At 42.6% G+C, this 144179-nt stretch overlaps 8 protein-coding genes across 9 annotated transcripts; 3 read left to right on the top strand and 5 right to left on the bottom strand.

Moving 5' to 3' along the window:
- Positions 1 to 4956: 4956 nt before the first annotated feature.
- Positions 4957 to 23069, bottom strand: zbtb7a (zinc finger and BTB domain containing 7a). Of its 2 annotated transcripts, none has more exons than XM_041935551.1 (4): positions 22996 to 23069; positions 12265 to 12828; positions 10363 to 11258; positions 4957 to 7881 (listed from the first exon to the last, which is right to left on the bottom strand). In XM_041935551.1, the coding sequence occupies exons 2-4, from the start codon at positions 12748 to 12750 to the stop codon at positions 7446 to 7448; spliced, it is 1818 nt and encodes a 605-aa protein (XP_041791485.1). In that variant the 5' UTR covers positions 12751 to 12828; positions 22996 to 23069; the 3' UTR covers positions 4957 to 7445. The 2 variants fall into 2 exon arrangements, with proteins under 2 accessions (XP_041791485.1, XP_041791484.1); XM_041935550.1 differs by lacking the exon at positions 22996 to 23069 and adding an exon at positions 16404 to 16524.
- Positions 23070 to 25854: 2785 nt separating this feature from the next.
- On the bottom strand, positions 25855 to 36042 carry map2k2a (mitogen-activated protein kinase kinase 2a). Its single transcript, XM_041935438.1, has 11 exons — positions 35340 to 36042; positions 34915 to 35125; positions 33581 to 33727; positions 32826 to 32903; positions 32346 to 32397; positions 29429 to 29553; positions 28576 to 28789; positions 28316 to 28380; positions 28119 to 28180; positions 27750 to 27795; positions 25855 to 27635 (listed from the first exon to the last, which is right to left on the bottom strand). Exons 1-11 carry the CDS (start codon positions 35426 to 35428, stop codon positions 27525 to 27527), a joined length of 1200 nt encoding a protein of 399 aa, XP_041791372.1. The 5' UTR covers positions 35429 to 36042; the 3' UTR covers positions 25855 to 27524.
- A 2133-nt stretch (positions 36043 to 38175) lies between these two features.
- Positions 38176 to 49785, bottom strand: pias4a (protein inhibitor of activated STAT, 4a). The gene is made up of 11 exons (XM_041935040.1): positions 49755 to 49785; positions 47213 to 47594; positions 47015 to 47099; positions 46875 to 46916; positions 46500 to 46590; positions 45183 to 45311; positions 43731 to 43836; positions 43335 to 43408; positions 43002 to 43162; positions 41649 to 41800; positions 38176 to 41549 (listed from the first exon to the last, which is right to left on the bottom strand). The coding sequence occupies exons 1-11, from the start codon at positions 49779 to 49781 to the stop codon at positions 41275 to 41277; spliced, it is 1524 nt and encodes a 507-aa protein (XP_041790974.1). The 5' UTR covers positions 49782 to 49785; the 3' UTR covers positions 38176 to 41274.
- A 3189-nt stretch (positions 49786 to 52974) lies between these two features.
- foxq2 (forkhead box Q2) lies at positions 52975 to 54537 on the top strand. Its single transcript, XM_041935371.1, has 2 exons — positions 52975 to 53448; positions 54163 to 54537. Exons 1-2 carry the CDS (start codon positions 52975 to 52977, stop codon positions 54535 to 54537), a joined length of 849 nt encoding a protein of 282 aa, XP_041791305.1.
- Positions 54538 to 76124: 21587 nt separating this feature from the next.
- Positions 76125 to 92381, top strand: onecut3a (one cut homeobox 3a). The gene is made up of 2 exons (XM_041935912.1): positions 76125 to 77163; positions 92089 to 92381. Exons 1-2 carry the CDS (start codon positions 76125 to 76127, stop codon positions 92379 to 92381), a joined length of 1332 nt encoding a protein of 443 aa, XP_041791846.1.
- A 7284-nt stretch (positions 92382 to 99665) lies between these two features.
- On the bottom strand, positions 99666 to 115348 carry atp8b3 (ATPase phospholipid transporting 8B3). The gene is made up of 26 exons (XM_041935370.1): positions 115298 to 115348; positions 113678 to 113791; positions 112806 to 112904; positions 112135 to 112196; positions 111262 to 111334; positions 110917 to 110987; positions 110468 to 110559; positions 110178 to 110336; positions 109053 to 109141; positions 108772 to 108965; positions 108444 to 108652; positions 107334 to 107365; positions 106910 to 107075; positions 106536 to 106715; positions 106260 to 106372; positions 105214 to 105381; positions 104804 to 104915; positions 104589 to 104664; positions 104383 to 104506; positions 102576 to 102762; positions 102195 to 102418; positions 102004 to 102087; positions 101639 to 101863; positions 100654 to 100792; positions 100279 to 100409; positions 99666 to 99731 (listed from the first exon to the last, which is right to left on the bottom strand). Exons 1-26 carry the CDS (start codon positions 115346 to 115348, stop codon positions 99666 to 99668), a joined length of 3240 nt encoding a protein of 1079 aa, XP_041791304.1.
- An 11479-nt stretch (positions 115349 to 126827) lies between these two features.
- LOC121605937 lies at positions 126828 to 133220 on the top strand. The gene is made up of 2 exons (XM_041936069.1): positions 126828 to 126870; positions 131417 to 133220. The coding sequence occupies exon 2, from the start codon at positions 131663 to 131665 to the stop codon at positions 132419 to 132421; it is 759 nt and encodes a 252-aa protein (XP_041792003.1). The 5' UTR covers positions 126828 to 126870; positions 131417 to 131662; the 3' UTR covers positions 132422 to 133220.
- An 8795-nt stretch (positions 133221 to 142015) lies between these two features.
- Positions 142016 to 143848, bottom strand: lingo3a (leucine rich repeat and Ig domain containing 3a). The gene has a single exon (XM_041935890.1). It carries the CDS (start codon positions 143846 to 143848, stop codon positions 142016 to 142018), a length of 1833 nt encoding a protein of 610 aa, XP_041791824.1.
- Between the last annotated feature and the right edge of the window lie 331 nt (positions 143849 to 144179).

The raw sequence follows: 144179 nt of genomic DNA, 5'->3' as shown, positions 1-144179 counted from the left end.
AAAAAAAAACCCTTTGTGAAGAGAAAGGGTTTTTTTTAAAAAAGTAAATCCACACTGAATCGCGCAGGAGAAGAAAACGGCAGCTGCATCGTGCAGATTCAAAAACGCTTGACGATGTCGCACTTTCTGGCCACACTCCATTCAATTAGTGATGTCACAGCAGGTATCCTGCCTTTGGGATGCACTTGTTGTGATGAACACAGTGGGGTGTGGTCAGATGTGCGACAAGGATGAAAGTTTTAATGCATCGAGAGAAGTGGAGCAACAGTTTTCTGGCTCGTGTGACTCAGCGTGTTAATGTCCAGGTTTGAAAATAGGGACATATTCTGCCATTTTAAATGTACATCAGAAAAAAAAAAACCTCTGTAAAGGATTATCATCACAGTTACAAATCAATCTATTATAAATAGTAGCCTATTTCTTTCTCTCCCAAGTTAAACCATTTACTGAACTATGGATTTTTTGAATTCTTACTATGATCAGTATTATTCTTTCCATTCTACTGCAATAGTCTTGATTTGACATAGATGTTAAGGCCAACAAATTTTCCTGTACTGATTTGCAAAAGTGCGTGATGGTCATTTGGCCTTTTCATCTGTCATTCATAATCATTTACGCTTTATATGGATACCAGATCCAGCCTTTAACTACACAGCCAGGGCGTTATTGCAGACAAAGAGATTCTGCAGTGGATACAACACTGCATGTTTAACATTCAGCACAGCTAGCCTTCTCAGAAAGCTTTGCAACTGTTATACAGGTTTCTTTTTCAAGAAAAAGAGTCTCCCAAAATGAGATCAAATGACGTTTCTCCCAACAAGATCTGAGACATTAAGCAGAGAGCAGGTAGGGGGAGATCTGTCCTGTAACCCCCCCCTACCTTTGTGTGACTATGCAATAAGCTGCATATAACAGGTATGGTGGTAGTATAACAGAGATGTGTTTGTTTATGTCCAGATGAAGTGGCAGCTCTAACCACATCAATCCAGATACCAAATATTCAAGTTTTTTTTCTCTTTTTTTTCCATTTTCATCATATTGGTTTTTTTGCATTTAAATAATCATCTGCACTGAGAAAAAAAAAAAAAAACATCAACAGGAACAACAAAATAATAACAATAGTGATAACCATAAAATAAAAGCACACAAAATTCAGGATGGCCTTTCGCAAAGTGCTTTTGTTACAATCGCAGAAGCTGAAAAAAGGCAGTTGGATAGCGGTACGCCGGGGGCCTTTTGAACTGTCTGTCTGTCACATAGTAGAGGGATAGTGAGGCTGGACGGACTGACTGAAACAGCCAACTGCAAAATGTTGACCACTTCCTCCAGCCGTCTCCAGCTCACACCCTTTACACCTGCCAAAAACTCCAAAGTGGGAATCACAGTATGAAGTTATGGAATGTATCCTAAATTGGTTTAGGTGACTGAAAACTGTCTCTTCCTCCACACCTCAACCCATCTTCTCTCCCTCCTTTCTCTCCTGTCGATTCCCCTGCTGAGGGTGTGTGATCTTTGATCAAAGGCCAGTCGGCAGCAAAGATGTAGACTCTGAGTCCAGAGAGAGGGAGAGCGATGGGAGAACAAAGTCAGAGAACATACACCCACCCAATGCTTTTCCAACCCCATCCCCTTTCAGAAATGTTACAGTCTGACTACTGAGACTGAGTCTCCAGTGGCTTCCTTCCCTCCAACAAACAATTCACTGGATCAATATTAAATGGAGAAATAGGCTGGTCACAGCCTCTTTACAATGAGGGAGCTGTTTCTGCTTTTATCTTTCTGGGAGATAATATGTTAAATCTTGGTATGAACAAGAAAGGCAATGACAGAGAAGTAACTTGGAGGGTGATTAGACATACCATAAACTTAGCAGACACGGAAACCCAATGCATAGCAGTGTATTTTCCACCTGAGTAGTACTTACATAGAGACAAAAGAGATCAGCAACATTCTGCTTGTTGCAGTTCCCCAATGTGAAATCTGTGGTGACCTCCTTTGTATTACAATTCTTATCATATTGTGACCATGCAGTTCCTACCGGCTTAGAGGACCAACACTGAACCATTGCTCAGCAAATAAGTCTGTCACTTTATTTCTAACCTCATCCCTGAAAACAACATCCAGCCTTCCCCTACCACCCGTATTTAATCCTCCTCCCTGTATGCCAACCTTTGTATCCCCAGAGACTGAGAAAGACTCCAAGTGCAAACTGTCCCCACTTGGCTGAGAGCAGCCAACAGACAGCAGCCTGCCTCTCTGAAGGACCCAGGGCTGTCTGTGTAAGTGCCAGAGCCACGCTGCGCATAGTGCCGTACTGCATATGCTGCGCTCAGCTTGCTGTGCATCAAGAGCCTGATGGAAAACACAAAAAAATCAGGTGTGCAGGAAAATGACGAAGCAAAGCCAACAGACCCCCCTTCGAATCTCCAGAATCTCAGTATGAACAGTCACCCCGTCCTGCTTCGTTTGATTATTTACAGTTATAACTGTTATCATAGTTGTTGGTCGTCTTTGTTTTATGGCCTTCTCAGACAGATTCACCAAAAATCTTTGATAACAGCACAGGGAAAAAAAAACAACCCGACACATCAAGGTCAATTTGGAAAAACACTAGCAAGTGTTCTGAGACTGTCTCAGTGTAGCCTGTGTCAGAGTAACCTTGGTCTGGGGCTGAGGCCGGGACACCAGTTGTGGATCCATAGAGGCTGAGACAGCTCTGAAGTAGTGGCTAGTACAGAGACATTATTAAAAATTCATTCAAGTAAAGCTTAAACAACTAAATTATCAATTTCAGTACCAGGCCAATCAGCTTTTACAGTTTGGTTTTGAAACATGGGAAGAAAAGTATTTATGGTATACAAAAAAAAAATCAAGAAAAAGAGAGAGAAGCTGTGAGTTTTGTCAGTCTCTGTCCACATAAGGCACTCTGTTGCCCTTTATGTTTGCAATGTCCACCTGGTGGAGGTGATCCTCAGCCCCACATCGCACAATACAACTGTCTGGAAACATACAAAAGAAAAAAAAAAGCTGCTCAGACAAGGCCACAAAGTCCCAGTCTGCTTCAACTAGAGGACATTTCAATTCAATTCAACCTTTTCAGAAGGTAAACTGAAACCATCCAATTCAGCAATGATCAATGAACAATATTTGTCAATATCATTTGATTATATCATCAGTTGACTGACCATGAGACAAATCCCATCTCTGAAATTTAAAAAGAACAGAGCTCAGTATCTCTGGCACCTGCACACAGTACATCTCAGCCATCAGATCAGGACAAACTCAACTGTTTCGAATGTTTTGGAGTCTTTGCTACTTTCTATAAGTGCCTTAATGTTGTGTATTTGGAATATTTCTTAATGTAAAGAGCAAATTTGATTTGCTGATATCACACCACTTGTAGTTTCCAGAATCTCTTTTCAAGAGCCTTCAGTTTTAACCATAAACCTCTATGAATCCAACGTTAGATTGGTAGCTTAAAATGTCCAATGGCCTGAATGCAGGCCATTTTTTCTCCTTTGGTATTTGTTGTTGTTGGATGTCTGTATATTTCTTAATACACTGTACATGATTATTTCTATGGAGGGGTTGGATGGACTCTTTATGAGACCATTGAGTATTAACCACACTGCTCTGTGCTCATGGAAACTCGCAGGCCTTTCTGAGGTCTCCTGCCCTTCTCCCATAAGCAGGACAAGGACATTTAACATTAGTGCAAACTTTTGCTCTCTCAGCTAAAGCACCATTTCCAGTGCTATCAGGCTTTATATCCATAACCCCACCCAAGCACCTATTTACCCCACCCTCCTGGCACAGCAACCCAAAACCATGACCCCAACCCACATACATACACACACGCACACGCACGCACATACACACATGCACAGCCATGTAAAATTGTTAGAAAAAAAATTGCTGTAGCACAAAACGTTATTTTAAGAAAAACGAGTGTAGACAGAGAGAAAAAACAAAACATCCTTAAACCTCTGATTCTACTGTCCACAAGGATACAAAGAGCGAGAGAAAGTGAACTCAAGTAAATATCTGTATGATTCCACACACGTTTCTGCATATGTATTCAAGAGGAGGGCATCTGTGTGTGGCTTAGTCAGGGAGACCCAGTCTGGATAAATTATAGACATACTTTCAATATCTCTTGTCTACAGTAGACTAAGATTGAGGGCAAAAAGCTTTGGTTAATCAACAAACAACATAAGACTTTTGGGGAAATATTAAGGTTCAAAGACACATATGTTTAAGATGGCTCACTTCTGCCACTTTGAGACAAAAAGGGTTTGAGCAGTCCATACCAAGTACCACTACATAAAGATCACAAACCAGGTAGACATACCAAGCTTACATTGGTCTGCTGTGGGAGTCAAACTGTGCATGAATAAATCCCATCTTTATCATAACAGAGAAACAAAAAGAGAAACTAAAACTCTCAAGACCTAGCCAACCCCTGACAATGACCAACAAGGGTAAAAAAAAGTTATGCAAATGTGCACCAAGAGAGCCGTGAAGTAAACAAGCAACTGTCCAATGAGTTGTTTTACAATATGGTATTTTTGCTTCTGTGGTACCGTGGAGCTATTATCACCGTGGTTCCTCAGAGAACACGTATAGTGAGAGTAGCTGGTGAGCAGATGGGGTACACACACAGTTTATTTATCTAAGCTTGTCCTGAGACCCTCCAGTCTGCCAGCTAGCAAAACATGTTTGTGCACACGCACGACAAAAATATGCACGCACACACACACAGTGCCCTTTCTTCTTCGTCTGCCGCCTCCTTCTATCCCCTTCCTTTACATTAAGACATAAAGACAACTCACTAGATTTCTTTTAACAACTAACTTCAAGTGCAATCAGTTACATGGATTAATTTAGTCTTTTTTTAAGGTCACAAAACCCAACATCTCGGTGTCTGAACCCACCCGGCATCAACTCTTTTGGAGATCTGAACTCGTATATTTCTTCTTTTTTTTTTTGGCAGCTTGTCGTCAAAACCTGAACAAAACCAGTGAAGGAGCTCAACTTCACCACCGTGGACAGACGAAAGGAATGATCTAATTTGCAACTGGTCTGTTTCAAAGTACCCGTTTCGTTGACAAAAGTGCCCTCCTCAGTAACAAAGTGCATTCATAAACTGCCTCTTTCCAATTAAGGTGCAAAGGACCGACGCAAAGGACTGATAGTTGAACGACAGCACTACTGCAGAAATTATGGAGCGGCGGGTGAGGGGGCTCTAAATCACACGCATGTTCTGTTCTTGACTCAAAGGCTCAATGTGCTATTTTGGAAAATAACATTGGATTTGCTCTACATTAGCACAACTTGGTTATTGTAAGACTAACAAACCCAGATGTATGGAGTCATTGACAATATTCAAACAGATATGTCAGCTCTGGTGTTTTCCCCTTCAGGATACCTGGACCCAGTGAGTGTGTGAGTGTGTGTGACAGAGAAAGTGCATTGGGGCTGGCAGCTCAGGGTGCATGTTTGAACAGGCTGTGGCTGACTCACACAGTGATGATGTGGCCACAGCGACCCTGGCTGCCACGCACACACATGTACACAAACACACGTACATGTAAACACACTCACACACTAAACTGCCAGCACCAAGCGTCCTACCCGCAGTAACACCAGGCTCTAATATAATAATATCCCCTCCAGGCTGGTTCAGGGGAATTAGAGGACTACAGAGGGAGAGAGAGGGAGAGAAAAGGCCTGATTTGATCCCCTCCTGCCTGGAAACGTGGCTGAGCTGGGGGAGATTATTTTTTGGAATGCAACAGACATTGTGAGATCCCCCTCCCCTTCCCTTGTTCCCCTCCCCCATCAACCAGCTGCAGCTGCACTCCTATTTGGCCTCCCAACTTGGACAGGTATTTATTGCTCTCTTCATCATACAGGTTGCCTCACGGTTGTGTGGTCCCTCGGGCAAAAAGATTGGAATAAGCATGATACATAAACCTTCCCTCGCTCCCTTCCCAACACCAGCCCACTTCCTTTAAATACACCTCTCTCTCACTCTGTTGGATATCTTTAGTAAAGCTGTGCAAACATAGAAAAAAAGGTGCTCATCTATCTCTTCTTCGTACTCTTTGTCACTCTCTCACTCGGGCTCCCTGCCATTCCTTTAACCTGCGGTTGGTTAAATACTACCCGCGCCTTGTCACACAAGGACAGATTCCGAAAAACTGCACAAAGTTAAGCACATTCATTCATTCGACCTCCTCATCCTTTGGGCAGGAACTATACATGTCAAGTGTTAAGTTTAGGACAAATGGGTGACTCAATGTTTTTTTTTTCTTTTTCATCAAACATTCATACAGCTTGTTTCTTTCACCCACAAGCTTCACTCTGTGAGAAATATGACATCAAGCCTAAGAGGAAAAACCCGATAAGTACACCTCAGCATTAAGAGGGGACCAATGTCATATCACCACCTGCTGTATATACATGTATACAATTATAAAGTGTCAAGTACCCGAAGCAGTCAACAAAAAGGAACGACAAAAAAATTTAAGACAAAATCAAAAGGGAAAACAGAAATGCTGAAATTGCAGGGTTGTGAGGGATAAGAGGCAACGTAGTCATGCCAACAGATACATTGACGATGGTAGTGCTTTATAAACACAGACCCTCCACCCCTCATTTTCCCTAGTCCTGCAATTGACGAGCCCCCATTAGAGTGGATTTGACTCAACATCAGTTTGTTTTCCAATAAGACAAACCATAAATTCTTAAAATGCATTTTATAGAGAAAGCAACACTTCAATCAAACCCTTGTCTGATTCTTTCTGGAACATTTAGAGAGAAAAAAAACTGTTGCATCAAAATTGTGGTGACTTTTCCTTGCATATGCCATATTGTGGCAATGTTGTTTCTATGGTAACTGTACATGTCAGACCTGCAAAAGAATAGAAAAAGACTTGTTTTTACTGGGAGGATTTGTCCTCGCTTCACCCGTACAGCAGCCAGAGGGTGCTTGACAGACACCTTGCTTAGAGCTTGAAGGCTGTGAGGACAAAACCAATAAAAATCTAAATCAACTGCATAGTTGCTCAGAGTTTCTTTCTATCATACATTTGCCTAAGCACATATGCCAATGTATAAAACCCCTAATATTATAAAGAAAGAAATGGCCCAGAAAGTGGACGTCATGGGTGCGTGATTTGAAGCGTTCTTTGCTCTTTAACAGATAAACTGACTCAAGTGCTTGCAAGTCTACTCCATTTCCTAAAGTAAAGGAAGAAAGAAATATAAAGATTAGATTTTTGTGACACCCTGATTTGGTTTATAGAGGAATAGTTAGTTGTTTTTGTTTTTTTTTAAAGTTTGCCTTTGCATGTTTTTTCTCCTCTCTGTTCACTGGCCTGTCTCACAGGCTGTGCAGAGTGACTATGGTGTCCAGCAGTGTCCTTGTCGCCCCTGCAGTCTCAGGGCCCTGTCTCCCCTGCCAACTCCTGCAGCTGAGGACTGTGTGCATGGGCTCCAGCAGCCCCATCCACCTCTGCCGCTGAGGATGCCTCCGAGCGCCGCCGTCCCCTGATGGTACGAGGCCCAGGGCCCGTGTCGGCGACGGGGCTCAGCAGGCCCAGGGGGGCATCAAGGAGCCCTGGCTCTCGCACCCGAGGCTTTCGGCCTCGACGAGAGGGGATGCCGTTGCAGCCATCCTTCTTGAGGTGGCGGTGCAGGTGATCTGAGCGCACAAAAGTCTTAAAGCAGCTTGAGCACTGATAGGGGCGCAGGCCGGTGTGTACGCGCATGTGGTTCTTCAGGTCATAGTTGTGAGCAAAGGCGGCTCCACATTGTGTACACAGGTAAGGCTTCTCTCCTGTATGCTTCCGCATATGAACCTTGAGCTTGTCCTGCCTGTGAGGGAGAAGAATAAACAAGATCACATCAGAATACACAGACGAAAAATTCAAATGTGCAAGAGGATCTGCTCACATCCATTTGAATATACTCAGCGTACACAACCAGCATTAGGTTTTCTCTTCAGCCTCAGTTACTACTCAGGCTATGCACCTACAAAAACATAATGAACCCAAAATATATTTTTCATTTTCACATGCACAGTGGTCAGCTTAATATGCTTTGGATGGTTTTATTTCCTATTATACAGCTGTCTTTTGGATCTCTTCCAATGTGATTATTCTGTGAGGGCAGTTGGGCCAACTGAGGAGAAGCCATAAACTTTACATCTTTATCTGTGTAATTGCACACAAGAGCACGACTGTGGACTGACGAGAAAGCTCAATGTTCAACTGTGTCAGTTGGCATTTTTACAATTTCTGTTAACTTTTGAGGACGACACCATAACAATAGACAGATTTGAGAAATGCATTCATTTTATGAATAGAAAATGGAGATTTCAACATCCCCTGCAGCTGAACAATTCCAAAATCAGTTTAGAAAACTTGACGTTTATCGTTGAGTGGTAGTGAATTATAGATGAGTCTGTAAAATGCCATTATTTTGAAGCCTACTTCTATCCCCACAAGCTGTAATTTGATTGGATTTTGTTTTGTCACTTCTAAGCTAATTAAATATCTGATATGGAGGACTTGCATTCAAATAGTTTGTGATTAGGACTGCAGCTGTATACCAGTTTCATCATAACCCATAGCATAAAAAATGGATAGTTATCATTCCAAGTACATTTGCTTTTTTTCAGATTTTAATTTTACCCTATTAGTGTTATTTAATAAAAATACTGAATTCTCCCATGTTAGTGTTCTAAAAAACAATACAGGACACAATATTTTGTGAAATTATAATAAAGAATTTTTTCAACAGTGTTTTCATCCCTTTAAGGATTATTGTAACGGATAATAATAGTTATAATAATAATAGTGTAGTACTGTGTACCATGACATTTTCTGAGGCAATTATCATACTGTGAAAATTTCATGCCGTTGCAATTCTATTTGTTCCACAACAACTGCACGCTGGTCAAAAAAAACTATGACTTAACTTCTCTAAGTCATCTCAATACATCCTGGAACATTATTTTACTTTGGGATAATGCACCACCAACTAAACTTTATCAGGCTGCCTTGGCCTTCATCTGACTCTTGTCCCTCCCTCCCCCCTTTGGCCCTTACTATCTCCCCAGCTCCAGAGCTCTTTAATCGTCTAACCCTTCTGCATTGAGGGCAGAGGGCTCCTAAACAAACAAGCGTAGTTAAGACAACTCTATTTGAACACGCATACACACACGCACACACATGCCATGTAAGTGGATTAGCTGTCATACGAGCAAACAAATAAACCCACTGCAGCCCTTAGAAGTCTGTACAAACTGTGCCCAAAATATAAAAATTAACACGACATAATACAAATTAGTAAAGAAATGTGTATGTAAGGTGAAGAGAAACACACACATGCACACAAACACACGCGCACATAGGCCGAAGCCTTAGAACAAAGTGGCACACTGACAGAGGTGAATTATTTAAAGGACAGAGTGATTTATTACCGTGCGAGGCACACTCTTAACCCTGCTCAAACAGGATTAAGATTACAATACCCCCTTCCCACTGCTGGTCGAATTTAGCTAGAAGGCAAATTCAGATTGGTCTTCCCTACCTGCCATGCCAGCAGAGGTTCTGGGTATTTCTAGCCTACTGCATCTATTTCCAGCACAAGTCCACTGATTAATTAATTAAAGGAATGATTTCAAGGAAAAGGCAGGACTCCTAAATACGGGGAAACCATGTGCACTCAAGTCCCTTGCTGTAGACTGGCTACATTTATCTGAGCGGCACAGGGCAGATTTCATTAGAGAGGTAAAGGAGTGACACAGAGAGAGGAGGGGGTGGTGTAACTACTCTGCCGTGGGCAATAATCAACATAACCAGAGATCAAAAGTTCAAATTACTGCATTGGAGCACACAGAGCACCATCCAGGGCCTGTAATCCCCCTCTGTATCAGAACACAGCACTTTATAGCAGGCCTCCACTAGATAACACTACCATGGCGCAGCCTTCTTTTATAGGACCCCTATGTTAAAATTCCAGGACTTTGCTATGAAGGCTGTCACAATAAAACAGACCTTTACAACCATCTGAACCCCCCTCTCAGAGCTGGAATACATGTCATTTTGATTATGTCACAATGTGACATTGGAAAAAACCTGGTTAGGGATACTCAGTCAGTCCATGATCAAGGTAAACATTTAGATTGACAAACTGAGCTGCCTCCTTAATGCAAAGCTAAGTTGGTTAGTGCTAATACTTCTGCTCTTGGCCTTGTGGTGTTTCCCACTGCTGGGCAGTTTGTCTACACTGCCAAGTCCAAGACTATTAGTACATGTGACATGGGGTAGTCACTTCATTAATTGGGCTTACCTGGTAAAGCGCACTTTGCAGATGGCGCATTCATAGGGTTTCTCTCCCGTGTGTGTTCGGATGTGGCGGGGTAGCTTGCCTGCTCCTTGAATGACCTTGGAGCATATGGGGCATTTCTGAAAGGCCTTAGAGCGCATCTTCCTCTCCCCTCCACCTCCTCCGCCTCCACCCCCGCTGCCTCTCTCTCCAAGCCCCCTCTCTCCTCCTCCTCTCTCTTGGCCTGTTCTGCCCCTTGATAGCCAGAGCGGCGGCACTCCCTGTGTCACAGCAGCAGAAGCTGTATCCTCAGGCTGCGAGCTGTTAAAATAATTCAAGTAAAATTCCATGTCGGGGTCATCCCCGTCTCCCTGTTCCTCACCGGTTGTTGCACGCTCCTTCTGCCTCTCGATGGAGTCCATCATCTGCTGCAGGAGGGCACTCGCAGAACCCCTCTCCCTCGACATCACCTCCCTACCTCCATCCTCCACCTCTGTCTCCTGCCCCAGCCTAGACTCAGGGGGGAGGTAGAAGTGCCCATTTTGGGATGAAGGGTAGTAAGACGACCCCAGGCTAGCTCCGTTCCCCTGCACTGCCTCCCCATCTTCATCATCCTCTTCATCCTCATCCTCTTCCTCTGGCTCCTGTGTGGGGGCCTGAGCCAAGGCAAGGGCCAAGGGGGAGTAGTACTCACCGGGGCCGGCAGGAGCCCCATTGCTGGGGGCCCCCCCATTACCGTGGTTAAAGTGCAGGTGTGTGGGCAGGTCCCTGAGCTCTGGCGTGCTGCAGCTGCTGCTCCAATGCGCCCCTCTCTGGAAATACTCCAGGAACTCCCGGGCCCGCACCCGGTTCCCCTGATCCCTGCCTCCTCTGCCCTTCCCCTCCTCATCTTCATCTTCATCTCTTTGCTCACTGCCCGCCTAATGAAACATAACAGGAAACAAAGAGAGTGAGTGAAAGAAAAAAATAAACAGTGAAATGATAGGTTTGTCCAAAAAAGGGGGAGTAGACAGACAGACAGTAGTAAAGCAGCAAAGTAGTAAAGCAATCTGTATTTAAAAAAAAAAGAAGGAAGGAGGACATAAATCTACAACTGTATAACCCATCAGCATGGGCAGAACACTATCAAGGTATCCAGGATGCCCACCCAGAGGCTCAGCATGCCTGTGAGCACATGGATGTGCAATGAGGGAAAACTAATTGGCAAAATACCATACATGTTTTGGTACATTCAGAATTTCTGCGGAAGTGTCAGTGTTGTGGGTTTTTGTGGATTGTGAGGAGAAAAAAATGTTTTTTTTCCCATAAACTGCAATGTTACAGGTTAGGACCCTTTGAAATTAAACACCTAGGAGCCAATGAAGGTCCTTGACATGCCCTGCATGATGTGATAATCACATTGGAGTGTAGCTGTGATTATCACATGGTGTAGAGCATTATGTATTCAGACACAGCATATCACAGCTACACTTCAACAAAATGAAGTGTAGCTGTGATATGCCGTGTCTGTAGTCTGCGAAAGAGCATGTTGTCCTTCCACACATGCTATTGGCTCAGAGTGAGTAAGTGTTGAACTAACCCCAAGGCTGTGGGTGTGTGTTTGGCATAGTGAGAGAGACTGATAAAGGCCATGATGTAAGCTTGGCTATGCTGACTATTTATTGGAAAGGGTGGTATGATAACTAGACACCTCATTTCCAAAGAGAACTGGATTTTGAATGAGTTATTTCAGTTCCACAACACATCTACTCAGCATGATTGTACTGTATCTTAGATGGTCTTTACTATGCTATAAATTCATTCAACACTTACAATGGGTTGCTTATGGCGTCACTAACTCATTAAGGCAGAGCAGATCAAATCTCATCTCAAAGCTTAAATTTGACTTTAACACATGTCACTTCTAGTTCTACAATGGTCTTGTACCGGCGGGGAGAGCACTTTGGTGTCCAGCAGGTGTGTACAGACGTCCTGGACAGGTGGGATTTCCAGGAGGCGTGCAGCGGCAAGGATGTCAGCCACACTGCTGTGACTGACTGTCAACGTGGCTGTGTAAGCAAAGTCCAGCAATGCTCCCAGAGCCTCTGCCGCCACAAAGTCGATGTTGTAGACGTTCTGTTGGTCAGCGGCGGCCCCTGAAGTGAAGAGCTTGTGGAAGTAGGAGCTGCAGGAGGCCAGGACGGAGCGGTGAGCTGGGAACTCCCGGTCCTGGGTAACCAGGAGCACGTCACATAGCAGGCCGCTGAGCCGCTGCTTGTTCAGGCTGCCAAGGATGTCTGCGCTGTGCTCAGGGAAAGGGATCCCCACGGGGCCTTCCTCTGCCTCTCCTGCCCCTCCTCTCCCTCCTCCACCACCGCTGCTCGCTGTCCCCCTGAGCCGCCTTCCGCCCCTCCCACCGGCTCCTGACGACATCTTCCACCAGCCTGCCGCCGAGCCGCCTAGCACAGCCCCCACCCGTGTATCCGTCCTGCCGTCTGTCCGTCTGCCTGTCTGAGGGTAGAAGAGTTGGATAGAGGGATGGGATGGAGGGGAATCACAAAGAGGAAAAAAAACAGATCAGTTCATGACATTCATTAGGTGGATAAAGAGAGTATAGTGATAAATTCATTAATTCACCACAGTAAGAAATATACACCAGAATGCTTAAAAATACAACCCAGTACACACAAAACGTTCATGGAGGTCGAAGTTTTATTATTTCAACTCTTACATACAAGGGAGTAGTTCACAGTTCATACAGGGGCAGGCAAAATACACATATACGGACTCGGAGGCATCTTTGCAAAATCTACAAAGTTGGGTCATATCAGGTTGTGTGCCAATTAGCATTGTTATTAACTATAAAACAGCTTTTGTGACCAGCATTTTGATTTATGAGCTTTGAAAGTAATAGGTGACAACTCATAAAAAAAGACTGCAAAATTATTTATTTCAAAAATCATCCACCAAACGCAGACAAACTGCAAGGAGAATGAGAAACGACTATGGCGAGCTAAAACTGCTGCGTAACAGTGCACAGAACATAGGTCGTTGATAATGATAACTGGTCTGCAACCAAATATTAACTATTTAAAAATAAGTTAAGGGTTGATATCATTTTTCTCTGTCCTATCCTTATTAAAGTAAACTGTGTGCTGACTATTTTGTTTTATTCATTAATATCTTGGCCATGCAATGATTCTTCATGCCAGCACACTAATAGTTTCATGTAAATGTACTTTTTTATACCCATACCAGCCATGTAAAAACCCTTCACAATGATATGTTTAATACATCCAAAAGTGACTGAAGTTAAGAAATCGTTATTTTGTGCTATATGGGTGCTGAAAGTGAACTTCAAAGCAAATGCTTTACATCTGCCACATATATTGAATGCTGTGCATAATCTTTTTTCCTACAGTCACATAAGAAACTTCAAAAAATATAACAGCAAAACAGCCAATCAAAATATTTATGTCCTTTTCACTGAAGAGCCTTGAAAGTGTGCCAAGCAACTGGAACGCAACCATACCAGGAACACCACAGTGATGTGCAGCACTGACGTATTTTTAAAACAAAGCTACTGGCACAACAGGTGTATTTACAGGTTTACTATAAAACCATACAAGAGGAGTTGGGCAATGTGCACTAAATGAGTTTCTGATGGTACTGATTATATAGGGACTCACAACCATTTTGAATGCATTGTGCCTGCTAAAACACTACAAGTGCAACAATGACTATGAAGATGATTATGTACTATATATGTGTGTGCAGGTGGCTGGATGCCCTTTTCCTTGTACGCATGCCTCCATCTATGGGTGTGTGTACACGCACTCGTGCAAGAAACCACGTAGGAGGTCATGGAGGACAGATAGGCAGAGGGCAGTGGGGATCAGAGTGCATGCTGGGAGCTGGGCTGTGCAGCTCGTGCACTCTGTGTCAGTTGAGAGCTGGGGAGGAGAGCTAGAGGTGGAGGAGGAAAAGAGGGAAGGGAGGGGGGCTGCCAGAGCAGACCCTGTGGAAAAACTCCACAGGAGGAGGAAGAGGACACGCAACAAGCTGCGAGGGAACAGTATTAAAAAGGGAGGTTGTCAATCCGGTCTGAGCTGGTTACCCCACCCTGTACTGTGTGCCAAGTTTCAGGAAAGGCTGTCCCCTCGCTCACGTGTGGGGGGAGATTAAAATGATCGACTGAAGCCTGCGCAGTGGGAGGGGGGTTTCAGCAGAACAAGCCATCCTCGATTTCTCTATTAACACACACATACACACAAGCAAATACTGGAACATCACAGAGACATCAATAACGCACGAAACACACACGCACATAAACACACATATAGGGCATCCACCCCGTCCAACCCTCCTCCCCCCCTTCTCCATCTGCCAGGGAGACCCAGCAGGGGGTGAGGCCAGGGGGGGAGTTGGAGGATGTGTTGAGTGTGTTGCTCTCTACAAAAGTGAGACATTCAAATGACATTCCTTCAGATCAGCCCTCATGGTATGTTTGTGCACTACACCCCACTACCAAACCTGCCTAACCTGGCTGCCTCTCCTCTTTGCTACCTGTGTTCACCTCTCCTTTTCTCTCCTCTGTTACTCTATATGCTGTTTTCCTCTGTAAAAAGTAACATCTATCTGTCTCCACACCTTCAGATCTGGCAACATGTCAGTCTGCTCACAGGTCAGAGGAGGTGAAGCCTTTAAAAAAGGCCTCTCTGGTGAACCAGGCAGGGGAAGGAAAGGACACGTTTGTTCAGACTTATCATGATCCTCTAAATGGTCAATAATTGTTTTCATTTAGGCGAAACATTATGATAAAGAGAACATTCAAATCAAAGTTTGCACATTCAAATAACACAGGTCATATTTTCGAATATCGGTTTGTTGGATTAATTGTAAATTGTCTAATCGTACAACCGTTTCTTGCTCCTTACTGTACACTCCTTACTTACCTCAAATCAGTTTTGATAGGCAGCTGACCACAAAGCTTCTGCAAACACTGCCAATGCCTTTCAAAAAGTTCTGTTGAAAACGGACTGTCAGATATGGCCTGAGCGAATTTTTAGGGCTGTACCATATAGTCTGAAGCTTCGAAGTGTCATTCATAATGGGGACGCTCAAATTCTAAATCAACAGTCAATAGATCGATTGTGGTGTTTTGCAACTTAAGCTATAGCTAGCTCCAGCAGCAGCTCCAGTCTGTGCATACATTCTGTAGCACAGTAGCCTTTAGTGTTGATATGCTGTTACTCAGAGCATATAAGAAATCTAGGATATTGAGTGAGACTACGGAGTGGCGACTACAGACAGAGAGGCGGCTGTGCCAGAGCTCTAAATACATACATACAGGTATATTTAATATGCATTTATGTTGATGTAAACTAATAACGAAAAGTTATTAGTTTACATCAAAAGTAAAAAAGTGGATTTACTAACAAAACAGACTGTTTTTTTTGAGGTGATGATGTCATAAAATATGAAATACAGATATTCAAAGCTTCATTCTTAAACCTCATTCAAAGCTTTGAATGTAAAAAAAAAAAAAAAAAAAAGACATTCGGTGCAGCTCTACTAATTTTATTATCTAACCCCTAATCTGAATGTGCTGAGTGAGGGGAGGTAGCCGAGGGTGAAGACAAAGAGACATGGCACAGGAAGAGAGAGCAGAGTGAGATGGAGATGGAAGAAAGAGCAAGAGAAAGGGCAACCACATGGCTACTGGTCACGTCCTTCACAGGTGGAAAATGATCTCTGTGAGCCCATCCAGACCCCAGCCAACCTCCCTTTCTCTCACAGACACACAGCACCTGCACTGGACGTGGCTTTGCTGCAAGCTTGCGTTGCGCGTTATCCCCTGTACATACACAGCTGACCCTGGGTCACGGCTTTGTGGGGTAAAGACGCTGAGCTGAGAGGAGATAAAAAAACACACACACACACACACAAACATGCTCGCACGCACGCACGCACAAACTCAATTCAGTACCAAAGAAGCAGGGAGGGACTACTCTGCATGCAGGAGTCACCTGTCCCTGAATAACCTGTAAAGAGCACTACGAAAGAGGAAACACAGTGCAACAAACCTGATCCTGACACCTCCTCATGGCTTGAAACATTCCTTATCACTAATTCATGCCTGTGGGTGACAAGGCCTGCAGCCCAGCACAAAGCAGTGCAGCAATTGTCCGTGTCCCTGGTGTTCCACTTCCAGGGAAAGGGCCTTCTCTCGGTGCCCAGTTAGTGAGCACCCAGGCCTGCTTTGCAAGTCAAACAACTGCTTTAACACAGGACCCACCCATCCCGTTCCCGCCCTCATCACCTCCATCGCATCTGTAACATCCCTCTACCGCTTCCCTTGTATCTACACACAGCAAGGACAGATATCAAAATTACGCTTCAGGGATGAAACAACCAACCACCGTCTCCTGCACAGCAGCTTCCGTTTTGCTTTACTTCAGTTGACTGAGCTGTCTGTCTATGTTTTACTGCGTGCATGTGTGTGTGTGTGTGTGTGTGTGTAATATCTATGCCAAGGCAGTCACACCCAATTCGCTTGTCATTCACTGACAAACACATTGATATCAGGCTGTGGTTGCAGTTAGTAAAAGTGGTTTTATTTTGCCTGATATGCATCATCTATGGAAGGACTGCAGAATTTCCACTCTCAAAGTATCTGTCTCTGGCTGACACATACCAGTCATTCCGAAATACAAAAGAACAAACTGTTAACCCTGTGCAACCTCAGATGTTTCTTAGATAGACAGGGAAATAAAGAGCTTACTGGCACTTTTTGAGAGCAGTGCACAACAACATTTTTAAGGTTTTACTCAACTTGAAAAAAGGATACTGTAAAGATAGTTACTACCAGACAATCCAAAAAAGTAAAACTTATTACAGTTTAACATTTCCATTTTAGAGAACCTTTTTGTTTTGACTCTGAAAATCAAAGCAAATATGCCAGGTTTGATTTCTTTTTAAACAAAACTTTCAGCTAGTAGTTTCTTAAACTTGCAAAAAGTGACTGGCTCATAAAAATAATACACAATTGAAAACTACTTAGCAACTCAACTTTAGGAGGGAGCAATCGGAGCAAACACAACTGAATCATTGATCCCTTAAACCATAAATGTTAATGGAGCACAGATGGGCCACCTTTTAGTACTGAAATACAGAGCAGTTGTTAATTTTATAACAAACACCTTGTGAAGTGTTATTAGCTTATTGCTTTTACAAGAAAACAATTCTATTAGGTTACTCCCAGTGAAAGATCTGGATAGTAAACAAGTCAAAAAACTTGGTTAACCATCCCCCCCCCCCCCCCCCCCCCCCCCCCCCCCCGTCCTCATTTCACCGACTACCTCAACTGGCCGCTATAGCAACAACCCTGCCTTGCCAGCCCTGCTGCAGGGGAATCACTTCACTCAGGTCAAGAAGACTCAAGGTTGGACCAAGATAATGCAAGATAATGGGAATGGGGAGGGGGTTGCAGTTCCTGGGAAAAGGGAATTTAAGATAATGCCACAGCCAAGTGACTCACTGCTGCCAGTAGTGGAAGGAAACCTGATTGGTCATATTGGGAGAGAAGCAGGAAGAGGGCAAGTGACTGATAAAACTGAAGTCGCGAGGGCTGGTCTAGGCCTGGCAGCTTTTGCTAGAAACTAACCAGGAAGCGCTGCCAAAACACTGACACAAAGCCAGTGAAAAGGTAGTGGGCGAGGCAGGGCGTTAAAACTCACAAGCTCACTCATAACTCCTGAGTGTATGGTGGCCTAGGAATCCGGCTCAGATGTCAATGATAAACTCAGATCTCTTTCAGTTACCCGGTGTAACCTGCTTCATTAAGAGGAAAAGTAACCACCCACAAGTTGGGCAAAGTTTAATGTGAGGAATCTAGCAGGGGATTTTATGATAACCTTGTAAAGGTCTATGTTTGTGCTGCCAGATAGCAAGGGACCTGGAAAAGTGAAATCTGCTTGGTTTTACTACACATATAATCTCTCACACTGTTGTAAATTTGTTGATATTTTGTTTTCTTGCTTGTTTGTATCAGTCAGACCCACTGTATAGCCACAGGCTAGCAAATACAAAGAATGCCCACAAAAGAATAAAAAAAAACACATTGTAATTCAACCCAGTTTGACAGCTGTGAATTACTACTTTTGCAAAACTTGCATTTTTTAAAATTGTTTTGATACAGTAGCAGAAAGATGGTAATTAAATTCTAAGGTAATTGAATCTGTAGTTTGTGCTGTTGGATTGCATTACACAGTGAAACTTTCTCATGCTTGCTCCTCCATATGTAAATGAAGCAGACAAAATATTACAAACATTATAATTAGAGTAATGACATTCATTTCAACGCCACTTCACCAAAAAAGTATAGCATCAACTTAACTTAACCGAACTTCAACAGCGATGACACAACAAACAACTTATGTGATATTTTCAGGAGAATGATCATTTTAAATAAGGTTGTATGTCATGCATGGCTTTTGCATAGCATTGTGCAAGCATCTACATTTTTATGACAACATGACCAAATTAATTAATTAATCAAATAATTTTTGTTTTTCTTAACTAAGATTATTCTATCAATTCTAACTATAAACTTCAACACTCTTTACTTTCATGCCATTTAAGATTTCATTTGATATTTCGACATTTCATTGTGAGGCCATGGATCCCACAGCACATGTCTTGCGACAACAGCCTTTCAGAAGCTGCACCGTAATAAAACCACATCCACAGTCTGAGTTCCTTTTAGGCTGAGTAAAATGCTCTGACACCGCCATGCTGCCAACCAGGAAGTGTAACAAAATCACACATGGCTTCAGAAACAGCAGTAGAGCCCAACACGGCGTTGTCCAGCTGAACTCAGCTGGCCAGTCGGTCAGTCCGCAGGCCCAACGTGCCCTGGCTGCGCCACTTTGTGCATGCGCAGCCCAATAGGCAAAGAGGACTTCCTGTGAGTCTGTGGCAGGCGTGTAACAGAACCCGCTCTGTTATCAGATGACCAGCTCTCTGCTTGCTCGCTCTCTCTGTCCCTACTGTCTGACCCTCTCTCTCTCTTCCTCTCATCTGTCGCTCTCATCTCATCATTGCTCCATCTTCGTCTCAGACTCTGCACTGTACAGTACCCACCGCATCACCCACTTCCCCTTTCCACTGCTGAGGAGGCAAAGCAGTGCAGACCCACCCACCCTCCTGTATCTCACTGTCCTTTAATGCAACCCACCCATCTTCTCTCCTGTTTCATCCCAAACCAATTCACTAAATCGACATGCAGACAGTGTCAGATTGGTCCCATATCCCCTTCCTGATCAGCTGGCCTTTCTGCTTAATTAAAAGGTGATTCTGCTACATCTGTACTGGTATATCTTTGTTCTACAGTGCTCAATATCAATACAACAATAAATTATATGCTGTTGACAAAAGCCTACCACCTTCAGCTAATTCACTTTTTACAGGCTTGTGAAGATGTAAAAACCCTCAATTAACATATCATCACAGGACATCATCTAACTCAAAAAGTGTGAAAATTAAGACTTGCTTTACCCCCACCCCGAAAAACATCCCAGCCTCTTCCTCTCCCGCTCTAATTTGATCAGGTTGTGTTGGCCTCTCCATAATAAATGTCCCAGAAGAGAACAGAAGAAGCCCCTTTACTCCCCCTAGACTTCAGCACAACAACAGAAAAACAACAGAGAGGGGTCTGTCTATCTGCCTAGCCAGGCTGGAAGCTGTGGTATACTGAGCAGCTGACCAGGGGAACTAAACATTAGGGGGAAGTGAAGCTGCATTCACCAAGGCAGATGAAAGTATTCAAACCGTAGACAAATGGTTTAACTAATACAAACAAACATATATAGAGATAGAATAGCAGCACAGAAATAAACAAAATAATAATCAGATTTTGATTCCACCATATGAGCCACAATACATCATTTGACCACATGTACAAACCTTTTAACAAACATAATAACTGTTACATGTAGTGCACTGTATACAGCCAACATTTCACTCTAAAATAAAGCCTCAAACTGCCACGGCGACATCACGCAACCTGTCTTCTCAGTCTGTCTGAACCTGCTAGTTTCAGGCCATAGTGGTGTAGGCACAAACATACAGGAATATCAAACTGTATTCAGCCTCACCGCCAAATTGATGGGTGGTGTCTTGGACCTGCCCACAGCCACTGAAGTCCCCTGCAATTCCCCTGGAGTCTATTGTTGGTAACACAGACACACACTCATGCACACACACAAACACATATGGCGTCCTAGTTTAACCTCTTGCTGGAATTTACTTGAACTAACTATACCTTTCTTCTGTAGTAGCACCCAGGAAGTGGTATATAGCGTATTGCATCGGGACAACATTTATGTTAACTACTTTTTTTTGTGACATTGAACGGAATAAAAATGTTGTCAACCTTGTCTGCTGCCGCCTTCTTAGAAGCATTCCAAACACTTTCCCAGCATTTGGGCGTCTTCATTTACTGTGCTTGTCGTACCCTCTCCGTGCCCACACGTTTTAAAAAACGGGTTCAACAAGTATGCAAAGCCAAAAAATATGCATCTGGGTATCGAGAAAGTCAGTCAGGGTTCCTGTGAAGTCTTCAAACCAAGAGGCCACAAGCAAGCAGGACATGACAGGCCAGATTAGAATCTGCTTTTAACAAGATGATGGTGAGGAAGGGGGGTGAGTGGACTGGGAGAAAAAAATGCCATGACCATGGTGGGAGTAGCTGAGAAAAACTGAAATCAATCAGTCTTCAGCATATTGGAAAAGGTAGCTGGTTTTACTTTAATACAGCATTAAAACAGCTTACCCTAGCACCCAAATCCAGTTGTCACAAGATGTGTCACATATTCTGCCCTTCAGCAAGAATGGATGTCACTTACTGAGGGTTCTCAAACTATTTCTCAACTCCCCACCTGTGCTCTGTCTATCAGCATGGTCGCTCTGCCACAGTCTAGCAAACATTTTAATGCAGTGTTTTTTGTGGAAATACTTTAACACTCCTAAAGAAGCAGCAGTACAGAATGTGCAACTGTCTTCATCTTTTCACCCTACTAAGAATAGCAGCAGTGGCATTTAATCACAGCAGCAGATGAAAACATTAAAAGAATATTATGCCATAATAAGATAAAAACAACACTGATGCACAATGAGCTTGCACACAGTTTTAAAAAAGTTAGCCTAAAGTGAATGAAAACTTTATGACAAAAACTATTTCTCTGAGCACTGCTCTGTGCAGCACCTTATACTCAGCACTGACCTATTTGTCATTCCTTCCTTTATCTGCAAGTGGGTCAAGAACTCTGAACTCTATCAAGCCCCATCTCTCTCACTCTCCTTCACACACACAACATGCTATGGTATTTATTTCCTCTGCGCGCCTCTCTTCTCCTCTCAGTCACAGTCTTAAGACAGAGTGTGTGTGTTTGTGTGTGTGTGTGTCTTTGGAGTGCTTACCAAATAGGCAGAAAATGTTTCCCGGGCCCTATCTGCCTCCCCTGCCTGCTGGCCAGCTCTGCTGCCTCCGTCTCTGGGCAGGGCTAGAGCTTTACCAGACAGGAAACTTGCGAGTGGCCCTAGTCATACAGGCAAGCCCTTGCCTGATCCCACACAAACAGACACCTACCCCCCCAACCACCACCACCACCACCCCACCCCCCTCTGTTTTCAGCCCACAACTCAGCTCCGCATCCCCTGCTCTCATTGGCTTGACAGCTGCTCACTCACCACACCTCCTTGTCGGGATAGGCTGGCGGCTGTTCCCTTTCCTGGATGGCCAAGGGCAAGGCACTCTGGGATGTAGAGTTTTGAAACCCCATTCGACCTGCTTTACAGCCCCTGCTGTGGACTACGAGGCCCAGCTCTCTCTGCCCTCACCACCCCCACTATCTCCAAGCCTGCTCTAACGTAAGCACTCAGGGCTGAATTATACACTACAGTATGTTGCTAGCAGGCTGCCAGGTATTAAAGTACAGACCAGCCATCAAACAGGGCCGAGCTTCGTAAGAAAAAAAAAAAATTTCAGCCCCAACTGTCAGAGCAGTAACCAAACATCAGAGGTGGATTCTTTCATCAGCTCACACTCAAGTGACATTTCAGACATACTTAAAACTCCTGACCTAAATTATGACTTATTCCTATTCCAAACAGCCTAATGCCACTACAACATGCCCTGCGCACACAGCACACAACTTGCCCCACACTGAGCGTTTCAATCGCGACTGTCCCGAAAAGTTGTTGCTATTGCTTATACCTAGTCCAGTAGAATTATTTTTGGTTCCTCCTTCTCCTCGTTCAGTACCCCCCACCCTCTCTCGAGAGCCCCCATCCCCCTCCCCCTCCTCCTTCTCTAAGTGCTTCCACCTGCCTGAAAAGTTAATGCCTTGAACACATCCTATAAACTTTATCTCGAGATTCCCCAGAGGTAAATAGCAGTACAGAGGAAGTACTTTAGGAGGATTAAAAAAAGAGGAACCTTGACAAGGGACTACTGCTGCGACCCACCTCTCCTCTCCGGCCAACCCCCCCACCCTGCTCTCCTTTCTGTCCCCCTCCCTCATTCCTCCCTCTCTCCTCTCCTCCTCTGCCCTGCTCCCCTCTGGTCGACAGGCCCAGGGCAGAAAGCGGGGGGATGGCAGGGTGCCTTTAGCTCACCTGCGATGGCCGTGGTGAAGCTTGTTGTGGGTTAGCTCAGCCCTCTCCTCTCCTCCTCTCCCTCTCACTGTTGTGCAGCTTAAAGCCCCGTATGCGCTAACCAAGCAGCAGCAGATCAACTCAATTCCCTTCCTGGTTTCTGGAGGGCAAAGAGGTCCCTCCCTTTCTCTCTCTCTCTCTCTCTCTCACTCACTCTCTCTCCCTCTCTCTTAAAGAAACAGCATTCGCCCTCCATCTCCTCTCCCTCCTCCCTCAGCGAAGCAAAAGTAAAGTGGAAATTTCTTTGCGCTCAAAAGTGGACAGTTGTCAGAGTCATAAACTCAATCGGAGATGACACAAATCGTTAACCCATGCCTTTCCACTTCGTGGTTTACATTAAATGTCAGCCAATGAACCCCTCTACGGACACTCAAATATTTGGTTTAAGGGTAAATGAGTTGTAACTCTTGTCAATTCTCACCCGCCTCATCTCTCAATACTGCTTTCCTTTTCTATGTGAGCTGAGTCGCACCCACCCATCCTATTGCCTGAGGTCATGGTGTCCCACCCCAAAAGCAAGCCTTGGCACATTCCAGCACATACAGTAGGGGCTGCCAGCAACCCCCTTGATACACTTTCTGGCTCTCTACATAATACCTACCAAGCTCTAACAGGTGAGGCATCAGAGAAGACATTACTAAGTCGAAAAGTGTCTTATCCACTGTGAGGAATGGCAAGTTCCCATGTGTAAATTTACAGCTATTGCACTTGATGTTGCGCCACTTCCAACCGCCCACCCGCACGCCCCCTCAGTGACTGCAAGCCAGCCATTGTGCCACGGAGTGGGATGGAGCACAAGATGTATTCGATGATTCTGTTGCACCATAAACCATCCCAACACACCTCTGAAAGTACTATTAAGTCATAGATTTCATACACACCCTTGACAGGACGTACTTTTCACAGTGCTGCCGCCTGTAAACAGTTGGCCTTTGGCTCCAGCCTTACAGGAGTCGTGTCCCACAGTGCAGTGCTTGTCACTGGCTTGGCACTGCACAGATAACCATGCAGGGGAATCAAGAGGCTATTTGGGAGGGAGAGGTAGTGACACACCCTCAGTCTAGAGGGCACTGTTCAGCACTGTCGCTGCATAAGCACAGGGGAGTTGCAGCTTCCAAACTTCAGAAACACACATGAATTGCAGTATTTGGATGTTTGGTATCATCACTTGCTATAATTTGCAATGCTAAGTGAAGAGGATGCAGGTGGATAAGTTGTAGCTTAAGTAAAATTAAAACAGCACGATATACACTTTCATATAAATACATAATATTTGCACAAGTTGCCTACTATTCAGTTTTGCCCTGATTATCCACAGTCAAAATTAGTTGTTCTCAGCCCATGGCAGTCTGAGATGATGTCAGACATTTTTATGGTTATGTCGCCTTTCAGTCCAATATAAACTCGTCTTCTCCAACTCCAGACACCCCACATCAAATCTGTGTTTGCCATTACTGTTTGAATGATGGTTTTGATTAAATCTAGCCAAAAAAGGAGGGAGTTAACAAAACTCCCCGGAAACGTATCGTCACTGCGCCTACCAACAGAAGCTGCAATAGCTCAAGTGTGTGCATGTGCGTGTCCGTGGCTGTTAGCCAAACTTAAGTCCTGGGTTCTGTTTAGCTAATACTCACTTCATAAGTAGGTTAGAATGTCGACTTTAAGGCTCAGAGTTACCCTGAAGTTTGACTTATTTTTTTAGTGAGGGACAAAAAACAGCCTGCTGTGTCTGTAGTGCTCCTACAAGCTGGTTAAACATTTTTATAACTTTAAGACTATTTCCTTATTAACTGGTAATAAGCAAGCTAAAGTTACCAATATCGCAGCTCAATGCCGAACTGAGACCGCACTTAACTAAAAACGATGGTATTTTTAAAGACGTGTTATGAAAGTGAATATTAAAAAGACAACTTACCACTTTAAAGTTACAAATAGTCTGCATTCAAGTCGTCATCCATCTCTCAAACTATGCGTTGTCAATTTCATGAAAAATAGTGCTAGCTAACGTTAGCTTGACTGGTGGCTACATTTAAGAACAGGTACCGTTGCTATGGTGACGTCCCCGTTCGCACTGATGCCTACAGCGGTTAAGATTCTAACAGCCAATCAGAAACGAGTACCTCCGCCTCTATGGCGAAACGCGTTGTAGGCTAGTTGGAGAAAATCAAAATGAAAAGGGAGTCTCCATATTAAAATGTCCGAAAAGACAATAAATACACAGGAGTACCAAGGCTGTAGCAAGGATTTGGTAAATGCTGGACATGAGTCCAAGTTCCCCCAGCACCTCCCGTCTGCCCTGGAAAAGTCTGACCTGTCACAAACAAAGTCTCTAATTACTTAGACTGTCCACAATTAATCTGTTCTGTTAACTGTTTAATTGTAGTTTTTCATTTATCACATATAATCTGTGCAAATTGATTTGCCTACATGAGCTTAATGCTGTTAAGTTTTGGTTGGGATTTTTTTTTTCATTGCATTGGTCCAAAAGTAACCAAATTTAAATGACTCAAAAAGTACTGGAATCAATGTGTAAAATACCCGCCAGGCACTCTCCACCATGTTGCTAAAAACCCCAAATTCCCTGGAAAAATACCAAGGACATGTTCTCAATGGTAGTCAAAGCAACAACAACCAGATCAATGTATCATAATGAAGTATTATGTACAGTTAATATTGTTCTGTTAGTAGATATATACCTTTTCTAGTGTGGTACAATTTGTGGTAAATGTGTTCTTCCAGATTTAGTCTGTTCCGGTCAAAGATGAATTGTAATGACACAGTGGATAACAATGGCTGTCAAAAATAAATAACAACTCACAGTACATTCACAAATAAGTTTTATTTTAATCTTTTTATACATTATAACCATATCCAACACATTTTTATATTATAATAAAATGACTCTTCTCCCTTGTCTTTTACATAAATCAAAAATTTGTATATTAAGACTGCAAAATAGTACTCCTGTAATTTTTGTATATAGCTTTGTACACATACAAGTGACAACGCATTCATTTTGCTCTGAACGAATGCACATTCTTGGGGCAAGAAAGGGCAGCCATAAGCAGAGAGAACACAAGAGCTCTAGCAAGACGGCAGGCTAGCAATTAACACCACCTCCATGTGACCAACACTGACCTGGGTTAAAACGTTCAGTCAAACCCTTTGTACTACTCTGCTTTTTTACCACAAATAATTTGGTAAAATCAAAGGGAAAATTTTTTCAATTGTATTTCAACCCAAGTATTATCCAAAAGCACACCTCTAGGCTGGTTGTGTTCCAAGAGAAAGCTTGGAGTGCCACACATAACAGTAAAGTGAAAACATAACCAAATACACTTCAGGGGAAATTACAGACCAACAACAAAGAGAAAAATAAAAGTCAAATTAGTCATCATGATTGAAATTTCATAGACATTGCAGAGATTCAGGCTTCTGATAAAAACACCAGCTAATCAACCCCATCATGATCTTGGGAAATAAAATACACATACAGTATTAGAAAGATAATAAACCATGCTATATCATCCCATGAATACATTTTGATCATTGTTTTCTCAATGTCCATAAAGACATTCTGGCATATATCAGGCCTCCACAGCATATGCCTCCTCCCATGTGAGAGAGACAGTGTGGGATGTGAATTGATGTATGATGAGTAAACAACGTCAATACAATCGGAGCGTAGATCACTGAATGAAAGAAATCAAAACATTCAAAGTACACTGATATACTGTTGCATGAATGTGCATACAAAACAAAAAACTGATCAGGCATTGAAAAACGTTAGTAGTCATGAGTACCCTCTTTGGTTTGTGACACTGTTCACAAAGTGACCTTTAGAGTGATCGCTCATTTACCAAAAAGTGAAAATGACTCCATCCATTTGTCCTGCGCTCTCTACTCACAAATTTGATTATTATGTTGGAGGTAACTGCAAGGTTGTTGCAGTTAACATTTGACCATGGATAAGTCTGACGAGGGGATTTTAAATCAAACTACCTGCATTCACCTTCAATAAAAGCAATTTCGAATCTGTACGTGCATGATAAGTTTGTATTTCTCTCACTTTGGAAATCTAAACAGCAGGTAAATTATTAAAATACAGCCCCACAAGCCGTTTACTGTTGCCATAGAAAAGATGAGAGCAGAATATTCAACAATACAAAAGAAGTTTGTCAATAAACGCAAATTCAGCTGACACACTGGCAGCCCTTCAGTGCTTTACATCCTCTCTAGAATTGTGGAAAAGTGAGCTGTGGCTACTCTTGACACTGGCTTGGTGAAGCTGTTGTGGCCTGACAGTACAATGACTCAACGGGCCCTGCTGCTGGTGAAGAAATAAATGAAGGGGGAGGCCAAAACGTTTTTACCCAAGAGCAAGATGAAAAAAGTGCCAATGTGTGTGATGGCTTGTGTACGTGTGTGTGCAGTAAATTTGTGTGAATGCAAGCAAGACCCACAGGTGTGACAGGGCAGTGGGGGCCTGTTCACTCAGTGCCACGGGTGGGAGTACTGGGCTGGTTAAGGCCCATGGTTTTGCACAACCAGCCAGCAAAGTCCACTTCCTCCACTTCTGATCGTTTGATGAACGTATGACTCTGAAAGAAGACCAAAGGGATAACCATTGTTTGTACTGCTAGCATCAATGACACAAAAATAATAACCTAGTAATCAAACTGTCAGATGAAGGAAAGCGAAGTTCGGGTTCCTACCATCAGCATTTTCAGGTCTGCTCTCTCAGCTGGGTTTTTGATCAAACTGCAGACACAAATGACACCAAAAAGATTACTGACGTGAGAATCTATAGAACTGCCTCTGTCAGTGAAGGATTAAGTTAAATCTCAGCTCTCACTGGACAAGTTTCTGCAACCCCCTCAAACATAACACGACGTATGCCTTTCAGTCAAAACCAACTGCTGTCTTCATGTTCATGTTGACATCAAATACACAAGGAGTAAAGTGTAGAAATTTAAGTTCTCTACATTCTACACCATTTACTTCTCATGATCCATTTTTGTGTAAAAGCAGATAAGAGCGCAATGGGCTTTTGTTTGGTAGATCACTGTACAAATGCTGCTCACCATTTTGTCACAAAGTCTTGGAAGTCATTGGTGAAGACCCCAAGTGGCAGTTTAGGGGGTGGCTGAGGAGGAACCAAGAATCAAAGATCAAAAGCAGAACAACTAATGCAAAAGTACACCGTGTGCTTCTGTGTCGACAGACAGAAATGTGTTTGTGTTTCAGAGAATGTGTTGTGCAAATCAGCGCTTTCTCAGACCTCATTCACAATGTAGTCCAAAAGTTCAAAGATGGCCATGGCAGGTCTACTGTCCATCCCATGTCCTGCGGAGAAGTCGCATATCACAGATACTTTTATTTAAAAAGTATATACACATACACATACTCATTTAAATCGAATCTTAAGCAAGCTTTTTTAGTTAATTATATTTGAAAGCTTTTATCCTGGAAACATGTTGTCACTGCTCAGTCAGTACAAATCTACATGCATGTGTTTTTAAATGTTTTCGTGTTTCTTACCGCTGACGGGCCTGCCTGGTGGTCTGGGCCTTTGCATGTTGGTGTGAGGCTCTCCCTCGGCCCCGTCCATAACGGCCCGTCCGAAGATGCCTTCCAGCTCTTTGGCATCTGGTGGGGGGATGGGGTAGCGGCCAATCGCCAGCTCCACCAGGGACAGACCCATGCTCCACACGTCAGACTGAACAGAGTAGTGAGTGCCCTGCAGTCTCTCCGGCTGTTGAGAAACACACGATCTACGTCAGAGTAAGCAGGTAGAGCCAAGATGCTAGGCAGGAGAGAGGGCTGGGCAGAGGGCTGGGTGGGGAAGGCACAGGAAGCAGAGAGGAGGATAATGGCAGGGGAAGAGGAGGAGGGGGGTGTTATGGCAAAGAGAGTTGGGGTGTGGTGCGGGCAAGAGGACAGAGGATGGGTGGGAGGGTTTGGCAGGAGGTGAAGAGTAGCTTTGGACTGTTTTAGTTAGAAGGGCGAGCAAGGACAGGTGTGTGTGCGTGTGTGTGTGCATTGGGAACTATGATAAAAGGGTAAGTGTCTCTACACCACCAATGCTTTGTGGGTAAGAGATGGGAATAGGTTGGGACAGACAAGCAGATTTCAGCAGTGCACCCACCAGGTGTCTAAGAGCGAGGGGAAAGAAGGACGAGAAAGAGCGAGCACAGTTGCGTCGCTGTTTGCCAAAGAGCCCTTTCCTGGGCACAGCCCTCGGTTCTTGGCAGGGGAGTGAGGGAGGGCCAGGGGAAGGGAAGGCCGAGGGCGGGGCCAGCGAACAAGAGCAATGTGAGAAAAGAGGAGAAGGAAAGTGGGGATAGGGCCAGAGGAAAAGGGGTGGGGGCGCAGGCGTGCAGAGCTGACTCACCGACATGTAGGAGCGCGTTCCAACGAAGGAGTTGGCCATGGAATCTATGAGCTGGCCGCTCACACCAAAGTCGCACAGCTTGATCTCCCCGCGAGAGTTGACCAAGATGTTGGAGGGCTTGACATCTATGTGATAGAGGCGACACGGACAAACAAACAAATGTACATCATGTGTCAGTGCGACTTGTCTTCATACTCAACACCTTACTGTTGATAATTTGAGCTATACAATTCTGCAGACATACGGATGAGAGGGGATTGCTTACAAGAGGACATTGTGACCTAACAAAGAGCAAATAAGACCACTGCTATACTGAGTGTTTTTATACACACATATATATGTGGGCTTGTGTATGCAAGTATATGTATGTGAATGTTTACCATATGTTCTGCATGCATCCGTTTTTCATGTGAGACAATAACACTTGCAGGCTTTGAAAACAAATTTCCCTCCCGGGGAAGTAAAAAAGATGTATCTGCCTTCCACTGTATTTGCAACAGGCTTTGTGATCATTTGTACATTAAATAAAAATGCTTTCTTGCAAATCCAAAGTGATTTCAGAGACAAATATTCAGACCAGGACCTGGGTTTCTGGTATCTGGTACTTACCAGTTTTTTACCGGGAAAATATGTCCAGTCATAATGTCTGGTGAAAATAATTCCCTCTCAGCACATTTTGATTTGTATAAAAATAAGTTAAAATGAAATTTCAACATATCCTTCTAGCCAACAAATGAATCATTTGTTTTTATGAACGTGTAGGCTACAGGCTAGCCTCAGCGATGAACGAAACATTTCATTGTTGTTTCACTCTGATAAAGGGTGTGCTTGGATTGAATGCCGAAGTCTGCCTAACCACTTTAACGGCAAACACTGACGAGCAAAAGAGAGACCAGACATGGCCAAACAAGCAAATCTGAACAAGCATTTTCTGAAACCATGATGCCATATTTTAAATTGCTGGCCAATCAACCGTTTTTAAGCTGAATAAAACACATAATATTTGACTGGAATTTCTCTCAATCTTTCAGGACACATGGCCTGTGAAATATTTTTTCTAACATACCCCCCCTCCCCAGTTCCTCTGCGGTGCTACGTTCATCATGCAAGGGAGAAAATAGCTACAGTGAAGCCCCTGTTATAAACAATCCTGGTACTCCACATTTTCCGCTCATCACTGAACAACATCCTGCAAAAATAATGGGGTAAGGCTGAGCCCTGCAATCTGTCCTCTGTGGTGTGTGACCCCCTCCCACCGACCAAGGACACGCGAGGAGTGACTGAGAAAGAGGCTGCATGAAAGAGCGGGAGAAAGATGGAAGGAGACACAGAGGGAGGGGTCAACAAGGCGCGGCTGCTGTATAATCACATCTGAGAGGCTGTAATTACCGCCTGAGCTCACAGACAACTGTCCTAGAGTACCACCGACCCTGTAGCGCTGTGAGACCTAACTGCATCATATGGGTCTGACTGCTGCCTTCACCAGTACTTTTCATAACATGCCTATGGTTCCTCGCTGGTGTGCTGCAGAAAGACATGTCTGCCTTAGACTTTGCTATGGCGTGACTTGTGATTTTGTTCGAATGCAAAGTTAATGGTTTTTACTATGCATTTTTTCCCTCCATGCAACAAACTTCGATGATCGGGAACTCGTGATGTCCCAAAATAATGGCTTGCCTTGTGCTGAGCGTGCTAAAGCGCTTACGATGCTGATGCAGTGCATATGGAGGAAAAAGCATAAAGACAATTAATAAACAGTTTGAATTTGTACAGGGACGACTGGAACCCATCTTGTTAATGTGGCCGCATTTAAAGTGGTTTCACTGTCAAAAAACAAGTTCATAGACATTTGGAAATAACAATCATACCTAAATGCTTTTTGTTAGTGTGAGCCTGGTTCAGAGCAAAAAGGATAATGTCAGTGGAAAATTCAAGGATAATCCTGTTTTTTTTTTTTTTATGTGATGTTTAGACTGTAGCATTTGCATGGTCTGAATCTCCGCTGCCTCAAAAGCATCAGCAAAATTTAGCCACCACTAATACCGAAGGGATGGGAATCATTATATTACCCACAACAGACGTCCATTAAAAAAACATTGACATTGTATTATTTCTAAATGAGGATGACTGTCCTGCAATCTGGAACATGACAGGAGTTGTTCTAATGGGTTACTCATATGGCATCTCTATACATTTATGGCCATTACCAGTGAAAACAAACCAAAAAATACATTTCAGATGTAGCTCTTTAACTATCTTGTGATCAAGAAACTGTATGTCCTATCAAAAATAAGAATTAGCAATTAAAAACATGCTAATATGCTTTAGTCTAACACCCCATCGTACTGTACTGGTTAATGTTTGCAGTAAGGTTATGAGAAGTTGATGTGCTTACATTTTAGGAGAAAAAGTATATCTTTTAGAATTGGACTGATCAAAATTACAAACTTAAAATACCTCAAACTGTCTTCCCAGTCCATAAAATAAGTGATCGTGAGACTATAGTGAAAATCTGTACTTGAGTCACTATGTAATAGCATATACGTAATTAAAAGTATAGCCATCAAAATTCAGTCATCTCGCTTGTGCGATATCTCAAGTCAAAGGCTGTTCAGCTTGAAAGCAGCACTCTGGTTTTAGTGTTACTCATTCTGAAAGCAATTTACAGGAAATAACAACCAAAAAAAACACTGCATTCTACGATGTGCTCATTAATTTACAATGCTAGTACAACACTACACTCCACACCTCTATGCAAACATACACCCTAAACATCATCATAAGTCCAATAATTCTGTTAGTCAATCACCTACCACTTGATTTTGTAAACTACACAGTATCTCTTGTATTGCAGTGATTTAAAATGTTGCAGAAGGGATTCTGAGAGCAAATTATTTCAACTAGACAACACCCTTACCTCTGTGCATGATCTGGTGTTTCTCCCGCAGGTAGGCTAATCCCCTCAATACCTGTAAAAACAAGAGAGGAAAACATTTAACAGAGCACACAAATATACAAGAGTCTCTATAGACACATATAAAAATTAGCTCCCACTGTGTAAAATCAATAATAAAAAAAAAACACATTATTTTGGTGATTTCATTATTACACTTGGTTTTTTGGACTTGATGCAAGATTTAAGTCGAGTAAAAAAAAAAAAAGCAGTAGGCCCTATTGTTCGTGACTCATGCTTGACACCTTGTTAAGCAACACCACAAGAGACACACACCCACCATCAGCAGTGCATATGCAAATACATTTCTGGTAACAAGCGTTAGGAATGTTCACATCACTGCCAAATTCAAACTGCAACCAATTTAAAAATATGATGAGCTGTTCACGTCTGTGGGAAAAAAAAGTACTTGTGCAAATGTAACAGAATTAGTGAACTACATACAGCTATGCTAACTTTTCCCAGGATTTCTTCTGGGATTCTTCTGGCTTCCTTCAGGACCTGGTCCAAGGATCCACCATCCTGCAGAGACAAGTTGCACTATTAAAATCAGGCATTTGATTTTAAAAAACAGAGTGGGGGAAGTGAGCAATCAAAGCATCAACATTTTTTCCATTAAACGTATTTCCACAAAGCTATTCCCATGGAACTGAGACGAGACACTGGTGTTAACTCCATAAAACAACACAGATAAAGAAATCACAACATTCCCATCCATAAAAAAAGTTATGTGTAATAAAGTGGAATGACATAGGGGGAAAAAAGTATTGAATAAGCTCATTTAAAACTTCGTGTAGAAGCCTTTGTTGTTGCAACAACAGCTTCAAGACTTTTCCTGTACAAAGAAACTCATTTCACGTGTTTAGGGGGGATTTTTCTTTAAATCTAGAAGATTCTAGGGGGTCTACTGGTGAATCTTGATCTTTAGTTTCTTCCACAAATGTTCTATTGGGTTTAAGTCTGGTGATTGCCTGCAGGGGTAATTCCAACACGTTTATTTCCTTTCTCTGGAGCCAACTGACAGTCTCCTTTGAACCACGTTTTGGATCACTGTTGGCTGGAAGGTCCACCTGCGTCTCATCCTCATCGTCCTGGTGGATACTTATTTACCCGGTTGTACAAGACAAAATACTGGTATCAAAACACATCAATCCTGTGTTCATTGGTAGTAGAGCCTACCAACAGTCTTTGTCTCTCACCATGTGCTCCATACAGATGCTGATCTCCCCATCACTGTAAAAGGCCCCATAGAAACCCACAATGTAGGGGGAGTTGCATTCATGCAGCACCTGCAGCTCTCTGATAATCTGGTTTCTGATGGCAGGCTTGATTTCCAGATGGATCAACTGAGGAGGGAAAGAATGAGACCATAAACTGCTGTTCTGACAAACAACAGACGTAGTTACAGCATTCACGGACCTCCTTACGTCTCAAGATAACACATTTCAGAGGTGGTGGTTGGCATAACTATAATACTTGCCAGTTTTGTCTGTGTTCTGTCAGCAATCTCAACACATGCCATTTAGGATTCACGTTTAAAGCAGTTTTAATCACTGACACCGACCAGATGAGTCTACATACACACAGAATGTATTAGCATTGTCACCTACTTTTAAAAATAGTGATAAGAACAATAACAAAGACGCAGAAGTTCATGAGATCTGATCATGCGACAGCATTTTCTGGGGAAATTCAATTGGTGTGTAAACACACACTTAGAAGCTTGACAGCCTACACGCTTCTGCTTGTTCGAGTTGTCGCTGCAGTGTCTGCATGGAGTCCTGATAACTTTGTGTCTCACAAACTGTACACACTGCATTATGATCAAACTAGCTGGAAAACAGGCTAACCAGCTCACCATTAGCACACAGCACAATACAAGGATAGCTTTGATATTATTGAGAGATAAACATATTTATATTTGTGATTAAAAACAAAATAAAAATAAATTGAATTTTTGTTAAAAATAAATAAAAATTCATGTTAGTGTATGTTTTTTAAATAAACACATACAAATAGGAAATACTAGTGATCAGGATCCATTTAGGTTTTATGCTCTCTGAGAGATTGTGACTGAGGCCTCAACCTCACACATATCTTTGGCATTTCTTCATTATAATGTATTCTTATTTGATTATATAAATGCTGCCAATGATATGGTTATATTGGCCAATACATATTTTTCTCATTTTCCATTTGGTGTTAGACTCACCAAACACTATGGAGTTCACATTTGAGGGTTTTAACTCTCCAGACTGTACACTGCTGGCACCAGTCTATACTGAGGACATATTCCTGTCCAAATATAGATGAGAAATATCCCAGCTTATAGCCAGAGCTTCAAACGTCTTATTTATGTTAAGGATAACTGTCCTTATACGTTTACAAATATTTCTGGTGAGTAATGATGTGTTTGTTATTGTGCGTTCAAATCATGGCGCATGCCATGGTGTGCTTATCTACACAAAGCAGGTCAGTGTGGCTTTGCTGCACTTCACTTCAACAACAATATTCTACAAATGTTAATTTTCACCTTCCGAGCCATGACCAAATTCGAGGGTTTGTGGCGGACCTTGTTGACCACTCCTCCGTTTCCAGCACCCAACTCACATATGGGGTCAAAATCCTCATCCTTCAGCTCCCCAACCTGAGCTTTCTGGGTAAGAAAGGCTTCCAGTCGTTTCCTCTGCTGTTCGTCCAGGTCCAGCTCACCCAGTTTCTTCTGTAAGGCCTCAAGGTTTGCTCTGGGAAGGGGACACAGTTAGTTCAGCAGGGTTTAATACAGACACACACAGAAAAAGAGAAATGATTAGACAGGAATATTTAGCAATTATATATAATTGAGGATGATGCATTGGACTTGCTTGCAAATGGTGATAATTTAGCCATACACACAGAGCAATTATAGACATTCTCTCATTAACACACTCAATATGAACTCATACTAGGGTTACTCACTCAGATGCAGCATCAATGGTGTTGGAGGTGGCCTGTCCTTCCCCAATGGGCGTTATGTTCAGGGGAACGGGTCTTCTTTTGGGAGCCATTTCATTAACTACCCTAAACGACTCTCTCAAATAATGCACTAACCTGCAATGAGCTGGGAAGCTGCTAATCTAGCCTTTAACTTGCTCGAAAGTCAGTCTGAAAAAGCAACAGGATCAGCTCTAGATGGCTAGTAACTTGGCTAGCTAACGTTAGCAAAGTTAGTGTACTTTCGGTAGCATGTCAGTCAGCTATTTCGGTAAATCGTATCATGCCGAGGTGCTCTTCAAAACTCAGGTCGTTTTCCGGTGCATCTACAGCTTTTGGAGTAAACACATTTCTATTTTTCCTCTTCTTCTGGGTTATCTACCTGCTGCTACTAGCCGCCTAGCCGCTCCTAGCTAGCACCAGCTCCTGGAAAAATCGTGCCCTGCGTCTCTCAGTCCGAATGTGCTGCCCCTCGTTTCTCAGCTTTCACAAGACAACTGGCCGCCACGGTTTTACCGGCAGCTACACCGGAGACCGACTCGGCTGTCTTCCCTCCGCAGGACGGCCCCGTCCGAGCAGCAAATTCCTCCGTGTTTGACTTCGGGGTGTGGGGCTCTGAAGCGAAAGGGGCTTTGGCTCTGGCTGCTGGTGCTTCAATACAGGAAGCAGCAGCTGCAGCATCAGACCTGTGTGACACCCACAGGGAGAGACTAGCGCGAGACTGAGGGCCGTATGTCAAGTGGATACGAGAAGTGCAGAAATCTCATAGGACACCTGCAGTTTGTGATAACAGCCCCAGTATGCTGATTTTAATGAGGTAAAAGTCCAGTTTAACCATATCTTATCCACCCCTTGCTGCTTTCTTATGTGTTTAATGGCGGTTAGCAAACAGGCTGCGAAGTGCATTACTGCCACCCAGTGGTAAGAAGATGGAACTGAAGGGCTACAATTGATTATAGTTGACTGTTATTTAACATTCTGAAAAAATATTCCTGTACAATTTCATTTTAGAAATACAAAAGGACTTTAGTTCAGGATACAAAAAATGCAATTGTATTTCTTATTTAACTCCTTAAAATTGAAACAAGTTTGATGTTGTAGCCCTGTTTTCCTTCTAAAATAATTTGCTTCATCAAAGTGTCTAGTAATGCTTTTCAGCCTCAAGTGAGGAAGTTATTTTTATTTTTATGTACTGTCTACTCCTTGATAATTCTGTTAAGAACTTGAATGTACAATGATACGGCTGTGTGTGTGTGTGTGTGTTCCCTGTTCTGTGTCCTTTATCCTCTCCTGTCCTCTTTAGCTCTGCCCAGGTGTGCTACATGTGATGGCTGAAGGAGGTGCACCTGACCTGGGGCCGAAGTGTTTTAAAGCTCCTGTGCCAGCATCAGAAGCTTATGGAGTGGGCACTGCAGGTCTGGCTGCCTCTCAGCCTGGGATGTTGTGTTGTGTTTTGACTTTGTGTCTTGTGTTGGGTTTGATTTTGGGTCTTGGTTGCATGTATGTCAATAACAGCCATGGATTTGGGTGGTTTTAAACATTTTTGTGGATGAGTCGGATCAGCAGTGGGACTGTTGTTCTCATCATAGGGTTGCCCAAGTGTGGGGACGCAAATTAATCAAAGCTTCAATTTCTTTAAATATTCCATTTCCAAAATGTCCAGCTCCAGAACAGCTGCAAACGAATCTTCTAGTGGGATTATTTTTTCATCTGCTGTTTCCGAGCTCAAGAATAAACACTTTGCTGACGCTGTGTTAGGACTTTTAACACAGTGTAAACACCTGTATTTTTTATCAACTTTCAATTGTTACTAACAAGGCCAATAATAAAGGTGCTCCAGCGCCTTCCACCATTAAACTTAACCCACACACCCTCTCAGATTATCCACGGCTCTGTTTGACGCAGCACCTTAACTGAGCACATGCACCTCGCTGTCTGCTACATCTCAGATGTTTTGAAAGCAAAAACCCTTCCCAATGTCACAATCTCCTGCACCAATCATTCCCACTTTATGCTTTAGGTCTACAAGCAAAACTCAAAATATGCACTAATAAAAGTGTATCAGTATTTTGGCACCATTCAAGATATTTGAATGAATACTGTCAGCGATTGCATGCAGCTTTGTGCAGTTATCGTACAGTTGATCCAGATTAACTGGGGTGACAGCACAACTATCTTAGTATTTAACTACCCATTAAAAAATATAATGCATTTTTGACTCTAGACACAGGTTTTATTTCCAAGGTGCTGATGTAGCAGTCACAGTGTCCCTGGATTGAGCACAGTCAGGGATCTTTCTTGCATGCTACTTATCTGTCTCTCTTCTCATTTCCTGTCACCCATCAGCTGTCTCCTCTCTGAGAAAGGCATGTAAGTATGACCCCAAGAAGGCTCTTAATTGACTCATTTTCACAGAAGACTACATTTCTTAGAGAGAAAGAGACTTGCTTGCTTCAGCTGAGGTTGATCCCAATGTTTTTAAAGGCACCTGCAGACGTCAATGCTGGATCAGATGTGATGCATTTGTCCCTGTGGATCCTGTCGTTAACAGTGTCCGTCTGACTGAACACATACAGTTTTCAAAATAAAACGATGGCAGACATGTTTTTAAGAACTGATTTTAATTAATTCCACACGTCAATAACAGCTGTTAGAATATGATCATTTTAAATTTTACAGTTTTATCCTCAACAGGCATCAAATGTGTCCCCAGATCTGAATTTGGTACAGGACATAACAATCTCCACCTTAACCAGTCCTCCCAGTCCTCTGTGGCATCAGTTTCCGGTGCTGCTGCCCTCAACAGCTTCTTATTGTCTGTTTGCCTATAGGAACAACTGGAGGCAATTCAAGGCTTAATAAAATATTATTTAAATTTTATTGTCTTTTAATATGAACATATAAAAAAACACAACAAACAAAACATTTACATCATGGATTGTAAGCCTCTGCCCATGCTACCTTATGCATGATTATAAGAAGACGAGATGCCACTACAAAAAGACCAGACCCTCAGCTCTCTCCAGCTCCCAAACAACCTGCAAACTCATCTGGCTCAGTTCCACAGACGCAACCTGCACCACCTCTCATCTTTAACCATACAGCAAAAAAAAGTTTAGGAGATCCGTTCAAATCATGACCTTCTGTACCTATCAACAAATGAACAAAGTCATTTTTATATGTATAGCAGTTACATACAAATATAAATTGCCAAGTTCAAGACAGGTATTAGAGTTCTTTACATTATTTCGCTTCAGAACACCTTACATAGAAGATCCGTTTCAGGGACAGACTGATGTAGTACAGGCAAAGTGCCATCAATCAATTTTGTGTGGATTATCAAAGATTTTTCATCAGTATATTGATTTTGTTACGTCAAAGTGTCAAAAGGAGAAAAATGGAAGACCAGATTTGACTCGACCTACTTTTTCAATCATCAACCTTATCACGATACACTTGCAACAGCGAGGCCCCGGATCAATGTGTAAATGTCATTTCTCTGTGCATTTGAGCGAACCGGATTCTGTGCTGATCAAACCACAACAAAGGGATGGTGAGAGAGGGAAACATACAATGCAGAACTAATCTGAGTCACTACTTTTTTCTCCCCCTCCAAGCGTTTCACAGTGGAGTAGGACCGCCGCATTCCTAGTTTCACATTTTCTGATTCCCGTACATGAGATGGAGGAGAACAGATCACAACTGTCAGGGATCCATGATTAACACTCACTATGTGATGGCTTTAAAAATAAATGAGCCACAAACTTGGGATGAAGTATCAGGTGAAAGTGCAAACAGCTCTAGCCACACAGCAAAAACCTTTTCTTAACTTCAAGCAAACACTGACAGCCTTCTAGCAGACAAACCTAAAGCCTGCAAATGCAGCCTGAGGATCCTTATCTGAGGAGCAGCCATCACATACTGACAATACTCGTGCAGGTGCAGAGGAATATTAGTTGTAAGCCTACAGCATGTAGCAATTAAAGTCCAATTCTATTCCAGCAAATAGATGTGACCTTATCTACATTGAAAGGAGGCCAAGGGGGATTGTTGGTTGGAGCAGCTCCACTTGTTCCAGACAGGACCATTTGTAATCCAATCAATGACTCTAAGGCTTGGTGAGGTTGCACTTATTGACACTTCATTAAGTTTCGTTGTGTCAGACATGTTGAACCCACCGCAGCAAAGTACTCTGAATGGTACTTTGACCCAGGTTGGATTCATTCAGAGGAAAAGAAAAGGAGTGTTCATCAACAGCACAGCCACAAGCCCGGACCAATTATAACTCAACGCTCAAACCACAGCAGAGGTGTCCTGCTTTCTGCAACTCATAGCTCCCATCTGTACAAAACTATGCCAAATATTATGTAGACTTATTATAAACAACTGTTAAGAGAATGTGAAGCAATTAAATAAATATACTGCCAGAAAAAGACATCAAAATGTGGGGGGGGGGGGTGACAGGACTTCTACTCTGTAACTGTCCTTTACCAGAGACTTGTTTCTGCTTCTCTGTCCATTTCTCCTACTGGGGAAAAAAAAGAGTCCTAAATGATATAAAACACCTTCTCTCAGACTGGGGTCTCATCTGAGGGCCAGCTCAGCTAGCCTTTAAACAACATGCTCCAATCGTCACCACTCAACCAACAAAAGAAAAGAAAAAGGCACCAAAATCTTATAACCTTATCCTGTCAGTGATAAAATACACCTGCTTTGGCACAGCTGCCATACAGTCATTTCGTTGAGTTATTTCCATATGCAATGCCGCTACGACAACCCTACAAAAAAAAAATCCTGTTACAGCGAGATAACTGCAGTAATGTTTTACAGTGGCACAGTTCCACCCACAACTTTTTGCATCGCTGACACCTCCAGTTAGCTTGGTTACCCACAAACTCGCACTTCAACAAAGAATGAGTTGCTGCAGAGGGAACAGAGCTGCATGGAACAATGAAAATAAAAAAGATAAAGCAAAACAAAAAAAAAAAAAAAGTAGGAAAACAAAATCTCCAGTGTAAAATTGGCGTCAGAAAGACTCTTCAATTCTTCTGTCCTCCGCATCTTGCTAAGCTAGTCTCTGGTCAGTCTGCTAAGTTTTTATGACTGAGGTAGGTTCTCTTTATCTAAGGACAAAATAAAAATGGAAAGCATCACACACTGAGGCCAGTACTGTGTTCTGCCCTTTTATAATTAAAAAGATAAAAGGATAAATTCCTGAAAAAACTCTTTCAAGCTTTGAATTCATTCTCTGAACAAAGAAATTATAACACAATGGGAGAGGTTCAAATTTGCATCATACTCCAGATATCTCTGCCTTGCCCTCTCCAAATAATCCACACTCTTTTTTTCCCATTAGTTATTTTTGACCTTTTACCAAAAACTACTGAGGAGCCTTCATTTTCAACTCGCCCGTTCATCACAAATGTGACAAAAATCTGAGACGCAAACATTGAACGCCCACGGCTAAAAGAGCCTGTAATTCCAAGTCAAATACAAAGAGAGATGCGGTGGTAGAGAGGGAATAATCTGGACAGAGAGGAGGAAGGATGGTGGTTGGTGGTTGTGGTGGTGGTGGTGGTGGTGGGGTGCTCGATCCATTCAGTCTCTTTAGTAGAGGCGGGACGGTACAGATATTCACTGCAAGGTGACAGTTGGCCAGAAAGAGTTAGAGTTGCTTCCAGTGGTGTACAGTACAAAGAGGAATCCTAATCACCCTAGATTGAAGATTCATTACAGTGCATGTTTGAGTGTGTGTTTGTTTTGTCTGGATATAAACCAGAGCTGCTGAAAGGCTCTGACGTTCGGGCATAAGGGAGGGTTGTTGCATCTAGTGGGTTACCGTGTTCCTGTCCTCGAGTTTTTAGCCCCCTGCCTGTCTCTGTGTGTGTGTGTCAGTCTATGAGGGGACAGAGCTGTGGGGTCAGTAGGCAGTGACCAGGTCCTTGTCATAGTTGTATCGGCCCCTCTTCGGTGCAGGACTGTCAGTGCTGTCCTCAGTGTCCTCACTGTCTCCTCCTGCCCCACCCCCTTCCTCCTCAGAGGAGGAGTCAAGAGTCAGATCTACCACTGCACCTCCTCCCGGTGCCACAGCAGGTCCTCCCGTGACTCCTGCCATCCCTGCGGAACCACTTCCGGATTTGCCCGTCAGGCTGGTGCTGCTATGAGCTGGTGAATAACCGTTTGCTTCAGGAATGCCTGCAGACACAAAGGCCATTTTTAAAATTGAAATCACACCAGCAAGCTAGTGCACAGAAAATTCACGCACAGAGAACAAGAGCTTAAATTGACACTTACATATATCAACAACAGGATACTCTGGTGTGTTGCTGCGTTCCCTTTCCCTGTCCCTCTCCTTATCATCTCTGATGGGTCGCCAGGAGCCGTCGGTTAAGTACTCAATCTCCTCGATGTCTTCACTCGTCGCTTTCAGGATCTCAGATAGGAGCCTGAAACACACACTGATGGTTAGAGTCGCCTCACAACTAGAAAAGAAACAAGAATACTCAACTAAAACTCAACCCAACTGCAGAAGCCTAGCAGAGGTCTGCATGGGTTGAATTTTTATATTTTTTGTCCTTGTCTTAACAATAATAATAATAAACTTCATTTGTATGGCAGCTTTCATACAACAAATGATTTATGTTGTTATACAACTCTCAGTCTCACATTTTGACCATATCTCTATAATCTTGAGCATTTCCATTCAATACCAAGATATTATTCAAGTTACGCTCCATAAAGAACATCAAAATAAGCTTGAATCCTGAAAATTGCATTTAATCTGTCAATTTCACTACCTCAAAACACCATTCTATAAAATTGATGGCATTTAGTAATTAGGCTGAAGAAAACTGAGACCCTGATTCATCAGTTAAAGAAGGGACTTTCACACAAGCTTAATTTAAGGAATGCAAACACACCTCAAAGCCAAACTGTAATACAATGCTGTCAGTCTTTGTGAAAGTAAGGGGAGTGCCTGTGAGAGTTTCTTAGAATTTGCAGGAAATACATGGCCAACTGGTTGAGGATGCAAATATTTTATCATGAATTTGTTTGATAAAATAGACCACAGGCTAATCTATGTTCACCATACAACACAAAGAATTCGCTTTTCTGTTGAATGAAATATCAGGAAGAAAAGCCTGTCAAATGCAGCCTTCATTACTAGAAACACTGCTGACTATATTTTGCACCTACAGCCTGATACAGTCTGACTGTAGGTGTCTTGAGAGTTATTTGCAGCAATGAGTAAAAATTGTTGAGCCTTCTTGAGTCAAACAGTTACATGGTTCTTGAAATTACAGCCGTGTTGCATCAAGTAAAAGAGTCAACAAACAGGCCAATTTTACAGGATCAAAAATTTTGGAAGACAACCAGAAAGCAGTTGTAGAAATGCAAAACATAACAGATAAACACCCTCTTATGCCATGCAAAACATCCCAGGCTTTTACAATGAAAATGTTGTAGCTGGTGCATGGTTCAACTTGTATCAAGAGTATCAACATCTGCAGCTTGAATAATTTCCCCCAAGCTGGCTTCAACACGCAGATAGATAGAAATGCACAAAGTGTAAATTTTGAGAATTTATTGAAAGGGATATGGTGCTGCAGAGGTGGGACGAGTCAGAGCATGCTTCTGTCTCCTTACCCATCAATGGTGAGCAGCTCAAAGGGAGCGGGCTTATCACAGACAGGGCAAGTCCATGTGGGCTTCTTCTCATTCATCTGCAGGAAAAAGACTGCGTCGAAACACTGAAGATGGGCGCAAGTTAAAACTCGACATGGCACACCGAGCCGCATCTTCACCAACTGGGAAGTGGGAGAGGAAGAAGCATGTTAGAGTAATCAGGCTTCATAGTAGGACAAACATATTAGAGATTTGCCTTTGATGCTGCAGAAAAACTGAAACAGAAAATGTGCAGGACAGGAAAGCCTGACCCCTCCACCTCTAACAGGCATCATATCATGAAGGTGTACTCACTGGACAGATGAGAGAAACCCGTAGGCCTGTGGTCGCTATTTCACTCTCTGGATCAAATCGTAGTTTGTCTTGGACTAGATCAAATATAGACAAAATATTAGGCCTGTACCGAATGTCTTCTTTTATTCTTGCAACATTCAATTGAGAATATCAACATTATGAACCAATCTTCCAACTATTCCATGCAGCCTTACAAAATATGACGAATCATTACAGTTAATCAGACAATATGCTGGAATATTTGAAATTGTGCACACAATCCAGTCCTACCAAAAAGTGTTAAAAGCTCAAGTCAATGACTTCTAGGGGCAAAATTGAAGTGATATTGTGGAGTTTTGATTCCATTCGCAGGACTTCAAAGTCACATTTGTTAACAAGCAAAAAATAGTCACTTACTGCGTTCACGACAGCGTTCTGCACTCTCAACAGAGCAGAGTTTGAGTTGGCTGAAGAGGTCTGCTGCAGTGAAAACCCTCACTAAATACACTGCCACAGAGTACCGCTGAAAACACAAACATTTACAGGTTGTGAGTACTTGTTTTAAAAGACTACCAATCTATAACAGGGCATATACACAAAGTGAACCTCAAAGCCACTTAACAAAAAAATGAACACACAAGATTTATTATGGCAAGAGAAATCCACTTGGATCCACAGTTCTCAACTTAAGTATGTTAGAAGAAGAATTTGAGGCAAATCTACCCTCTGGAACCCTCCTGATTATATAACTATTTAATGCAAGATACCCTCTGACATTATATGGGCCAATTACAAAAGTCACACAGCTTAGGAAAACCTAACAAAATAAATCATTGTAAAGAATGTTAATTATCTCCTGGATCTTTGTTATAATTCCCTAAACACAGAAAGTACATTAAAAGTTGTTTTAGGCTTCAGTGCAAATGTGCCTCTGTGCTGAACATAATCTTCAGACTTGGATGGACTAAAAGACCCACAGCCCTGACTTGTGTGCCAGCCACATGGTTATGGACTTGCACTGATTAAACATGCTGAGGAATCAATTCTTTATTCCTATGTTCCACTTCAACAAATCAAGAAGTGGTTGGTGAATGTCTAAATCAGCAACATTTATTAGATGCAATAAACCAACACACTTAAGTAAAAGTACTGTTGCTGTTTTAAAAAAAAAGAAAAAAAAAAAAGCATTCTGGGGATAAAGCAGAGGCTGCTGAAATACTGTTCAAACCTTCTTGCCATAACAGATTTTCAATGACACTCTCTCTCTCCATGGACATTATACTAAACACCACAGAACTGTCTGATATACAAAACAACTACAGGAAAGTTGTAATGCAGGCTATATTTTCTTGACACAGTGCTATTCAGCTGTCAGGCACATTTAATGTAGGCTTACTGAAGGCTGTAGGGTATCCCCAAAAACTCTGGGATAAAGAAAACTATTAACGCACCTGGAAAACTGCATACAAAAAGCAGTTTCGTATTGTGTTTACTTTCAACTTTCACGGTGCTCACGCCTAATTGGTTTACACAAGAGCTAAAGAAGAGGGTGGTGACAGGACTAAGAGTGTTTTCATGAGCCTTCCAGCTGCTTATCCTAGATCACAACTGTGGAGACAACAGTAAAGAAGCTAATTAAAGTGGTTCAGCTCTTGGCCCTCAGGAGCTCTCTTTTTTTGGTTATACCATGCACAAGTGAGTGGGACCCATGACACAAAGAACTACATGTCCCAGCTTGCACTGATGCACTTTGGAATCTGCCAGGAGGAGCTAGAGAGATTTTGAGTACAAGACATCTGTGCTGCTGTACTTGCCCTGTTGCCACCACAGCCTTAGGCCAAAATATGAGATTCAGCATCAGACTCTGACCTTGCCAAAGTTTCCCCAGGTGACGGTGACTCTGTTGGTGGCGTTTGAGAGATGCAACCAGGGAGTGATGTTAACAGGACGACAAGGACGACGGGGTTCAACACCAGGCTTATTTGAGGGGTAATAACCCTGTAAACACACAGACACATGCCAAAGAATTATGTAAATTACCCGGAATACCATAAAAACCAAATTGTTCTTTGGGTTAATTGTTGAAATAATACACATTAGAATTCCCTCTAAAGGCCTTAAAATATTAATTAGCTGTTAGGCTCTTGATTGAGATAGCTGTGCAGTCTGTTTTTAAACTATGCGCTAAGAGCAAGTTGCAAGTGGATGCTAGGGAACAGTCACACCAATAATGTTCTTTTATCCTGCTCTGTATGTGCTTCTCTGTGTTTATGTATATCTAAAGCAAAAAAGATGTCTTCGGTCTTATTCAGCACAGTTAACTGGCTAACTGATAAAAAAGGGGTGGGGGGCTAAGGTGATGTCACTAACATGGTCCTTGTAGTTTCCAATTCTAATATACTTGGCAATAGAGATTTTGGGTGATATATTACAAAAACACATTCGTATCAAAACCACAATTAATCTTCTATCTGTGTTTCGATATTATCTTCTCAGTAATGTGGTTGAACAGTAGAACTTGACATATATGAAAAGGATCAGCCAGTAAATTATTACACAATCTTGGGCAGTTTTGTTGTTTGTCACTGTGACGACATTTGTTTTGAAGTCCGAACATCCAAGACTTGAATCAGGTTGTCAACAGAATCCTTTTCAAGGCAAAAGAGACCAAATTCCCATTTTGGTTTCACAACACTGATTTTTGACTGTTGTCTTTCCAGTTTGACTTTGTGACTATGCACCCCGTGAACATAATGCAGCAGACAAAACATCTCAAATATTCAAGCTTCCCACCAGCACATGAACGCATAACACCACAACAGTTTGTAAGCCACACAGAGACTGCCAGCTGGAGGGATTCCTACTGAAGTCTTGCCAGCGAGTTGATGCCTTTAGGTCGGCTAACAACACTGCATCTGTACCTGAATATTATTTATTCTCACCTCATTTAACATCCACCTGCATTAGGTTGGATAATCCATCACTACCATATATTATGACAGTAGTTTGGCTGTGACCACGCAGCAAATCTGCCCAAACTCAAACCATCAACTCACTGACTGTTAGAAAACAAATGGCTTACAAAAATGACAGGAAATTATTAGACCAGAAGGAAAGAGCAGCCCAACTTTAGGCATGTTTGTATTGCGAAGGTGTGGCTTGTCTCAGAAAAGGGATGCAACTCACCGGCACATGACAGTAGGACTGGTTGACTTTGACAGCAATGTTGGGAGGATACTGGTCCTCCTGAACACCAATGGAGTCTGTGTAACAGATTCTGCAAGAGAGAGTGATACGAGAAAGGTTAGGTTGAGCCAATCTGAAAGTGTATCTGTCATATCTTTGAGATGTCTACTTCAGAACGTGACTGGTCAGATAAAGAAATCAGATACTCCATTTTATAAGCAGATTATGATGGAAATTAAAATACAATTTGCACTTGGGAAAACTAGTTTCCATTTTTCCTTTAAATCAACAGCATAGTCACTGACAGAATCAGTACATTCCAGGCAAAAAGACATTGAAATATCCATGAAATAACAGAAATTAGGGGAAACTTACCTAAGAACCACTTGGATTGATCTCATTCCTGGACGAAGCTCACTAAAAAAGTAAAAGGTCAAAAATTAAGATGTACATTGGTTACAGGGGTTTTAAATTAAGCCAATGTTAACATTTGCAGAAATTTTGGATTGTATTACCTTGCATTTCGGATCTGATCTGCTTGGTTCGGTGTTAACTCAAATATGCATTGACTGTCCTGCAGTTTCTCATTGTTGTGGGCAACTGCAAATACGTGTAGAGAAAACACAAAAAAAATAGCAAGAGATGAAGTTGAATGGTTTAGTTCAGAACATAAAATTTCTACAAAACAAATGATTTAAATAGGATGCACTCACTTAGCTCTGTTGGTGGCAACAGTGTCTCCAAAGTTTGGTAGAAGGGCAGAGGCACCAGCTTGACCTCTGGTGCAGGTGTGGGGATCGGTTTGGAAATGCCATTGAGGTAGTCTGCGCCCTGAGAGGTGGCAGTGGGGGAGGAGCTGAGGGATGAGTAGGCAACTGAGATGCCCTCTGGACGCCGTGCTGCGAGCCAGCCAGATGTTTTGGGGAAGCGTGATTCATAGAGCTGTCTGACATTCTTCAGAAGCTCTGGGCTGTACTCAGTCTGCACTAGCCTCAATGCACGCCCCACCAGGTCTTGTTTCAGCCCACTTTTGCTGCGACCCATTGAGGCCAACAGCGTCTGCAGGTCTGAGACCCGGAAACTTTTGACCATGTTCTAGAGGGACGACAAAAAGACAAAAGGATGAAAAACAATTCAGGGACAATGAAGTCTGTATTTAGGGAAAATTTGAGTGACAATGCTGTGAATTTACAAGTCATGACTCATTTTGAGATCCATGTCCCAATTCAAGGCATATTGATACTTGATTGAAATGCAAAGCTATTTACAACAACAGTGGTGATGGCTTTGGATTTTTTTTTTTTTCGAGCACAGTTTATATATATTTCATGCATTTGTCAATTGTTGAAGCTTTTTTTTTTAAGGTATTCAAATTCTTATTTTCTAAGGCATCACCTGTTGTGAGGAAAAATACCTGTGTGACCCAAGGAGGAAAACACATCCCAGTATATTACATTTCAATTCTGTGAATGCATGAAGTTCCTAAACATGCTGTCTAGAAAGAAAAAAAAAGCCACCTAAATGAATCCAACAACTCAATTCCTTGTGAAAATTCTTGCCTAAACACACCTACTAAGATTGCCTCTAACAGGATACACTCAAATATCTACAATTTATATGTAGACGTTGCAGATTGCAGGGCCTTAAACTGTTTGCTTCCTGCTAAAATTAGCTTCTGTCTTTTGTCACCTTAATCCTACAGAGGCATGAACCTGCCTCGTAATTAGCCGAGTATAGTAAGAAGTCAAACTGCTCTTCATTCTGACCGCTTGCGTTATGGTCTAATCATTTTCATCATCCCATTCTTAATCAAACTGTGGTACCATTTAACAAACTTTACAAACCTCAGTCTGCAACAGTAGTTAAAACATATAACTTCACCTCTGTATTTCATTGTATTACATTCACACTGCACAATCATAATAGGTACACAAACTAAAGGTGTCAGAGTGTTTGTAGGATTTAGGTATTTAAAGAGGAATGTGTTTAAGAGGAATAACACAAAAGCTTAAACACAAAACAAAAAAATATGGCAAAACCTATTGTAAAATTTGGGATCTTTATTCTGAAGGTGGTATAGTTTGCCTTTTGCGATGTTAACATGTATACCAAAATCTGTTTGCAGTCCCTTTAGGGTAAATACACCTTAAACGTCGTTTTACTGATGGACAGCATGTTCATAAATCAGTTCAAAACAAGTTTCACTGTTAAATCTCGGGTGGTTGCCGGGTGAACTTGTTTGTCCAGCTGTGACATCCACATTTCTGAGCGAAGACGAACCATAACAACCACATCTTTCAATACGCTGAATTAAAGTGGTCAGCACAATTAAATACTAAGTTAACATTTCATGTCACACAGGTCTAACGTACTACATAACAGGTCACTTTCCGATTAGCTGCACTAATCTTGTATACAATACTTAAAGAATAGTCGCAGTGGAATCGGTTCTCGCACGACGACCGACAATACATACAGCCTGCATGAGGATGTTTACTTGATGCCACAGCAACATAGAGAGCAACGATATGCGAACTTGACTGTGGGGTAACGCACAAAATAATGTTGGAAAAACCTGAATGGATGGACTAGCATGCTTTAGCTTTGTCTGACATTGTTGAGTTGGACATCAGTGGCACGACAGCTTTGTGTCCAAGATACATAACGCGGCTGTCCATTAGGCTTCTGATGGACATGCTGTGCAAAAAATGCAGCTAATAAATCAGTAACGTTGTAGTTTCTTCGGCGTAACTTGAACATTAAAAATGTAAGTTAGCCTGCGCTAATCGACTGGCTAGCTTCTCTACAGACTGGGCTGTCGGTATTCAATCATGGCAACTAGATATTTTGACAGGTGCACTGCTCCATAAACTAACGCTAACCGGCCAACTACAAACAAACATCACTGTAAGCCAAATAACGTTAAATAGTAACGAGTCGGGAAGCATGCTAAGAGCAAACCTCAATAGGTTTTATGGTCACATCATTCATTTTCGGTGTCTTCCTTTGGAGCCAGCGTGATGCTAGCTAAACCAACGCACTTGCCTGGTTAGGTTAACATTACCTAGCGGGCTAGCTACGTTAGCTGCACAGGCTAGTTCGTTTCGTCGTGAATGTAATACACCACATTTACAAGAGTACGAACTCTTAACATGTTCATACAAAGCCCCCAGTATCCCCACGACCGGGCTGAGTTTGAAATCATACTCCCGCGGCCATCTCCTATGAAACCAAAGATAGCCAAGCTCTACTTGCCATCGCTTCCACCAGTTCGGCCGCCATCTTCGTGCAGCAGTACCGCGAGAGTCGGAGACGACGGCTAGTCTTTCACCAATGAAACACAGAGCCTGCCTTGATAGACGTGGAGCCACAGCTAATCGCAGCGCACTTTTAACCAGAGCCCAACCCGCCGTGATTTAAAGTTACAGTGCAACTTTTTAAAAACACTAAGAGACAGGTCGCATTTCTAAAATAGGCCTCAGCGTCCACAAATGATGCAACGTGTCAAAGTATTTTCACACATATGATGTTTCGGTTTTATAGTACTGAGATATTGTGAACGTGTATCTTAAAAATGGTTTAAATTCAAAGTTGATGTAACGCATGGGGTGTCAATTGGACCGGCTCGCATGGTCCGTTCACTTCCCGTCCGAGCAAAATAATCCGTGTCAGGTTCTGCGCCCAACCGTGAGATGGGGAGTTAGTGCTTTGTCTGAGGTACGCTCAGAATTCAATTAAAACGACTAATTAACGAAATAAACGTACACCTGAAAGTATCAGTCATACACGGATCAAAACACAAATACCATGTTGTGTCCCATTTGTCTTTGCAAACTGGAAATAAGTATGCAAAGGACCAATTTACACTCCCTGTGGTGATCCAGCCCTGCTTTTCCAAAAGCTCCTCGTATGTGGGAAAGAAGAGAGCCTCATGGAAACACAAAAATCAATTGAAGAAATAACAGTATCATGTAATAACATGGTGTATTTTGTTTTGGCTTTAGTTGGATGTGAAACGTCAATAAAACAATACTATGTATTCAAAGGGGCAGCTGTCTTTGCCACTATGCTGCTTGATGGAAAACGTCTATGATTCTAATTTAATAATAGAATATATGGGGAAATATATGATTCAGTTATTTTCATATACCTGTCTTAATATAGTTGACAAATGCAGATCCAAAATATAGCGTTGTATGTTCTCTACAATGCAGCTGAGTAAACTATTTTTACAATTCTAATATTGTTTTATGTAATTGATAGAACAAAAGCCTACATATAAATTCATGTAGCTAACTACAATGCAAAAGCTTGCTTCTATAAAATGCATTGTAGTGCTCTCTTGTGTATGTATGACTTGTATGACATGTTCTATTATTTAAACAGAAGAGGGCAATATGGTCCATGATTTGACCTGACTCTCATTAAATTCATTCCCTCACTAAAACTGACAGAACAAAGCAGCTTGCCCCAGATAATATACTGTAACTGGACTAATGTGATGCTGGCTGAGGTAAAATGATGTATGTTATATATGATATGTATATAGTATTGTGGGGACAGGGGCTTTTACCGCTAACATGGTCATCAGTGTAAACTCACGTACACACACACTGTTAAAACTAGATTTTTATTTGTTTCACATCCCAAAAATTTTAAGGTTATAAACACAGAAATGATGGACAGTGATAATTTTCCATCTGCTGTAACCGTATACGCTGAAAGTGAGACACAGATTCACTGACGTGCTAGAAGGAGGAGAAACAGAACATGTGTGCAATGTGGTGTGCAAATGTCTTACATGACTTTGACCTTACTTAAAGGGAAATTAAAGGTGAATATTTGGCACATGGGAATCCAAATAATTAGATAACCCCTAAATTTTTAAAGTGCTTTAGTAAACCTCATCATTGGGGAAAAAAAGAAGAAAAAAAAAACACTTTCATTGTAAAAACTCAAAATTCACATTAAAGATTACAAAGATAAAATCCACAATTCATGTCAATATTCAGAAGTGAAATTCACAAGAATCTGACGTGTAGATATTTGACCTGTGTATCATAAGCAATATAAACAAGTCCACTGTATTTTAGCTAAAACCATGGAAAAAGTCTGCAACATCAAAACATTGTTCACATCAAAACATCATCAAAACGCAAATTATAAAATTTAGCTGTTTAATTAAACACAGACTCAGTAGCAGTCTTAACGCATCATTAGAGAGCATTATACAATAACTATTGCCTCAAATTGAAGGAAATGTGTTAAAATAAATACATAAATTAGGCAATAAAATGTTCATCACACATTTAAAGAAAACAATATAATACAGGACAGCGTAGTAGTGCAGAGGCATTTCAGTTTTGAGCTCTGAGACGGATCTTAAAAGATATTTAAGAATGTAATTGCTGAATTCACAAGCAGAAAAACCTTAACCCTTGCATTAGTATAGTGTTTTATATATGAAAATATTTAAGCATTTCCAATGGTTGATAACAAATAAGTTTGTTAATTATAATAGTTGGCAAGAATTGGAAAAGTCACAGGAGAGACAGATTAAAAGCAGGTCATGTCAAGAACAGGCAGTGAATTCGTTTGATTTTTCAGTCATGTGCTTTACTGTTCTGCTACCTGGTGACTATTAATGTCTGCACAGTAAGTTTGTCCTCTTTCCAAAAAAAGAGACTCCACTGAATGTGTTTTGTCTCCAAAACATTGAATTTGATCCATTAATTACTGCTCTTTGGTAATTTAAGCAATTCTTAGCGCAGCATCGGCACGGACAAAACAACTTTAACAGGATAACACTGGTATCTACAAGGCCTTTGATTCTAGAGCATCCGTCCTATGCACACCATGTCTGACTAAATCTTGAGTGTTTAATCTCCCGTAATTACAAAGATTTGCTGAGGTTAATAAAAATAATCCGCCTCGATTGAGACCCCCTACCTGGACCTCCCCTGTGCCTTCTTTGCCCCTTTCTGTGAGGGATAAATTCACAGTCATATAAATAGAGTCACCTTCACAACCGTGAAGCACAACCCTTCGATTCAGGAGCAAAAGGCTGTTGGATATTGAGAAACTGGTTTGTTTCGTCCGGTTTATCAGACAGGCAGAAACATTTAATTAAAATTAGTTGCTAAACAAAGTAGCCGTATTTAGTCTTATAGGCTGACGTCATTTCCACAGGTTGAGATTGTGTCGCTCGTGAGCGCATCAAGGTTAACAACAGTTGAGAGGCTCATCTTTATCTGTGATCTCGTCAACAGCAAGACTTCGGCGGAAGAAGCAAGGCGTTCAGTTTATGAAGGGCCCTGCACCTTAAAAGAAAATAGCCATGCTGTGACATTCAGACACACAACTCTGAGAAGACTCTTGGAAGAGACACTTTTCATTTATCACCTGATACTTATTCAACAGCCAGTTTGTAACCAATTAAACCTCTGTAATGAGTCTGAGATTTCTTAATTCAGAGATGACAATGGAGGACAGAAGCAGCCGCACCGGCAGCAGAGAAAGGCTTGGACTCAGCTTCACTATTGACTACCTTCTGTTCAATAAAGGAGTCAAAGGTTCTAAAGAAGAAGCGACAGGAAGTCGTACTGCAGAGCAGACAGCGAACAACGTGCTAAATCATCAGAATCCTGAACCCAGAGAGGTGGGGATTCGCTCTGAGACACAGGAGAAGCGGCTACAGAGGTCAGAGGCAGAGACTGAAGAAAGGAAAGTCAAAGAAGAGGAGGGGGATGAAGAGCAACAAGAGGAGGGGGAGGAGGAAGTGACCACCACCACGTCTACCAGCAGCAGCCCAGAGAAGTCTGCGGAAAAACCCAACCAGTCGTACATCGCGCTCATCTCCAAGGCAATCCTGGCGTCAGAGCAGAAGAAGCTGCTGCTATGTGACATCTACCAGTGGATCATGGACCACTACCCCTACTTCAAGAGCAAGGTACGTTCACGTTGGGTTCCTTGCGCTATTTACCTGGCAGCAACACATGTGGCACAGTAGGAAGACAGGAGCTGTAGCTGTGGAGGAAGTCAGGAAGTCATAATGGGTGATGATGTGAAGTAAAAGCTCCGATGCAGAGGATCTCTGTCTGCGGGACTATTTTCAAATGAACCGTGCTGTATTACTTTGTGAACTCGTCACAGCCACCAGTGAGACGATCATGGGACAGATGACGAGAAAGTCTTCGCCGCGTTCGCTCGGTCGCTGAAAAATAATGTGGCCGCCATTTTCACAAGTGAAGCGACCTACTTGGCTCAGGTAATCTGTCTGAGTGGTTAGGCAATTAGGTGCTCACAGGGACACTAGATGATCTTCTTGTTGGCGAATTCACAAATAAAGTAATCCTGTTGCTAGGTTGCAAACCGCCTCTGCCTTTACCAGGTGCAACAACAGATTGGACGTAGCCTAGTGGATTAGAGTTGATCACTGGTTTGACGTGCTAGAAAGGTAACTCAGGGTGTTGTGTCTTACTGCGATCATATACGGTCTTGACACGCCATCGCGCATCCTGCCAACAACAGGACAAGGTGACATCCTGAGGAGGATCAGTGATACTTAACAGCCACCTATGTTCATTTTCAATCAGGGACTCCCATTGTTTAACGCTTACTTAGTTTCCAGGTTTTAACCATATTTCTCGACTTGCTCCAACAGGATAAAAACTGGAGGAACAGCGTGCGTCACAACTTGTCCCTGAATGACTGCTTCATCAAAGCAGGCCGCAGCGACAACGGTAAAGGCCACTTCTGGGCGATTCACCCCTCCAACTACCAGGACTTTTCTAACGGGGACTACCACTGCCGCAGGGCACGCCGCAGGGTACGCAGGGTGGCAGTACAGCTCCCCCTTTCCTCCCTGAGCTCCCCCTACCACCCCGTCCTCGCCCGGCCCCACAGAACCACCTGTTGGTGCTGTCCTCAAGTCCAAACGTTCCCTCTGCCTGCCTTGGCACCAAGACTCTACTGGCCCTGGTCCAGTGTGCAGCCTCAAGTGGGGCTCCACCCGGGCCTGCGTGCCTCTGCACCCTGAGAGTGAATAAGTTGTATTTTTGAGGTATTCTGTCTTATTTATTAAGGAATATGTCTTTAGGTGATTTTAAAATGGAAGTGGACAATCTTACATTGTATTCTGCAAACCAAAGGCCAAGTGATTTTAGGGTTGTTCAGTGATTAAATGAAATGTCTGAATCTTATAAAGCCGCACATCTTTTATTTGCGTTCTGAATGTTTTTAGAATAACAAAAAACACAATGTTTTGTTGGAACCTCATTAAATCACACTGAATTCAACACGTTGTGATGTCTGTAATCAGTTGCCTCTGTTGTGTTGTGTTTTGTGTGTGTGTGTGTGTGTGTGTGCACTTGCATGTGCGTGCATTGTACTAAAAGTGAGCCCAATGCTAAAACACCCCCCGCTGTTAGATGCTAATTAGTCAAAGCTGTCGGGATGCAAAATCTTCTGCCTTAAGAGACTAAAATCTGGCTTTCCAAAGCCGACTCCCAGGGATATGAGGCCGGATAATCTGAGCAATCCCAAATAGTTTCAAGAAATGGGAAGCTTATCACACAGTGTAATCCGTAACCACTGCTGCAGGAAGAGAGGGACGACGGGAGGTCAGGGATGAAGGAAGCAGAGGAAAGGGAAGGAGGCAGGGAGAGAGGGAGGGGAGGGGGCGCTGATTTACCGGAGAGGTGGGTGGGCTTTTTTAGGGACTCTGAAGTATCAGGGCAGAAACGTACAGCAGCTGAAATAATGAAGGAAAGAGAAGTCTTATTATTAAGATCAGTATGTGTGATTTTTTTTCAAAATGACAAAAGCCACATAACATAAAGGAACTCCCTTAAACTGATCTCTAAAGCAGGGACATTTTATATATTGCCATAATAAGAATCAAGTCAATTTTTACCTGTCCGGCTCTCACATCAATAGTGAAATTCCTCTCTTGACTTGCAAAGGTTGGCATTTACATCCACAGTGCTCCAGCCTAAGAGGATTAGGTCATACATTGACTTTTCTGAAGTTTGTTTGTCTCGGCTCATGTGGGCTTCTTATTTGCAAATTATTGAATATTTGAATAAGGCAATATTTGACATGAAATTAGATTCTAAACAGACTATAATATGTCAGAGGGATAAAGCTTGAGAACGAGGGAGAGAGCGCCTGTTATTCACTACAGTTATTTTTTGGCGATGCTCATTAGAACAATGACAAATCCATCTTAATTAATTTTTGTTCACCAAATCTTCCAATTCAATGTCAGCAGCTAATTGGAGACCTAATTTGCTTAATTCCCATGAATTGCTCTCTGCATCAAATCCTCTTCAATTCACCAGCTTTAAGGCTTTAATTTGGTTGCATATGTTTGCTGTACACACACACACACACACACACACACTGGGAGACAAACACATGCACACATGCAAGAGTTAACGTTTCACCCACATTCAGCTCCTGAAACACTCACAGAAACACACTTTTGGTGCCCACGCAATTGTTCAAATGACAAAATTAGTGTGAAGCTTGTTGCTTTTTCTTTCCATAAATCTGAAATAATACATCATCTCCTGAAACTGAACCATTTTGGATCATGTTTTTCCTGTCGAACACAAGCAAAAACTGTTAAAATATCCCAAATGTTCAACAAACAAAATTATAATTAACTACCTTTTTTAGGATAATGAGATTGAGGTCATGAGCTGTGTGTGTGCATGTGTGTGTGTGTGTGTTCATATGTGCATTTTGTTAATCTAATGAGATGGGCGGAGGGGTGCGGGGGGAGCCGTAGATTAAAGCACAAAGATTTGTTCCTGATTAGCAGAGAGTGAGGTAAGAAGATCAGTCCTGCCGAGATGGCGATGAAACATTATGGCCGTGCTTTAATGCAGCACATTTACAGCAGCATTCCAAAGCTGGATCCCCTCAGCTTACGTGTATCTCAGTGATTTGACTGGAGACCCAACATTCAACAGTTCACACAGCACAGGATGAAGCCTGAACCATTTTAACCCCACACTTGTAAATAATAAAAAACATTTAATTGTCAGATTTGACATCTGTGGATTTTTGTCTTGTCTGAATAGGTCTAAACAGACTAAAACCTCACAAACCAGATCCTTTTAATTAATTGATGTGGTCTTTGGCTGATTTCTGGACCTGACTTTAGACCGATGGGCAGTTAGAGCGGCAGGGCTCTAAACTAATAAATGATCCTTGAACACTGTCAGTTTTTAACGGTCTTACTGCTCACTGCTATTCGGCTGTTTTTAAACTCAGAAACCCGAATTCAAGTCTTCAGCACAAATCCTGATTGATTTTTGGTTTGCGGTGCAGCACAGCACAAATTTGCACACATTCAGTCCTTTTAATTCTGATTTAGTTTCACATAGAATGCTGCACTATATTTTTGTATTCTGCAAGCTATTAGAAAAATTAACAACAAGCTTCACAATAATTTAAATTAATATGGACCAAGAGGGAGAAAAAAGTATCCTGAAATGAACAGACAGTCAAATGTAATTAATGGATACAAATTTGAATTTTAGAATAAAATATCTCCTTTTTGTTTGCCTTTTTTTCACATAAATGTTCATCATGGCGCCACAACTGAACGCATGAATAGAATAACTCTCAATAGGCCCAAAGCCTGGAGTACTCGAAATTGCAAGTCTATTAGAAAGCGTGATTGCATAGAAGTAAGTAGTATTTAAGGCTTAGGAAGCGCTATAGTTGAACCAAAACCAGCTGCTATTTTCTGGTTGTGTCCCACCATGAACAATAGCCTGGCGTTACCTCGGCTTCAAAGGCTCCATAATAGTCAATCGATCAGAATGCGAGGCGCTATTCTGCAGATTACTGTTAACAATAATTTGCCTCCTAGTGCACCGTTGCCATCTTTGAAGCAATGTTTTATTGCCTTTTTTTTTCATCTGCATCTGTCATCCCTGAGGTCCACTGTTTGATCTCTCCCCACCAGTGCCTGCCTCCCCGGGGTCGCGTTGACCTGTTGATTGGCAGCTGCGATCAGACATATGGTGGGACGAGGCATCGACCGCAGCTCCCCGGAGACAAAAGCAGACTAGTGGGGTGTTTTTTTCTTCCCCCCTCTTTCACCGCGCCGTGGAGCCGAGCAGCAGCGCCGAGGAAGAGATCTGCTCCGACCACTAGATGGCGCAAGGTGCAAGCGAATATTTCCACCACTGTTTCGACCATTAAATCTTAGTGGATGTGGCAAAGTATATTTATATATATATTTTTTTTTTTCAACCCATCGTCATTTTCAGCTATTACTTTTGAAAATGAGACGTGTAGCATACTGCAGCGTGCTAATTAAGCATTGCATTATTTATCCTTAATGTAAAGTCTGCATTTGAAATAGCAGTATTTTCCTCACTGTTATTATTCATTAACACAAAGACTTTCCAGGAAAGTATTTTTGTTTTTCCCTCTCTGGTGACACTTTGACCCCTGTAATGGAGAAGAATGGCCGGGTTGTGCAGCCATCTTTGCAGATGAAATATGGCCTCTGTTGCAGGCCAAATAATTCATGTGCATGTGGCAAACCCGTGTTCATGCCAGGCTTCTCTGGATTTTGCCCAGACGTGCGTTAGTCCACTGGAAACCAGTTGGGGGTAGCCTGAGTCCCAGTGGGAAAAAAAAGAGCACAGTTGTGATGCTCAACCTGGTGTGTGTGTGTTTGTGTGTGTGTGTTTTCTGTGGGCATGATTTCAGCATACAGAATGCAAAACACCCCCATCTCTCCTCCTATAGTGAGCAGAGCGTTGCCATGGTGATGCATCCCTGGCCAGGGTCTCGCAGTGATCTGCACTGACCCCGGTTGGTGACCTCTGACATTTAGGCCATGGCCAGGGTCAAAAGGTCAGCGATGGCCGGAGGGCAACAAGAGCACTTTCATGATTGGCACTCGGACGTGCTCGCTGCCCCCTTCATCTGCAGCGCTCACCTCTCTCCCAGTTTGCACCTCTCATTTGCATTTGAGCGAAGCCCATAAGCTGCAGGAGGTTCATCGCACTGCTTTGGACTGCACCTCAGCAGGTAGCCATGCTCACAGCAACGCAAGGTTCAATATATCAGCATTTGCATTCAATGCTGCTACATGTTGGAAGGGTCTCTGCTTCGGTTTGGTGATGAAAAAAATGCAATCTACAGCAGGCTAACATTCTGTATCATGATGGTTATGATAGCAGTAATGATCATCAGTATTCCCATGGCCCCTGCAATCCACTGTATGTGAGGATATTTATAGTTCTTCATGTTAAGTGTGTGTGTGTGTGTGTGTGTGTCTGTGTGTGCATGTTTGTTCATTTCTTGGGGGGGCAATGCACCACACTGTGGTTCTTCTCATGGGGAATAATTACAGAAACGTGGGTACTAAAAGTCATGTGACCCTAGCCTTCTGCTCCCAAATAATTTATCCCCCCGGCTGATAGCTCGTCAATATCAATTTATTAATTCAACAGTTCTGGACTGATAAAAGGTAGTGCGCACAGTTAGCCTGCCGAAATGGGGAATAAGGATGAATTTTACAGTGCAGTGGTGTGAGGGGAAGGAAAGAGGGAGAGACTGGAGGACAAAGCGAGGGGGAGAAACGGAACAGGAGTGATCAATGGCAGCACAGAGGAGAGAGATGCATATTCACCGTGCAAAAATGGGCCACCATCACTCATATTCCAAGGCTATTGAAAGAAAGTTATGAAAATTAATACACTTATTATCACCATATTAAAAATTAAGATTGAAGACAGCACACCCGTTGTATTGATATTCAAATGTCTCCAATATATTGACCAGCACAGCCCAGTTTTTCTTCGGGGTGAGCCTCTGCGACAATCCATGAGGAGAAAACATGTTTTACAAGAGGAGCTTCTGACGATTTTAATTAGCAACACAGCGAAAAACGCTTTTGTCTTAAAGCACAGGCCGAGACTCCTCTGAGGCGTTATATGAAATGATCATTTCCTGGAGGATGCATCTTCCAAAACAAAGATACTCCAACAAAAACACACATATGTGACCTCTTACATGTGACCCCTCTTGACCTCTCAGCACTTCCTTTGCATCCTGATTTTTTAAAAAGGGTAATGAATATACATCTGGCATAAAGCACAACACATATATCATCCGGTCTCCACCACAAAACAGTCAACCTGGAGCCTAACCTATTCCCAGAGCCATTACATAATATCCCTGAAGGAGGCTAAAAGGTATTTTAACAAGACCCACTGCTCGATGACCTTTGACCTCTTCTCAGTTGACCCCGAGCTCCTGACCCCACTTACACTAGCCAGTGACAGTGGTGGACACAGATCCTGTACACTTCCTGGTGTGAGAAGACAAACAGGGAGAGATTAATTTACAGATTGATGCATGTGAGGATTCAGCATTTTCTGTCAAGAGCTGACAGATGTACTCAGTTTGCTGATCTATCATTCTCTCTGGATTTTTTTTTTCTCTGTCATCCATCCAGAATCGTCAGGAACGGAATCCAAACAACGACTAAATCCGCTCAGATCTATCTTGTTCTGTACGTCGGCGCATTATATAATCCTTTCTTCTCTGCGGGCTCCGAGGCTCCCCTCACACGGACAATCACTGTAGTGGATTCTCCTCGGGTCTTTGGAGAGCTGCGGGGTAGCGAGTGTCAATAGAAGTGGAGTGTGTGAGTGTGAGAGATGATAGACTGAGGTTAAGAGGTGTCAACACAGAAAGAGAAAGGGCTCGAGGACTCTTCACCGGAGCCAGCCTGACACTCTGACACTCTCCTCAACCTCTCCTCTGATTAACCACTCTAAAGACGCCATTGAGACACGGATGCTTCACACAGAAACATACGTGCAGACACACACACACACGCCCCACGCTGATTCGTCTGCACAGCCTGTGCGAATCCCACTCTCTCTCTCTCCCTCGAAGTCACACACACACTCCTGCATGCGGCTGCATTTCACCCGTGTGTGTGTGTGTGTCAGACGCGCATCAGCTCTGAGGTGTGGAAACCTGAAGATGTGTTGTTCACAGGCACAAAAACTCTCTGAAAGGTTCTGGCAGCCAGGAATGGATTTGTTACACCTCTGATGTGCTGTATATGTTCAGCCGAGTGTAAGATACAACAGTGTCATCCCACTGGGCTTTGCACCTGTCAGGTGGTGTAGTGCAACATACAAACGGCGGAACACACACTGGCATACAATGTCACTCACATGCACACACACACACACTAAAACACTGCTTGAGTCAGGCTTTCTCTGTCTGCATGACCATCATCCTGGACACAGTGCTAACGCATATATTGTGAACAGTTTAGCCATTTTTCCTAATTGCCAGCTCTGTTCTTCGTTAGAGCTACATGCATCATTATCCAGTTGCTGCACTCCAAATTGCACAATTTTAGTACGACCTGCAGCTGTTACAAAGTCTTGCTGCATGCAGTATGCATGTATTTGGGACATGCTACTTGGTTAGAACATTGCGCCTTGAACCTTGACCCTCTTGCACATGCATCCATCCACCTTTGTGCAACAATAGTATGTTAATGAATTAATGACACACAAGTTGCAAAGCATAAGTAGCCCTCTACTAACAGCACAACAGAAATATTAAGAAGTTAAACTTGGTTTTCAAACATTTTTTTACATTCTTCTAAATGCTCACAGACGGTTTACTCATACTGGACCGTATCAGCCAATGAGGGCGTCTAAAAGAGCCACACTGAAGCTGGATTTCTACTAATGTGCTTTTATATACGTCTTCTCAATAATGTGGCTACATGTTGAGGCTACGGTGGCTGCAGAGATACCATGTTCAGATCATGAAAACCATCATAGACATCAACAGTGCAAAGGATTGTGGGTCAGAATGAGCCAGAGAAGCATGCTGGCTTGCAAATACTCAGCCCTGCCACTCTTATAGTTTCTGCACCAGTCAGTTTATGCTTTGGGCCATTTTCTCATCTTGATGTTGCCTGTTTTTCTGTTGCCTAACCTAGTCTCCTGTTTACCTGTTGTCCCATCTGCTCTGTTCCCGGTCCCTGTCTCCAGCCCCTCGTCTCATCAGCCCTGCTTCCCTGCTCTGGACCCCTGTCCTGTCCAACTTCACATTTTTGTGGTTGACTCTGGCTCTGAGAAGACAGGAAGCACACAACATAATGTATGTAATCATCATTTTTGTCAAAGGCAGGTCTTTTCTCTGTAATTCTCTTATTTACGTCCTACAACAACATAAGATGAACACATGGAGGTTCAAATAGTGATAGTCTCACCGGCTCAGTGACGCAGGTGTACAGTTTGGCTTGCTGTACTTAACTTTGTCTGTGTTCGGTTGGTTTAGGGGAGCTTTAAAAGGTTGGTTCGCCAATATTCAAAAAAGTGATTTCCCACTCAGCTCTACCTGGATGTGTGAGATGGCTTTGGCTTTATTTGTTTAGGTTTTTAAATATCTGCCTTTGAGATTTCGGCTGTCACCGCAATACAATGAAGGTGAATGGAATTAAATTTTGCGATGCTCACAGCACTGGAAAATTACAATTTAGAAAAACCTAGATGAAAAAAATCAATGTTTCATTATATTTATTTGGCAGCCTCTTTTATCCAAAGCGACTTACGTTTGGGGAGAAATTTGTTGCTCATGGGCATTTTTTGCATTTTTGAGATGTGCCTTGGAGGAGCTGGGAACTAAAGCACCCAACGTTTAATTAATGCCAGACAATTCTTGGTTTTTCATGCACGGCTCTTTGAACTGCTCTTAGCATCTACAGAACATGCTGTTTTTGCGAGATGATTCCTTTTGATAGTAAGTGGATATCTCCAAACATGAAAATAAAATCAAAATCATCTGCATGGCTACATACAGCATCACCACAGCTTAATGAGAAAATATGCTTTTTTTTTGGGCAAACTAACACTTTCATACCTTGTAGCACAATATTCTACCAACAGACACATTGGATATATAGACATCCTTTTCTTTGATCCATTCTGCAATAAACTCAAAAATCAGCATTTTAAGACCCTAAGATGTACAGTGTTTGAGCTTACTGTATGTTACCTTCAACCTTTCCAGTATTTACACACCACATGCTCAAAACCTGTGCAAAAACAGTGTGAAGTATGGTTTTTGGGATACAGAAGCATTGGTTTACTCACGTCACTCCTGTGGTTCTACATAGTGTCTGTGTTTGTTACAAAGACTAAGGTCATTTTTATTTGATGCAGCTGGGCTCGGTCCTTTTTTATGCTTCTCAGTGTTCAACATTAAGCCAAGCAGCTGAACAGATCCTTGTGACATGGCCTCCCCTCTCCATCATGCTTTAGCATAAAGCAAATGGCAGTTCTCAAGTGCCCAGACAAAACTGTACAGAAATAGAGATATAATACACACACTGTGTGGGCTATGGATTGCAGAATGTGAGAACACTGCATGAGTCAATACCTAAATGAAGAAAGATGCTGATGTGAACATAGATATATGACTCATATCTGTAAGAGTTGACATGCAGGCAGGTCGGTTCATGAATCTTAATAATCAGAGATGAGAAGCAAGTAGGTTGAACGGTATTACCAAGATATGTCAGCGTAATGACATGTGAGCATTTAATACAAATATTCACGTTGACAGCAATGGATATAAGACCCTGACCAACTGGTGCCAAACCACCACTCCTCTCTCCCATCCCCTCCCTTTCCTCCTCAAAACCTGTGAGGTAGAAAATGGGCAGATATGAATAGGTGGGGATGGAGGGAGATAAGCTCAGGTGGAGATAGAAACAGGTGACAGAGGTTAGGGTCATAGCACATGCTCCTCTTGGCCTTCTCTCGCCAATGTTGTTTTATTAGCCCCGTCAGATTGTAATTTGCCCAATGGTAAACACACAGAACAGGCTTAATTAAGAATTTTTGAACGGGGATACGGTCAAGTCCGGAAACATTAGAGAGATGCAACCGGGTGTCGTAAAGATTGATTGAGACGGAGGATGGAAGGACGTGGTTAGAAACAGAGGGTGGAGGGAGGAGGGGCAGGAGTGGTGTGTATGTTACAACGGAGGGGTATTCTTGTGTTGCTCAGGGCAGTAGGGTGAGATAAGTTTGGAAAGATAGGGACCAACGATTTTTAATGCATTAACAACCCGGCAGCGCGGGGCAATAACAAGGACAAGATCAGCGTTAAAATGTTTGACATCCTGCTTCGAGATCAATGCGTCCCGGACAGGGCACACAGACGCAGGCCGCATACACTCCTCGACTACCGGCACAGATAACACACACACACATACACACGTGCACACACCAACCTTAACAGGGCACGGAGCATGTGGGTGGGTGCATGAGTTAACAGCCTTCAAACCCCAGGGCAGTGTGCAGAAAATAAAAAACAATACCTATATCCATAACAATATCCGCAGGTAAAAGCATCTTTAAATCAAAACAGAGAGAGGGAGCATCTGGAGTTGACTGGTGAGAGCTGTGCGGACTACGTAAAAGGCTAGCAAACTAAAAGAGTAATGAGTCTATCCATATCTCCCTGTGGACCTGAAGTTTGCATTCAATACATTATTTACAGCTGAATTTTTACTGAGGTATAGGTTCCTCTCAGGGGTGTTTACAGACTAGTGCTCTAACTGCTTTCCATTGCCTGCAGTTGAGCTGGGCAACCTTCAGAAGTAGTAATGCTTCCAGCTTGTTACGAGCCTGTGCACTTGTGTTTAACACGAAGCTGGAAGTCATTCGAATAGTGCTGTCGGACGTTCTCACGAGAGAAAGTAGCATTTGGAAAACAGGGTAAAAGATACTATGTGAACTTTGTTTTCGCTGCTTGACAGATGTGCATTGAAAGGACTCTCTTTGTACACGCAAGCCTAAACCTGACCAAACCGAACTAACCTGGCACACGATTCTGGTGTCTTCTGAAAGAATTTAGCATCTATAAGCAAGACTTGGTCCATGCAGCAGAAAAACTAAGTTAAAAAAATGCTTTTGTTTATTTTTTTCAAGCACTTTTTCTTTTGCTGCTGTTTTCTTTTCCCTGCTGCTGCAAAATAAGCGACTGTTGTCATCATGTGACTGGAATATTAAAAAAGACAGATAGATTTGAGAGGCTCAACCTCATGCTATCATAACAAACCCTTCCCAGGACAGATTCAGGCTGCTGCTGCTAAACACATGGAAGTTTAAAGGACGAATGCGTGTATAGACTTGGGACTCTGCATTTTAAATCACATGCAGAGCAAAGGTTCAGCACATTCCATTCTTTTTACCCTCTTGTGTGTCTAAAGGGTGATAAAGTGCTGGTAGTGCCCTGCTGTGGGTTGCGTGACCCTGCTACTGTGCAGCTTGCCCACCAGCTTCAGGTTTTATTCGTGTTCCAGGTTTATTATATCCCATTTATGCTCGGATGGCGATTTGGCTGCGCCTGCAGCTTGAGTTTACGTCTGAGGTTTATGTGGGTGACTTTGAGCGCAAACTCATTTGGATACGTCTCGCTTTTTAAAATTAGTGCAAAGACCTGGCCAAGGAAATCAGATACTGGCAAGAATTCAGAATTGAAGACCTTCGTTGTAAAATTTGCAATATATGTTGTAGCTTGAGCGTAGAGTTGATGAGGTTAAATGTAATGTCAGTTGCAGGATTCCATGGTGTAAATTATGTGTCTGCTTTTAAAGCACTGTCTTCTAGATCTGAAGGATTTTTTTATAATAAGCCCCCCCTCCTCCTCTTCCAGCCAGAATACACACAAGCTACTGCAGCCTGAGAAGTCCCTGCTCCCTTTGTCTTTGTAGTTCAGGAGCTCTCGTCCAAAATACTGTAACTTCTGGGAAACGGGGAGGTCTCAGCTCTCTGCTCGGAGAGCACAACAAGCAGAGCTTCTTCCTCCGTCTCTTTATGACGCTCGCTCTCTCTCCCTCTGTCTTTGTCTATCTCTTTTCAAATAGACTATTTGTCATCTCTGAAATAGAGCATTTTAAAAATTCAACCTGGAGCCAACCCCCACCCTAACTCCCCTCTATTCTCACTCTCAATTCCCCAGACTCTGGCCAGCTACGATCAATAGCCTATTGATCAACTCTCTCCATTCCCATTACACACCAGTGCCAAAAGAGCCAACCATTTTCCCTGAAAAGCTGATCTGGAACATATTTGCAATGGTAAGGTTTCTCTAATTTCAGCGGGTTATTATTAAATGAGTGCAGCGCGTGAGTGCTTTGGTGCTCTGTGAGGTTGAGTGGTGAGAGCGGCTGAGAGAGGGCCTCAGTAAACGCAGTTACCTTTTAATTGAAAGGTATTGCAGTGAAGTAGAGTCTCCACTTAAGTAAAATAGGAAAGGTGAGAGCATTACCACATACGTAGAAAGTCATTCTTTTTCCAGTTATTTCTACTTCATTTCTCTCCCCCGCCCTCTCTCTTTCTCCTCTCTCTCTCTCCCTCTCTCTCTCTCCATAGACAATGCTACGGGCAAAATCAATACTGGAGAGAAAAAAAAGAAGGCATATTTTTAGTCTGTTATTATATGAGCTGTATGAGGAAAACAGTGTTTGTGGGAAAGACAGAAATGCCAAGGTGGTGATAAGAGAAAGATTGGGTGGGAGAGATACAAAAGAAGTGAAAGAGTGAGAGTGATGGTGGTGGGCTGTGTAAGGGAGAGTCTAATGGAGATGGATCAAACTAAGGTGGAGATAAGATGGGGTAACTGTGAGAAAATGGCTGATGTCTTGACCGGGGATGGAGCACCGTGGAGCCGGCAGGAAGATGGCTGCGAAAAGACGTGCTGATGGGGCTTTTGAGGGTGTTTTTTGTGTGTAAAATCACGAGCAGATCTGTTTTAACTGAACTCTCACGTTGATGTCATACGTTTAATTTGTGGGGGGGGTTATTGGTCTTTGTTTGCTTTACACGTCTGCAAACGAGCACCACATCACACTTCCTGCACAACAGCACAGCAATGCTATTAATACCTTCCTATGCAGCTTCGCTCCACCTCTGTGCATGTTTCATTGCTGTATATTCTGACTACACCACAGCCCTCACTTTCACTCCTGCTGCCAATGGCTTTCCGATGGACTCCCTCTCTCTAACCTCTCTTCAGGCTCACCTCTGCGCCGCTGTCAGTCAACCTCCAACCCTCCTCCTATTGGCTAGAGATGCGTTGTTGATCAAATGGTGGGGCCGCGCAATTGGCCGGAGAGCTCGGGGGGGAAGGAAGGAATTGATTTATCTGTGGTATTAGGGGATCAATTAATCCCCATTGTGTGTGCCAGCACAGATAGTCCGATGTGTCTTATTTGGTACGGCTTGTTTCTGCTCGGCCAAGATAAGAGTCTCTCCCATCACTTCCCTCTATGAGCAACAAATCAAATCAAATCGAAAGGGATGACGGCACGCAGAGGGTCCCTCCCAAGGCTGTGGCTGGCTGATCACAATAAGGAAACGCCATCAATATGAAAAGTAGCCTGTGCAGAATAAATGCCGCTCATTTGAGGGGCCGAGATGTCTGCCCTGTTGCCAGGACAATCCAGGGCGAGGATATAAACATAACTCGAGTTGTCTCATGATCCCATTCACAGCTGATCGATGGCATTTAATTCAAATAACATAGAAATACTGTGTGCACACAGCTGGAGCTGCAACGATTAACGGACAGGTTCAAGTCTTCCTTATACACTCACACGTCCATATAAAAGTGTGCATTTTGTATTAAAGAAACCACAGAGAGCTGAAGGCTCATGTCAGCTCTGGCTGAACGTGAGGATGCATTTCTGCACAAAATGAGGACTGTGGATTTTGACCCTCATCACCTACATTACAATTGCATTAGGGAGGGATTTCAACTCTTTCAACATACATGTGACTATTGTTTGAAGACAGGATGAAAAAAATGAGCCCATCCTTCAATTGATTAGAATAATAGCCAACAAATTAATCACTTTTCAAGCAAAAATGGCCAAAAGCGGCTGCTCCCAGCCTCTTAAAAATGAAGATTTCCTGCTTTTCTTTGTCTTCGCTGACTGTAATTTGAAAGTCACTGAGTTTTGGACTATTGGTGGGACAAAAGAAGACATCTGAAGATGTCACCTCGTGCTCGTAATGGACATTTTGACTATTTTATAGACCGAACTCTTCGTCGATGAATCGAAAACATATTCGAAGGATTCCTCCATAACAGAACAGCATCTTAAACACGCAATGCACATAGAGAAATGGCACCAAACACTGAGAAGTATATGCAAGCAACATACAGTACTGTACTCCACATTTCTGAGTGGGAAAGCAATCATAGCCAGAGGAGGAAGGGAGGAGGGTGAATGGACCGATACTTGCCGATACTCACTCCAAGATGACGGCGAAAAGAAAAGGTAAGAGAGACTAGGATAGAAGTGGGTGCTAATTCCTACTTTTCAGTTTAAATAAAGATTGGAGCTGGATAAAAGCCATTAAGGGAGAAATCAGACAGGGCATGCTATGTAGGACAAGAGCTGACTGCAGGGAGGTGAGTGGTGGGATCGATACTCAGTCGATGCGCTCAACACCCAGCTCTGCGCACACACACACACATACACACACACACACACAGAGAGAGAGAGAGAGGGGCATGTAGTATTGCCGGGCATCTGCATGTTTGTGTGTATGTGTGTGTGCAGCAGTGACTAATGGAGAACGAGAGGGAGCCCGGAGAGAAAGAGTGCATGCAATATACAATTAACTCTCTTTTGAGTGAAGGAATATTAAACACAGGCTGCTTGTGCAGACTGTAATTTGTAGTGATAAAAGTATTAAAGCAAAGCACTTGGACAAAGATGGAAGGGTGGACAGCCGCAGAGATGGATTTATTTTCGGAGGCACGATACAGTTAACAAAGATAGATGTTTCAAAAGAGCGTCTTCAGCCCGAACTGGAGCCTCAATACGACTGCAATCACTCTGCATTCTGTCCTCCCATCCTCTCCTCTCTCTTTCTCCTCTTCTTCTTCTCTCCCTCTTTATTTTACCTTCTCCCTCCCTCTCTCCCCTGCCTCCCTTCCTCTCTCCCTCACTCTCGGTAGAATTGATCGACTATGTCTCCTCAATCCATCTCTCCCTCTGTCGCTTAGCAACGGGTGCTCTATCGGGTGTGGAGGGTGGGAGTTTCATAGGGGAGGGGTGGGTGGGTGGGAGGAAGAGGGGTAGGCTGGGGGTGGGGGGGGGGCATCTATGGGTGTGTGGGTGGTGGGGGGGTTAAGCAAAAGCCAATTGTACTTGATTCCACATTTATTCTGACTGATACATGTTTCCCTTTCATACTCTGTGTGTGAGGTTTTACTGGCTGGCTGATGAATATAAAAAGATTTACAGGATAACAAAATGATACTGGCAGAGGGAGTTTTCAGTTTATTCCAGCTAAAAAAAAAAAGAAAAAGAGCATGTGCAGCAGTTGTAGCACACTGAAAAACGTTTGATATCGGAGCCAGGATGACTAGTAGTAGGTCACTGACTCTGTTTTTGCATCTGAATGTTACAAATCCGACTGTGCAGTCCATCACTCTCCCTGAAGCTGTGTCACTGTTTCATACAGCAAGCCGTCTCTGTGAAAATATAAAAGTGGTGTGAGCCTGCACTTTAAATTTATCTACGCCTCCTTTTTTCTGTCTCCACAGCATGGAGAGTGAGAAACAGTAGCGAGAAAGAAAAAACTTCCCTACCGCTTTGGCTCACAAACTCTATAAACTGTATTTGTTCTGTTTATTTTTTTAATAATCCACATCTGCTAATTACAACACTTTGAAAAGATGCAGGATTATAATAAACACTTTCTTTGTGTTACACCAAATTAAAACAACTGTTATTTTGGTGCAAAACGAATACAGTAAAATGTGAGGGACTCTAATAAACCCCTGTGGTCATGAGAATTATTGTTGCGCACCAATGCATGGATATAATGTGAAGCAAAGAGCTGTTTAATGTGGTCTATGCACAATCCGCGGATTAACATGCATAGGGGAATAAGAATAAGCGTTGTGCAGGAGGCATTGTTCTGTTTTTAAGACCTTATCCTTTTGATCTACACTTAATGTCTGATCCCCTCTGAGGAAGATGTGTAGGCTATTCTTTAAGCCTAATAAATCCAGCGTTAGCAGTGCTTAAGAAGGGAAAAAGCTGTGTGGTTTAAAACCAGGAGGGCAGGGGGAGAAGAACAATGAATAATGCTCTTAACTAGCTTGTGAGATAATACACACACATTACAATCTATGATCATTCTAATCTACAATCTATGAAGCACAATAAAATGCATGGATATGAGGGCCTCGCTTCAGAGATGGAATCATATACATCCACAATACAATCTATGATCACTAATCCAGAGTGTACATACAGAAGAACAGGTGTGTGTCTGTGTGTGTGTGTGTGTGTGCAAAATCCCAAATTTAAACAAGGCATCATTATACACTGGCCCCACATGTGCTGTGAGTTATTTTGATGTGTGACCTTACAACACTCACACACGCGCCATCGTTCACCTGAATGCCCATAGATCACTACAGATGTCCTGCGCTGACATCGCCAGTCAGACGGTCAGTTCATGGATCGTAAACATGAGATAAAACATTAAACATGAGTCCGAAGCTGTTTCGGTTCATTTACACCTGTTCAGCTTTTCAGCGCCTGTCAATCGGTTTTCCGGTCAATTTAAAAGGAGAGGTTCTGTCAAAGATGTGCATCATCCATCTATCTATCTATCTATCTATCTATCTATCTATCTATCTATCTATCTATCTATCTATCTATCTATCTATCTATCTATCTATCTATCTATCTATCCATCTCATTGATACATGCTATGTGTAGGGATTCTGAAACAACTATTTACATACAGAGTTGTGAATCAACTACAGTTTACAATAGGGAATAATACACACAGTATACCTAACAGTCCAGAGTCACATAGTGTACACACACACACACACACACACACACACACACAAATTTAAAGTCCTCTTTAACTTTTTTTTCTCTGTTGGCAGATTAATAGTTTCTCTTCTCACGTATTTTTTTGTAAGTAAAAAAAGGGTTTAAATGCTCCAGAATAAAAACTAATAAATGAAATAACATAACACACATTAATAGGTGGTTCTTATTTTAACTTGTGTGTTTTATTTTAGGAAGGCTACTGAACCTCTATCTTTATAGGCCGGATAAGTCTTATTTATGTTGCTTATCTTTTTTTGTTTTTCTTTTTTTCTTTTTGCTGTCAAGACAATAAATATCCAAACGGCTCATTAGCACTTTGAGGCCTGGCCATCTGAAGTTGGAGGTGTCCAAAAGAAAGTGAGATAATCCGTATAACATTTAGTAATCCAGCCCAATCGGATCGATAGCCTATTGAATGTGTTTGTGATTAGTAGCTCTATTGATCGCAGTGACATCATGTGAACACACCTGAGTGATGGTTATTTCGCTAACAGCTTGTCAGAATTTAAATAAATGTGGAGGCTTTCAATGACCCTTTATGACAAAAAAATAAAATAAAATAAAATAAAAAATACATACAGCCGATATATTTTCTGATTGTTATTGTTTCAAACTGCGTTTCTTTTCGGTAAATTAGACGACACACTTTTTTAAAGGCAATGTTTGATAATAGTAAAGCAAAATTGGGTCATGAACGATAAGAAATCTCCAGGAAATATGTGTAAGCAATAAAATGACAAAATAAAAGCTGTGACACTAAACGCGCTATTTTCGCTCTTTTTCTTTTAAAAACAAACACCAAACGATCCTTTATAACATTTATCCAAATGCATCAAATTATGATACCTGACGGAAATACGTCCAAAAACATGTCACCGTGTTGATCCCTGTTACGCGCCTCTTCTTGGAGGGCGTGCCACGCGTGTTTGGCACCTGTTGTCCGAAATATTTTTACAGGCCTGCTGCATTAAAGAGCGTCTGTTTCTGCACAAGTTGATATTCATTTTGAGTGAAACCAAGAGCAGAGAAGAGATGTGCGCCCAATTCTTTCTGCCAATCGATCAGACTGCGGATAGGTCGATATGGCACCAGGGCTATTGATCACTACAGTCCTCTATTGCCAGGCGCTTTCAAATGCAAATGTGCCTAAATAATAATCTGTGGCAACACACTAATTCCTTAACAAACTGCAGGCAAACGCTTTACAAACACAGCGATTCAATGAGCAAGTGATTCTTTTTGATTTTTTTTTTTTTTTTTTTTGAACATTTAGGCCTTTTCAGTGTGGCCGCAGAGCTCTGACTGTGAAACAAGCAGCTTTAACAGTAGGCTGCCGTTTAAAGATTTAACAGGACAAACAGGTAACATTCAAAATGCACGGTGACATTGATTTGGCCTGTAGCTCGTTGAAAAAACTTTGCAGAAAATGTTTGAAGACAAAGCGATGAGTTTAAGGTGAAAAAACAGTTTAAAAAATAGAGCATAAAATATTTAACCGACAAAAAACAGCAACAACTGAAACTCCCTGCAGAGCGACATCATTCAGGTCAGAGTTGCAATTTATATGAGAACTATGAACACATTTCCGCACCTTGTTGGGCAGCACAGATGTTAAGAATAGTCATGTAAATCACACACACACACACGCATGCACGCACGCACGCGCACACACGGTTACTTAAAGTAGAGCCATAGGCAAACAAGGCAGATGTTGCGAGTTTTTCCCCCCAACAAGGCCATCCCAGTGTGTGTGTGTGTGTGTGTGTGTGCGTGTGTGTGTTGGGATGAGAGCAGCAGCGCCCCGTCCCGCTGGCTTGCTCACAGGCCTGATCAATGCGACATTACTAAACACTGCTACTTAACTTTTGCCAATAGCCAGATTCAAGTAAATATACTTTAGAATACATTAAGCGTGATGCATCAGCCACGGAGTCATTCAAGAAGTCATGAAAAGATTAGTCTGTCTCTATCGAGTGGTTCCTGGGAAAATAGACAAGCCTGCACGGCGGAGTTGGCCCGCTGGAAACACCTCTCACCAACACGCTGTGTGTCATAGAAATACAGCGAAATAAACAGGAAGCTCTGAGGGCGTGAGGGTGGCACTGCGGGCGCGTGCTGCGTAAAAATATGTTCCTGTGCAAAATAAAAAATATTTGCAGTACTACCTTAAAAAACACACACATACTTCCAATAATAATAATAATAATAATAATAATATAGAATCCAGTTGAAATATAGGGACTTTAAATTGAATGTCATGTCTGCAGCACTCAGCCAAATGAAAAGCTCAGCTCAAACTTTGCAGCTGAGTGCTGTGCGGTCATTTCCTGTAATGAAGCTGCCTGTTGAGACGGGTCAAACACATAACAGGACTTAAACCAGTTCAGCACGAAGCATTTTTTGGCCCTATCGATCCTTCAGAAATGCATCGAGCGAAGCTGCGGGTTCGGCATTGATTAGTTGATCAGCAAACGACAGCAGCGCTTAAAGATAAAAAAAAATGTTTTGGGCCTCGTAAAAGACTTTAATGGGGAGTCTCAGAGACTTTAAAACTAATTGTGCTGAAATACCAAAGTCCTATATGGAATCTTAGAAAATATTAGAACTTTTTGGAATAAGATTTTGTGTGATCAGTTAAATTAAAACACACAAAAGACTGCTGCACAATCACTGCAGTGTATATATATACCTGTGTGTGTGTGTGCGCGCGGTAAAGTAAAGTCGATGCCAACGTGGTGCTGAGGCCACCGCCTCGCCCGCTGTTATTAATATGAAATAAATCACCGGGTCTCTGCGGCATCGCCCCAGTCACACCGCAGATATCGACACAGTTAATATTTCATATTGTATTTGCCATAGGATATGCTTATTTAAGTATTCCAAAACAGTACATTAAAATACAAATTAAAACTGAGCTCTAGGCGGACACATGGATTTTTTTTTCGGGGGGGATAAGTGGGTTTACTTTGCATTCAAATTTTATTTTGGCTTGCTGAATGAACGATTTGAGCAAGCAGCTCCTGACATTGGAGATTGATTGAAAATGGGAAAAGTACACTGATCAGTTCCCCACGCCCTGTTGGCCCTGCTCTGTTATCCATGTAGACTTATCGTGACCCTGCATGATGCACAGGAGCCCGTGGAAAAAAAATGATAAATAAATAAATAAATAAATAAAATCTAAGAAGAAATTAGAGAAGGGAGGGGAACTGATATGAACTTTACAAGTTCTTGGTGAAAGTATAAAAGTTTTCCGCGCGTCGTTTTGGGTTGTAAACCCTGGTGAATTAGGAGCGAGGAGCCAGCAATGAAAGTTAACATCCATCACCACCGCGACCAATAAGCTGCTCTGGCCGGCTGGCTGAGCACAGATGACGGATTCGCTGCTGTGCGGGCTTCGGTAATTCATTTTCGATAGCAGTGGTTGCTGGGATCAATACAGGGACATTAACCCAAGCGGACACTGCTGTTCTCCTGATGGCACAAGCCAAAAGCCACCATCCCCCGTTGGCAATCAGCAAGACAGTTTTTAGGGTCATTATTTTTGGGGGGGAGAGGAGCAGTGTGCCAAGGCCACCGATATCACAATTCATCAGTGGAGTTATGGATGGCCTTGACCTAACTGTTGGTAAACACTGGTCAGGGAAATTATTTTATGCAATTTGCAAATGATTAGTGATGCCACTTCCTGGATTGTTAGACTATTTTTTCCCAGCTCCGGGTCGAAATCCTAATGGCCTCATTTTGCATAACATCGGTGTAAATGCCAAGACTTCTCACTTTGTAACAGTGTGCACATAGTTTGCAGGTCGACCGGAGGGCCTGCTGAGGGCTGCTGTGGTTTATCCGTGGCAACACACACACACACACACACACACACACACACACACACACACACACACCACAGCGTGTTTAGTCGTCTCACAGAGGTGTTGATGTTGTGATTGTAAGTTTTCCTGCACTCTCACGTGTCACTAGTTTTAGCATCTCATCCTGCAGACGCCTGCACACAAAAATACATATAATGCGATATAATAAAGGCATTTCCGAAGCTTAGAATGATCAGATTTAGTGTCAGATATGTGCTATGTTAAATCGGTGGTGATTTTTGAGGCCATAAGGGCAAAATAACACGAGGCAACCCAGAGTTTTAACAAATTGAATATTGGATTATTGGTCACATTGCGCTGGACTCTGCAGGTGCTCATGACAGTGCTTCTGCCCCATAATAGGAAGCAATACCTGGAATAAATAAAGCCGTATTTACTCGGTGATTACAGCGGATGAAAGAGGAATTTTTGACAGCACTCGGTTTCCACCCAAAACGCGTGACTTGTTCTTCAGCCCTTTGCAGAAACCGGTCCCTCGATCTCGACGTGCTGCTATATCGCATCCATATTGTGCGCAATAGGCACCAACCTATCGATGCATCTCCTGATCCATACATACTTTGACATTGATGGATTGCTGACCTGGATTGACGTCAAGCGAGCTGCAAGTTTCGCGCAGAAGTTTGCACGGCTCGAAACACTGCCGAGAGAGTTGGTGTGAGGGAGTTTGATTTTCGTGGCCTGAATCCGAGGAGCAAAGATGCCAAAGGGGTCAAAGCCTAGAGGCTATGATGAAATGAAACTCCACAAATTTATTCAGTAACATCTGCTGGAGAGAGAGAGAGCGAGAGAGAGAAGAGAAGAGAATTCACTTGGAGGAAAAAGTTAGAAGCGAAAGCTAAACGCCAAGACACTGGAAACATTCGACCGTTTACTTTTCAGACTGTGAGAAGAGAGACGCAAATGTAATTTCATCGGGAAGCTGGTTATCATTTATACGTGTCAAAGGTCAAACTACGCGGTCCAAAGCTGCGCATCTCATGTTTTAAACTCTTAAAGAATTTATTTACATCTACAATTAATTCCTTCAAGAAGCATCTTAAATTTATAAATAGAAAGAATAGAGGCGGAGGCTGAGAGAAGTTGCGCTCTTCCCATCACACTCGTGGCCTGATGTGACACATGTCAATTAATATTTAACCTTCAGCAGAGGCATCACATGCGCGTCTGGCGCCGTGTCAAGCGCTTTTATCAGAGAAAACAGGGCGCGCGTCCCTCTTATCCATCTGAAAGTAAACGTTGCACACGCTGCAGAGGACAGCAGTTCTGTTTTTTATCTTAACGGTGTCTAATGCAATCTTTTTTCAGGAATGTCGGGCTCAGTGTGCAACACGAACAACCCATGACATAGGGGCCAGTGACGTCAGGCTGGCCCCAGACAGTATGCGCGAGTGCGAGGATACACCACGGGGGCGCGCACATGCGCACAGGCTCGGTCTCATCTTAACATGAGCGCGGGCGCGTCAATATACACACAGAGAGCAGAGCAGCGCTTTGGGTATAGTGGAAGGTGCTCTACGGCGAGAGAAATCCAGGCAGGCGCACCTTCACACAGCGAGCGGAGGTTTGCGGCGCAGTTTGTGTGGCGGCCGGGGCCCGATCTTTTAAAACCATGCTGGATTGACTGCAGAGAGGCAACTACAATCAATGGCTTGGATTTGAAATCGTTCAAAATTTATTGGAAAGGAGTGTGAGATAGAGCGACAGTGAGAGAGGGAGAGCAGCGAGGGAGAGAGCGAGAGAGTGGCGAGAGGGGTGGAAATAAAGATCCTTTCAACGATGGAGCTTACAATGGAAAACATTGGAAATCTGCACGGCGTATCTCACTCCCATCAAACGAGCGACTTAATGAACTCCCCACACGCGCGCCAGTCGTCGGCGTCGCATCGGAACTTGGTGTCGCACGGACGGTCAGCCATGGTGTCCAGCATGGCCTCGATACTGGAGGGAGCAGGGGACTACCGCACAGACCACGCTTTGTCTGCACCCCTGCATCCGGCAATGACCATGTCGTGCGACTCCGGGATGAGCCTGAGCAGCACCTACACCACGCTGACGCCGCTGCAGCACCTGCCCCCCATATCCACCGTCTCGGAGAAATTTCACCATCCACACCCACATGCTCACCATCATCCGGCGCACCAGCGACTCGCGGCCGGTAACGTCAGCGGCAGCTTCACCCTGATGAGGGACGACCGAAGCCTCGCCTCCATGGGTAACCTCTACGGCCACTACCCCAAAGACATGTCCGGCATGGGGCAGCCTCTATCCCCTCTGTCCAACGGTCTGGGGTCTTTGCACAGCTCCCAGCAGACTCTCAGCGCCTACGGTCCCGGAGCTCACCTCTCCAACGACAAGATGATCTCCTCGGGGGGCTTCGAATCCCACGCAGCCATGCTGTCCCGGGGCGAGGATCACCTGGCCCGTGGTCTCGGGGGCCACGGGGCCGGGCTCATGGCATCCTTGAACGGCATGCACCATCACAGCCATCCGCACTCTCAGGCAAACGGGTCCATGCTGTCAGACCGGGACAGGCAGACGGTGGTGGGAGGCGGGCAGGGAGCTGGGTCAGGGCAGGTGGAGGAGATAAACACCAAGGAGGTGGCACAGCGAATAACGGCAGAGCTCAAGCGCTACAGCATCCCCCAGGCCATCTTTGCTCAGAGGATCTTGTGCCGGTCCCAGGGAACTCTGTCCGACCTGCTGCGGAATCCTAAACCGTGGAGTAAACTCAAGTCTGGCCGGGAGACGTTCAGGAGGATGTGGAAGTGGCTCCAGGAGCCCGAGTTCCAGCGGATGTCGGCGCTCAGGCTTGCAGGTGAGTGAGGAGACAGCTCCCAACCTGAGTGATGTGGAGGGATCAATTCGAAGTCAATGTGGCGAGACTGTCAATAGCTGCTCAAACAGACATTACTAGAAGTTATTAGTCGATTGTATCGAGTAAAACTTCATCATGACAGTTGGGGTGTTAAATGTTGGGGGAAATCTATATTTTGATTGATGCTACAATCCATGATAGTATAAACAGACGCTGTGCAACACTGGAGGTGTTATAAACAAAAGAGAGGAGGCATCTCTCCAAAGCAGACACGGTGCAAACGCGGTCTGCACAGATGTGTTCGTTCTTCCGCACATACAGAGGTTTTACGCACGGCCAGAGCATGGATACACACGTCCCTCTGTCTCACTCTCTCACCACACACAAACAGAAAGAGACCAAACAAAGGATATCGAAACAGGATGTGATCAAAACTGATTACATCGTGGCACTATTACTCGAAAAACAATGCAAAACAAAGATACACTTTAGAAATCACCGCAACCTCTAATCCTTTGTACCAAAGTAACTAACTAATACTCTGTTACCCCCCCCCCCCCCCCCCCCCCCGCTGTCAAATAAGCGCGTCGCCGCAAACAAGGATTGTCTGAGGCCTGGCCAAAGAGTCGGGGGAGCATGACCTCTTATGGATCAATATTTCAGGTCCAGGCGTCCCCTTTCAGAGTAGCACACTGATAAATGATCGATCTGGATCTGAAAGACAGAGACACAAACAGATGCGTCTTTCTCTGGCCTGTGCTGTCTCCTCTGCACTCCGGGCATCCATGTAGTTGCTTTTGGGCCTGTTTTCTGATACTTACAAATTGTGTTTATGTGGTTTGCGGACATTACTTCTGTTCAGTGAGACACGAACTGTGGCACAAACCCTCACCGTGTTTCCATTTTGTCTTTCCGAGAGGCTCGCCTCTTTCACCCATCGTTTGGAGTTTTATTGCGCTGGCACTAAACGCTGTGAACTCGTGTCCCCGCCCGCCTTTAAACCCTTTAACACTCGCCACCTGATTAACAGGATGCAAATGAAAACGAGAGACGTCGCAGTGGGGTTAAAACAGAGATGTGAGTGAGAGGTCCCCCCTCATCGATGTTTGCGTAAAGGCCCTGTTTAGACGTGCCGCGCTCCCAAACGTCAATCAGCTCTTCTGTGTCGTATTTCAGCGAACAGTTCAATTAAGCAGATATAGTGGCATATTTTAGTTCCAGTCAATGCCCTATTGAAAAGCACTTAATGGCATGTAAATTGTTCCTTTGCGCATTTAGTGGGGTTCTGGTAAATAAAGATTTAAACACTCCACAATTGTCTCTTTAAGTGCCACTGCTGTTAAAGCTAATTGGGCTGTGGGGTTCTATATCTTCCACACCCGGCATCAGGATAAACCCCCCTACAATCCAATTGACATGTTGGAGTGGCACAGTCCTGTGCAGTGCACACCTACTGCATATCTTAATGTTGGTCAGGCCCAGGGCAGCCTATAGGTGCAAGGTGTGTGTGTGTGTGTGTGTGTGTGTGTGTGTGTGTGTGTGTGTGTGTGCGTATGTGGTCGTAGAATGGAAATTAGGGCTGCACTCTTATCTTATTTTGCTCCACTGGCGATAGATGTTATGACATTTTCTTTTGTAAAACACATTTTATTATACATATCCATTAAATATGCATTTTCTTCTTGAATCAGCACATTTCCTGCGCGTATTGTGTGTCGTGCATTAACCTGCTGTCACAATAGGTCTCAGAAAAAAAAAATCCAGTTGGGCAAAATGACAAATGACTAGTATGTAAATGCAGGGAGCAACATTTTACTTATTGCATTTAAAATCACCATTATCCTCGGTGCGCATGTGGGCTGGGAGTGGGAGTTGGGGGGATGCTGAAAGTGAGGCTGGGCTATACTCGCTCGGCCACATCAATCAATAAATTCAAATTACTATTCCAAATTCATCACAGTCACACAAATCAATGCAGCTGCCCTGCTTAGCTAATGTGAAAATGCCAGTGTCTGCACACACACATGACAATACACCCCTGGAACGAAAAACAGAGCAGAGATAGGCCCGTTTAGGGGTGTGTGTGTGTGTTTGTGTGTGTGTGTGTGTGTGTGCCCTTCACGCTTAACATCTCCTAATGCAACGAGGGCAAAGACCCACAGGCTTTCCCACCTATTGTGTTCTTCATATGCAGACCCATAACTCCCAGGCCCTGCAAAAAGCTTTAACCTTTGCATGTCTTTTCATACGTAGCATCTTAATGCATCAGCCGCCCACTGTATAAATAAATAGGCGGCTTCACTGTAGAGCTGCACAAGTGAGAAAGACCGGGGCAAAGTGAGGTTTGGAAGGCATTTAAAGATCGCATTAACGATGAAAACAATTCGTCTTTGCATCTGTGTTGAATTCCACACTCCATCTCAATGTATTTGGTCGGGTCAATACAGCCCTGATCGATAAGGATAGCCAGTGCATCTATCAATTATCCCGCCTCAGCACTCTCTCCCATTGGTCTCTCCCCTGGAGCAGAGGGGGGAGGCGAGAGCCGGAAAAGGGGGGAAATAGGACAGCTGTTATTTTAAAAAGAAAAAAAAGAAAAACGCTATTGCACACCTTTCTTTGCTGTAATCTTGCTCCATTTGTTGTCTCTGTGATGCTCTCTCTCATTTGTCCTACGAGGTTTGGGTTATACTGTCATATTCACGCCATACACGTCTTCCCAACACAGAAAATACTCAGTTACATCACCAAGCATCCGGCGTGCCACCACAAATGGCGTTTTATTTCACAACAACGTGACGCAAGCATTCCTGTTCCTCACCGCGGATGCCCTATCCCGTCATTCTCCCACGAGACAGTGATGAGGTGCCATGGCATCCCTCAAAAAGGGATTTGGGGGGGGGCGCAGTTGGTTTATTACCATTTGAATGGCCGGAGCACGTGCCAGGGTGTGCAGGTCAAGACCCACAGGACACGCCGGAGAAACATTGTTGAGAGTGAGGGTGAGAGGCCTCTATTCATGTTTCAATGGACTACACGCCGTTTACACAGGCCTAATCCTGGAGCAATACTCCTCCACATCCACCATCCCCCATCCCCGTCACACTGCGCCCTTTCCCCTCCGCGCGTGCATCACCGCAGTGCCTACATTGATGTTCGCGGTAAAAATATTTTCATTGAGTTGACCAGTTGGCTTCCTTACAGGCCATGCCTTTAATTTTAGTCTGCAGTTAATAATTTCGAGTTAAACCCAGGCTTGTGTCTTATTTGGTTGCAGCAAACTGATAAAAACAGAATATTTAAGAGAGAAGATGGTATTAATTATTCTTTTTCGCAAAGTAAACAGATTTATCTTCATCTGCATGTTGCCTAGAGAAGGTTACAACCTGCTTTTTTATTTCCTCCTACAAAGCATTCATTATGAGGAAGCACACACTGTGGTTCAGTCCTGCAGGTCAGTTTCAAGGCGCTGTCCAGAGTGCTGAAATGTGCGTCCGCATCCCCGCTGAACTGCAGCACCTTCGCTCTGTTCTGAGGACAGTTCAAGGTGGTGAACTGGAGTTTTACCAATACATAGTTAATAGCATTCTTGTAGGCCATAAACACCATTATTTCATCCAACAGCTTCCACCCATCGATCAATATTACAATCTACAATCGCGTCAATCACACCACCCTGCACCCTACGTTCCAGCCCAGCAAGAAGCCAGCCGGGGTTTCCATTTAAATCACATCTCTGCCTTTCTTTTTTTTTTTTTTTTGGATGCTGCAGAATACATACTGGAGGTCGTTTTGATCCTTTGGATGCTCATCAAAATATCCCAGAGCAACAGAAATAGTCAGGAGTTTCGCTTCTTTTCGGTCATTTAAGACAGGATAATGGGTTTAATTGGATAGGGCATTAAGATGTGATTGATGCAGGTTAATCTAAAACAGGATTTTTTTTTTCATGAAGAGATGGCTTGATGTTAGCCTGCGAAATGATCGATTGGTACGTTAATAATTGATGTGTGAGGGGAAGATAGGGGGGTAAACAGTGCAGCTGCGGTTTCAGAGCCTCGTTGTTCGTTAAGCACAGCAACGTGTGCTGTAAGTACTGAGACACGCATGTACAAGCATCGCCTTTGAAATCCTCTGGTGGGAGAGCAACAGTCATTTTCTTGAGGTTATACCTCGAGGCTATTTTGTTTAAATCCCGGGTTCAGTGTAGCTCATTCCAGATGAATGACATCTCACGCCTTGCATCATTATCTGCAACCCGGCAATGAAGAGGCTGGCTGTACGAGAGGGTGGAGGCAATTAATCCAACTTTACATTTGCATAAATCTTGGTCTGGAGTGAATATTCATAAAGAAATGCATCGTGAAGTTATGTAGAAATTAGGACCTTTGAGAAAAACGCCTCCACATGCGCCCTAAATCTGAATTCGTTCATCCACATGACTGCAGCTAGAGGCTCCCTGTAAGATTCTCCACCGCTGCCTGACTACAGGACAACATCAGAGCAGCAGCTACAGCCTGCATACGTGTCGCCTCCCCCGTTTCTGCTCTCCTGCGTGTATGTGATCGGGATGTAGAGTGCGTCTGCGCCACATTGTTAAGGCCGATCTGGCGAGCCCTGAATCTGTATCGATTTCCATTCCCCGGCCTCTGCTTTCCATCTCTGGAGCTGCGCCATGCAGCCATGCAACCCCCTCCATCTCCACCATGCAACGCCATTTCTCCCATTAACAGCTCACCCTTCAAAACGCACAACAGAATGACTAATCAACGCATGCTCCCGCGCTGGCTTGCTGCACACCTCGCCGCGCGCCCTGGTCAAATCAGTCAAACGCCGACTTTCAAATCGGAGAGGTTTTGGCTGCTCCGCGCTGATTCTGCAACGGAGACGGATTAGCAGCATGAGACGACTTAAAGTTCAGAGACGGTTAACCTCCTTTCGCTCATTACAGGCTACATCCCACCCACACTGTTACGTCCTGCGCGCACTGCTCTGACCAAGTCGACCTTGTTATTCGAAATAGCGTAATTTTAATAGAAATCAGATTAGCGACAGAAGCAGCAGCCTGCACCATCTCCCACATCTTCACCCATTTATTTCTCTCTTTAGACACACACACACACACACACACACACACCTCGTTCCAATTCACACGGGGGGCGTGCTTTGCAATTATAAATGCAGGAGAGGTCTGGACTCTGTACAGTCTCGAATGCCGTCTCTTCTATTTTAGATGATCAATTCCTACGCTACTCCGTCGCCCCCTCGCCAAACCGGATCGATAGGAGAGAATGACCTTTAAATCAAATTGCTGGCAGAGTCGACTGAATGCACGCGGCTAGCATCAAAGGGTTAATGGCACTTTGTGTGCCCCCCGCCCCCCCTCCCTGCAGGCAAAAATACAAAAAAATCTCCCCAAATTTAAGATAATCATAATTAAATGTCATTACTCGGCCTCGCCCTCTGGATTCAAGGGGCTGCACAAAAGGGGTTTTTAAAGCGCGGGCTGGACGCTGTGGGTCTCTGTGTGAACATGCGTGATGAACAAACAAATCATACTGTGGTGGCTTTTGACCCGCCACAATCTGCAGCGCTTTACATAAGAGCCGAGGCAAGCGGCGGCTCCAAAGAGCGCGGCTGTTGTGCAATTAAAACGTCGACCAGAGCACATCAGCACTGAGTGGATGGAGCTCAGCGAGCTGTTACGTAACGCCGCGATGCCCCCCAAAAAACTGGGTCTGGCTCGGCGCGTCCCGCGCGCACGCACACGCACGCAGGTACCGCTGCTTCCTCTGCAGCTCCACCCACGAATTTCAGTGTCTTTTCAACCATTTGACCGTTAAAATGGTCAAAAGAAGAATTTAAAGGTGCATCGCCTCCTCTTTTAACCGTCTTCACCCAAACACCGCCCTGATGATCCTCAGATTTTATTTTACTGAGCAAGCAGTTACCTGAGATGTCAGCACTCAGGTGACTCTGATAGTGCTGCTCCCACAGAGTATCAAAGGAGTTTGATACTACTGGGAAATAAGTAACCGATTACTTTTGGGGGGAGGGGTTGTTATAAATCCGCGTCCAGCGGTGTGTCCTGCACACTGGCTGCTTATCTGACGCCCTGGCAGGCCATCGGTTATTAAAGGCCCGATAATGGCTGGTTTAATGCGCAGCCTAAGAATACACGGCAAGGACATTGTACATGCAATTAAGGAGAAGAGAAGGCACGAATGCAGTCGAACAGTTTAAGGTTTCTTAAAGAGGAAGAAGTCATTTAATCTGCTGTTAGAGACGTGAAATCTCTTAAATCGAGGGTCTGATTTCTGCATATGGAAGCGGATTATTCCGCTTATTTGTTCAGTTTTCATTGTGGAAAAAACAAGTGGGGCGAAAAAGAGGAAACGCAATAAGCAACACTTTCCTTATATCCAATAAAATGATCCCTTACATAGGCTACATACAAATGTATGATTTTGCAAGCCGATATGTGATTAAATGAGGTGTTAAAATTGCAGTGTGTAAATGTATGCGGTCGTTTAGTCTCCTTTAGGATTCAATGATTAATCTCCGGCTGAATCACGCGGAAAATAAAGCAGCATGCCAGGAGCTCGCCGGGCCTCTCTGGAAAGGAGAGCCTACAGATGGTTTGTTCGGAACCTCTAAGTCTTCCTACAGGGTCGATCACAGGCAAAACCGCAAACACACACACACACACACACACACACACACACACACACACACACACACACACACACACACACACACACACACACACACACACACACACACACAGCTTATCGTACCCACAGATGCAACCCGAAACTCCGGTTGGGCAACCCCACACAGATCAACAAAGGAACAAAACGACTGTGAAATCAATTGATGAATGAATCGATGTCAGCGCATACAGCCTTTATATTACATGTTATTAAATATAACGAACAGGCTGCGGGTTATTCCACAATTAATAATTTGTTTAATTTGCTGCTTTACTGAGCCGATATGAAAATGCTGACTGCTGTTTCTTTAGTTGGGATTTCTGAACGTTTAGAAAAACACTGCAAGGTGCGTGTGTGTGTGAGTGAGTGTGCGTGCGCGCGCGTTTGTGTGTGTGTGTGAGTTGATTTTTCTCTCGACTGACAAAAATAACCATTTTTACAGACTGCAGCCTTAATTATGTTATTTATACCACCAATTATAAAACGACATTATTATTGTTTACGTTCTTCTTCTTATTATTATTATTATTACATTTTATTATCATACCACATCTGTTTTCATTAGTAGTCAGAATAGTTGCACACAGAATTAATTATTAAGATTATTTGAGACTGTCTTGAAATAAACAAATAAATAATTAGAGGACACTTTTTTTATTTACAATTTTCAATTTGATTTTCAAAAGGCAGCAATCGGAGCTTGGAGGAAATAAATCCTATAATAAACCCTAATAAAAAAACGCCCTTAAGTAAAAGAGACTAACGTGATACAGAATAATAAACACGCTTTATTTATTTCAGTCCATGCTTTGCTCTGCATTGGGGAAAATAAACCAGATAAATGCAATTAGGTCACCGCAATAGGGCTGATTTAGAAATACTTCTGTTGACTCTCTCCTCACATGATTGAGTGAGAACTGTATTGAACTGAATCTGGAAAATTCCTGGGTATTGAAAACCTGTCGGTCTCCCCGCGGAGAGTAAACAGTATCATCTGACTGCAGATCAGTTCAGCTGATTCTCCTGCGACAAATAAGAAATTAGCAGAGGAGTGACAGCTGACATTTCAAGAATATCAGCATATTTCGATATTCCCGCCATGTAACTTTTCTAAACGGGTGCGCCTCAACATTAGTGGTGACAAGGAGTTGAGGCATCCACACAAGAAAAAAAAAAGTCAACTAGTTAATTTAGGTAACTTTCTTTTACCTTTCCTCCTCTGGTCTGTTCGTTTGCTTTGTGTTTCACTATAAATGAGCTTCTGGCAGACTTACTCAGCTTTAAGAAGTGTGTAAACTGGATTCAGAAAATAAAAATGATCTTAAAGGGTGTTTGAATCCTGGCACCGGTTTCACATCCGCATGAGCCCAGACATGGGGGACCACTGACCGGCCGCAGCGCCTCTGCAGCCTCCGCTCACCCACACCAGATCCAAGAGACCCCCACAGAGGCGCAGCTTATTTCTTAAAATGTTCATTAATTGTTTACGAGGTGAATTAATTTTTAAAAGCAGTTCAATAGTTAATTAATTGTTTTTTAAGTAATATGTTTGTGGTGATTTTTTTAGTTATTTATTTATGATAAAATTTCACGCACACTCATCCAGCACAACCAGAATTCAAGCATAATTCATCTAAAGTCGCTCATGACGAATTCATAAATGACAGAAAAACACACACAGCGGGGCCACACCTGTTGTTTGCGGGGAATGAAACCGTAGGCCCGCCCGTCTCTACAAAATAAAGCATCATGATCATTACCGCTATATCACGCATAACTGGTCAAAGCAATTATGAACGAAATCAATGAGAATCGCAGATAAGAGTATCACTTCAACAATGGAGCCACTCATACAAATAAGTGGCACACCACGCAGACCAAAGCTGCTATTAAACTGGCAAATAAATAAATAATAATAATAATAATGCAGGTTAAAATTCAGTCATACGATTCCCTCAATGGCTCAGTGCATTTAATTATCTAAAACCTCATAAGGAGCGTGATCATCACAGGCAGCAGCCTTTACTGATTATTGATTTTCTTTTTTAGCCCTATGCAATTTCTTAGGTTTACCACTGGCTTGCTAATAACACGTTGGTGTGAAAGCAGAGCTGGATAAAATTATATTTCTCAGGTTCATTTTGTGCATCTCAAAGCGACTCGGGTAACATCAAATTGTCGGTGTGTTTATTAAGGAAATAAAAAAGAATCAAAATGTAAATTCCGTGCATGCATGCATGGCTGCGACGTGCGATCCAGCAAACCTGGAAAGGTAAAGGCAAAGCGTTGCAGGCAGACAAGCTGAGACTTAACTGAGGTGGGATGCGGGCGAAGGTGTAACTGAGTTCAGGTTGAGTGTTATTGAAGTGCTGCAGTAGAAATGCCTCGCAGCTGAGTCGCGGGAGAAGGCAAACAAACAAATCGTGTCGCTTTATCAGTATATTAACACCAATTCTCGCTCATTACATTAAGGAGTATCGAGCTGGAAGTGTTTTGAGAGAGAGAGAGAGAGAGAGAGAGAGAGAGAGAGAGAGAGAGAGAGAGAGAGAGAGAGAGAGAGAGCCTGGCATTGCCCTGCAGCCACAGTGAAATAAATGCCACAGTATACAGAGGAGGGCCGTGCGCAAGTACACGCTGCTATCAATCTTTAGGGCAACAGCCCATGAGAAACAGCACAGACGTTACTTAATAAATAGGCTGGAAGCCTAAACATCAAATTGCCCAATCATGCGTCTTGCGATCTGGAGAAGAGTACAAGCAACCTGGCCCCGCACTGATTATTCGTGAGGACAGGACAGGATTTCTTCCCAACAATAAGCGGGCTGCAGTGCGCCTCTCTCCACGCGTGTGTGCGTGTTTGTGTGCGTATAAACGCGACGAACCGTAACCGGTAAACATGTTTATTGGTAGATTAATTAAATCAGCAGACGTTGACCCCCCGTCTGCTTTACAAACAGGGCTCCGGGAGTGCACTTCAAACCGAGATCAGTGTTTGGAGAGAAAAAAAAGCGAGCGGGAATCATTTCAGATGCAGATGCGTAATCATGGTTTCATAAAGCACTACAGGCGCAATATTAGGCCGTTTGACTTTCTCATTATGAGCAGGAAGGGCAGCGATGATCAATAAATGATTAATGCTCAGGATGGACTCACACATCTGCAGGGACAGAGGAGGCCTGAGACAGCTGTGGAGAACACACACACACACACACACACACACACACACACACACACACACACACACACACACACACACACACAGGTGATGATGGTTTACTTATTTTCCTCTCTCGGATGCTCAGTGCTCAGACAGAAAGCCGGATCATCACGCTTCCTTCCTGGTGTGTTTACGCGTCTCCACCCCTTTCATGAATCTCCTCTCCACCAACCCCCCTTCACCCCCCCTCCGAGGCATAATTAATTGGACGAACTGAATTTCACACACGAATTATTCACGAATCTATCGATCGATATTGAACACCCAGGGCCTTTCTCTTAACCTCGCTTGGTTTGTCGTGAAGCAAAGAATATTAATGTCATCAGTGGAAGAGAAATAGGCCCTTTTTCGCCCGAGCGGAAAGGATGAGTTGCAAAATCACCCATTAAAGAATTTGATAGTTTAAGAGAAAAACACCGCATGGCCTTCACATTCGCTTGAAACTAACATTCATGCAGAATAAAAACATTATAGCAAAGAAAAACAGAAAACTAAGCATTGAAATCACGAAAGCCACGATGGGCATTGTTAATTTTTGCGAGGAGTCTGAGAGATCCATTCAAAGTAGGTCAGCTCCTGTTCACAGCTGCATGTAGAGAGCAATAGAAATCGCATTTCTCTCCGCCCGCGTGGCAGCAGCAGGATGCACACCTCAGAAAACACTCAGCACCAAACCAGAATTTCTGCCCTCGTCCGGTTGCTCTTTGTGCATGAGTTTGTGTCCGTCTCTCTGCTCGGTGCCTACTGTAGCTCTAAAAGCTGCAATGATCGATTTTTTTTCTTTTCTACGCTGAGCTTGGTTCAGTAATCAGGGCCCCCTTCCTCACCGATCGATCGATATTGATTACTAAATCCAGCGCCTGTAGCAAAGGCAGCGCACTATGGCGCCCCGTGCAGCCGGGCCACTGCGAGGGCGACACCTGCCGGCCGAAAGGCACAAAGCAAGCGGTCGATGAGGTGGCAGGACGTGACTCGCCGGTGGGGAGAGGTGGTGAGAGGAGCCGGGACTGTCTGAGGCTGTTGTGGAGGCGCATTGAGACAGAAGCGCGCCTCCGTCTGCTCATTTTTAATGTGCTTCTTGCGCAAAAAAAGACAGCGTTTATGGATATAAAGTCAAAGTATTTGGAGATTTAAAGAGAATCCTCAAAATTGTATTTAAAAATGCCGATCAGCTGTTAGTATCCCAAAGCATTTACCCAACAGATTTCTTGGCTCCTTAAAAACAAATCCATTCATAGATTTTGGAAGAATCCTCTTTCTGTAACTAAATAGATCCGTGTTGATTTTACTGCCTGAAAATTCACAGAATGACAGTGAGAGTGTTTGTGAAAAGCAAAATATTCTCTACTTGGAAGAGAGTAGATAAAATAAGTAAAGAGAGACAAATTGTTGCTACTTATAAAGCCCCTTGATTAATTTTCATTAGAAGAGAAAAGCAGTGTATTATGCAAGATGAAACGCTTCAGATTTTAAAGGTGTGTGGCCAGTGTGTGAGTGTGTGTGTGTGTGTGTGTGTGATTATATGCATACCTGTGCAAGGTCACACATCTTGACAGACGGAAAAGGCCACACGCTGGAGGGAAGTAAAGGCGTTAAAGCCGACCAGAAGCTGCATAAAATAGATGAAAAACTCAGTGTGGACATCAAAACAGAGACGGTAAAAAATCTACAGCATGTTGATAATAATATTAACTGTACTGCTCTGGCAAGAAAAGCAGGGGAAGTTATTCTAAAAGCAAGGTCAGATATAAAAATGCTGTTGCATCAGCTACTGTACATTAATACACGTTTGCAATGAGTCAAAAGTGTCAGAAAAGTCATGTATTAATAAATGTTGAAATGTGTTCAAATATCACGTGACTCCAGCCCAGTTTTAGAGCTGAGAGACTGTTTGAGTGTTCCCAAACATGTTGAGTGAGGTCGACGGTGAAGGTGGAGGCAAAGCAGGACACAGCGCTCCGTGCTGCTCCTCTTCAAACAGGCCTGACACAGAGCCTCACCGCATGTTTAGGCTCATCGTCCTGCTGGGAAACGAATCCGCGCGAGTCAAAGCCAGCGGGGAAAGAACGTCTTTGCGGAGTAGAAGTGGCAGCTTGTCTCTGGTCAGCGGGGGGGGGGGGGGGGGGGGGGGGGGGGGGGGGGGGGGCTGATGCAGTGCAAATCCACCACATGTAGAACAAGTAGAGAGCCTTCACAAGTGGATACCCCTAAAATTGTGTTTGCAGCTGTAAAGTATCTTATGACTGAGTTTTACTAACTAGAGCATTTTCTGCTCAGCTCAGCTCTTCTCTTCTCGGATGCAGATGTTCTGTTTCTTAAAGATTGCAGCTCAGTATATTGGTTGACAGTTACAGTCACTAACTGGTGTGTGTGTTAGTTTTGCTTTGAACATGTTATAAACTTCAAATTAAAGTGCAGTTTGGTGCCTGGATTGATTTTGAGGACTGAGAAGAACAATCTGACCTCAGAAAGTTCGATGTTGTCTCTTATGTCACTGGCGGAGCTAACTGGAAAACAATAAACTTTTATGAATGATAAAACACTATAATGTAAAATTTATATAATTATATGGAATATATGAGTATATAATTTAGTCAGTGTCTTGATAATCTGTATATTGTCCTCACTATATGTTTGAGGAGCCCACAAATGGTGTATGGAAAGAAGTCAGATCTCATTTTCATACAAGCTTTTCTCAGAGTTGGACGTCTGTCAGCCAGCTGATGTTTGCTTGAATAAGAAGTGAGAACTGGATTTTTCTGAAACTAATTCTAAACATTTCATATTGATGAATCTATTCTCTAATAAATCCATTGTAAGCCGGCCTGCCAACGGTTATCCCCTGAAATGCCGGATAACATCTTGTTTGGTATGTGTTTGCAGGCCAGTGTCACTCAAAGAAATGCAAACGCTTGTTACGTCATCATTTAGAGCAACTTCGTTAAAGAAAACGACAATAATAGATGCAAGAAATTATCATTTTAGTGAACGCAGGCCTCATTCGGGTCAACAATTCCCTAACTAAAGCTTTCATGGTCTGTCCTTCTCACCCTGTAGCATCTGATCTACTGAGAGTCACTGTGATAATGTGAAAAAATCCAGATAGAGTGACATCCTCCTCCTCCTCTTCCTCACCCCTCAATCCTATAATAAAGCATCATATATGCTGATATACATACTGTACGTACAAGCATGCGTTTAGACAAATCTGTATGTGGCATATTAGCATGTGTGCATTTGTGTGATATATATAGCTGCGGTGTTGATGTGAAATATGAATATGATGGATGGGCCAGTGTGCAGGTTAGACATCTGTAGTAAACAGATTGGACTGCAACGGCTGATCAATGGGCTCTGTTCCACTGTAATTAGACACACAGCGCCACTGCTTGGCTCCAGCCACTTCAGCATAATCACAACCTCCCCCTCCCAAACACACACATCTACACACTCATGCGCACACGCAAGTAGCACATATAACAAAAAAAAACTGTCCTTAAATGCATCAAGACACACACTCACACATGCACGCACACACGCACGCACACGCACACACACACACACACACACACACACACACACACACACACAGCGTGAGAGTGAGACATTATTGAAGGCGAGTATGAAAGTATCAAACAATACGAACGGCAGCAGGTGGAGACCCCACAGGGATGGCATCTTTCTCTCTCTTTCTCTCTCCAATTTGCTCTCGTTTTATTGAGACAGTAGGGAAGCTGAGAGGGACACACAGTCCGTTCTGGCAGAACTTCGATCCTCAGCCAGCAGGGGAACATGTGGCTGCAGAGGTGGTGCCTTAACCGCCCACACACACATGCACACGTGCACGCACAACTCCTGCTACATCATCTCTGGGCGCCGTTTCTGCCTTTTTTTTCCCCCGCTGCACCTGTCTGCTGCTTTCCACCAGTTCTCCTACAAATATTTTGAGTTACAACACACTTACCCACAATACAACATTCTATTAACTATTAATTTCTGTGTTCGCTGCCTACAACCCCACCACCCCCTCCCAAACGTACGAGTACACTCGGTGTGTTTTCTTTTGAAAATTGCTCTGCGTATGGGAAGGGGCTCGTAGCAGCCGGTGCATGCACCTCTCGAGTGTTTGTGTTTGGGGAGGAGGGGGGGCACTGGGTTATAAATACCCTCTCAGAGCTCAATAGAGTGGGCTCCAGTGGGCTATGTTTGAAGTAGCAGACTGTAGACCTGCTGGGGGGGATTCTGACCTCAGTCCCTACAGAGAACCCCCCAATTCCTACAGCAAAGTCGGTCAATATCTCTCTTTCTCCTTCGCTCGCCACCCCTCCTTCCTCCTCTCAGCTCCTCTCTTTGGCTCTTGCACGCACACACACACACACACACACGCACGCACACACTTTGTCTTACTCCTCCACCTTTTCTGTTCTTTTCTTTCCATGCATCTGCCCCTCCTCTATCTCTTATTTCCACACACACACACACACACACACACACACACACACACACACAGACACACACACACACAAAATGCTTACTTTTGTGCAACAGTCACTCAGTCCCCCATTGCGACTCAAACTGCATTAATATTGAATCAAACAGCAGTGTCTCCAGCTAGCAGGCAACAGCCAGTCCTACCCCCCGCCCCCCCTTCCTCACCCCATCTTTCTCTCACCGCAGGCTGGCTCCCTGTCTGCACTCTGCAGGATGGAAGGAATATTCCCACTGGGCAGGAGGCATGGATTAGCTTTAAATCAACTTTAATATGGCAATAGAGATGGAGCTGTAGAATCTCTGCTGTAGTATAAACTAGTTTTTATGTGTTTAAGTATTGGCTAATGATACATTTAGTTACTTCACTTCCCTCCACATTCTGTCTTTGTTGTTTAATCATGAAAATACTCCACTTTTGTATATTTACCTTGCTTTTTGTTTTCTTTCCCCTCTTTGCCTCCCACTTTCATCCCTATCCCTCCCACCGCTGCCATCCACACCAAGCCTGCAAGCGCAAAGAACAGGAGCAACACAAGGACCGCAACACGGCGCCCAAGAAACAGCGTCTGGTCTTCACTGACCTGCAGCGCCGCACACTCATCGCCATCTTCAAGGAGAACAAGCGCCCATCCAAGGAAATGCAGATCACCATCTCCCAGCAGCTCGGCCTGGAGCTCAGCACCGTCAGCAACTTCTTTATGAATGCGCGCCGCCGCTGCGTGGACCGCTGGCACGATGACCACGGTGCCAGCCCCGGGCAGCCGGGCACATCCGCCACCACTTTCTCCAAAGCCTGAGAGGAGGAGAGGACCTTCAGAGGGCCGAGGAACCAGGTTGGAACAACAGGCAACATGGGAAATTGGCTGTGAAATCTGTCTACAACAACCCTACCTGGCCTGGACCGTCTGAATGTGTCCTCTGCCTGAAAGAAATCCTTTGTGCCATGCAATCATCTTTTTTGTCAGTCAGAATTTCAAGCGCTCACCTGAAACAAGCATAATCTAAAGGTGAATTGCGAAGTCAGGTCCACTCTGCATTGCTCACATAAGGACAATCATTGATTCTGTCTTTTTTGAAAGAAAATCATTTTTATGGCATCTGACAAAGTAAAGAGACACCAAAGATTTGATGTTTTTGTTGGACGGTACCAGACATATATGCCGGCCTCCTTCACCGCCCAAGTAGCCACTGATTCTGCTTTTTCTCCCAACTCACCTCCTTTGTGTCTGCCTCTTTAGTCTCCCTCTCATCCCCTCTATGCCGGCACACGGAAGCAACAAGGGCGAAAAGAACGGCAATAAATCTGACAACAGAACAGCACATAGCCTTATTATCCAAGCCCCATCCTGCACACACAAGGCCGTCATAAAGAAAACAACGCAGCCTATGAAAAAAACAACAAGGCTTTCCAATTCTCCGCCTCTACCTCCCCCTCCTCCTGTAGTCTCCTTCATTCCTCGGCCAAAGGTATTCCCTGATGGCCAGCCATTTCAGAGAGCAGCTCAGCCCGATCATACGGCAAACTAATGAATTGAAAAATGAATCGATGCAGACAGAGAGAGCGGGGCCTTGACCCCTCCTGAAGGTGAAACTCAAGACGCTCGGCAGTAGATACTCAGGTCTTCCAGGCCCAGGTCTATATTTTTTGCACAGATGTTGGAGGCCTGTAGGGAGACATGTCATTGTTACTTTCAGCCTGAGCCTAGAGTCTGTGTTTCTCTGACCAACAGGAGAGGCGGGTGAGATGTCTGGACAAGCTCTTTGTTCTGCTGGGAGCTTTTCCTCTGATCAATAACTGAGAACCAAGCGACAACAACACGCTCGGGCATCCAGCCAACTACATTACAGCTGCATATGAAAAGCAGAATGTAAGAGGAGCACATGGAACCCACTGGAGATGGGGACACAAAGGCCTCATAGCAGCAGCAGCAGCAGCAGCAGCAGCAGCAGCAGCAGCAGCAGCACACCTCTCCCTCCCAGGTCCTGCCTGCGCTGGCAGAGCAACAGTGCCCCCTGCTGTCGATAGCAGAGACCTGCATCCAGCAGAGCAATGGGGCTAAGAGTGGAGGAGAGGGAGGGAAGAGCCACTAGATGCTGAGGAGAAGTCATGGCACAACACATTCAGGCCCTCACAGCTCTTTGAAGGCAGATCAATAGCTAACCATTATCCTATTGTTGTTCCTCATCCAACCAGCACTGGTGAAGCCAGAGGAGGGGGATGGTTAAACTGAATGCTGAAAACGCAGGGATTTAGCAAAGGCAGGGATTTATTTAGCCAATCCAAATCTTAAAGAATCCACAAAATACAAGTACAGAAATTACACAGAGAGGGGGCAGAAAAGGACAACAGAGTGAAAAGAACAGAAAGGCTCGCTGAGACAGACACATTTGAGGTGCAGTGGAGGTTTAATTTCCATTATTTTGGGAGGCTTCATAATTTGTCAAATCATTCTTCCATCCTTCCATCCCATCTGTTTGCAAAAAAAGGCTCTCAGCAGATGTGATTCAAACCAAATCTCCTGGTTATTCCCACACAAGGGTTATCAGTAGCTAACCCAAAGCTAACCACCACACTCCGCTGTCAAAATGCTACAATAATTAGTGCCAATGCTTACTGCCTTAATGCGAATCAAAGAATATGGTACTAGGGTTCACACAAAGCTACAGAGCGCCCCACTGACGACGGGCGGTGTGTGCCATAGCAGCCAACAATCAGCTTTTAACTGAATTAAAATATACTTTTTTAGTAAAACGATGAAAAAAAGAATCAGATTTTAAGGCATACAATAACCAAACCTCAAATGACAAAGATACCACACATACAGTATGTGTTACAAATACAGAAGAAAATGTCTCCAACACATAACTGGACACATTTTGAAGCAGAAGAAAAATCTCTCATTCTATCTTTGGTTCTCTACCTCCTCTATCCCTCTAACCCCATTGCCCTCCTCTCTTTCTCTCTTCCTCTCTATATTGATGCGGGTATTTAATTAGTACCATAGACACAAAGTTTCTATTTCTTGTTACTATTGTGCTCTGTTGTGCATAAGTAAGGCACCTTGTTGATAATTCAAAAACAAAAAAGGAAGGACTTTTTAAAAGGAAAAAAAAGAGGGATGCAAGGACTGAGGCCAATGAAGGATGTACTTTTGTTTTTTTTTTTTGCATTCTGTGTGAATATAGACTCGGACGAGACATTTACCATGAGAAAGAGAAAAAAAGAAAAACAGGGACCTGCTGAAGAGAAGAATAAATGACGGACGGTCTCTCTCTTTTGGCATTTCATGTCAGAACTGTGGTACTCTCAGCCCCCTTTAAGATGAGCCCCAAGAATGGGGTAAAACGGAGGGGGACAAAACATGACCTCCAAATGTCCTGGCTGATTCAGTGTGTTTTATTGGAGGGTGGGTGGGGGGAAAAGCTCGGGACTCAATAGTTATCTGTATGGTCTTAAGATGCAACTGTAGCATTTCCAACAATGTAGTCAGATTAGCGGTGCAGATTAGATAAGAGATGGTCATTGCAGAGGAGCTGATTGAGAGGTACTGACTAACTTCACGTTGCTGTAAGCAGTGAGTTAACGTCGCCAAAGGATGATGAGCTAAAATCGACTTGTGGTATACAGTTCAGTGAGCATAGGTAAATAGCTAGATTCAGCTCTAGGTATTAGGCTGACAAAATGACATTTGTTTGTAGTGAGAACCAATGTGGCTACCTCACTAAGCTGAGTGGTTTGTGAAACCGCCACTAATACCAAAGATACTGCAGCCTACCGGTCCCAAACTGCCTAGGGGGACGTACAAAACAAAAAAGATAAAAAAAAAAAAAAAAGAAGAAAAAAAAATCCCCCCCCTCTTTGCCCAAAACCATAACAGACAACGAACTGACAATATTAGACACACACATGTTTGTACTAACAGCGCAGTCGGACTGCATCGCGCCACATAGGAGGAGGTGGCTGCCTTGCAGACAGAGTTGAGTGCCTTTTCCCTTCAACCACGGGTGGGACTGCACTGGACACACACACACACTCACACATCAATGCGTGTGCATGCATATAGCTGCACACCCATTTACAAACATGCACTCACATTCAGACAATGCACCCATAATTGGATGGACAGAAAGGGGGGCCAAAGAGAGGGACACAGAGTGGGGGCTGTGTCAGCATTTTCTCCCATATTGACTTTCCATCTTGATACACTAGAATACAAGCACTTTATCATGTAGAAAGTCTATAAAACATTTTCTATACACTATTTATTTGAAACAAAATTATATGTTACTCCTTAATCTGTCAGTCTTTGTTACTGTATCGTTGATCTTCTAGTAGCTCACAGCCTTGGTGTTTTTTTTTCTCCCTCCGCCCGGTGTGCTCAGACTCTAAGCCACTTTACCTCTCTCGCATCAGAGATATTTTTGTGTAACAGAGCAAGAGGGGGGTAGAAAGGCCGAGGCTCTCAGCGCTCGGAGGGCTGTAGATGTAAAACCATACCACTAAATGTCTCTCTCTCGCTCGCTCTCTCTCTCTCCACTGCGTGCAAGCACAGAGGCTGCACTAGAAAAGTGTGGAAGACTCACTGACAGTTTATAGATACAAATTCTCTCCTCCCTCCACCTTGTCTGTCCAGTCGACCTCTCCCCCTGGCTAGTGCTAAGACTCGGTAGGCGTGTGTTGACAATTAATTCTGAAATACCTCAAAAACCTTTCATGTAAACTTTATGTAATTTAGACTGAAAATAATACTGCTAATGATAACAATGATTATGAAACTATGATACTATGATAGTTAGTTTTGGAACTTGTGACTTGAAGCTTTATACTGTTAAATTCCTTTTATTTGTTTGCTCATTTTTCTCGTACGTTCTCTTGTTTGTTTTTGCTACGGCATGTACTTACTGTTTTCATAAAGGAAAAGACATTGTGAATGTTTCTGTGGAGGGTTACATGAGAAAAGAAGAGACAGAAGAGAAGGCTAGACTAGAGCGAGAGGGGCCAGAGCTACTCACTTCAGATGTTTAGTTCAAAGCTCTCTCCAAGGCGGGTACATTTAAAGGAAAAAAAACAAAAATAAGAAAAAAAAAACAAAAACAAGAAAAAAAACAAAGAAAGAAATGACAAAAACAGGATTTGGGCTGAATTCTAAACCAAAAATTTGATGTTAAACCAAAGGAGGAATAACCTTTTACTCATTGTTAGCTTTCTTCTGCCTTTAAGTTGTCTTTTCTCTGAAAAAAAAAAAACGATTTCACAGTTACTTTTGAAGGTTCCTGGGTGTGTTCAAGTGCTCCTGATGTTCTTAGAATATTAAAGACCAGCACCTCCTGTTGAAAAGAAGGTGCGCTTTTTTCTTTTGTGCATGGATATTGTATAACTGTATAGAAACCAACAGGAATGACCTGTGATTTTGTGGGGAGAGGAGGAGGATGGAAAGACTTGGGAGTGGGTGGAGAAAGGGTGGGGGATATTTTGGTTAACAAAACAAAAAAAAATGGGGTGGGAGGATTTGGGTTTTAGGCGTTGGAGGGGTCCTTGTTTTTAGAATTTCCGTCACTGTTGGATTCACTGGTTGTGTGCATGTGTTGTTGCAACCCTTCCCCTTTCCCCATGTTTCTTTGATGTATATAAATCCAGACAGTAGGGGGCAGTGTGTGCTGGGGGAGGTCAAACTCCTCTCCTCCCAATCAATAGCATTCAATCTTCATTCCTCAGCTTGTGGTCCTCACTCGGGTCCTGAAATGTGTGTCTTGCTTTTCCAAAGACGGGCTGTTTACTTGGAGTTAATCAGAGGGACACACGCAGGCCCGAGCGGCCTTGAATATACCTGTATGTCTGTCTACATGCTTTTCTTCAACCTGTGTATGTGTGCTCATTTGTACCTATGTGGAAGACAAAGTGTTTCTTTTTTATGTTCCTTTACTATGGGTTGCAATATTTGTCATGCGAAAATTTGAAACCATTTCTTACTGACTGACCGACCAACCAACCGCAGTACCATCTGGCAACTGACAATCCGACCCGAAATGACGTCAGCATTTGCTGTCAAACAGCATATGTGTGTGTCGTTTCACTGTGGGATCGAAGGTTGCCAATGGGACTGATGTAGACACCCCCAGTCACACTGTGCTCTCCCTCTTCTGTTACCTGTTAATCAATCAGAACCAAGTGTCTTTGTGATGGTAGAAGACAATCAGTTTCAAAACAAGAAAAAAGGTAGAGAGAGGGCAGGCCAGTGGGGAGGAGGAAGGGGAGGATGGAGGAACAAAACCAGGGGAAAAGAGGCTCTCTGAGTTGCGACGAGCTGTAATGCCCGACTGCCAAACGACTGCCCCACCACCTCTTCCACTCCCCAAAACGTCACCCATCCCACCAAATCTGACTGCAACGTTCCAGCTCCACATGACTTGCGCGATGCTCCGAACCAAAACCCATGACACATTTTAAATCCACTCCCTCGTCATCCCCCGTCACTTTTCACCTTCCTGCATTCCTACTGCCACAACGTAGTGCACTGCAGGAGTAGAAAACAAGACCTGTGGTGCAGAGACCATAATTCCCATCACCCACCACAACTTCCTGCTAATCTAATGATGATGTAACCAGCCGCGAGGAATAAAAATGGCTCCGGTTGGTGGCTTTTGCACAGAGAACTATGCAAACACCTGACCCCCCCAATCTTAATCGTTGCTGCTGGGTCAGAGTGTACAACCTTCAACCTCCCCTCCCTCCCCTCGACATTTAAACACTCCAACTCACACTTCCATGACCCCCCAAGCCCAGAGTGGGCTGAGTAACCCCCCAGTCACTCAGGGTACAGTAGAGAGTGGCTGGGGCGAGAAGAGCACTACAGTGCCCCATGTTTCACCAGACTGATGTCATACAGCTTTACATAAATGCCCCAAACTGCCATTGACATCAAAATGGAGTCCATGTTGATGTTTGCAAGCTGATCCTCCCCGCTCATGGCTCCATTGTACTACAATGTTTGACTGTCTTTGTCCCCAGCGCCAAGGAAGGGCCACAATCAATGCAAAGACACTTACATTGTATTTACTTAAGTTTACAAAGTCGTCTGGAGATGGTGGCTTATATTGCACTCGTACAGACAGACAGACACACAAACAGACACAGGCACATGCTGGAGAGGGTGAGTCTGCCTTTTGAGAGTGTTTGCTGAAACCAAAGATAAAATCAGAGGTATGACAATCTGGCTACCAAACCTAGAAGACAATGTTCAGCTCTCTGGGCTGCTCTACGGGTCCTGTGATTTACCGGCCATGTGGACATTCCACCTATTGCACTTATACACACACACACACACACTCACACAAAAACACACGCATACATGTACGCACCCTGGTGTAAACTCCCACACACACACCTCCAACCACACAGAAACGAGGGATAAACCCACTCACGACGTCTGGTCAGAAAGCCTCTTTTCCCCCCTCCCACTGCAGAAGCCGGAGAGCCTGTGGAGGACTTTTAGTTTCACTCTAGCTGAGACTTCTGAGAAGGAAAAAAATCTGAGTAATAACTGTTACAGAAAAATAAAAACTTAAAAGGATAATATGGGTAAAATTGCGTGTTTTGAAATAAATTAACAAATAAAACAATTGTAAAACAAAGCGGTGCTGTCCGTTTATTGTGTTTGGTTTGATCTTCAAAGGAAATCCCTTGCGACCCAAGCAGATGGAAATTTGATTTTTTACCACAACAGTCTCAAACAACCAAGATCAGAGATATTCATGCAGAGGTAAACTGTCTACGTAAAAACAATAAACAAGATTTATAGCTCATAATGTATTTTGTGCATTATGTAATTTACTTTATTGGAAAATAGTAGCTATATTAAAGATGAGTGTAAGATCTACTAAGAACTGCCCACAAAAGGTAGTAGTAGTTTGAAGTCCAGAGATACTATAAATCATCTTTTTAGTTCTATGTTGCAGTAACAATCTATATACTCACACTCCCATATCAAACCCTATATCAGTTGTTATTCATGGTGTATCACTATTGTCCTTCGTGTGTATTTGATCATGTCAGTCAGTGGTTATTACTTGCAGTCACATTCCTACAAATTCTGCAGCGACTCTGGGATGCGGGTCCCTGAAGTGATGAGGTGTCCAGGCCCAGCTCCCTGAGAGAGGGCATAAGAGGAACGGCGAAGGGATGTTCTTCTTCTCAGCTTTGACCTCAACTCCACTGACTGACCGGATGCACTGTGGACCTATGTCACAGCCAGGAGAGTGACATCAGTGACCTTTTTCCATTACTGTTCGTGCATTTGTTTTGAGAGAAATTAAGGCCTGAAATAGCTTAATTAATGGGAAACAACTCCCATCTGGAATTTAAACAAATAATAAACAGATCAGTATATTGCTCAGCTTCCAAAATAACATGATAACATTTAGGCTTTTTCATTCGTCAACAGCAGCATGCACATTTTTCTTGTCAGAACACAGGAGCATGTAACTTTTTCCTGCGTAAAGAGGCTGCAGATTGTTTGGAGCTGCAAATGTCTTGAATAGTTTGGAAAAACGTTGAGATGGACATACAGGAGATAACTTGGTGTGTGTTTAGTTTTTTTTTTTTTACTAACATCCGGGAGAGTTGATACTCCACCTCTTTTTTATTTTATTCTTAATGTCTCCATTATATTTTCCTTTTTCATGCAGATTTCTCACCTTGTGTTTGTCATGGACAGTGAGGATGACATTGAGCGCACGGACGGTCACTGAGGGCAAAACAGCCGTCCAGGTAGTAAGCATAGCTGTGAGCCAGACAACTGGATCGACGAAGGCCTTATCAGATACACCTGATGGAGAACACACACAGAGCAATCACACCTGTTTACAGGAATGATGACACAACATCAGATCAACAGAAAAAAAACACCATTAAATAATCGTTAAAATTGACTTTTTGAGCCTGGTTGTATGTTTTCATATTATTTGTCTCCACGTGAATCAAATCCAGCAGTTCCTGCAGTAATGGATGTTAAAATGGCAACAGCCAGGAGCAACGTCACTCCAGCGACACAGAGATGAGTAGAAGTGTACCGACAAAGCTGTAGTCGGCGGGTGATGCCTGAAACAGGCGGGTGCTGTGGGTGATCCTGGTGCAGATGAAGAAAAGCACCAAACAGACACACACAGCTGCTATATTGAACTTTGTCCAATATCTGGTCACCAGCACAACCTGAAAGACAGAAACAGAAACAATCACAGGAGAAATGCCCATCAGGATACACAGCAGTAGCTGTATCCATAAGAAAATTATACAAAAAATGAATTTGTTTTACAAAATAGGATGCAATCAAATGATGGTATGGGGTTTTTATAAGAGACTGAAACTTCTGCTTCATGTAGAATCAAGAAGAATGTGACAGCCCAGTTCATGTGAGCCTTAACTGTACTGGTGAAAGGTAAATATTCCATTCTGCCAAAACAGAATAAAAACAGTAGAAAAGAATAGAATACATGGAAAAGCAGAACAAAATAGGGGAGAATAAAACAAGAACACAGAGAATAGAACGGAAAAATTGGACAGAATAGAGCAGACAAGGATAGACCAGAGGAGAATAGTATAAGTGGTATAGCACAGAGCCAAACAGAACAGAATAGAATAGAACATACAGAATAGAACAGAAACATCGGACCGAATAGGATAGAGTAGAACATAACAGAATAGGGCTGACAATATAATAGAGCACAACAAAATTGTGGAAAATTGTCTCTGGTCCATCTGACACTACAACAAAAACAGACAATACATCACAACAACATCACTGATAGTATGAAGTTTAAGTATCAAAATACAACATATGCAACGTGAGAAAAAAAAACTTTATAAAGGGAGAAATGTTAACAATTAACATTAAAAACACCACAGATAGTTGCTACACTTTGATGAAATTGGGCGTACCAGCTCTGTTGAATGTGCGAATCTGTGATATCGTATTATGAAATAAGTTGTTCATTATCATTTCATAGAGGGTGCAAATTTCTATAGTTCACTTGCATCTATGAAATGAGTGATCCTGACCTCAATGGTGGCAGTGAACACGGCTGCCATGGAGACAGTGACTGCCATGGTCTGGTAGTCAAAGGCTGTGTTGTAGAAAGCTCCAAACGGGATGAAAAAGAGAACAAACGATGTGTAGACGGCATACAGGAGTGACAGGGATATGATGAGTGGGCTGGAGAGCTCCTGTCTCTGTCCAGACTTGTACCGCTCCGGCCATTTCAGGCAGCTTTCTGCACTCATGTCCTGCAACACAAAGAGGCAGGAAGAAGTGTTATGAATCAAAACCTAAATATCTTATTGTGAAAATGAACTGATGCAAGTGCTGATGATCAAATATCAAAATATGATTATTGAGTTCATAAAGCATCCATCTCTAATCTCACCTGTTCAAAAAAGGCCATAAACATAATGGGGGATGCTGTGTAGAAGACAGTGTAGAGAGCGATGAACCATGTCTCATACAGAGACTGCAAGACAGAAATACACAGTGGAATAAATGCAGGATGTTTCCTCCATGTTTAACCTCAGTTCACAAATTCTGTATGTCATTGAATTTCATCCATGTATGTCTAACCTGAGCACTGAAGCCACTGAACAAACCAAACCATATGTGCACGAAAGCAAAGCCACAGGTCTTATACAGGAAGTAGCGCAAGAAGAGGGAAACACGCCTGTAGGACCAGCGGCCATGGACCAGCAGCAGCCTCTGCAGAAATCTGAACTGGGCCAATGCGAAGTCTGCATTCTGCACTGCCTGACCCCCCTCCACTCCTGCTATTCCAACACCAATATGAGCCGCTGGTGTTGGGGAGAGACAACAGTAAGACCAGACAGGGATTAAAAAAATGGAGAGGAAGAAAATGTAAAAGCACTCCACTGTTTAGTAGGTTTTGTCTACAATTTAGAGCAACAAACACACATTTTCTCTGCCATCTTTTCATTTAAACTGACGTACTCTTGATCATGTTTACATCGTTGGCACCGTCCCCGATGGACATGGTGACTGAGCTTGTGTATTTCCTGACCAACGTGACGACGTCAGCCTTCTGTCCAGGTGTTACACGACAGCACAGCACCGACTGAAACTCCTGTACCAGGCTCATGAATGTGGCCCCCCATTCTGGTCTCTGGTTGAACTCTGCCTGGAGAACACCAAACAACTCAGTTTATATTTATACAAAAATGGCCCTACCTTCTAATGGACATTTGCGTTCGGGTGTCAGTTAATCTCTGTTGACAGCTTTGACATCTCATAGAAGAAATCTTGTTTTAAGGCGATTTACTTCTGCCAGAATATATCTTTTAAAGCTGCTATAATCGATTTGTTTATCGCAACAATGGGTCAGATGAATGTGTAATATGAAGGGGTTTGTTCGCAGAGATGAACCCACAGACATTTGTCACTCCCCTCTGCAATTTCCCTCAGATCTACAGTGCTTCAGCTCATTGTTGTGGTTTCACAGCCCATTACTTTACTGTTCGGTTCAGTCTCACCACTCTCACCAGCACTGCAGGCTGCTGTTTTCAGGGGAAAAGCTCTAAAAACATGTTGTGCACAACCTGCTCAACACTAAAGAGACAGAGCTGCTGACAAGCTGGTGAACAGAGTGGAGCATTTAGCAGCTAAAGATATGGTAGATTTTTCTCAGTCGTTGGTAGAGACCAAAAACAGAGGTAAAAGGAGAGTGAATTTTGCACTTTGAATTATCAGGTATGAATGAAATGAAAATAATTGCTAATGCAGTTCCTATCTACTAAATCTGCAACTGTTTGCTAACAAGTGTGCCATATAAACTAATGAAGGTGTTGTGTTTACAGTTTGTTTCGCTGCTTCAAGTGGTAAAAAAAGTTATACTCTGGAAGATTTTCATTTACATCAATGTCAGTTAAGTCACAATCTATTGCTGAATGAGGTAACCCAATGGTGATTGAGCCTATGGCCCACTAAAAAAAGCATTGCAATATTCATATATTTGCAGTGTTATGAACTGTGTGTCGGTCTTGACATTCCCAGAAAAAAATGCTTTAAGTTACTGTAATGCAAATCAAACGTTTCCTACTGCTGCAATTTCACATTAAAAGCACTTAACTAGTGAAACACAAGTTGAGGTTATCATGAAATATTCACAGGAAATGCAATGTGTTTGCCAGTGAGATTTGCACATTGCGTCTATAAAACAAGACAATGGTCATTTTTGGCATCTTTTGACAGTGGATCAGTTTGCAATATTGCAGGGAGTGATGGAACAAGAAGGAGCTGCACACCCTTCTTCTAAGCCAGGTAACAAACTCCTTTCAGTTTCACTGTGCCCTGTTGTCCACAGACTCCTGCTGTGGGCACCATTAAATCAGATCATGGTTGCTCACAGAATGATGTAAAAAGGCCAATTACTGCTGGACTTCTTTATAAATGCAACAATTTGTCCCAAAAATTATGTGACCTGTAGTCATAAACCACATTTGCTGTTACTACTAATAGCTACAGGTGTCCCCAAATCAACCAGGAATGAAATCTTCAGAAAGTGCCAATTTAAGAAATACTGGTTCATGTCTAAAAAAATCATACTTTACCAACCAACACCCAGTGACAGCATAAACTGATGTAGACCATCTAATTTCCACTCTCCACATTCTATCACGTTCTCTCATAATGACAACGCGCTGTTCTATGATACAGAGTCATGTGTAAACTATATGATGACAGCTATTGGGCCATTTGAAAACAAGATGAGTAACATATTTCCTGTGTGTCCAGTGTTTACCAGCTCAGGTCCAGTGAGGACCACAGCAGTCTTTGCTCCAGCCCTTTCCTTGTCTACAGCCCACAGCTCCGTCTGTCTGGCCTTGAAGAAACTGACCCCTGGGTCTGGCGACTGGAGTATCTGTCTGCAGGACCAAACACACAAAGATCAATGAGATGGTGTAAGTGTGTGCATGTGTGTCTCTGTGTATTTTTATCATTGCTAACCTCAGCTCCTGCCATTCCAGTAATCTGGTATCAGGATCCAGTAGTTTGCAAGAGTATCCAATATTCACTGCAGTCTCTAGACGGATGAAGAACAAGGGAGCAGGAAATAGCAGAGGAAAAGACGGAAAGCACAGTGAGACTTTATTTTCATGTAGCTCCAGAACAGCATTCAAAATTGTGCCATTCCCATGTCCTGCTGCAGTATGTCACACTACCTTTTTTATCCCCTGTCAGTACCCATACTTTGAGCCCAGCCTGTTGAAGCAGAGCAATAGTCTCAGGCACTCCTTCCTGAAGACGGTCCTCTATTGCTGTCACACCTAGAAGCTACAAAACATGAAAGTTGGTAAGATAGTGGCATGACCATAAGAAAACAAAGAGATGATATGAGTGACATTCATCCTCCAGGATTTAAAGTCACTTGGAAACAAGGATTTGTGTTTATTAAAGAACTACTTTGTGCTCCACACAGATGGAACATAATCTATGTAAAAGAAACCATTAAGCACAAGCTTGTTTTAAAGTGCTGTTAGTATTGGTCGTACTGTGTCAAGCATCAGCTACATCACTTTAAAATGGAATACTGACAATAAACACGCAAATATCACACTGAGGAAGAGCCCACCTGCAGTTCTCTCTCCATCTGATCATATAGCTTTTCCAGCAGAGTGTCGCGGCTACAGGTCGCCATGGCAGCAGACTGGGCCAGAGTTTTACTCCACTGCTCCCATGATGCCTCAGGAACAGATCGAACCGCAACACACAAAGTCCTCAGACAGGCCTGGGCAAACAACTGATAGAAGACAAGTTAACGCATTATTTGATAGGCTGCACACTGTTTACTGAGTGATCATTCAGGCAGAAGTGAGGGATTGACAAAGAAAACATGAGATAAACACTTCAGAGATAATAGCACTGATGCAAGAGAATGTGGACCTTTCTTCAAAACTCTATTGATCATTGATTAAGAAGTTTCAACTGGTCCATAGCTACTCTGAGTAATAAACAATACAGTGTGTGTATGCTTTGTGACCGACAATTGATAACAAGGCAAGATGTGCAGTACAAAAGTGGTCTTGAGAGTGCATATTTTAACCAATTTTAGCCATGCTAGTGGCATGGCTCTAAGGATGGCAATGTCAGTCTGTTGGTCAGTCTACCACTTTGGTCAAGACAGAAATATCTCTACACATATGGGATGGATGGCCCTTAACTTATATTAAGACATTCATGATCCCCAGATGAAGAATCCTATTGTCTTTGGTGATGCCCTGACTTTACCTTTAGCAACACCATGAGGCTACATGCTGGGCTTTTAGTGAAAAGTCTTGACAACTGGATGGATTGCAGTTGAATTTGATGCAGATGTTCACGGTGCACCGAGGATGAATCCAAGTGACTTTTCACCGAGCACCACCATGTATTTAATATTTGTGTTTGGAGTGAGATGGTTTCATGGATTGCCATGAAATTCCGCACATTAATATGCCCATGAAGATTCATTATAATAGTTTGATCCTCTGACTTTTTATCTAGCGCCACCCTCAGGTCAAAATTTCAGTTGAAAAACCTGCAAAACTGAAGACATTCCCATCACACTAACAGAGTTTCACATAAATAGTAAGCTCCATAACAGCACACACTAATGGTTCAGTAGAAACTCCAGTTCACCTCCAAGGCTCTTTCAATGCTTTCCTGATATGGTAAGTCCTTCTGCAGTCTCTCCAGGATCACTATGTCCGCCCCTTTACAGTACAGCTTTAACCCACCCTCTGGCTCCCGCACTGAAAGAAAAAACATAACCAGTATAGATAATTTATCCAGAACAGAAGTTGACATGGGAGAACTTAGCACAAGTGCAAAAAGAGTGAGGTGAGTGCAAAAGATTACAAGAGATTGTAACATTGCAGATATGTAGTTTGTGTGTATTTAGATGGCCACTCTCACCAAGCACAGACATTCGTCTTCTCTCGCTGGTAAAGTCAAGCAGTGCCAGCAGCTGATATTTGCGAGTGACACCCAGCTCGGAGACAACAATAAAGTCTCTTGTCCTGGAAAGAAAGACCCAGCCCAGCTCCCTGGCTGCACCGACAAGAGCCTCCTCATCTGGAGACGCAGCCTGGTAAACTGGTGCCTCTGGAAGAACGCATGAAAGGTTCATTTTGTCAGTCAGTAACTTTATAGATATGTCATTATAACAGATTTAGACCAGGAATTTAGGGATTGGAAAATACCTGAGAAAAATGCATAATCATTTCTCAATATAAATAAACCAGTGTTCTCTGAAGTATCACCTGAATCACAAAAATACTACAAAACACAAACAAAACCTTCGTTACAGTCTGCCATGACGGTGTGACACAAAGACAGCGCTGTGAGGAACTGTCTGCTGAGCGGACACTGCTGTCCTCTGAGCTTCTCCACCAGGGTGGGGGCCGACATGAAAAGACCACCGCGGGAGAATGGATTCCAGCTTAAGTCCATGGGCTGCACGCATACAGGGGAAAAAAATGCTACAGCAAATGTTACTGTGCATTGACATTACGAATAGTTGCAACTGTGGCTAACATGAAGAGTCTAATGCTGATGGCAGCAGAAAATGATGACATAAAATAGTCACACTGACAAGAGAAGATTTACCTTGAAGGAAGATAAAAGAATGCCTTTGAATTAAGGTGGAAATATACAAACAAGCGGTGAATAACAAGATACACTTCAAAGATTTGAGAGTAATTATATTGGTACCTCCACGTCCTCTGCCCTGACTGATGCATCACCTGTGAAAGCAGAGCATGATATCAAATGATTTTCAAAAGCAAGGGAGGTAAATAACATGATTTGAATATGAAGAGGAAGGAAGGGAGAAAAAGAAAGAAAGAAAGAAAGAAAGAAAGAAAGAAAGAAAGAAAGAAAGAAAGAACATGTGCGCCGAACCATGAAGTGGTTGATGTGATTTGGACCATGTTCGAATTACAGTTTGTCTTCTGTGGGCAGAGCTGGTGTTAAAGATCTAGTAGATGGACTAGTGGCTGTTGGATACAAGCATGATAAGTGTCTCCTCTTGTCTCATCCAAGCTTTATGTGAAGTTGCCTCCCCAGAGGGATCATTGTTCCACCCATGGATGGCGATTATCAAATTGTGCTACATAAATTCATAGAGCACATTACTGCATTGATTAGACAGGAAACAGTGTTGTAACTTCACATTCTTGGACACAGACTGAACTGTTGGACAATCAAGTGCAGAACACACACTCTTGAGTATTCAGCTATTTTATATTTTCTGTTCATATTTTAAAACATTTTATCTACTGAATTGTGTAGGGCCATCTGATTAATAATGGCCTGTTAATGAGTTCCTACTATGAGGATTTTTAAAAAAGGGAAGACAAAGAATTAAAATTGCTGTCTTAACCTTATAGTCAACATGACTACTTCCTGACATGTCTGCAAAGACGAATGACAATGATGAATGAATTAAAGTAGCTTAATGTCCTGTAAAGATGCATTTGAGGACATGTTGCATTCATAATTTGATGTACAGTCTGTTGAAAGTGAGGTAAAATAAATAAAGGAGAAAAAGTCAATTTTATGTATTTACTCATTTATTTTTTGGCCTGGGCAGAGGGTGAGGTGGTTCAAAAGTTGGTGAGTGGTTGGAATTTTAATTTCCAGCTACCAGTGTGAGGTCAAATAAAGACACTTGAAAAAGATAAACATAGTCGAACTGGAAGGACTGCATTGGCATGAAATGAAACAATGAGAATTAAAATACCAAATAGAAATTTCAGTATTTCCTACAGAAAATTAGTTCACCAGGTGGAAAACGATGAGGTGGTTTCAGCTTAACATTACCATAGATCTGTCCAGCTATGCAGCATTGTCTGAAGAGCAGGCGGTTCTGGGTTAGTGTTCCAGTTTTGTCACTAAGCAGGTATCCCACTTGGCCAAGCTCCTCGCTCAGTGAGGTATTCCTGGCCTGGGCTGGGCTGTCTCCCTGCTGCCAATACATCTCCATATCCCAGCGAATAAACAGGCTGTGGACCGTGTGGATTAGCTCAAACCTGTGAACGTGCAGACGTGGAGGACACATACACAGTAAGACAGCATACATGCAAACACAGGTGTATGTCCACCTTCCTTCCTTCCCTCAAATGAGTGTAGTGTTGTAGATGGGACTAACGTGACGTAGAGAGCTATGGGCATGGCCGGGCCGAGCAGGATGATGTAGTTCCAAAACGTGAGGAACCCTGTGTAAACGGGGTTGCCATTCTCCACCAGAGTAGATTGAACCCTTGCGTGCCTCATGACCCAACTGGAAAACACGCCACCTCCGATGGCAAGGAGCAGAGCTACCAGCAGCACAAACAGGACTATCTAGAGATCCAGAATATAGACGCACAGTTTATAATAACTCCACAAGATGCTTCACACTTGTCATCCCCCTGCCCTTTACCCACTCACCCCAATCACCACTTTGTTCAAAACTTTTTCTATTTGAGTAGTCTTCACTCTGAGTTTCCCGCAGTTCCTCAGGATCTTAGTGTCCGCGCCTGGTACAGAACAGACAACTGTTAAATGCCGTGACGGCCTGGCCGAGCAAAGTTGGGAGTCCATCCTGCAGCCAGAGGGTGAAAGTTCAAGCCCTCATGTCAGTAAGTATCTGCTGACGTGCCCTTGAGCAAGATGCTGAATCCCTACCAGTTCCGGAGGTGCCTGACCCCGCTGCCAAGAGGTCAGTGGGAAGAGAGAATTTCCCTTGCAGGGATCAATAAAGTATCGCATTATGTTTTCCAGTGATGTTGTCTCAATCTCACACAGACTGCTGAAGGACGCTGAGCTGCATGTGTGTAAAAATGACAAATACTGAGAGCATGTGCCATATCTCCAAACTGTTCAAGGGCAGAAAGTGTTTCCAACCAAGTCTTACTCCAACAACAACTTGTCAACCTTGCATAATTCCAAGTAGTCTGTGATGTGTTAGGGGTGTGTCAGGAGGGTAGGAGTTATAATCATGCTGAACTGGGGTCACACCAATAGACAGGCTCTGATGAACAGTATAAAACCCATCTCTGGAAGAATTTGATCTATTGATCTGCTTTACCAGAACTGAAAGGGTCACAGCAGCGAGATCCATGACACCTCCGTCTGGTCCAGTAATATCCGATCAATGATCACTTAAAGGACAGGAGGAGCCAGTAATCTGCCAGACGTTAACAGACCCACATTTTAGACACAGCTCCAGGAGTTAAGTACTGTCCATAATTAGCAGTACAATGTATTTCACTCAGTAAAATTTGTCATTGAAACAAGTGGAGACTAGAGAAGAAGGTGAAACAAGGATATGTGAACACAACATTTTGCAATAGTTTTTATCTCTGTTATCATACATCTCTATGGGGCATTGTGCCATACATCAGGGCTTCTCTTCATCCTGTGCAATTTTTAGATTTAACAGCCCAGTTTGACAGTGGCTATAAACAAAAACTGTATCATCCTACCCCTCAGTAGCATCTCGCGGGCAGAGAAATTCCAGAAATCAATGTTGATATCCCCTTTTCTAAACTGAATAAATTCTTCTACATGTACCAGTGTATATGGACAAGCCGTAGGCAAACTCTGTGTTGCGTAGGACTGTTCCCCTCAGGAGGATGTGCTCGTTGTTCAGCGGGAGACACTCTCCTCGCCAGTGCAGCTGGCCTCTGAAGGTGTACAGGTTACTGTTGGGTTCCTCGCAGAGCACGACACCTGTAAAATGCAAGGTTCCACTTTCTCTTACTTAAGACTCGGACTCGTATGCAATTCTGTCTCCTGGTGTATTTTTGCTCAACTTTAAAATGAGCATGTCTGAATTTGCATTTAAAAAAACATTTATTCACCATCAAAGGCAGCAAGCGCTTCCTCTGAGGGGTGAGAGGTCAGCTCATTGTGTGTAGCACCGAGCGCCTGTCGGTACTTGAGGTTAGTCTCTCTGTACAAAGAAAAAAGAAAATCACACTTACAAGTTATATCAGTACTAGGCAGTTGATCCATTCATCAGAAATAATAATAATAAGGCAGTATGCAATATTCATTTCTTTAGTTGAGAATCAGAATGAGGAGATTTCAATATTATAAAGTAGTCCATAGAATTGAATTTGAGGTTTTTTCAGCTTGTTCTTGTTCAAAGAATGGCTTTTACTTCTTTTAATATATTGCACAAAATGGCCTGCTGTTACTAGTATAATCATCACAAAGTTGATACATACAATACAAACATGTATGTGATGACTGCATGATGAATTTTCATAGAATTATTCAACAGATTAAGATTGATTGCGTTTCCTACCCATCGATATCTGCTGTCTCCACATTACACAGACTATGAGGCTCTGAACTACACAGGAGGAGAAGGTCAGCCTGGGAAGAAAGAGAGAGAAAATACAAAAATAAAAGAGACATGGATAAGTGGAAAGTTACTGTAAATATAAATAAAGCTAACGATCATTTATTCAACCAAATCAAAATTTAGCTGCTTCATACAGCTATACTGAAATTTTCCACTTAATAAAAAAATGCTTACTTTACATTTACTTATAAATATGCTACCAAGTAATTAATGGTATCTTATTCTACATTCTAGACACTTTGTTTTCTATATTGCTGTTAATTGCTGCTTTTTATAAAATCTCACAGGGATGGTTTGGTCTTTGCGGATCCGCAGCACATCTCCCACAAAGAGATCCTTCCACTGTGCTGTGCTGAAACTGAGACAGAGCACAGACAAAGTGTGAGTGCATGGAGAAAAAATAATCAATAGCTTCGATATGCTGAATTCTGTATAATTTGCTGGTCACAAATCTCCTAAATATGCAGTGCTGCCACACATACAAACAACAACTTTGGTTTTTGTTTTTTATAGTAATAGTAGTAATGTTTTACTAGACTTTGGACTTAAGACGATTCCCCGAAATAATTGGCATTTAATACCAAACCAAATAATGAAATAATTTGTGTTAATTCAAAAAAGAGCAATTCAATTGTGATGAGTTCAGAAAGACTTGTTCAGAAATACTTTTCCCCCATAGATAATCTTTTTTTTGTGAGTCTTTCTATATGTGACTAAACCGGTAGTTTACAGTACAGCAAAAATGTCTAGGCAGGCCTTTAACTAACTAAATCTGTCAGTGCTTTATTAGTAGTAGTTCTTTATTGCATATCTCATACAGTTATTACACTTTGGAGGATAGCTTACAAATGATAATAAAAATGAAATGATACATAGTTAGTGCACAAAATCAGTCCACAGTGGAATGTAAAAGTCTCAGACACAGACTGAAGCAAAAGTATCTCTGAAGGCAGGAGAAGAAGTAATCAAGAGGTTGGTCATAGTTCTTGTCTTCCGACAGGTGTGCAAAGTGCTGTGTTTTGTTGCCCTGCTCTAATGTGCAAAGGGACCATCTAGGGATTCACTCATTCACACTTCATTAGAGCTTCATTAGAGAGCAGTTTCAGACTGGAACGGGAACTGAGTCCTGAGAAAATAACCTACTGTCTTTGTCCTCACCTCCGAGAGATGAGTACATCACAGGGTCGGGAGTTAATCTTTGAGTCACTGCGTCTCCTTGCCTGAACAGAAGAAGGGAGATAGAGAGAGTGAGAGGGCGAAAAAGAAAAGGAGAGAGGAGAAAAGAGAGATTTGAGAAGTGTGACAAGGATGAAGAAAAAGAGTGATGGACAGGGAGCGTGTGAGAGGGAATGAGGGTGGCCATGAAAGGTTGAACAGGAGAAAGGAGAAAGGAGAAACGCCATTACGGGGCTCTACAGTGACACCAGCTGGGAGATTTACACCCTCCACTAAATGATTAGTCAATAGAGAGGGGTCAAGCAAGCGTTTCACCCAGAGCTGTTAACGACCATAACTCAGTGATGCACTTAACCAGAGAATTTTCCATGCAAAACATCACGCCTGCGTTTAAAGGGAGAAGCTTTAATGATAGGAGAGAAAATTAATGCTACTGGGATGACTGGTTTTGTCAGTGAAGAGAGGACAAGGAGTCAATGAGGACAATGAAGGAGAGAAAAGAGTGCGTACATGCTTAAGTGTCGGGTGCATAAATGCATGCGTGAGGTCGGTCGTATATTTGTGTTTAAGCTCATGCATTTGTGTGTGAGCGGGTGCATTCATCGCTAAGGGGATACTCCCAGACCCTTCTCTGGGGGGGTTGGTGGTCTCACCATGTCGTTGGCAAGGTCTTTCAGCCCTCGCACAGAGAGTACGGTCAGCAGTGGGATGATGGTGATATACCAGGGTATGGGTGAGATTTGAGGGATTGACTGGAAATCACATGCAAGCAAGGATACATAAAGACACAAGAGGAAACACAGACACACATATGGTATAAATCACACGCAAACACGAAGAGCTTCAAGTAATAATAACTGCACTTAAAAAAAAATAAACTAACAGTCAAAAGCCTGGAAAAAGGTAGTAAGTGGACCTTGAGTTAAGTTTTTTTGTCACTACACAAATGTGGTGCTCAAATGCACTGATATGACTTCACAATGTCAGGGTTAAGCAATTAGAGCAATGTAGCTAGTTTATCCTGTTACGGACATTTTTATTTAAGGATTCTATTTCTTAAATAAGATTTCCCAAAGACGATAACCAAGTGTACATAAGTTCTATGTATTATATAAACTTTTGCTTGTCTACCTTCCTTTGCATACAGATGTTGAATATTATACAAATGTTGACGAGGAATATGAATAGAAATTAATATTTATAGTTATTCTCAACAGATGATGATGCTACATACATGTAATCTAGAGGAACTGGATATGTAGATTACACTGCAAGGGCCATAACAAATTATTCCCATGACTTCCGACTGTCTGCACATCCAAAGAAAATCCTATTTTTTCACACAATTCTGATAAAGTGTTCATTTGTTTTGCTCTTTCAGATGGCTATGCTTCATTTGATATTGTAAACAAGATACAATAAAGACTAAATCTCAGCCCGTAAAATACATCAAAACCAAGTCAGATTTTCTAGAGTCAGAGCATGAGAGACAGAGTAAGAGAGGACAGCAGAGCTTTCACCTGACCTGCAACACCATTATGAGGAGGAAGTAGATATTGGCTGCTCGCTGAAACTGTTCAAACAGCGTCAGGGGCAGGAAAGTCAGGGGGGAGTACTTGTAGCTGCGCACCAAATTGTCCTGGCAACCGACAGGAAGAACAACAGAGAGAGAAGCACAGGGGAGATGTACATATCAACACATTAACCTGTTTCTCAATGTATCAGCATGCCAACAGGTGTTAGGTTAGGTGTGGAGGGAAGGAAGCACATGCGTGACTGACTCACCGCGTATCGCCCCCAGCGGCAGAACAGAAAGGATCTCTTCTGTTTGTGTTTGTGGTATTGGCGGCTGTTTGCCCTCACCTCCCATGTGAGGTCTGTCAGACACACATAAGGCTGACTTTTCACTTCAGAGACCATTTATAGACAACGATTTAATGCATCATTTACATCAGCAGACAACAGATGGATATGTGTGTGCGTGCGTGCTTCTGTGACTGTGCATTCATATGCAAGCGTATGTCATGTTAACGGCATCTCATAGGTATTCTTGTACCAACCATTCAGAGCCTCAAGAAGGCAAAACTGACTGGAATAGCATCTGCTAAAGAAACATAATCCTCTATAGTAGAACATTTCAATATCAATAAAAGATCTCATGCAGGCTGCTACATATGACACTGATTGTTGTTATATGAAGTATGTTTCATTTCAAATCAAAAACATTGAACTCCATTTGCCTCTGAATGTCAGTAAACACAGTGAGATAAAGAGACAGTGAGTAGAAGATAAAGAAAAGGAAAAAGAGAGACACATACCAGATTCAATTCTTCCCTGGGACATGCTGGACTTGCTGAAGAGACGTATATGTTTGTAGACTCCAGTTAAAAGGCAAGACAGGAGACAACAGAATGAAACAGCCGTTTATGTCCCCCTCTAACATTCATTTATCAGTCTTGTTACTCATTATGTTGCGTTACCATGTTTAACTAAACCATAGTGCAACAGGCGAAATAAATCACCGCTGATCTAAACATTCCTCCCAACCAGTTGTAGCTCAATAAACCATACCCATGTTACTGATGTGAATTTTAGGCAAATCCAGGCTTTTTTTTCCATAGGATGAAATGCTAAAAAGTGTACCTACTCTTCTGACTGAGTCTCTGCTGGCAATTGCATGAGCAATTCTGGTGAAAGAGAAGCGAGGCTGCTCAGATCCATCCATCTGCATCAAACCTGCAAGGAATCATTTACAAAGTAATCAGCAGAAGGTGTGATTCATGACTGACACACTATTTTCTTACCTGTTGATAAGTAATTAGCACCTAGACCACATTTTGTCAACAAATTAATAAACAGAGGAAAGCCAAGAGGACTATCAATAAATTCTGTTTGTATAGCTGTTAATAGTAACTTTGTTGTTAAGATAAATCATGAGGAGCAGCAGCATATAAACAACCCACATGACGACAAAGAGTCATACATTCACCTGCATTGTTTACCAGTACTGTCGGTGAGCACAGTTTAGCACTTGCGGCCTGGTGACATGACTGAGCCATCAATCACAAAGTCTGACTGGCCGCAGCTTTCAGAGTAACACGGTTGTTTTCACAACCACTCTTCAGCTGCTTTTCATAACACTCACCTGTTTCATCCATCCCCCTCCTCTCTCTTTCTGCTCATCCTGGTGCAACATGTTCCCCGCCCCACCTTGCTCTCGCTCCCAGCTGAAGGCTCTGGTATAACAGCCTGTATTCCCTGTGTACCTCACCTGAGGAGAGAAAGAGGAATGGAGGAGGGGCACCAAGGCCAGTGGACTGTAAGCATATCAAATTGCTATTTTGTTTGTCTCATTTTCTGCAGCTATTAAACTGTAAAAACAGAAACATGTTTAGTCTTTGGGAGTAAATTACCACAAACTAAGATTCCTGACATACTAACCGGTTGAACCTTTTTTTTTAACAACCTTCAGTCGTTATCCCAGAAAGTCTTTGCTACCGTATGGTAATGTTGCTTTTGTGCCTTACAACAGTGGGAGTATTGGTTTACAGGAATGTGAAAGCACTAAAACTTTGCATTCAGGCCAGCACCAAACTCCAGTTCTCATCTACTGATTTTTTTTTTCTTTCTCATGCAATCGCCGCTATATATTCTTTTTAAAAACATTTTCTTATTTGAGACAGTAGCTAAATGGTTGTCATTTAAATTGAGTAAATGAGTAAATTGTGCTAATTAACAGTGTCCAAAAACATGAAAAAAACGAACCTATATATTACTATATTTTGGTCATATTTGTAGTTTCATTTGTACTGTATGTCAAAAAAGCCCATAAAGAATAAAGTGTGGCTTGGCCTCTTTTGTTCAGTGATAAGATTTATACTTTCAAACTGAAATGAAATATTAAACCAAAAAAATAAATTCACAGCAGTTCATTCATATGATCTAATTTTTAAGTTATTTGTAGTTTTAAGTCAGTCCAATGTATTTCTCAAATGGTTAATTTTATTCATAATAACATTCACCTTTAGACATACTTCAAGCCACACATAGTTCATTTAAGGGCTTTAGTTAACCATTCTGCCTTCTTCATGAATCTAATGCCACCTGGTGGAAGTCAGCACCCACTGCAGTTTAACCATCAGATGAAGGTCATGAGGGGTAAATCTGACTACAATGGCACGTCTGAACAAAAGGCAGCTCAATGCATTTATATCCTCACTGAATGTCAGTTAAATGTACTATTTGTGGTTTCATATCTCTTTATCTCATTTTTCTTCCCTGTGTAAGTGAGGTTGTCCCCACAAATGCCACATATCAACACCTGAAGATGTCTGTATCTTTCGTCTTACATGTGTGTGTATGTGAATGCTTGTGCATATCTAGGGCGATCTTTCCTATCTATTTCTACAGCTGCGCTTTGCAGTACAGTGGTTAGGGTGATGTGCCGGTGGCGTGGCAAAGGCAGTCTGAGGCCTCCACAAACAATGGCAGTCAATAGGCCAGGCTTTTCCACCACAGTTTAACCGTTGCCCATCACCTCAAACCTGACAACCATGCACACACAGGAGAATGGTCTCTTTGGGCCTGTGGGTTCTCATCAAATTTTGACTTTACCATTTTGAAGAAACACAGGATCAAACTGCATCTTGCACGTATTACAAATCCTAGTCAGTACTTAAAAACAAAATACAAAAAAATAAAATAAAAATCAAGTGATAATAAATCCAAGCCCAATGTTAAATGTCAATAGATTTAATCTTAAATTTAGCAAAAGCTAATAGAAGGCTTCAGCAGTCTGACTTAGCCAAATTAAATGGGACTCTGCCAAAGTTATCGTTTAAGCTTGAAATTCCTTCTTTGTTTTACTGTTTCTCTGCCATTCAGCAAGGAAACTCTGTCCAGTGACACAAAAATGGTTGATTTTTGTACTAAATAAATAGCAACCATGGAAAATACCCACCTTATTTGACTAACTTAGACTGCTGAAGCTTCACATTTGCTTCAGCTTTACTACAGTGAGTTTATGCACGAAAAACAGACTGTGGATTTCTAATGTTTAATATTACCCATGCACATGGGCCTGTGAATAATGTTAATTAAATGAAATACTTACAAGCTACATCTATATTAGGCAGCACAGATTGTGGTAGGACAATGCAAATATACTAGATATTGCTAGTAAAATAAGACAATGGACTGTGAGCGTTTAAGACAATCTAATGTTAGGGTACTAGTTTAGTGCTGCAAACTTTAGCAACACTTGCTATTTATTTTTACACCTTTTACAATTCTTTGTACTGACCAAATGACTAAGATGTCACTTAAAATATACATAAAAACATTTCCAGTCAGAACAGTGAGAAAGTCACACCAGTGAGAAACTCACAAGAGGAGGAGATCACAAGTCGACCTTTCTCATGTCTTGTTCATCACAAAATATGAGCAAACTGCTAAGCCTGAAACGGTTGAAAAAGCTGCATTGCCACCTGCAGTAACCAAAAAAAACTACATGTCAGAAATGCACATCATTAATTAAATTTAAACTCCTTTCTTTCCCTTAAGTGATTGTTAAAATGACACATGACAAAACTTTAACGAGGCCAGTGACATGTCAAGTTCAGGAAATGTACCGAAGCGTAACATAATTATCACTTTAAACAACCTTACACTTGACAATGAAAACCACAATTGGCAAGAACCACCCCCAAACAGCCACATTCATTATCTCTCCGCAATTTATCACACTCTCAAAAATACTGGCCAAGTTTCCACTACGTGTTTAATGTGAGCATATTTGTTCTCATCTTATTCTGTATCTCACAGGATCTCAGCAGAGTGCAGCCCGGACTTCAGTACAATGAGTGTGAGAAAGCCCTTGGCTGTGGGAAGCTTCTCAGTGCTCTTAGGCCTATCACTACTGTACGGTTTTCATGTGGCCCTGAACAACAGTCACACAGCAGCTGACTGTGAAGAGGCGATACCCTCTGTGCTTGCTGAGGCTCAACTTCCTGTGCAAAGTAGTAAACAGCTCAGCCGTGAGTTAAGGAGCAGGAATCAGGCCAGCAGATATCAACCCCAACACTCACACAACTCTCCTTACAGGGCTGTAAAATAAATCAGCTTTGACATGACATACAAACAGATGTTAAATAGGTTAAGATGAAGCCAAAGCACTGTGGCGGTACTTGCATTGAAGTGGACTTCTAACTTTTGTACTGTGGTTTGCTGAAAGTAGAACATGGGGGGTTTAGGTGGGAGTGTGTGTTTGTGTGTGAGGAGTGGGGGTGACATAACAACATCAAAGCTGATGGGAACCAACTGATTATACGAAGCCCACACTGATGAGTCACTTCATTACCTTCACCTGAAAAAGTGGTGTCACTTTGTTCAGTGAAATGTGTGGGTGCACTGAAATATTTCAATAATGATAAAACAGAGGTTTAGAGAATATTGGTAAGACTGGGTGGTGAGAGCTTATCTGGAGGACAACCAAATAATGTTACAATGTTATTTTCCAACTGGTACTGTTGGCAGCAAAGACTGTCGAATAAAATTCAATACAACTGGACTAAAGAATAAAGCACCACTTTTGTGGAGGAAAACATCAAGCAGTGTTATCTGCAGAACTTCTGCTTAACAGCCTAGACATTATCATTAATTGCTGACGCAACCTTTTAATCACAAAATGCACCAAATATGATTTACAATACATCATCAAAAAATTCACCTCAATGCACCATCAACTGGTTGCCAGCATGACGAGATGCCTGAATTAAAGGATAGGTCTGGCAGTATTCTACATCTTTATTTTTAGCAAACCCGAGAACAGACCAAAACTAACTATGAACTGACCCAAGACACAAGCTTTGCCTCTGTTACTAATGTTTGAAATAGCTTTTTCATTCATGCCATAGATCTCCACTGTTGTCCAAAAACAAAAAATAGACATTGGTGAGTCAGACTGCACTGGCAGGCATGTTCTTTCATTACAATTAAGGTGGGCAGTGTAGTTCATTTTGAGCTGATGGCACACATACTATTCCTCTCTAGTAAACAACATCTAAAGCACTTTTAGTAAGTCTAGCCAGTATGGTTACTGGCGGTTGGAGGCCAGTCTCAGAATATATCTGTTCATAGAGATTAGTTGTAAGCAGACACAGAGATGGTGTTAAATACTAAAAAACTGTGTTTTGTTTTGTTTTCATCGTGCAACCTGACCACACATGACAAAAGCGAAAACAACAAACGACTAAATAGCGAACGTGGCCGAACTAAGAAAGAGAGTGTCTCAGCCTATCAGACTTAAAACAGGTAAATTGCTATTTACATGTATCAGTATACTTTGCCAGTACAAAAACAAAACTTGAAGGTCCTCTATCATTTTGCAGAGAAACCTCTACAGCTATTACAAAAAACACAAATACAGATAAATATAACCCAATCCAATGCTACATTCAACTCAACACAATCCCCCCATATTTGGTACAACACATGACATCACTGACATCATCAGCCAAGCATGAAAAGCAGGTGTGATTGGCACCCCCATTAACTCCTGCAATGCATGGTAAGTACGGGAAAGTAAGAAGGACGAAACGGAAGAAACCAAAGCCTAAATCAATAAACAATAACTTTAAATTAACCAGAAAACATCGCTGAACACAAACAAACACAGAATAGTAAATGTGTCATCTCATCCACTCTGTCACAAGCACCAAATGTGTATTAATCCACAGCTGAAAGTAGTCTCAAACCAAATACACTTGCTCCTCCTGTTTAAGTAGTGTTTTTTTAAAACTGCAGTATCCACATATATAAGGGAATTATGAAGCCTTTTTTCAAAAAAAAGAAAAAAAAAAGAAGAGAAAACAAATTACATTAAAATTAATTTGACAAAGGCTCATGAGGAAGGGCTACTGTATCCATATTTTGAGCACAACCAGAAACTTGTTCAGAAAATCATCCATACAAGAGAAATATAAATGAGACTGCTCAGGCTTTAATCAGCTGAGTGACTCCCTCTTTGACAGAAGTGGTGACTAAACTGGTGGCTGTATTGTTATAAAACCAACAGGATGCATACTGCTCAAGATAAATCATCCATATACAGAGAGATCATCTGCAACATGCAGTCAGGATGTGGGTGTTGCCACACAATGAGAAAGTGGCAGTGGTAAAAATTATGCAGGCCCACCACGATATACCACAATGCTTTCTGTGCACGCTCATTTGAACACTGACAATGAGTCATCCTCAAAGGGAGGAGTCAGTACTGTGCAGTACAATACAGTCAATCAAACCTGTATAATTCCTCAATCAACAACATATCAGTCCGGCTGTTACTGGCCCTTCACTGTGTGGTCACTGATGGCATAACATTCATAAATGCACCTTATTGTTACTGCTACAAGGTGGTGCTAAGTCTGTGCCTTTCCTCTCTCTCTGTGTGTGTGTGTTTACTTCTCATAAAAACCATCAAACTAATAAGCAGGAATCAATACAATCTGATATGTTACCACCTCTTTCTGAAGACTAACACTTCACAGAAAAAATAACTAAACTGTTGGAACATGGCTGACTGTGGTCTCTGTGGTTACAGTGAGTCAGACAGAAAAATCTGTCTGAGTTTTCTACAAACACAGAGCTGGTAGCTCAGAGGATATTCCCCTCCTGATCTGGACAGCCCCCACACTCAGCACAGTACGATGAAATCTGAAGAAAAGTGACCTTGCAATCAGGTTTAACGGTTTGATGCCATTGTTTAGTTTGGTTGTGCTGCAAATCAGGTGTCTTCAGTACTTGGAGGACTACTCGCTGTCTTTCTTCAAAATGGCCGTGCTTGAAAAAAGAAGTGGCCAGAATGGTGCCTGTTGTATTGGCCTGATATTGCTGAGGTCTTGAAATGTGAAACAGCTTGAAACAGCTAATATTTCTGGTATCACCCAGTCACAGGGTGGTCCTGTCCTGTACACTTTGTGATTCAACCCAGACAGCTATTGTGTAGGCAAGGAGGGACTCCATAAAAGACTGCAGCTCCTGCACAGACGACTGTTGGTAGCCTTTGTGGCGGTGAGACAGTAACTCAAGGACTGTCAGCGAAAGAAATATAAGAACTGTGCACATACGAAGATTCCGTAAGCCATCTAAGGATGCAGTGGCTGATATGTGAACCACTGCAGATGATTGAGAATCGCAAGAGTCATTTTCACAAGCTATTACTATTTTAACCACAAATAAACTACATGATTCACATTATAAGACTCTCTCAAGTAAAGTCCGCTATGGCTATATAAATAAAGTTCGGGGGATATGGCTGTATCGGTGCACTGTTCTGCAGGCAATGTGCAGAGGATCATGCGAATCGATGTGCAGCAACAAGAACAAGTAGGTCAGTTGATCAAAACTGACTCATTTCGGTGTCACCTGTTGGTTTGATCGAGACCACACTCTTCTTGTCTTGGACTTCCGCTTTCCCAAGTGAAGTTGCCTGATCGGTTTTCACAGCCGGCACGAGGTCACAACCCGATTGGCTGCGTGCAGACGTCATATGAGAGCGCCGCCCATCAGCTCCGCTCTCTTCAGCACCGCTGGTTGTGATTGACAGGTGAAGCGCAGCCTTCTCCGGGGAAACACGTAACATCCTCAAACTTGTACATATAATTAAGTACATGATCTGTAGTGCTGTATCAAACGCTGCACATTGCTGTGTATGTGTGTGTTAGTTGCAGTATTACAAGAAGCTCTCAAAGTCGATCCTGTCCTTTAAATCATCCCACAGGTGTCATCTGTTCATCCGGGTCAGTGTGAGGAGTTCAGTGTAACACCGTCTCATCATCAGGTTTGGCTTACTGCTATCCATTGATTCAGTTTACCTGAGGTTGATCATGTATTCATGTCTTTAAACAAATCTTTCGACACTTCATAGTTGTCTTTGCTGTTAACCGAAAGAATGATTTATTGTTCGGATCCTTTAAGTAGCCTCCCACGATGCAAAACACTTAATGTCAGAACAATTTATTAAAATTTTCACTCAAGTCAAATCTACTTCAAACTACAAAAATGCATATTCAAATGTAACACAATGCTCCTTTCACTGAAATAGTTCAAAAATTTACTTATTAACTACAAATGTGGTGACCTGCATGTAACTTTTTACGGTAATTTCACCTACTTGGTACAATCGGGTAACTTTTCAATGCACGAGCTGTGTTTTGCATGTGGGATAAAATCTGAATCTAAAATAATACTCGAAAAATGAGAGTAGCCGCAAAGTGATGTTCCCATCTTACCTCGAAATTAAAAGTCTTCTGTGAGCAGCTTGACTCGTTAGTATTAACCATTACTTAGATAAAAGCCTAAATCAGGGATACGTGTTAAGCATATTCAGTGTGACAGATCTGTTTTGGATGACATAAAAATCTGTTTGATTAAAGCTTTTGATCCCCTCCATTCTAGAAGCATGTCCACCTCGACCAGCCCTGACCGTCCTGCACCCGCTGCTCTGTGTCAGCCCTCCTCCTCCTCAGTCGACAGCAGTAGCTGTGCGGAGCCTGATCTGGACACTGGAGTCCTGTTCCCGGCGAGACAGTCCTCCCTGCTGGCTCAACGTCTCCTGCGTTTACGGGCCTGCAGCAGCCAAGTCGGCTCCGTTACGCGCCGCAAGAGGGAGATGATGCCCCCCGACAAGAAAGATGCCGCCTACTGGGAAAAGCGACACAAGAACAACGAGGCCGCCAAGAGGTCCAGAGAGAAAAGGAGGCTGAACGACCTGATGCTGGAGGGCCAGCTGCTGGCTCTGAGTGACGAGAACGCACAGCTGCGGGCTCAGGTGCTCAGTCTGCAGTATCACCGCAGCCTGAGTACAGAAAGGAGCAAAGCTGCCTCTTCTGAAGCTACTACTTTGTCTTTATCGCCTAGACCGGCTCACACCCCTGCCCTCTTCCAGGCCGGACTCTGGGGCAACAGTGGGAGCAGCCCAGCCTCTGTCCTGGGTGTGAGGAAACCAGAAAGAGCGAGCCACCCGTTTGAGGCCAGGATGCCTTGTCTTAGCTCAACTAGAGGTGGTGGTGGGTTTAATCCACAACGCTCTCACGGCTGTGCCACTCAAAAAGGCCTCTTCTCCTTCTCCGGGCCACGTGTCCGCCCTCTCCGTCCAGGTTTGGAGGGCGGGAGGCCAGCGGAGGCAGAGCTGGATGCTCAGCGACAGGTCTCCTCCAGCGACGACATCCCTAACTCCCCCGACGCGTCCTCGCATCGTGTCCCTTCCATCCGAGCATTTCTGCCCACACCAGACACTCTCCACCATCCCCCCATCCTCTCATACCCACATCCAAATTGGCTGGTGCCCCATGTGAATCACCCAGCAGTGTGTAATAATTTTCTACTGCCTTGGCGGTCTTCCTACCAGGCCCCACCGGCCGTCTGCCACGGCCTGCCTCTCTACATACAGGAGAGACAGGGCCAGGGGCTCGGTGTGGAGGCAGACATTCAGAGGGGATTCAAGAGCCGGTTCAGCGGCGGACCGGCGGAGCTGTCTCCCCTCGGGATGTACCTTAGTCCCGATGGACGCTAACAGGACAGTTTGAACATCACAGCGCTTATTACAAGCAGATGTGAAAAATAATCTTACTATGTATTTTTAATCCTGCGTGTCTTGTAAAAATGGAATTACAGGTGTGGATGTTAAATCGCTGAAATAATTTAGACAAGCCTGAACGCAACGCCCTTTCAAACTGTTATGGGAAAATGTGACGATATATATGTATATTTTCCGAAATACTGACAGCATATTAATGCAGCAGCGTGGATTCGACTGTCTGACTTTCTGTAGTTTCAGATGTGTCTATCAGAATGAAACCTCGGTTACACTGCACACACTGATCAGTACTGTCAGAGACCCTGTAAAGCTTTTTACCAGCAGGAATAATAACGCAGCTTATTGCAATCCTTTATTGATGATGTGTTGTATTATTCTAAAGAAGTATAGTAGCAGAAGATATAAAAAGTCATCTAATGTCTCTTTTTGTCATGATTTTTGATATTAGAATATTAATTAATTCATAGGGCTGATTGATTGTGGTTGGTGGGGGTTTGACATTTATTGTTTGTGAATTGTTTTTGCCGTTTATCTGCGGTGAAAAACATCGGCAACTGAACTAGCGAAACTGGGTGCTTGTTGACTCGGTATTTCCCTTTATCCCCACTGCGTGATTTCCCAGCAGACTTTGATTGAATGGAAAACCAAACGTTGAACCGTTTATTTGTAGCTATGCCTACAGTTCTGACATCATCCTCCGCTGTATGTGGCCTTTTGGGTTTATTTGTTGGAATATCAATATAATAACTAAATGCCTGCAACCACATGGTGCCTTACGCCGTTTGCAAGGCAAAATAATAGGCGAAATAATACACTGATGATATTTTAATCATACCGTCATTTGAAAAAAAAAAAACATAAAAAGACCAAATATTTATTTAAAGTAGGATGTGATCCAAACCAAAAAAATCCACATATTTATGGTTAATTCTCGAATTTTATGTTAATCTAGGTGTGTATTCATGTCGGAGTCTGCATGCAGCAACACTGGTGTAAATGACGGTCAACACCGTGCTGGCACCATCTAAAAGCGTTCATGTTTACGCGTGCACTGCAGGGAAACTCCATGTTGACAGTCTCTTCACTGGCGCTGTCACTATCAAACAGTCTTAAATAAAATAGCACTGCAGGCTGATGAATTATTGGAAGCTAATTTGATTTAGCAGGCTTCCTTAGAAAAGTTTCACTTTTCATGACATCTTTTGCAAAACTGTCTCCAAGTTCAGCTCCCTGTTAAGCGCGTGATGTTTATTACTGTTGTAACAGAGGAGTTGCTCCACATCAGTTCTTCCTGCTGGCTAACATGCCAAGATTCTGTAGCTGCATCGTAACGGATGGTCTCTCACAGTCTGCCAGCACGTGTTCCCCAGCTCACCAGCAGAGGGTACTACAACACAATAATGGGGGAGTCGCCTCAGTCAAGATGCTGCAAGTGGTGAACGCACAACTTAAACAGTATGCTGTTCATTTTTTTTTTTAAATCAATTTCTGTCTATTCACTAGAGTATTATGTTTTGTTTTTGTCCTGCAGGGTAACATACACACACAAACAACTATTACTAGAGCAAATGAAGTAAAGACCTATATTTGTGTAAACATTTACACAGATGTCACAGAAAAAAGGGGTTGGGCCAAAATGTGTTTTGATATCACCAGGTATATTAATTACACAGTTCAATCCCTGAATATTTCTGACCCTGTTAGAGAGAAAGTCACCCTTCTTCAAAAAGCTATTAAGGTCTTCTAAACAAAGCTTGACATGTTTTGTGCACAATCATTTGTACAAGAACACACCCTGAAATCACAGGGTAAATTATAAAAATGAAATGTGTTTGTTTTTTTGCTGTACAAGGAACTTTGCAATCAGACATATGGAATGTCAGGAAGATGTAGTCTGACTTCATGGCTCATCTTAATTTGGAAACCAATACCCACACAAAAATAATTGTCTCAGTTTGCTGGTTGCAAAATGTCAGTCCATTAAATCATTAGCTCTGGGTCATACAGTTCACAAACATTTTCTAGTTTGTTTAATGTCAGATGATGTTCAGTTTAATTTTTATTTAATAGAATTTTTGGTTTCAACGAGAGGACTTTGTCACAGTTTCATCTAAGGCACAGGCACAACTGACATTTAGTCTGAAAACAAGTCTAAACACAAACAGGTGTCTCGAGCCTGAAAATGACTTTGGTAGAGGTAGAGGTTAGACTGCGTCTTCTTGGCCATCCGACAACAACAAAGCATTTTCGCATCCACGTGGACCTCCGGTTCACATCTTTTAACATTAACGGCTTAAGCACATCACAACAGGAAGCAAAAATCTTACTTGTCTACATGTGACAGTGTCTATACATAGAAATGGGGCTTGAGGTAAAGTTTTCAACCACGACAAAAGCACACGTTACAAATTAAAGGGTTAATTTTTGTTCTTATAATGTACAACAAAGTGGGTACACTGGGTGAAAAGTGTATCGCAAAAGGGTAGAGAGGATATTAAAATGTGCAGAAACGTAGTCGCAACCTGGACATCTACGCTAACAACTGAAAAACACTTCTCTTTTCCTGTGAATCTGAGGTGCCAAAGATTTATTCAACACTCAAACAATAAAAGGTTTACTCCTCTCATATTACTGTAAACATCTGAAAGACACATAACACTATTCATACAATACTTTTACAACTACTACTGCTAATACTACTGCTATATTTTAGTGTTTCCTGGAAAGAGGCATCAGCTAAGTGCTGGACTTTTGAAATGTCTGTGTGGATGAAAGATGACTGAATAGTACACAACACATCATAATGCAGCTACATCACAGCAAACAACACGGCACAGTGGCATTACTCTACTCTGGGGTGTTATATGCATATCCCTCCGCAAGACAGACAACATAAAGATTGAGAGAGCACAAAGAAGGAGGGAGGTGAGAGGGTAGGACTGAAAGTAACTAGACATTATCAGCCCCCCTTTGCTGATATGTGCATCAATGTCATGACGTAGTCCCAAAGGAGAGTTCCCTGCTCTAAGCTGTATATTAGTACAGGGTGAGAGGGAGATAGCTCTCAATTAGGTCATTGGCATACCCTGCTACAGTGGACCTTCTGCCCACAGCAATTGAAGGTAAGGCCTCGAGCTCATTTTCACGTCTAAAAGTGGTTTGGACCGTGTATGTTCAGAGCCAATGCATTCAGGGGAGAAAATGATTTAGGTGTTAGTGACCAAAGGATTGGTGGTTTTTACACATACCACTACCGTCTGCTGCTCACAGCACAACAACATCATGTTGAGTGCGGTGAAATCGACTGTAAACATTTGAAATCGTTGTGTGTGTGTGTGTGTGTGTGTGTGTGTGTGTGTGTGTGTGTGTGTGTATATATATATATATAATATATCGGCAAAAGCTATTCAATCAGATTACCTGAAAATGTTACTCTATTATAGATCAAATGTATGAGGAAGAGGAAGTGTTACTATCTTGTCAATGTCTGCAGGACAATGTTGAAAGACAGTTTTGTACATGGCATGTCTCCATTGTAAAATGTTACAACTTTCTTTTTTATAAATTGACCAAACCAGAGGTTAAGTGAATGAACCTTTCTAATATATACATTATCAAATTAATATTCATTCAGGTTCAGGAAGCACATAATGTTATTTCGTTGCCGGGAAAGAGCTAAGGGATGTTTTACAAAAGTTGTAAAGGTATGTGAAATCAATTACGACAAGTGTGATACCATGTCATTTTAATGGTCTCCGATTATCTACATTATCTGGAAATTACTGCATATCTTAATGATCCCCAAACAAGCTCCTAATTAGGTATTTAAGCCTGAACACAAACATTTGTGTCAGATTAACTGCATTATTAATATTTAAGAATTTAAGAAGAATAAGAATGTGGCAATAAATCCGTCATAAAGCTAACAATGCTCAGTTTTTGTTGACAGGGGCATGCTGATTCATTTTTAGGCCGTTGTTGTGGTGTTTCAGATTGCACTGTAGTGTAAGGTGTGTCTTTCCCTTCTATCCTGAATGTACTGTACACACACACATGCAAACATACTATATATATATATATATACATTCTATATATCTATATATACACACATATGTGTGTATATATAAATATACACACACACATACACATATACACATCTATATGCAGCACAGAAAGGATGCTAAGACCTAAAGTATGTCTCAACAAAACAAAATATTTTAAATAATATTTATCGCTCTGCTGATGAGTCAACACATCATTTGATAAGAATTCTAAAAGTGAAACATGCATCTTGCATGTCATGGTCCTAGTTGCACAATACACACGTATTAAGTCTGAGATTGTGATTGGCTTCAAACACCACATGAGAGACTGTATTTTTCTGTCTTTTGTTAATTAATATGGTGGTTAGAGCAGCCACGTCTATTCAAACTGAGAGAAACATAACCTTTTGTTCTATTCTCTATGAAAGCTAGAATTATTTCAAAGGAGAATGGCCTACTTGAAATTCCACAACTCTTCTCACACTTGTCTGATAGAGAACTTAAATATTAAGAGTTTTAAATACATCACATATAACCTGTATGATTTAAGAGCAAATCCAGACATTTACAAAAAACAAACTTTTAATCACCCTCTCACAGTATACAGTATAACTATACAGAGTATATAATAGACTATATATATATAGTCTATGATGGTAAAACATAGAATTTACTGTCTATCCCTTATGGCATTGATGGCTTTGTACCATACTCTCTGTGCAGACGGTGAGAATATTTCATACACTTTTTCCATGATGCGCTAAAAACTTTGATTAAAGTTTCATTTCCATGTATAGTCAGCAGTTTAGAATAGTGAATGTTGTGTTTTTTACGATGCTTTCCATTTACAATATACACAGTTTACAAGGAAAGATGATGCTATGAGTTATTAGCACTGCCCTTCAAGAAATGTATGTGTTAACAGACAATTTAAGAACTGTGGCAAATACATTACTCTCCCAAGAGAGCCTTTATTCACTCTAATTTCCACAACGACAGTTTACAAGAGAAATGAACATAGTATAGTGAAGTGAAAAGCCACAAAATACTGACTGACCAATTTTTCCTCGTAGGGGGAGTTATTTTAACAATGGCTGGCAGGGTGCACAGAAACACAGCAGCAGATGGTAGAGTATGAGAAAACGGACAGACACAAAAAGAAGAAGTTTCAGAGCTCCTTACTAAAAAGCAGGCTATAATTAGTCAATAAGAAACAGGTGCAAATGTGCAGCAGAGCAGTGAGCAGGCTCAGCCTCAAGAGAGATTTCACTCAGGAACCCTCTCTTTTTTTATCTTCTCTCTCTCTCTCTCTCTGTCTCCCTGTATGATTATTGTTTTCTCTCTTCCTGCTGTTGCTGTTTTGGGCTTGCTAGCACAGTGTACAACAACGCTCAGTATTTGTGTCACACACAAGTATGCAGGTGTGCACGTTCTCACGCAGACAAACAAAGATGGGCTTCAGGTCTACGTTCTTGCTGGGCACAGCCTTGAATATTTTTAACCTGACATGCACTCTCACCACTGCACACAGGGCACATTGCTTCTTTGAACCTTTTGTTTGATGCCTCTGGTTCAGTCTAATATGCTGAGAAGTAGCTCAAAGTGTGGATAACAGAAGCAAATGAGAACTTATAAGTTAACAGGACACTGCGTGATAATTTTTGAGGTAATAGACTGTGAAGTTATGGTTCGTGCTACAGTTCCTCATGTGTCAAATCCTGAGCGACACTTTTGCAGCTCATTCATGAGGTGTCACATTTAACTGTTAACATAAAGTAGTGTGCAATGTTTGATTAGAAATGAACTTATCAGCTGCATATAGTGTTGTTTGCAAGAATAAAGTGTGAGGGAAACATAATGTTTGTAAGCTCAGTATGTGTGAGTTTGCATATGACTGCATGCACACAGGGGGGCTGTGGTTTCAACATAATGTTCATCCTTCTCGCTCAGCTTCCCACGAAACCACCCACAAACCCACGCAACTGAAAGAGACAATATTAAAACCTGCCAGCATTCCTCTCAGACAGGTTATTTAAAATATTTCATTAAACTTTTGCCCTACATTACAATATAGGCAAACCCTTACTGACTGCCTTTTCTTCCCCACAATGTGGAGGAATGAAGTGAGGCACATGGAGAAGGGGGAAGTGGTGACTAGGTGGACAAGTCCATCAAAGAGGAAGATGGGGGAGATAAAGTGAAACACAAAGCAGTGTCAGACTCAAACTCAACTAAAGATTGGACTCTTTTTAAAACCTGAGCTGAGTCTGATGTACATATAGTAAATTATGTCAGATCAGGGATCAGGGTTGATATATAAATACTCTCTCTCCGCATTAATACTTTTCAATGCATGTAAAAGAAATCCACACGTGAAAAATAATTACATATGTATCTTAAAGTACTTGCAGAAGGAGCCATCTGATCAGTTACACATGATTCCTTGTTGAAAAAATTTGTGAATCGAGCCACGTCAGGGAAGTCTCAAAAAACCTGCACACAAATGATGTTCATACACGATAAGAATATAATTTGCAAGTTTAACAGCCTGAATATAAATGTTAATAAATAAAACCAAATGTTGTTGATAAAAATTAAAATAGTTTTAAATACATATTTTGTGGATACTACATTCATTTTAAACTAGAAATATATGTAAGCGCATCAAATACACATTTGATACTGAGATTGATCTTACTCCATAGTACATAATCTTTTAATGACAAGCTCAAGTAATCATCTCTCCACTCAACTGAACCAAATGCTGGGTACAACAGCGTTTTTCTGGCCTGTTACTCCATCTTGTGTAGGACTCATTGCACGTGTGAAATATCTTCTTAATCAAAAATGTAAATTGCAAGTCTCCTTCTAAGCCAATCGTGCAGTGTGCCTCAGACTGTTTTTGAAGGAGACTTGCATTTTACATTTCTGATTGAGACCATATTCCACCCATGCAATGAGCCCTTTACAAAATGGATTAAGTTCCTGTCAAGTTTTGAACTAGTGTACAAACTCTCCCAAGTGAGCTCTCAGCAACCTGTAACGCAGCTCAGTACAATAGCTATTGTTTGAAATACGGAACAAGGTATGATAGTTGTTCTATGACCTCACTGCTGCAAATAACTGTATTTAACAGCACATTGATTATCAAAGACATAGTCCACAGTCTTCTTCGTCTACTTAATGTTTGCCGTCACAGTTTCTCATGTGGTCTAGATGTGGGGGGGGGGGGGGGTGGGGGGGGGGGGGGTGGGGGGGTGGGGGTGGGGGGGGGGGGTTCAAGTGCTGGGGATGCTAGACAATTTTAGGCGCAACTCAGTGTGCTCAGTGTAGTAACCTCTACAGCTTTTTGGAGAAAGACACAACCCATATGCAAAACCTTACCAACTCCTCTGGATGAAGAGGTTTTACATGGCTAAAGTAAATAGACACAAATACAAACTGACAAATCAAGGTAAATATCATAGATATTCTCTTCAGGATTTATCATCTCAGCACAATCCAATTACATTTTTACAATAACATTAATCACAAACTCAGTTGCTGTAGTCTTGCTTATCTTATAAGGAAGATAATCTTGACAAGAAAATTTTCTATTGTTGACTTTTCATATTTTTCCCCATAGGTGACAGCTGCGGACTTTGGACATCACATGTAAAAATATTGTCAGCAGTATAGTCTCATGGACTCCAATCGTCACTGCACTGAGAAATACTACGGTGACAAACTGAGATAAGACAAGTTCAAACCCAAATCAGATAAGGTTACCATTATACAAGAAGGAAGTATCTGTATTACTCAACCTCCAACACAAAACTCTCCTTTATTCCCCTTGATCTCTCTGTTGGTCTTCACTCATTTGTCATTTCCCATGGAGTCTCTGTCGTCACCTTTCCATTCAGGCCGAGTCAGCCATATCTTACAAGTGGAAAATGAACATTCAAGCAAGGGATCTCGTCGTAAAAGGGAATTCATACCTGAAGAGAAGAAGGATGCCCTCTACTGGGAGAAACGTCGTAAGAACAATGAGGCAGCCAAACGGTCACGGGAGAAGAGACGGATGAATGATTATGTGCTGGAGAGTCATCTCATGGCCCTGAAAGAAGAAAATGCCAGGCTTAGCACTGAATTAATGGCCATCAAGATGCACTTTGGCCTGGTTCACCCAACAGCGTATACCGCCCATCAGAGTAATCAACTGCAACACAATGTCCATAGCAGCACGCCACCTATCAGTGCCACAAGCACACATTACCAGTCCCTGCAGAGGGACTACTACTGGGGTGGTAGAAACTCTACTGTTATGCCAAGCTGCCAACCGTCTCACCCAGTTTTCATCCCTGCTTATGCTCTCCAATCCATGAGAGGATATCCATATTTTAACACATCCTGTACTACAGGCTCTGGCCTCCTCACTCCCCTTGTCCTCCCTCAAAATTTCCTGCCCACCCATTCATCTCGTCCTGGAGCCCCCTTGCTGAAGCCCATTCCTACGAGGGCCACCTCAGATGAGGAGGAGGAGCAGCAGGTCCCAGGGGTGTTGTCCCTATCCTGCTCTGCTCCACCTTGCAAAATCACATCCAGAGGACACAGAAACTACTCTCCACTAAAACAGTACATGTCCGACTGATATAGAAGGGTCTATCTACTGCACAGTTGTCAGATTGACTGACTGAGAAACAAATTCTCCATTTCTTTTTTTATGTACATTAAATATTCCTGCTGACACTGTAAGAGCTCTATTTTTGAGAATTGACATATTTTATTCAAAGAAGCACTGTTAAAGTACATAGTCCGTGGAAACCTCCACACTTTTTGTGTCACAGCGCACAGACAGTTCTATGTTGGATGATAAACATTCGCACTGCAGCCACAAGAAGAAAAGAACATTTTGCCCATAAAAAAATTAGTACGCTTTTGAATAGAACCCATTCATATTGAAGTTCACAGCATGCCCTGCTGTGACATAAAAATAGCTCTGAAGTTACTTCAGCTCTTCTCTGTGTGTACTTTCTTCAGCATGTCAAGGTCCAGCAGATTTTAACTGTGGGTTATGAATATGATAGCAGGTTTCACTGATTTTAGCTCACCATTTCTCGCTTTAGAGGACTGCTTACAATTCAACCACTCCTAAGTGCAAAAACATGAGCCTTTGTTTTGACATGGATTATTGTTGATGACATCTCTGATCAGACCATACATGTATCTAATGTCAATTAGTATTTTCTAATTGTACTAATGTACATCTGTTAACCACCATCAGTAGTCTTGACTAGATTAATGCAGAATCAAGTATTTCCCTTCTATTGCCATATGATGAAATGCAGTTGAAAACATGTCTGAATCCCGACAGTCTTTTGAAAGATAAACTTGTGAACTAAGAAAACGACAACACAGGGTTGCACCCCAGACTGAGATTAGATTTAGAATCTTCCAATATGTCAGTAAGTTTGAGGATCACATTGTGCTGAATATATTGCAAATTGAAAAATAAATACATCTGAGAATTATGAACCATGTTTTAAGCTTCTTCTTTTTCAGATCCCAAACCATTCATTGCTCACAAAGGTTTTAAAAAAATGCATTCACTCATCTCTTCCTCCATAATCCAGGAACTGATGTTTAAATCACCATGTATCTTGCTTTTCCAACAGAGGAGACAATACAAGCTGTGTCCAAATACAGAGGCAAACTCTTGTGACGCTGTTGCCTTGAGGCAGACTTAAAGCTTGGAGGCTACAGTACTCAAAAAAAAACTGTCTTTGGTTCAGGTAAAACTACTGCATTAGGTTACAGAAGCAGGAGCTAACTTGCATCTTCTGTTTCTTTTGGCGTACTTGTAAATCAGCAGGACCCCAGGCTACAGCAGGTTGGCTAGCAGTCTTACTGGTTCCAAGACAAACTCAAAGAAACAGACAAAGCCAACTCAGGAAAAAGTACTGAGTAACTTATGATCCAGTACTTTATCAGCAGCTGTGACTATGATGCCATTGAGACCGTTAATAGCAGGTAGTTAGAAGCAGAGCTGCAACAATTAATCAATTAGTTGTCAACAATTACATTAATCAGCAACTACTTTGATAATCCATTATTTTTTTAAAAAGGGACAAGTTCAAAATTCTCTGATTGCAGCTTTTTAAATGTGAATATTTCTCATTTTTTACTCCTCTTTTACTGTAAACTTGATACGTTTGGGTAGTGGACAAAACAAGACATTTAAGGCCATCATGTTGAGCTTTGGGAAACAATGATGGACATTTTTCACCATTTTCTGACATGTTATAGACCAAACTAATTGATCAATCAAGAAAATATTCAACATTAACTGACAATTAAACTAATATTTAGTTGTAGCCCAGTTAGACCCGCCTACAAGCAAATCCATGCTACTTTAGATACAATTAAATTTTTATGATACATGACACATTTGCTTAGCCTATTCCATGCAGGACCGGGCAGTTTAAAGCTATGTAAAACAATTTTACAACTAACTATGGGAATACACAGAGTGGTGTCTCTAATTATGTTATAGGTATCATGAGTAGACAATAAAGTTACTGGTCGCTGTTAAGTCTGGGCAGGTAACTATAGAAACACCGTAAATATTAACAGCTAGCTAGCAGCTATGTTGTAGAAAACATAAATCAATGGAGAAATATTCCCAAAAATTACTGATTTAATTCAAAATTTAAAATGAATTCTATTAAGCTATTACATTCCGTATATTTGTCTTATCACCCTTAACCCCCTCTCCCGTTCGGTTTCCAGGTAAATTACAGTGAATTCATCTTGTTTTGTAGGTTAAACTGCTAGCATAACTTACTTCACAGTGCTGCTAGCTTGTTAAAAGTGGAGCAGGTTAGCAAGCTTGCAACACAAATCCGTCACCTACTGTGTCCAAAGTGTGTGAAAAAAGGTATTGATATAATAGTAATGAGTGAGACATACTTACAAGTGTGAGGGAGATAAAGTGGCCCAACAGGTCATAACAGTCCATTACTGTGAGCGTTTGAAAAGAAAAAAACACACAAGTCAACGGCCAATTTGTTTATGAGTGTTTTTCTTCGTAAATGACAGAACCGGCCGCCCATAAGACGCTGAGTCTTGCTTATTTTAGCAGGGCGTCCTCTTTCACCCAGAAAGAAATGTCAACAAATAGCTTTCCTGGAGAGCTACCGGTTCACCCACTTCTCCCGCACTCTGCTCCAACCCCACATCGCCCCTGTGCGCGAGGACTTCACCCCTCGCGGTTTCTTTCGCACCAACTAGCAGGGCCCAACCGGAAGTACCGCGAGTGGGAATCAAACCATCCACCTGTGGGTCCTCACGCACTGTCTGTCCTATGCGTCTGGCAGCCTGCGCACTAATTCCTGCCTCTTACACAAATCAGTCATATCCTTACTTTCACAGTAGGCCTGAAGCACCCAGCTCACAAAATCTGTTATATAATATATAATGTGTCTCATTACTTTCACTCACCTTACTGATGGACAGTCTTTTCCTATCCAAATATTTGCTGTCACCAAGCATGCCGGTCATATGTAAGTTTCTAAAACAGCCCAGGGCTTGTGAGCTCCTGCTGCACTTTGATGCCAGATATTTCCATCATGTCAAACTATGTATTATGCTTAATATATTTCTACAATAAAAATTGCCATTTCAGTGTTGGTCTGCCTTCTTATATCTCAGTGGTGTTTCAACCCTACTTCCTGGTTCTTTAAGCAACATGATATCGAATACAGTAATCATAAAGCAACATGCCATTTCCAATAATCTGTTTGAATGTTTTATTTTCCATTTTTTAAGCTAAACCCTGAGTTTGAGCCAACTTTGCCTTATTTTTGTACTGTATGTAATAGTAAAGTCGCCATATTGGTAAAATACAAATAATCACTATAATAATCCCTCTTCAGTCTTTGCCAAATTCTGGATGTCTGAGTTGACATGAAGCCATGATGTTGATCCAGTGCTGTTGCTGTTAAAAATACTCATATCCACTGACAGACATGAGTATTACAGCTCTAAATTGTCATAAGTGTGCTTTTGCAAGTCAACTGGCTGCAGCAGTTTAATTAATTAATTCATTAATGAAATGGTTTCTATGAAGCTATTAAATTACTACTTATTTTAGCAGGTTGTCGCTGACCAGCCTCACTCCTGTCTTGCCGTCTTCTGAAGTTAATATGTCTACAGCAGCTTTTATCTGGATCAAACTTAATGTCTGTGGTACATCTTTGTGAGACTTTAATGTCTCTTATAACTGAATAATCACAATCCTGGCCAAAGAAGTGTTTGTAACTTATAGCGTAACCAGGCCTGACGTGACATATTCAACGCATTTGGCACAGGTGATCTTACATCAAGCCGGAGTATCATATTTTCTCTTTCACAACAGGCCTGAATCACCCAGCCCACAAAATCTGTTGTATAATCATGTGTGTCATTAGTTTCACTCATCCTACCGATGAACAGTCTTTTCCAACCCAAATATTTGCCCTTCACCAAGCATGCCGGTAACATCTAAGTTTCCAAAACAGCATGTGGGTTGTGAGCTCCTGCTGCACTTTGCTGATGAATATTTCTGTCTTGTCAAACTAAGATGGGGATCTCTGTGCAGTATGTGTTACGCTTTTATTTAGCTGAAACTGCACCAAAACATCAGTCAACTCTCAGTTGAAGGAGAAGAAGGCATGCAGGGTTTTGCTGGTAGTAGCTAGTCAATTTTACTAAGAGAAATCCATGGAGCTGATGATGGAAGTCTTTGGGGTAAAAGTTAAACCCTCCCTCACTTCTCCCAGATCATTAAAAATAAGTAAATGTTATCACAAAATAATAATAATGATGTATTAGACAACATATCCCAGGCTGTGTATGAGGTAATTAACATCAGACTGCAGTAAAGCCTGCAACGATAAGTGATCAATATTTGTGATCATCAAATCGGTTTTGCAGGTTGGTTTTGTTACAGCAATGTCAACAACAAGCTGTGTGGTAGCTGCACGTCACCAGTTACCACCGAATGCTGTGGGTTAAAACTTATTACTCACACACTCACACCGAAACCAGATCTTATCTTTGGCTGGTTTTAAGTTGACAGCATTCAAGTCATCTGGATCCTGGCCCACTTAAAACATTATGAGAATTAGGTACCCGAGGCTGCCACTTTCAGCAAGCTTCAGCTGAGGTAACATACAACCTTAGAATGAGAAAGTCTCCTCACAGTCGGGGGATTTGAATGAATTATCAGACTGTGTAATCTAAAGGAGTGGATTAAAAAACAAAACAAAAACTGTCTTGTTACAGCATCATTAATGTACGTTTAATGTAGCATGACCTGATCTGTAAGCAGATCATGTCCTGATGAAAAGAGGTGCGCATGTTCTTTGTAGGTAAGTTGTTTGCTCTGTAACTGTTAACCACTAAAGACCACCGCGTTCACCATGGTAACACAAAAAGTGTGATTACTGCACACAAACCTGATATACACACACACATACACACGTACAGCGTTATATCAGTGTTACAATGGTACAGCTGGAAATAGCTTTGTTCAAGCAGCAGCAGCAGAGTTGTGCATTCTGCCATCGTTTCCTCTCTCGGCCAAATGTAAGAGACACTTGAGGGGAGGGTCTCAGACCGCATATTTACTCAGAGTAAACGAAATGAATTTTCAAACTGATAAAACCCATCTAAACGGTCAATGATGTCATTTCACAGCCTGATGCTGGTGTCTAGCTCTTGGCTGGTGACACATCTTTCAGTGGCTCCTCTGACACGTTGAGGGTGACATTCAACCACAGTCAACTTTTAACAAAGTGGGAGGGAGTTTCGGGTGTATTACTTTGAAGTCTACTTACAAACTGAAAAACAAATCACTCACAGAGATTATCAAATCTAATCCCATTTAGATAAAATTCTAACTTGGAATGGCCAAACCAACCAATCAGTCCCCACAGGCTCAGTGCACATCCCTGTATGATACTCTTGTGTTTCGATGAATGCAGAGAAAATTAATGATAACAATCCTCCTTACGCGACACCTGCTGCAGATCAGAGAATCGTGACAAGAATGTGTGAATTTAAAACATTTTAGACATAAATGGTTAGCGTGAGGAGCTGTCATCTTTTGCTATCATCATACGGGGGAGGGGGGGGATTCATTATGAGAGATCATGGTTTGGAAAGAGTGCGGTCAGATGAGTCACTCTATACCTTATTCTTGACAAGTGGGTGAGATGCGAGCACGGTGAACACCAAGACGACAGTTCAGGTGTGAATTGACCCCGACGGTGAGGGCGGCCGTGGCTCTGTGGTGCTTACAGGAGACATTTTCTTGAGGGGAGGGGATGAGAGGGGAGGGTCCCTGCACGAATACAAGTGATCACCTTTATGCTTTGATGAAACATCCCGTCTCCTGGTGGAAGCGGTCTGTTCCAAGACGGCAGTCTCACCATGCATGGGACGCAAGCTGTCACTGAATGGTTTGATGGAAACGATGAATGAATTCTGTGCACTGGCCTTCATAGTGACTAACTGAACCCTTACAGGAGATTTCGGACCAAAGCAATAGAGAGCATTTGTTTCCCCAAATGAGGGACAATCTTTTAGAAGACTGATTTTCGTCCTTGCATGAGAGTTCTTGATCTGTGCCAAGGATGAGTGAAGCTGTTATGGAGGCTCGTGGTGGCCCAATGCCTTACAAAGACGCTACTATGAATTCAGGGAGTCATGGCCATGGTCATGGTCATGTTTTCAGACATAAATACACTGCTTGGAATAAAAATGTGTGCTCCTGCAAAGAAAAATTAATTAAATTCTGTCATCAATCAAGAGTTTTCTGGTGGCAAACTCTGCACAGTGAAGGTCAAACATCCAAGTGAAGCAACAATGAGTAAAACACATCATTGAGTAGATTTCTTAAATTGTTATAGATTTTGATCAGTTTACGGGTGTTGGGCACCTTCCTGTGGCTCTCTACTTCCTGCTGAAGTGTATGCAGTTTATACCAGTCAGACCAGTGCAGTATGAATTCACTTACGCACTAAATAAAAATGGGGCTTAGTTCAGTTTTATAAAACCGATGGCAATAAATGGAGCCATTATAGCGAAATGATTCAGCAGTCAGAACGAGGAAAACCTACGACAAACACATCAAAGTGTGAATGCAGAGCTATTTTATCTGCTCATAAAATTTCATTTTCATGACTTGTACTTTGATTATTGTATAGAAAATGACCAATAACACTGCCTATACAGTATATACGACCAATACCATTAACTCAAGTGAACTGTAAGTTTGTAAATGCTTATGTGCAGTGGAGATAGGACATCCCTCCGTCTGATTTAACAGTTTTAAATGAAAATATGGAAAACTCCTGGGAAAACAAATGAAAACATGATTTTAAACACAAAATGCCACAGTGACGGGGTCACAGGTTTATTGTAGACTCCCAGCTGACTTCTCAGATCACCTCCATGAGGGTTGAGTGACCAGATGACTGCTTTGAAAAATGGGACAGGGGACAAGACATCGTCGTAGCAGATAGTATAGCATGCTTTATAAACAGTGTGCTTCATTTTTATAAAATGATACAATACAAAACAGTCTAGCACAATTCCAGACACAATGGTTTCCATATTTACAGGAAGAATTCAGTAAAGGACAATGAAAAATGCCATCATTTGTTTTTGTTCTAAAATGCAGAGCAGAAGCTGAAATGGTGTCAGTCCAGTAACATATGCAGAGTTCATTATTAACAATTTCATGTCGTGAGTTATATAAATCTAGTCTGGAAAATCTGTTGCACAATGTGGATGAACACGAACACTAAGTGGGTTATATGAGACTCTTCTTTATTCTGTCTGCAAATCTTCCTGTTTGTTTTCACCTGCAGAAGAGGGGAGGGGCTTTCTCTGAAAGTTCAGTTAGTGTCATGAAAAAAAGTCCTGAATCCAGGACAGCCTAATCAGCTTCACCTCAACAACTGCAGTTAATATAACTCAGTATCATCTATAGCCAACAGAGGGCAGTAGAGTGACACTGTCAGGACTACAGGAGTCGAAGGGAGGCAAGAAGAGATGATTTCTAACCTGGAGGTGCTGGTTCTCAAGGTTAAAACCACAGATCAAGAGATAAGCCTTCTGGGTGGAGTTGAGTAAGCATTTCGCCTGTTTTTCTCACTTGCAGTCACAAGACAAACTGGACTTAATGGCCACAGTTTCTGGTTTTTATGTACCGATAGTATTAAAACTTGCACAGATGCTGTAAGAGGCCCAAAACTGACAGGATTGTCAAAAACATTGGGTAACACTTTATGTTACGATACACATATTTTCTATTAACCATATTACTGGCATACTGGTGCTTTATTAGTCATTAGAAAGCACTTATTAGAGGCATGACCATATTCTACAACTACTAGACCATTAACTAAGAGTTTTCCCTCAGTAATCTCCTAATTGCTGCTGATTGTTTGTAAGTAAAGAGATAAGGAAGCATTAGGTGCTTTATAATGACTAATTAAGAGTCGATATGCTGCTAATATGCATCATGCTAATAAGCAGCTAGTTCATGTTGAAAATGTGTTACCAAACTTGGTATTATATCCTTTGGAATAGAAACTGTACTGTACATTCGACATATTAATGAACAGTTTTCGTGAGGGAATACGAGAACACTTACTGTGTTGACCCTAGACTGATTATGTTTATGCTGAATGACTCACATTGAAATCACCTTCGTAACCGCTTTTATGCAGCTCTTTAGATTACAGTGTCAACTCCTTCTCCTCTCTCAAACACATCAAGGTCCTGATGAGAACCCACTTAACTCCTTTGCCCGCTGGTCAGCCAAGCCTCCCCACCGTCACTCGCAGCCAAAAATAGGCAAATGAACTGAAACCTGGTGTAAACGCCCTTCACGATGTGTTGTGTGAGCTCAGGGAGTGAGAAGTTCGATGTCTATTTGATGATAAAGTGAGAATTGTGAACGCTCTGGACTGGATATCACTGATTTGAAGAGAGACTATTTACAGTAGAACAGAAAAACTCACTCAACAGTACTATAAACAACCACAAGGATTTCAATGTCAATGAATACAAAATATAATACATCTTATACAGTATATATTCTACCTATACAGTATAATCTGTTCAACTTTGGGATGAATGTGTCCCAACAAATGTTCAATTTACAAATAATACACATTATTCAAAGTAAGAAAGCAGCTCTGTACATGCGCTCATCTTTTACATACAGCTGTTTTCAGATGAAGAGGGTAAGAGCCTTGTACAGTTTGCACTTAATAGACAACGATGGAAAACCTATAACCTACTACCTACAAAACTACAAAGTGCACATCTGCAAGTACTGATTTGATGCCACACAAATGTGCATTGGGTCCTTTAACTGTAGCTTCACCTGTAGAGTCCCATTTTTGCTTAAACGGCTTTGACCAGCGTTTAGTGGAATCCAATGAAAGGTAACTATCTACCACGGCACTGCATTGACATTGATATGACATGGTACTTTACAGTCAAATTGGCAGTGTTGCAGAGAGTTGTCTCTTGGTGTCTGGTGTATTCTGTACAAATCTACCATCAGCAAAAAAGCAGAGCCTCTATATTTTTGTCATAATAGTGCTCTAAAGTCCTGACTGTAAATGAGTCTAAATATGCAGTATATAGCTGGAACAATTCAAATACATATTGGCAAGTCCTTGGCATTCATTGAGCACCACCCTGTTATAATGTATTCATGAGTTTGGAGATAGAGAGCTTGAATCACCTCAGACGGAGCGGAGAGGTGAAGTCCTTTACAGACGAAGAGGACAGAGATCCTTGTAGGGAAGAAGGATGGAGTTGGCAAGAGCTTTGAGGGGTTAAAGACTTGTGGGACTCTGAGTGTTTTTGTTGCTTGGTCTTTTGACAGTGTATTCAACATTTTGAGACATCTTTTTTGATCCAGCTTACCTCTGCACAATAATGCAAACACACAACAAAGCAATAGAAATTTATCAAATCCATACAGATTTCCCTTTTACTTGTATGTACAGTAGTTTCAATAACAAAACCTCTCAATAAAATGTCCTATAAATAACTGTATTTATTGTTTTGCAAGCACAAGCATCCATTCCAGTGTCTGGTCCCTTTTATGTCCTCGCTTGAGACTGCTTGCAAACAATACCAGGCAAAGAATACCAATGAGAGACACGCATTTGAATAATCAAATCATTTTCATGTTGAACTTGCGTGCCCCACCCTGTCCTCCACTGGCAGCGGGTCCATCCACCTTTCTGAAGGAATATTCCACTGAGAAGTTGTTCTTGTGCTGCCCTCTCCCTCGACTCCACACAAACAGCAGAATGAAACAGAAGAGAACTACCCCCAGGAACATGATACAGCCCATGGCTGTGGATATGAGGATGGTCTTGAGGTCCAGAGTGAACTTCAAGAAGACTCTGGTGTCATTCAGATTTGTGTCATTAAGGTCCCCAGCATAGTAAGTGCGGTTGGCCATAAGGGCTGCATCTAGTGGCAGCCCGCTGACTGTGAGCGTGGCAAAATAGGTGTCATTTCCACCAGCATTGCTGGCTATGCAGATGTAAGTTCCACTATCTGTCACCTGGGCGTACCGTATTTCTAATGTGCCCTCTGGTAACACAGTTAGTCGTCCGCTGCTCTTTGTGGTGATGCGGCGGCGTTGAGGAGAGATCCAGAATATCACCGGTGTTGGCTCACCTTCTGCTCTGCAAATGAATGACACGACCTGGCCTTCGCGGGCAGATATCTGCTGCAATTTCCTGTTGCGGATTTTGGGCTTCTGGCAAGTAAAGTGATCAAAGAGAGCCGAGTCGGAGAAAGCGTTAAGGGCCCGGCCCTGCACTTCAACGGGCGTCATGCACACTGGGGAAGCACTGTCAAAATTGAGGGTCTTCCTGCGCTGAAGGATCCACAGCAAGCGGCAGTCGCAGGCCAGGGGGTTGCCATCCAAACGCAGCGTCTCCAGAGTGTTGACAGACTGAAAAGCTCCCTCTTCCAGCGTCACCAGGCTGTTAGTGGAGAGGTTAAGAAGGCGGATTTGCCTTAGACCACCCAGCGCATATGGCTGCACCACCACCAGGTTTGTATTGACCAGATGCAGCTCCTTCAGCCTAACGAGGTCCCGCAGCGCCCAGGACTCCAACACAGAGATAGGGTTGTAGGAGAGGTTGAGGCTGGTGAGGTGAGCCAGACTGCGTAGGGCAGAGGTGGGCACAGAGGTGATGTTGGTGTGCGTGATGGACAGCCAAGATAAGTTCAGACCCTGCAGGCTGTGGGGGGAAATGTACTCTAAAAAGGGCCAGTGATCGATCTCAAGGCCCCTCAGATTTCCCAGCTTACGGAAGTTCTGGTCCTCTAAGGTGGAGATACTGAGGTAGCGGAGCCGCAGAGTCACCAAGTTATGCAAATAAGACAAAGACTGGCTGGACACAGACGTCAGGTTGCACCTCTCGATGGTCAACTCCCTCAGCCCCACCAGACCCAGAAAGGCCTTGTTAGAGATATAAACCAAATCATTGTCTCCAACTTCCAGGTTTTTTAGACTTTTCAGGTCTTGGAAAGTAAAGTCCAAAAGAATCACAATCTTATTCCCACTGAGGTCCAGTGAAGTTAGGTTGGAGAGACGTGAGAATGCCCCCATGGGGACCAGTTTCAATTGGTTACCCCTCAGTGAAAGAGACTGCAGGTTCTGGAGAGTAGAAAAAGCGTTTGGCTCCAGGACGCTGATCATGTTCTCACTCAGGTCCAGCTTTTCGAGACGCTGATATGGAAGCAGGTCACCATGCTCTACCCAGCGAAGTTTATTCCCGCTCAGGTCCAGGATCTTGGTGTCCTGTGGGATGCCATCTGGCAGTGTAGACAAGCGTTTACCGTAACAGGACACAGTTTTGAGCTTTGCAATGCACTCACAACGCTGGGGACATGTTTGACCCTGGGTGGGTGACACTGTGATCATCAGTAGCAAGAACAGGAAAGGCAGGAGCCAGCTGACATCCTGGCACAGGCTCATCCCCATGGCCCTCCTTTCTGCTGCTTCCTCCTGCTCCTGTCTGGGGTCGAATCACTGGGCCAGACACCTGAGGAAACAGAAAGAACGGGAGGAATAGGAAAGAGGGAGGGCGGATAGGAGTCCAGAGAGAATGAGAGCGAGAGACAAAGAGACAGTGAGACAAATTAATTAAACTCAATTTCCCTTCAACAGCAGCGATCAAACACTCTAAATGGGTGGAATTACAATTACAAACTCTAATTGACCCGGCACAGCAGTAAAATTAAAGCTAGAGCTCCAAGATAATCCTCCAAGGACTGGGTCTGTATTCAGTCGAAACAGCTTGATTTACAATGGC

The sequence above is a fragment of the Chelmon rostratus genome, chromosome 4, assembly GCF_017976325.1.
Source record: "Chelmon rostratus isolate fCheRos1 chromosome 4, fCheRos1.pri, whole genome shotgun sequence".
Lineage (NCBI taxonomy): Eukaryota > Metazoa > Chordata > Actinopteri > Chaetodontiformes > Chaetodontidae > Chelmon > Chelmon rostratus.
This window is presented reverse-complemented; position numbering and strand designations above follow the sequence as displayed.

Bases quoted from the DNA above. Each gene is read 5' to 3' on its own strand.
- LOC121605937 (XM_041936069.1), top strand. From the start codon at position 131,663: ATGGAGTCTCTGTCGTCACCTTTCCATTCAGGCCGAGTCAGCCATATC.
- map2k2a (XM_041935438.1), bottom strand. From the start codon at position 35,428: ATGGCTCCCAAAAGAAGACCCGTTCCCCTGAACATAACGCCCATTGGG. The intron at 28,181-28,315 runs GTCTGAGAAAGC...GTTCCTCCTCAG, and splicing joins TGGACTACATTGTGAATGAG to CCACCCCCTAAACTGCCACT. The intron at 27,796-28,118 runs GTGAGCAGCATT...TTGTGTCTGCAG, and splicing joins CAAGACTTTGTGACAAAATG to TTTGATCAAAAACCCAGCTG.
- pias4a (XM_041935040.1), bottom strand. From the start codon at position 49,781: ATGGCGGCCGAACTGGTGGAAGCGATG. The intron at 47,595-49,754 runs GCAAGTAGAGCT...TCGTCCCTCTAG, and splicing joins CCGAACTGGTGGAAGCGATG to AACATGGTCAAAAGTTTCCG. The intron at 43,837-45,182 runs GTCAGAGTCTGA...TTGTGTTTTCAG, and splicing joins CCTGGGGAAACTTTGGCAAG to CGGTACTCTGTGGCAGTGTA.
- lingo3a (XM_041935890.1), bottom strand. From the start codon at position 143,848: ATGGGGATGAGCCTGTGCCAGGATGTCAGCTGGCTCCTGCCTTTCCTG.
- atp8b3 (XM_041935370.1), bottom strand. From the start codon at position 115,348: ATGTTGCACCAGGATGAGCAGAAAGAGAGAGGAGGGGGATGGATGAAA. The intron at 110,988-111,261 runs GTGAGATTTTAT...CTTTCTTCCCAG, and splicing joins GCAAAGACCAAACCATCCCT to GCTGACCTTCTCCTCCTGTG. The intron at 104,507-104,588 runs GTTAGCAATGAT...TTGGTCCTGCAG, and splicing joins CTGGAATGGCAGGAGCTGAG to ACAGATACTCCAGTCGCCAG.
- onecut3a (XM_041935912.1), top strand. From the start codon at position 76,125: ATGGAGCTTACAATGGAAAACATTGGAAATCTGCACGGCGTATCTCAC. The intron at 77,164-92,088 runs GTGAGTGAGGAG...ATCCACACCAAG, and splicing joins GTCGGCGCTCAGGCTTGCAG to CCTGCAAGCGCAAAGAACAG.
- foxq2 (XM_041935371.1), top strand. From the start codon at position 52,975: ATGACAATGGAGGACAGAAGCAGCCGCACCGGCAGCAGAGAAAGGCTT. The intron at 53,449-54,162 runs GTACGTTCACGT...TTGCTCCAACAG, and splicing joins ACCCCTACTTCAAGAGCAAG to GATAAAAACTGGAGGAACAG.
- zbtb7a (XM_041935550.1), bottom strand. From the start codon at position 16,436: ATGTTTCAAGCCATGAGGAGGTGTCAGGATCAG. The intron at 12,829-16,403 runs GTTTGTTGCACT...TTCTACCCTCAG, and splicing joins TGAGGAGGTGTCAGGATCAG to ACAGGCAGACGGACAGACGG. The intron at 7,882-10,362 runs GTAAGCCCAATT...TCTCCCTCACAG, and splicing joins TGCAAAGTGCGCTTTACCAG to GCAGGACAAGCTCAAGGTTC.